The sequence below is a fragment of the Lethenteron reissneri genome, chromosome 27 (genome assembly GCF_015708825.2).
Source record: "Lethenteron reissneri isolate LAM-NWPU_2019-01 chromosome 27, ASM1570882v1, whole genome shotgun sequence".
NCBI lineage: Eukaryota > Metazoa > Chordata > Hyperoartia > Petromyzontiformes > Petromyzontidae > Lethenteron > Lethenteron reissneri.
In genome coordinates, this window is record NC_083805.1 from 6165934 (window position 1) to 6306847 (window position 140914).

A 140914-nucleotide genomic window follows, 5' to 3' on the forward strand; every position below is an offset into this window, starting at 1 on the left:
GGGGGACCCCTGTCTGGATAGTGGGGGGGGGGGACCCCGCAAAAGCTTCGCGCCGACACGGCTCATTTGCCGCTAAAAGGCCGCTCCCCCCCCCCACCAGTGACGAATGCCGCTGTGTCCACAGCCGCCTTCAGCAGCAGTAGCAGCAACAACAATAACGGGCGGCCAACATCGTAGCCACCGTAGCAGCAGCAGCAGCGGCGGCGGCGGCTACGATGTGCGACAACCGCGGCGTGCCCGCTCCTGCCGTGACGCCGGGATGATTCAACCCCCCCCCCCCCCCCCCCCCCGGGCGAACGGGCAGGCTCAGAGTTTGCCTGCCTGAGAAAAAAAGAAATAAATTAACCCGTAAAAACAAAGTTTTTCACTCTAAATCCTTTATATGCGTGGCGGCTAGAGTCCTCTCGTCCTCTGGCTTGAGATGGCTGCCACCTATGGGTCAGATGATTGTCTGCCAGCATTAAGCAATTGGTAATTAAATATTTTAAAAAATTCCCTAAAGAGTGTAAAATTTTGGAAAAAATTTTCACGAAAATTTATTGTCACGCACAACGAGTCTGTGTGGAAAATGTCAGCTCGATTGGATCACGGGAAGTGGGTTAAAAAACGACCGAAAGATTTGCACGGTCGTAAGCAAGCAAGCACGCAAGCAAGTGAACTCAATATAAAGGATTTAAAAAGAGAACGAGAGAGAATTCCAGAATCTTGATTTGAAGCTTTCGTGAATGCAGGAATCCGTACTCTTTGGTTATTTCGGTAAAGTCACGTAGGTATAAAATACAAATATAACAGGTAAAGTCTACGTGACTTTACCGAAAAAACCTAAGAATATGAATTCTTGCGGTCACGAAAGCTTCAAATCTAAAATAAAAATATATTATTTCTATTTTAAATAATATAATTATTTTCTTTTATAATAATTTTTATTTTATAATACTTTTTATTTTATACCTCCGTGACTTTACCGAAAGAACCAAAGAGTATAGAATTCCAGAAACTTGTGGCCATTGGGCCGATGGGATGTGATGTGCTTATGTTCTACAAAATGACGGTACTGATGAATTATTTTGTTTCATTTGTGAAATTGCTTCGCGCAGAAACCGGAGCAGCGCTCTTGCCTATCCACATCTGGCAGATCACCGACTTTAATTAAAGCAAGTCTTGACTCTTCTGATGAGAGTTAATGATGTATTCATGCACGTGTGTCGATCATTAACATGCAAGCAGTTGGAAACATACTCACACGTCTAGCCAGAGACTACATTTTAGCCCGGTCTGTGCCAGTGGTCGATCCGGGAAATATTCTCATAAGGGTTTCGCTCATAAGGGTTCGATGAGGCTTATGAGCGAAAACATCTGCGCTATGCCGATCTAGCTGCTGAAGCACGGCATCATGGCTGGAACACAGAAGTCCGACCAGTGGAGGTGGGCTGCAGAGGTTTTGTGGCAACATCTACAACCAGACTGCTTAGAGACCTGGGAATTAAGGGCCAGAGCCAGCGTTCGGCAATCAGAGCTGTATCGGAGGCGGCAGCTGGGCCCCAAAGTGAGAGGGCCAGGAGGTATGCAGTCAACAATGCTTGACTCAGGGATGAGGACGCCCCTGCCATGCATAGTCCCATGGGATGTTGGCTATCAACAACAAGGCAACTCTTATGACTAATTGGGAATGGGAGGCAAGCGTAGGATTGATCACCCTGTCGCTGGCCGCCTTTGGGGAGGGTGTATAGTATGAAAGGCCGAAACACCCTAGGACCCAAAGGTTCACTACTGACGATGCGCTCCCCAAATTTCACCAGGCTCACTGTTCATGAACTCTTGGAAGTGCTTGCACAAAGGATAATAACATCTCATCCTGTGTTCTTTGGAATCTGCACCCGGCACACCACTTCCAATAGGCGCATTAATAGCCACAACCAATCGCCACAGCTTGTGGCTACTCGGGATGGGAAAGGACACATCGATAAATCGGTAACATTCTAAGATTTGTTTCCGATGCGTCGATATTTTGACATCGATGATGATCCCTTCGATAATATCGGGAACAACGATGGTTTGTGTTGTTCACGACAGACGTAAAGGTGAAAAGAAAACAGGTTTGAAACTAAAATTTTGATTGAAACCTTTCGTGACTGCAGGGATGCATATTCTTGGTTCTTTCGGTAAAGTCACGTAGAAGGGAAATAATAAAATAATAAAAATATAAAACAATAAATTTCTCACGAAGTTTCGACTGCAACACAAGCAATCATCATCAGGTGTGAAATCTACAGCAAGAAAATTTGAAAAAAGTGGATTTCACACCTGATGATGCTTGCTTGTGTTGCAGTCGAAACTTCGTGAAAATGTTATTGTTTTATATATTTATTATTTTATTATTTCCCTTCTACGTGACTTTACCGAAAGAACCAAGAATAGGTTTGAAACTATAATAATATAGTTGTTCCCCTTTTTTCTGGCAACAAAACTGAACCCTTTTTACAAGGAATCATGTCTGCATTAACCACAATACTCGCAGTCAAAATGCAAAAAAAAACCCCACTGATAATATATGCATTGTCCTTTAAACTGATTGGTCTACACCAGAGACAGCTTTCTTTAGAGCCTCGTCTCAATTGGTTGCTAGACCAGATGATGGCAGAATAAAGGAGCAACCCCCTATTATTATACTTTGGTACTGGCAAAGGAGGTCTAATGATGTCGAGGTTTTAAACTATTTGATGGTCAACACACTTTTTCTGGCATAAGGTATTCCAACGGTTTCAATGTATGATAATTGGTTCTTTACCCTTCTATCTGGCAACAAAACTGACACCTTTTTGCAAGGAGTCATGTTTGCATAGACCGCAATACCTGCAGTCATAAATACAAACAAAAGACATAACTCTGATAATGTGCACTGTCCTTGAAGTTGATTGGTCCACACCCGAGACAGCTTTCCTTCGAGCCTAGTCTCATATGGGTTGGACCAAATGAGGTCCCCATAGTGGTTTCAATGTAATTTTGGGGTGCTGATTCCAAATCTGGCATCAGTTTTTGTCTATCACATCAGGTTTTTGAGATATCAAATATTGCATTTTCAATAAAAACTGCAGAAAAAAAATGTTAAATAAATGTGGATATCTACATAAAATTATATTATAAACACACTATCCTAAAAATACAGCACCATATTTTAACACTAAAGCAGTCACTGACTCGCAACAACTTGCAATCATAAGTGACAGAGTTAATTTCGGGTAAAATCAATGAAAATGGGGTATGCCGATAGCATAAAAATGAGATGTGATAGAGCAAATCTGAGATCACATTTGGAATCAGCACCCTGAAATTAGTCTAAAACACCTGCAAAAGTCCAGGCCAGAAAAAAGTTTTTTTTGTTGACCAGTGTTATCGATGACACGTGGAAATGCTGCAGAAAGGTTTAAGAGTCAAACTCTGCAAAGTCGACGTACATTTGCTGTTGGTCGAGTGTTCGTCTTGTAACAAGAGCAGCATTGTGGCTTTTGATTAACATTTTTTTTGCTTATTATTTTCCTTAATAATAATACAAAAACACATGCTTCTGAATAATTACCAAGCTCTTTCCTTTAATTAGTTGAAGAGAGAAAAACAATCATCAAACGCATCAAACATCGAAGCACATCGATGTATTGATGTGTTTTATCTCAAATCAATCGCATCCGTAGCCCTCTTCAATTGAAGAGCGCGCTGTCTCCGGCACATATTGACAAAGCTCCCCCCGTATAGCCTTTGACAGGCTGGTGGGGCAAGTGCTGTTAGCGAGCACCGATGAAAGCCGGCGAGCCAGCAACCACGCCCGGCTAGCTTTGTTCACACATCGCACCAGGTTCGCATGCAAGGCCGAGTTTACCGATGGGAGTCCTAGGAGCTGTTGTTCATTTGACTAGTCACCGATGTTGGCCTTGAGCGGGAATCGAACTCGGTTCACCGGCTTCAAAGCTCAGCACGCTCACCCAGTGCCGGATGAAGCTAATGCGGGGCCTGTAGCATTATGTTATAAAGGGGCTCTGAATAAAAAAAAAACTGAAATATTAAAACTCACTAATTTTTTACTTGCATAGTAAAGTAATTGTATTTTTTATTTGCTATGCAGCCAGATAATACGACAAATCGCTAACCTTAAACACCCAGTCGTTTGTAAAAGTCGAAGGCAGTATTTACTACTATGAGCCAAGAATGTCTGTGTGTCCCGCGCGTGACGTCACTCCACGTCGACCAGCCCCCCTCATTAATAATCATGAACAGGTGGGCTCCTCCTCATGGACCCCCCCCCCCGTCATTAATAATCATGAACGGGTGACGTCACTCCGCATGAAGAAGTTGGAGCGGAAACGAAAATTTGTTTACGCAAATCAGCTTTCATTTTTACCTTTCTTTATGGAAAGTAAAGCTAATAAAGAACATCAAAGCCTCAACGAATATAACGAGACAAAAAGCTGTGTGTGTGTGTGTCCCGCACGTGACGTCACTCCACATGCGCCCCCCCCCCTCATTATTATTAATGTGTTGCCTGGATTTTTAGACTAACGCAGAAGGTCGAGCGAGCGGAAATTAAAATTTATTTACGCAAATTTCCTTTCGATTTTGCGTCTCTTTATAGAAAGTGAATGCGTTTGGTCGCATTATTTAAGTTCTTCGGCGCGTCAAACAAAAGGTAAGTCACACTCGTTAGTTCTTTCGGTAAAATCACGTAGAAATAAAATAAAATGATAATTGAAATAAAATCATTATTTTCTTTCTACGTGACTTTACCGAAAGAATCAAAGGAAAATAGTTGTACACGAGAATAGGATTTGCCCTTTTTTCTGGCAACAAAACAGTTGTGTTAAGTTGTTAAAACACCAAACTGAAACCTTTTACAAGTATTCATGTCTGCATTAACCACAATACTTGTGGTCAGAATGCAAACAAAAACGTACTCTGATAATATAATATATGCATTGACTTTGAAACTGATTGGTCCACACCCTTTCTTTCGGTAAAATCACGCAGAAAGAAAATAAATATTTAGAATTATTAAAAAAAAAAGATTTAAAAAAATAAAATCATTATTTACAATTATAAATAATTCTTTTATTTCTACGCGACTTTACCGAAAGAACCAAAGAGTAATTCCTGCAGTCACGAAAGCTTCCAATCAAGCTAAGTTTACTTGACGCTTCCGTCCCAGGACGGGCTAACAAGCGAGTATAGTACTATAGTAATGGAGCAAGTGCAGAATCACTGAACCGGAATTGATACCTTGAAAGCGTTTACTCGCGGGGCCCTTGAAAGTGCGGGTCACGGAGCATTTCCTACCTTTGCTACGAGGATAATCCGGCACTGCGCTCACCGCTACGGCTCAGGAGAAGTCACCAAGGAGGTGCTTCTCAAGACCCTGTGACTGCAGGGATCCATACTCTTTGTTTTTTTCGGTAAAGTCACGTAGGTATAAAATAAATTAAATTAATACACGACATTTCGATTGCAACACAAGCAATCATCATCAGGTGGGAAAGCCACAGCAAGATTTTTTTTGTGGTTTTCCCACTTGATGATTGCTTGTGTTGCAATCGAAACGTCGTGATTTAATTTATTTTATACCTACGTGACTTCACCGAAAGAACCGAGGAGTATGAAACCCTCTTAAGCCAAGCCCATTGGAGCGATGTACTTTTAAACTCTCGATTGAAAACGAATTTCTTTAGAACTGCTCTTGTTGTTGTTGTTAACTTTGTAGTCCTTACACCCCCCCCGCACCTCCGATTAATTAGCGCGGTTGGCAACGTACGGTGCGAAAGAATCTCAATGTACAACACAGATCCCCCGTGTAAGGGACTGTTGGGGCAAGTGCTGTTAACGAGCATCTACGAAGGCCGGCACTGTGGCACACGAGGGGGTGGGTGGCCAGGCTGCAGGCAATCGCAGAATATGCCACTTTAATTACCCTCCAACGTTACACGAGATAACAAGTGCTCCTAAATCAAGCCCTCGCCGACTTCGGCATTTTCTTTTTATCATCGCCGATTGTTATTCAACGAAGACGTCAACATTTGCACGTACAATTGCTCGGGTGCGAGAACAGGCGTGTCCAAGGTTAGCCCAAGGACCAGCACACGGTCAGCCGAACATCAGAGGCCACACACACAAGAGTTCGATGTTGCTCAACCCAAGTTTGGCGTCTGTTTTACTCGTCACACGAATGCGTCTAACAAGAAGCAATCTTTTGCCTTCTCTCAGCCGGATCTTTTGACACCAAAGACAAAGATCCCCCCCCCCGTATAGCCTCAACAGACTGTTGTGGCAAGTGCTGTTAGCGAGTACCTATTAAGGCCGGCACGTCATGCGAGGGGTGTGTGGCCAACACCACGCCCGGCCGCCTTTGTCTCCCTAGTGGCGATGTTTACACATCGCAACAGGTACTCATTTCAGGCTGAGTCGACCTAGGGGAGGTCCAGGACCGGTTCAGATAATAGCCACCGGTGTTGGCCGTGAACGAGCATCAAACCCGCTTTCTGTAACGGATATCGTGCGTGCAGGGAGTCCCAGCAGTGCCAGATTCAAGGGTGGCACAGTCGGGTTTTTTACAATCGGGTTTGTCTTTTTATATTAAACCCGATCATCTGAGATTGGGAGAAATCCGGTTAAATTGGTTCTAATTGCAGAACCGCACTTCGCCAACTTCTCAACGATGGGCTTCGTCCATTCCAAGCTAAGGAACTCACTGGCGCCCACGATTGTGGAGAAGCTCGTGTTCATCAAGACCAACCTGCCCGCCGCATTCTACGACTACCCCGTGCCCGACGGCCCCGAATACGATAGCAGCACCGACGAGGAAGCAGCCTAAGCCTATCAAAGTTTCGCATTCATTAAACCAGGTTTTAATTCCCCGAAATCAGGTTTAATTGTATTTTTTTTTTAAACCTGATGCCTGCCGCTGGAAAAATCGGGGTTTTTCCACCCATGGCCAGATTAAGCTAGTGCGGGGCCTGTAGCATTTGTTATAAAGGGGCCCTAAATTAAAAAAAAAACACGTAAATATTAAAACACACATGTTTAATTTGCATAGTAAAGTAATTGTATTTTTTAATTTGCTATACAGCCGGATAAAACGACGAATCGATAACCTTAAACACCCAGTCGCTCATAATAAAAGTTGAAGGCGGTATAGTACTATAGTAATAGAGCAAGTGCAGAATCACTGAACCGGAATTGACAGCTTGAAAGCGTTTAGCGAGGGCCCTTGAAAGTGCGGGGCCCGTAGCTGCTACATATGTTGCTACTTTTGCTACTAAGATCATCCGGCACTGTGTCTCAAGAGTAGTTGGAGCCCCCTCATAGCGGCAGTCGTCTTGGTCTTCAGTCATCCTCGATCCTAGGGGTTGGCCGCACCATGGGGGGCGATCTTTCGCCACCGATTTCCGTCGTCTGCTATCCTCATCGTCTGTTCTAGCGCGAGCCTGCCTCGTCCGTGCTCTGATGTTATCCATCCGTGTCATGCTCGGTCTTCCTCGCGTGTGCCACGTGAAATGGCGATCCGCAGGCCACGAGGTTTCCAACGCCTGCTGCTGCTGCAGAGTGCGTCTCAACAAATCACGACGCAACACGCGGGAGAGGAGTCTCTTGCGGTGTTGTTCCTTGCGAATTTATTTCACGAGCGCCGCCTTTTTGTTCGCCTCTCCCGAGAGACCCTACGCGTGTCCAACGAAATCTTATCCAAAAATAATAATTATAATAATCGGCACACGATTCCATTCCGCCCCACCTGTTTTGCTACGGCGCGCACGCACGCCTTGTTGTGGTGTCCCGCGTCTGATAAACACAACCTTATTTCCCACCGAAGCAACAACAACAACAAAAATCACACCCGCGCGCGCCGAATAATCGCCATGATAACCACAATCGCCAACACCCGCGCACATCGCTATTGCATTGTACCCCACGGTTCATCCGAATCACGGGAAGTTTCGTTAAATTGTAAAATTGCCATCGACGCGAAGACTACAATTGCGTCCTGGATGCCTCATCGTCACAGTGAGCTGTTGCGTAGAGTCAATCGCCATCATCTTGGAATTTTTCGTGAACGTTTTGCTCCTCTTGTTCCGAGATGTATTATAATAGTTACACTGAAGGGTTGCATTGGGGAAACACCTTTTGCGGGTGACTATGGTAATGGAGAAGCCAACGATGAGCCTACGTGGTTATGATAAACACAGTATTTAGCAAATGAGTGAGGTTATGAGCAGGAACCGGTAAACTATATTAAATGGTACATTGCATAGGGGGGGGGGGGTAGGTGGGGAGGTGGATGATGCATGTCAAAGAACCAGGAACATAAAACAACGAGAAAACCTCTTCCCTCTCGGTGACAGTATAAAATATCGTTATCATTTTTAATCAACCTATTTATTCACGCACAAGTTCACTGAAGCAGCAACGGCAACTTGATTAATCTATTCCCCTTGGATACACGCCATGAACAAAAAAAACCACGTGCTCTGCTTCAACATTAATCATTTGCATACAGCCAGTTTTCCCCTAGATATCGGAAAAGCCCTTCACGTCGTATTGACCAAACCCTTTGCACAGGTATTAGTGTATAGTGCACAGCACTCGAAGACTCAATTACTGACACACCATCTCGCGCGCAGAAAAGTCAATGCACACACCGCAATGTCTTGTATAGCACAGCGCTAACTGGTGTATTTTTGGCAGGTGTTGACCAAGGGAGGGCGTTTTAAAGAATGTATTTAACTCCCGAAGAATGTCCTCCGGAGGGTCATTCTGAAACGGCGATCTCTTTGGAACTGACAGGATAAGACCGAACAACTTTTGAGAACAACAATCGGTGTGGAAAGTCAAGTGGATGACGGACCAAAACAATATGTTCATTCATATAAATTTTGTATCAGAGACACGGAATGGAGTTCACTTACAATTGGATTTCATATTTCATCCAATGTGTCACCACGCCTACTGGGGGGGGGTTCCGAATAGAAACTTGCGTCGTTTTTTTTTTTGAAACGCTGACCATACACACGCAGCGAGACGAAAAAAGGCGGATCGTCAAGTCGTGTTGAAGATTTAAAGGTCACACAACGGTACGAAATTTTGGGCGGATCAGTCACCGCGCACGCTGGTCGGGTCATGAATATCTTCGACAGCGCCACGACCCGTCGTTGTTTAAGCGACCGTTGTTCATTCACAACGCTCTCCGTGGATATTTAAGCTTGATTTTCTTTTTTTTACGTCTCACTTCACAGCCATTTCTCCTATGCATTTGTCCTGCGGTTGTGCAATTTTAGTAAAAACAAAACACATTTAAAAAGAAATAAAACACAAGCAAACATCGGAGTACGCACATTTCGCCAAACCCCCAAAACGCAGAGGCAAGTGCAGCGAGCCGGGGCCGTGCAAGAGCCACACCCCGAAAGAGTCGCATCAACGGGATTAGAATTCGTGGCCAAGGTTTCGGGCGGAACAAGCGGCCGCTTGTTGTAAAGGTTCACAATAAGGCATAATAATCATATATTCTGTTGCCACAGAGCCTACACCACCACCTGCACGTCCACTGACAAGAGGGGAACGTTGTTAATCTTCAAATGACGAAGACTCGTCACCAACGAAACATTAGAAGTCTCGTGGTGGGGGTGCAGAGCGTGCCCGTCGAGTGATGTACGCACGATTGACGCGAATCATTTCACAACAAAACCGAATTGTAAACGGCCACCGCGGTTGCACTTTTTTTTACGTTATCCCGTTGATAAAACGTAGTCGTGTATTACCTAAAGTTTTCTATTAAGGCTTGAATCGTGGGCAAGTCCTCCCGACACACAGCATAGCTATTAGCTTGTTCTGTGTATTAGAAATAATAAGAAACATATATGCAAGTCATAGTTTCTATGGGTTATTGGAAATAACTTATATCCTAGACTAGTGGACACCGAAATGGTTCATCATTAACGTTCCTTTATCGAATACGGTGAATATGCATATGGGTGGCATGTGGCACCACAAGATATCCTTTCTTGGTTTAGGATAAAGTGGCAACACGCTCAGAAATGGGAATTTTAAACATCTGGCCACCAGTGGGCAATTGATGTCACAACAACAGCCAAGGCCGATCGTCCAATTGCCCATTTGTGACTCAATGTTTAAACGACCGATTGGATTAAAACCTACGAATTAACGATCACATGACCAATTTACTCATAATGCGCCTGGTCGTCAGGTCCCTGAAGCTATGCGGAGATGAGCCTCGATGGTGGTGATGGATGATGGGCGACCACTCTGAACGGAGAGGCGCGCAAGGCTACAACAGACTGCAGGGCGACACGGTGAGCATCAAATCCGCTGTTGTACTTCACTCCCCTGTTCCTGCACCTGTGCTCCCGGACCTTCACAAGCCCTCTCTGACCTAGCGAAGTATGTTAAAAAATAACCCCCAACGACCAGCACGTCGTGGGGACGCCTTGATCCAGCAGTGGAATAACAAAGGGCGCCGCTGTACCACGTACACTGTTTGAACTGAACAAGTACCATAATGAAAGGTGACCTGTAACTGAACTAAGGGTACACAATGGTTACGCCTGCCAAATGTGAATGCAGGTGAAGATCCCAACACGTGACACCTCCGCAATGAACAACAACAACAACCCCCATTGGGTCGGGATCATTTATGCCGATACACCCCCACGTTGTGTCCAGTCACCGGAAGCGGTGGTTCCATCTGCTGCTCGCAGCCACCAAAGGGAAGGGGAATTCGCTTCCCCCAATCGAATGAGGCATCACCAGCTCCCCGGTTGCGAACTTTGCCAAGTGCACCGCGCACGTGGCGGTGTGGGCAAGAACACCCAGGGCCCTGATTCTCACGTCCGGCGATTCACTCGGGGGAACTTTTGCAGTTTCACCTTTCAACCGCGGACGAAACAAGTCGCCGGCGTATGTCCGTCTAAGCGCTGTTCGTGAACAGCGTTTGGCAAAAAAAACACCCTCCCCCCTCCCCCAGATTTAAGAGAAAGGGATAGAAAAGATGTAGTAAAAATCGAATGAGAAATTAAAACAAATCAAAGCACCTTTTATAGTGAGCAGGTCATTTTCGCAGGCACCTGCTGGCTTACGATTTACAGCCCCAAGTCCACAGTGCCGTGGGCGTGATTTTACTCCCGGATCATGCTGACCATCGCGCTCCTCAATATCTTGTGCTCCCGTAGGCTCTCTTGAGACACCCTTAAGATGTCCAGCTATGTACGTTTGGGGTGGTGATTTTATTATTTTTGTACCGGTACAAGGACGGTGACGGTGATGGTTGGGGGCCGGGCGAATTGTGGGGGAGGTAGCTGTAGCTGCTTGGCGGCAGGGAGTGTCAGGATGACAAAGCCTCCGTACACTGGGGGCTTCACAGAGCAAAGCGCCTCCCCAGATGCCCATCCGCTTGCAAGCTATTGTACACAAGTCAACACCACTCCGGAAGTTTACAATGTCCCCCTGCGATTTACACCATTCTCATTCATCCTTTTTGTAAAATAGTAATTTAAAAAAAATTGTCCCCAGGTACAGAAACACTTCCTTTGCCACGTGTGTGTGTGTGTGTGCGCTAATTATATTTGTCAACTTACGGTGCATTACGGTTAATGCTAATTAAACATGGAATTACACGGCTATATTACAGGGCAACCACCTTTGGTTGCTGCATCTCATCCCTCAGTAAACTCGTGAGAGAATCCTTGATGCTTCAAAATGACAAGATGTTGCTCTAATTTCTCTCACGCTACGCATTTTTTTCTTTCATGATTGTGATAAAACAGTCTCTATATTTGATTAATTCTATTGTTTTCTTCCGCGCACAAATTACATGGATATTTAAAGGGTATATATATTTATATTGTATTATTTGTTATTCTCCAAAGTGGATTTTAGTTTTCCTGAACATTGCCAAAACAGATTTCTTTAAGATGTAGAGCATTTAAATTAAGTGTTTTTTTTGTTGCTGTTAAAGCTTTCAATGCAAACACATTTGATTTTTTTTTTTAAACGAATGCGATACACTTTTGCCAACATTAAAGAAACAAAAGAAAAGAAATTAAGGAAAAAAAAGCAAACGGAAGATCCGGAGAAGCGTGTTTTGACGCACACTGTGGCCAGCACGACAACACGTGCTTTGCGCGAGTGTAAAATACCGCACGGCCCGCCTCGCCACGCGAAACTGGATAACGACCGATGGCGTCTGTCCCTGTTGCAGGGCGTTAAGTGTTGCGTGCCGCGGACGTTGCCTTTGTGTTGCCACTGCCGCCCTCTGCACCCCACAGTCCCGAGCGAGGGGGGAGGGGGAGGTCTCAGAAAATGTCCTGGTTAATCTTCCACTCCTGCTTCTCCTTGGTCTCCCAGTAGCCTCCGCGGTAAATGCAGCTCACTTCCCGCGTAAAGGGGTCCTCCTTGCGCTCAAACCACATGGGCCGGTAGGACTCGTGCTTGCGGCCTGCTTCCCGTTGGGCGTAGAACAAGGAAAGGGGGGGGGGGGGGGGCGGCAGCAGATGCACAACGCACGCGAGAGATTTTAACGACCGCTGCTCACAGCGCTAGCTACATTTATTATAACACGGCGGCAACACAGCAGTAACACAGGGGTAACACTGGGGTAACACAGCAGTAAGACAGAGATAACACAGTGGTAATGCAGGGGTAACACAGCAGTAACGCAGCGGCAATACAGCGGCAAGACACCATTAACACAGCATTATGTCAGCAGCAACAAAGCGAAAACACAGCAGCAACACAGTGGTAATACAGCAGTGAAAACAGCAGCAACACAGCGGTAACACAGTGATAACACAGCAGAAACACAGCAGTGCACTTAGCAGTAACACAGTGGTAAGAGCGGCAACACAGCAGTAAACACAGCGGTAAAACACAGCAGTAAACACAGCAGCAACACAGCAGTAAACACAGCGGTAAAACACAGCGGCAACACAGCGGCAAAACAGCGGTAAAACACAGCGGCAACACAGCCGTAAAACACAGCCTGTAAAACACAGCTGTAAAACACAGCTGTAAAACACAGCGGCAACACAGCGGCAACACAGCAGTACACACAGCAACATCACAGCAAAAACACAGCAGCAACACAGCGGCAACACACAGCGGTAAAACACAGCTGTAAAACACAGCGGCAACACAGCAGTACACACAGCAGTACACACAGCAAAAACACAGCAGCAACACAGCGGCAACACACAGCGGTAAAACACAGCAGCAACACGTAGCGGCAACACAGCAGTACACACAGCAGTACACACAGCAGCAACACAGCAGTACACACAGCAGTACACACAGTGGTAAAACACAGCGGCAACACGTAGCGGCAACACAACAGCAACAACACGTACCCTCCTCGGCGGCGCTGGCGAGCTCGGCCTCGCGCCGGCGCCGCACCAGACGCTGCTTCTCCTCCAGACGCTGCTTCTCGGCGTTGGCCTCGTCCCACTTGCCGTTCTCCATTAGCCGCTGGTCGGGGCGCAGGCGGCTGTCCGTGGGCGCCACTCCCTCCTCCGTCTCGTTGAGCGTGAGCGCAAGGTCCGTGAAGTAGTACATGTTATCGGAGTTCTCCCTGCGCAAAGCCATCGGCACAGGGGGCGAGACGAAGCGTGTCACCGTCGGTCTGCCGACAGCGGCGATAATTATTCATCCGGTTATCTCGCACAGCTATTACTTAAAACTATACTCTTTGGTTTTTTCGGTAAAGTCACGTAGGTGGAAAAATGAAATAAATAATGATATATCACGACATTTTGATCGCAACACAAGCGGTCCGTCCGCAGGCGGAAAACAATTATCCAGCTGGATTTTTTTTTATTTTACCGAAAGAACCAAAGAGTATGGATTCCTGCAGTCACGAAAGCTTCAAATCAAGATTAAATACTTAAAACTGCATTTTTTATTTTGCCAGGCAAGGCGCACTGAGCTACGGAGCTCTTTTTCAAAAGTCCTCAACAGTGGTTTATCATCGCAGGGAAATGTATGGCAGCCAAAATACTCTGAACACACGTAGAGAAAAAACATCCACGCTCACTCGGCACAAGCTCCGTGAATTGGTACGTGCTTTCTGTGTGCTCCCTGCCGAGAGCCATCAGCGACAACGGTGCGATGAAATGCTTCACCGTTGGTTTGCACGTATTGATTAACACCGACGCCATCCGGGAATGCCCTTGCTAAGCCTCAGGGCTCTTGTTCAGGAGGGTCCTGGTGAATTAGGATGTTTGGTCAATTTGATTTGACGGAGTGTTCTATGAACGGGAGGATATGGGAGCACCGTAAGAAAACAAAGACAAAGATCCCCCCGCATAGCCTTAACAGACTGTTGGGGCAAGTGTGTGTGTGTGTGTAAGAAATACAGACACACACACACACGCACGCACGAGGTGATTGTTTTTTTTAAAAGGGTCCACACGGACCGCTTTATAAACCCACTTGCCCCACCGCCACCTCCAGGGCACCTTGCAGCCCCCGGCAGGCTTGTCAGTTGCGCAAATCTGAGCGATCAGTCAATGCTCGCCTCCCAACAGCTGGATTACAAGCGCGCGGCACCGCTAGCGCGGAAAAGCCAGTTAAGCACGAGCCCCGGCCAACGGTGCAAAAGCAGGCGGACTGGTACGCGGACGTACGGCAGTGGGTATCTCTTCCAGAGGTGCTTGGCGGGCTGTGTCTGGTAGACAGTCTTCTGCCGCCCCTCACTGCCACTGCTTCCTTTGCTGCTCTGCACAATTTTGGCGTACTCCATCTTCTCGTCCCACGTCCCGGACAAGATGTAGTGCGCATTTCCCTCCGCGTCCATTACCACGCCGGACACCTGCACGGCACAGGAAAGAGGGGGGAGGGGGGGGGAACGGTACGGGGCAGTGTGGAGGCGACGTGTGGGGCAGCTGGGGGCGTAGAATTATAATCCTCCTCTCTCGACACCCGTCTCGGGTAACCCGCTCCATTGGGCTCACGCTCGGCAGCGAGCGCGGGGGGGGGGGTGCTGTGTTCTGCGCCCGGGCGATGAACACTCTGGCATGTTCCTGCCGAATTATTTAGCGTGTTGGCAAGTGACCGTATAAAAAAAGAACACGCGACACTCCGATGGGACGCGCGCACTGAAACGGGGAGGTTGCTGCCGCGGCTCACTCCCGCTCAGGGTGCAAGGTCCGGGTAGTGCGTCGCAATGCGGCTGGTGCGGTTCGCCCCCGCTCCGTTTTGGCCTCTGAGTCGACACGATCTTGGGATGCTGCCGAATCTTTGCTCGCCAAAACCGCGGCACTTAAAGCGAGTCGGTGAATTTCAGGGCAGCCTGAAATACTTGGCGCCCAGTATAACCAAATACCACCGCAAGGGGGCGCTGCAGCACAGACTTGGAAATTCAGCTCTGGGCAGGTCACTGCCACCCACTAAGAGACTAGTTGATGAGGGAATTGCACCAAGCGGAAAGAACAGGTCTGCAAGGATATTTGACTCCCTTATAATATTAGGGGTCGCATTAAGAGAACGGTTGCAAAGAGATATCAGATTTGGATGATCGGTTCTATTACCCGCTGAGATCTTGCTTCAATTCATTGCTTCCACTTAGTAGTGCAATCTCCCAAAATGTTTTCTCAATTACCTTAACGAGCACTCGTGTGAAATGTTGTTTCATCGGGGGAGGAGGGGGGGTGTGGTGAAAGGGAGGTTTAACCTAACCCTGTGGCCATCTCACCTTGCGGGGAATGTCACGTGAGAAGTAGCTGTAAGCGATGAACTTGAGCTGGCATTTGTCTCCTGTGTGGTGATTAACGATGTCAATATCTCCGGACTGCAAACAGCACATGGCAGACGGTGCACACGTTCCGTCCAGAGGAGCAAACCAAAATGCGAATCTTCACAAACGTTGATGGACATGGCTTCGTCAAAAACAAGCAAATGCAGTAGATCCCCAAGGGCCAACACTGTGCTGATGTCCAGCTGCTTTACTTTTTTCTTTCTCCAGTCACGAAATTAAATTGAGGATTCGATGCCAGAGGTCGCAACCGGGTACCCGATACCCGTACCCTACCCGATACCCGGCTACCCGTACCCAGCCGGGTACGGGTACCCGTTTGCGACCCTGGTGCGGCCGGGTACGGGTAAGGAATCAAAACCCGTTTGCGACCTCTGTTTGATGCTCAATTTAAACAAATATTAAGCCCTCAGATGTGTTGTCGGGTTTAACCGCTCGTTGACCTGCACAATGTCCGTCGTTTCTCTCTCGGAGTCGGCAGACTCCAGCAACTGAATTCGGTTCTTCAAGAAGTTCCAGAAAATCCACGGGAGATCGATACGGCACAACTGGGAATATCTAAGTGAGGATATGAAGCCATTATACTATGGAGTCTGACTAAAACTCGTGTCAATGTATTGCAAAGCAGTGACGAATATTGTCTATCAAGGGATTTGAGGCCGGTATGCCAATACCAAGGCAAAACTAAAAAGGGGAAAAATATATAAATATGAATGGCTCATGTGATAATATATTGTGAATGTAAAACTAAAAATGTAAGCGCTTTTACAAAACCATAAAATGTTAAGGTCACCGACTTAAATTGTAAAAAAAAAGAGTGTGATTTTCCCATTGGAGGTATTTAATGAGATTCATGAAGTGTGCGTCAATAGCAAGGGAGAGTGTGCTTCTGTATCGCTCAGCCTCGTTTTCCTAGTCCGTGACGTAAGAAGAGTGACTTTTGAAAGAAAATTATGTAAATGTCTTGAGTTGTTTCACCACATTTCATTCTATCTTTCAGACCACCCCAAGTGAATGTGACCAGCCCTCATCAATCGTAAAGGGAAATTCCATCGTGTAGTCCGATATGTATTTCTATAAAAAAAGAATAAACTACATGAATGTTCAGTGTAATTATTGACCAAGCAATCAACACTGTCCCCTTCCTACAACCGAAAGCAAACTCTTCAGTAAAGGCAAACAAAACCGATCAAACCACTCTCTCTCTCGCTTGTCAACACTGTTAGCTAAGCGAGTGTGACGAGACTCGTGGGACAGCCAAAGGGTCACCTGGTCGATCCAGAGCCGCCCCACAATGATGTTGTGAACGGTGGTCGTGACCTTCTTCCACGTGTAGTGGTTCCCCGATGAGGGGAACTCGCAGTGAATGGTTCCTACGTCACGTGCAGTGGGAGCAATCAAAAGAACGCACGAGTGAATACAGCAGCGGCGCTATTCTCTTTAACGTTTGCACGAACGTGCGTGATGGTTTCAAATCGGGTTTCATCGGTGCTTTTGACTTTTCAACCACAACACTCAAACTCAACGCACTCATCGATAACATTGCCCTAAAAAATAACAAATCTCGATAACGGGTGACACTTTGGCCAATGGCCATTCTTAACAACAGAGAAATGGTCTCTAATCGTAGATATAAGATTTATCTGCTATCATCTGCTATGAGAGACAACCTATCCACTGTGAATCAGGGTCATGAGGCCAAAAACATGTCCCAGGTGTTCACCAACAAACACTCCATGCTTCTCAGTTTTTTTTGGCGCACACTTAAAACATTAATTGCTACTGTATCGGAGCTCTAAGGCAGAATGTGACAATTCATAAGTGTTATTCGGTAAGCATATACCATGGCAATGAAGATATTTGCAGGCATTCACAATTTGTTACAACAATCAATGCCATGAAACCAAAGGTATTATTTAACCCACGATCAGTGCACACGTTCGCACTCATAATTTGGGTTTAGGGTTTTGGTTAAACGAAATTAGGCTTAAGGTCATACAGGAAAAATCTTTAACGGATCACTGCATGAACTAACCCAAATAAGTGCACCTTAACTTCAGTCAATGCATGGTAACTGTTGGTCGTGCGAAGGTCCTCTTAAGATGTTTAACTATGCCAGTCCTACAGGAGGCTCCAGCTACTTTTTGTCCCCCTTATCGCTTATTTTCCTCCTCGCTATATAATAATAATCGCCGCTCCCGCTCGCAATCCGCACGTGTGTGGGGGCAGTGAGCCCCGGTTCTCTTCCCCGTCTGTGGACCCAGGAGTACTGAGGCCGGGCCTCGGGTCCGCAGAGTTTTCTTGCATTACCCCCACCCCCTCGTTGCGGGTCTGTGCCTTGCACTGGACCCTTGTTATGCTGAAGGAAAGAAAAAAGCAAAGCACGGGAACGCGCTACGGCGGCGACGTACCGAGCGGGATGATGGACAGGTATTTTCCACGAAATTTACTGGAGACCGTGATCTCTTGCCACAGGCGCCAGCCACGTCGCGAATCCACATGATGTGCCGCTGCTGGTGGGTGATGGCTCACCTATACACAACAAGCACGTGGTGCATGTAATACATTTAACAAGAATGTCTTAACATAATCCGTGTCTTAATACGGAGACATTTCTGAACTACACAGCCGTTTAAACAAGAACTCTGCTAAATTAGAGTAATCTTAAAACGTAGGTTTTCTCAGTCAATACAATGACCTGTGTTTGGGTTAGGCCACGCAAGAATTCACAGCCATGATTCGATGTACGCACCTCTTGCAAAACCACTACGTGGCCTAACCCAAAAACAAATATCGACCAAAACTGCAATACAATGAAACTTATGTTTTGGCCATGGCTTATAACCTTAAGTAGGTGTGAAATGAAGAATCGATTCCTCTATTAAAATCTATTGTTATTACTCATGATACGGGCATGCGAGAATCGACTATTCATTATACGTGTCAATTACATGCAAGGCACAAGGAAGTTTCTAATTTAGGCTAACATAGTTAAAAAGTACAAATGTGACAGAAAATGATAAACAACACAGACGAGATGATAAAGACGAGAGACGGCACAGTGAAAATTACACGAAATAAGTATAACCCGTAAAAACAAAGTTTTTCACTATAAATCCTTTATATGCGTGGCGGCTAGAGTCCTCTCGTCCTCTGGCTTGAGATGGCTGCCACCTATGGGTCAGATGATTGTCTGCCAGTATTAAGCAATTGGTAATTTAATATTTAATTTGTTTTCCCTAAACAGTGTAAAATTTTGGAAAAAAAATTTCACGAACATTAATTGTCTCGCACAACGAGTCTGTGTGCAAAATGTCAGCTCGATTGGATCACGGGAAGTGGGTTAAAAAACGACCGAAAGATTTGCACGGTCATAAGCAAGCAAGCACGCAAGCAAGTGAACTTAATATAAAGGATTTAAAAATAGATTCTCTCAAGTCAATTGCAACCCCAAATCATGACAATTCATGGCATTGCTGGGAGAGAGTTAATCATTGCAATTTTAATCAAAAGGCCTGGCAACCAGAATTCCAGGCGGCCGGAGTGAGGCAGAGACCGAGTGAGCAGGTGCTCCCACGTTATCTCAAGACTCGGTGGATTTCATTAATATATATGGGATTACAAAACTGCATCATTGTGCTGAATGGAGCCTGTGAGGAATGACCCCCCAGTGAGGAGCTCGCATCTGGCTCCAATTCCAAATGGCTTACACGGCGGAGCCTAAACAGACTTAAGAGTGGGGGTTTCGGCAGATGCAACTCTCTTATGAAAATCACGGGGGGGGGGGCTTCTGCACAATCGACCAATGTGCTTGTCAGGAGAAGCAAACCACGTGGATCATCTCCTGAGGTGCTCTGCAGCAGCACCACAGTGCGCTCCCCTCAAGAGTTGGCAATGCCAACATCAGAAGCGGTGGCCTGTGCAGAATATTTGGGGAGAAGACCCATGTAGGTTGGACAGGAGACACACGACGAAGAAGATCCTTTGCACATCTCTCAGTGGCCAGCTGTGTCCTGGCACAAGGCACCACGGTGACTTCAAACCGCGACGTCTGCCGAGTGGTGGCGGGCACAGCGCGAATACCGATGTGGCGTTTTACTAAAAAACGCCGCATGCCAACGTCGTTTGTTTGTGATAGATGGCCACGCGACTAAAAGACCAAATTTTGGCACAAACAGAAAAAAAACTGACAAAGTTGCGCGTGATGAAAGCGCAAATGATAGCAGCAGCTACAACGTGCAGTGAACAAAGGGAATGTCAACACTATCAGAAACTAGACAGGAAGGTATGAAGCTTGGCTTGAATTCAAACATTAACGGCCACTCAACGCTGTACACTAGAGTTCAGATAAAAGCATGCCCCTTGGGCGCAATACAAGGTGTGCTTATATCCAAAGTGTGCTTTGTATCAGTATTTGCCTTCCATCACCAGCCACCGGTGCAATGCAGGGATGCGTTGCTTACACCATAACCGAACTGTGCTTATACGAGGCACGCTTAAGTCCAGTATTGACTGCATTTTCATTCCTTGGAGATATAATTTGAGCAGCATAATTTCAAAAGCTAAGGGTCACTTAAATCTAAATTGCTAGCACCATAAAGCAAGAACTGCTAATGACACTGGCAATACTATGGGTGTGCACAGCCAAGAACTAAAACTCAACTATTTTTTATTTTATCAGGTGAGGTCCACTGAGCTGTAAAGCTCTTTTTCAGAAGCGACCTGGCCACAAATGACCACTCAACAGAGTGGCTCATCATATGGAAATTTATAGCAGCCACATATTCTAAATGTGGAGGCAAAAAAAAACCAGAGGAACCGGAGAAAATTCCACGCGATCACGGGGAGAGAAACATGCAAATTCCAAATCTATAGGCGTTATTAGTCGGGATCGACCCCAAAACCTCCTATATACCAGGCGAGGGAGTTAACATCGTGCCACCGTGGCACTGCGGTGGCGAGGTGGATGGCTCCTGGCGTGACCGAGTCCTGGCCGTGACGACGACGACAATGAAGACGGTGGGACTCGGCTCCCCGGCAAGGCGGCACACAAACACACACACCTGCTCGCAGATGGAGCGGTAACCGCACTCCTCCAGGCGGTCCAACTCAAACGTCTCGCCCAGGAGCGGGTTGAAGGGCTTGCCGGTACGGTACACGGTGGTGGAGTACGACGACACGGAGAAGGCCGCAACGTAGCACAGCTGCTCCAGCGAGCTCTCGCACTTGGCCGCCTTGTCCAGGAGGTCGAAGTACTCCAGGTCCTCCGTCAAGCGCTGCAGCATTGACAGCGGCTCGTTGAAGTTCACCTGTGAACGGACGCGATTTTACGTGGGGATTCGTCGATTGCATGTGGTTGAATATTGCTCACGACGAGGAGCGTTGCCCCTTTACTCCATTGTACAATTAACTTTGTTGGTGGCATGGGGCAAACCGGTATACAGAAGTAACTCGTGTCTTCAAGTAGACAAGAAAAAGATCCCCCCGTATAGCCTTAACAGACTTTGGGGGAAAGAACAGTTCGCAAGCATCGCATAAGGGGGCGAGTGGCCAGCACCACACCCGGCCGCCTTTGTCTCCCGAGTGGCAATTTTTACACATCGCAGCAAGTACTCATTTGAGGCCGAGTCGACCTAGGGGAGGCCCAAGATTGCTTCGGAGGCCCCAAGATTGCTTCGGATAATCGTCACCTACCACACCCTCTGTCTATGGGGCAAGTGGAATAAAGTGTGGGTATTTCCACCTCTTTCAAAACATCGGGGCCAGTGTTAAAGCACAAGTCAAAATCCTCTACAGACGGACGGTGTTGTCGAGAGCTCCCTTCTACCAACAGTAGCCCTGAGCGACAAATGGCAGGCAATGCACCTTCACCCTTTTTATCACCCTAAAAATACACATCTGCACACAGAAGCTCGCACGCGTACGCACGCATGTATCCATACGCGTTAAGGGCGAGCGCACACTGCGACATTGAAGCCGCTTCCGTACACTGCTTTAAGTACCGGCATGGGGATCTTGGAGAGGTCCTTGCCGATGCAGTTTTTCATGATGCTCCAGAGGTTGAGGCTGTAGTTAGGCTTGTCGGGGATGCGGGCCCGCCGCTGTTTTTTGACGACCATCTCTTGACCCAGTGAGCTCGAGCTACTGGCATGCTTCTAGAGCGCAGAACACAAGCGTCACCAAAACACAAAGATTCCCCGTATAGCCTTTAACAGACTGTCAGCGAGCACTTATGAAGGCCGGCACGGCACACGAGGGGGTGGGTGGCCAACACCATGCCCGGACACCTTCGCCGCCCCAGTGGCGATGTTTACACACGAAACTAGGTAATAATTTGAGGCCGAGTCGACCTAGGGGAGACCCAGGACCCCTTCAGATAATCGCCACTGGCGTTGGCTGTGAGCGGGAATCGAACTCGGGTCTCTGGGTTGATAGCGCAGCGTGCTAACCGCTACGCTACTGCTCCCCACACAAACACACATACACGCACGTGCCTGCATTATGGGGCGCCATGCCTGCCTAGGAATCAGAATCGTTATTTATCCTGGAAAAATCCAATGTGCTATGAAGCTCTTTTTTTTTTAAATGTCCAGTAGGGCTGGGTCAGAATGTGTCACTTGCAATTTATAACTCTTTTTGCGAAAAGTGACAATGATGGGAATTTGGAAATACTGTGTGTGACAGATCCTCACTACTACTACTATTATCACACGTACGACATACAACACATGTTGCAGAGCATCTAACTGTTGGAATAAAGTTCAATGTAAAGGTTTGGTTTCCATCGTGCAGAGAGGAAAATTAAAGCCGGTCAGGTTTGCTAAAATACTGCCATGTAACGAGTGCAGTTGAATATGATCCACAAATACATTTATTTTCATTGGGGACCGAATGGGCATGTATTTCTCGCTATTATTAGGATTTAGGTCCGTCTTGTTAGGAAAGCTGTGATTGTCATTATCGCCAACCAAAAAGTGTTAATTGCAAGCAAACAGCTGATAATGATGTGCTAGTTTTTTGGAACACTTAACCGGAGCGAAAAAAAAAAAAACGCACATCCACGTTATCTAACGTTCAACCCGCGAAACCAGAACTCAACAGTAACGGAGAGAATCTACTACGATTATAACTACTTTATAAAAAAAAAATACACGTCGCCCTATGTTTATACAATAGACGTATTGATCATTTATGAATGTCAATCAAAGAAGTTGACTGACATTACTCTTTGTTTATTTCGGTAAAGTCACGTAGGTAAAACATTTTAATAAATTAAATCACGACGTTTCGGGCGCAACACAAGCGGTTGTGCTTTCGCTAAGTTGTCCCCACCTGAAGAAGGACGCTGGTGTTGCGCCCGAAACGTCGTGATTTAATTTATTTAAATGTTTTTACCTACGTGACTTTACCAAAAAAACCAAAGAGTATGAATCCTTGCAGTCACGAAAACTTCAAATCTAGGATTGACTGACATTCATTCTGGAGTGCAGCGTCATGCGCTCGTACTCACCAAGTCCTCCGAGTTCCAGTCCTCCAGGTGACCGCTGGCACTCGCTCCGCTGACGTTGCTACCCGAACGTCTGTGCCAAACAACACAAAACACAAACGGCGCACGGGAACCTCACTGGATTACATTCTTCCCACCCCCCACCCCCCACTCACACTACCCGGAGTTTTGGGTGAAGTGCACCTCGGTAAAACGGGTGAACGTGCAGCAGAGAGAGCATGCGTGTGTGTGTATGTCTGTATGTGGGTGGGTGGGGGAGTGTGTATATGCAATGCATGTAAAATAGCACAGGCGGTTAATCCACAAGACCTGGGCCTGTTCCATAAACGCGTACGCCACCGAGCCTTCAAGTGGTCTCAAAATGTACCTCGCCTGGCTGCGGTGAGGTCACTGTCACTTAAGTGGCGAGGAGGCGGCTGTTGCTCTTGTATATGTGGGGAGTGGTGGCGCAGTGGTTGGTCACACTGCACCAACCTGATTCTCAGCCATGGGTAACATCAGTGGTGAATTATATTAGAACTGGTTCCAGGACCTAGGTTGACTCATCTTCTTGGTTCTTTCGGTAAAGTCACGTAGAAGGGAAATAATAAAATAATAAAACATAATAAAATAATTCTCACGACGTTTCGGCCACAACGCAAGCAGCCGTCCTCAGGTGAAGAACAGGTCTGTCGGAAAGACAGCGTCTGAATGAAACACCACCAGGCTTGTTATATTTTATTATTTCCCTTCTACGTGACTTTACCGAAAGAACCAAAAAGATGAATCCCTGCAGTCACGAAAGCTTTAAATCGAAATTTAGGTTGACTCAGTTGTGTTCTACGAGTACTTGGCCTGGTGTGCTATCCACACCACCCCATCGCGAGCAATTCCAGCCGTAATAGGTAACCTCTCTGATGTAGAACCTGTCTCAATAACTCGTCAAAAGACCGCGCGTGCAGGGTTGCATTTTTGTTTGTATCACTATTATCAAACCACAGGACCAAAGACCAAAAAACGCCATGCAGTCAACAGCAAGCATCACTATTAAATGTAAAATAGATACGAACTCGTCATTTTTTATTGAGCAAAGTTATTTTAAAACTTGGGTGTAGACGATACAAGGTAAATGAAAAGTCGAATATGTGCGCTCGAGTGTGTATGCATGTATGTATAACTTATTTCAGCTTCATTTATCGCACCATACGTAGCCAACTGTGCAAATCGGAGGTGCGTGCATATGCCGGGTGTGAATCTGCACTCAAGATGTGTGTTGTGCGCAGACCGAGTGAGTGGACGTCTGTGAAAAAGAGCTGTATAGCTCAACAGATTCCTCCAGTGCAAACAAATATTCTGGAGAAAAAAATAAAGTAGATTTCTCACTTGTGTTTGGACTCGGCTGGTACAGTGATGAACTCCGGCGCGTCTTCCATCGCGTCGAAAAACTCGAATTCATCATCTTCGTCGCTCGCGTCCGCCTTGCCGCCGCCCCCCCCTCGCCCACCCACTGATGGGAAACACGCGCGCGGTGGGTGAAAAACAAAGAAAGAGTTCCCCCCCCCACCGGATAACCTCACCAGACTGATGAGGCAAGTGCTGTTAAGCGAGCCCCTATCAAGGCCGGCGCGGCACACGAGGGGGCGGGTGGCCAACGCCAAGCCCGATCGCCTTCGTCTCCCGAGTGGCGATGTTTTTACACACCGCACCAGGTACTCATAGGAGAGGCCCGGGACGGATTTGCATAATCGTCACTGGTGTTAGCTGCGAGCGGGAATTAAAATCGGGTCACCGAGTTCGTAGCGCTGCGTGCTAACCGCGACACTACCGCTGCGCGGCGGCTCGCACATACAGGCACACACGTGTAGCACGCACACGCAGAGCCGCAACGACACGCGAGCGCATTGACGTGCGCAAAAAAGCCACCGACAAGGGGAGCCGCCAGCTTGCGGTCTCTGCACTGGCTGCTGCGGACCCCCTCATTCTGTGGCCTTCACTGTCAACAGGCTGTAATAAATCTCTCAGAAAAGTGGAAATTGACGGTTCATGCGTCGCTAATGCATACAACGGGATGCGCCCTAAACTGTACGGCAAAGCAGAGCCATAAAAACGAAGCCTTGGTTATAGTTAAGATAAAAATAAAGTTGTTCACTCTTTAATTGCTTGCCTTGTGGGGTAGAGAGCTGTTGTCACCCACGAGAATGAAATTAATCGCCCGTTTATCCAGAAGCCAAAATGCACCCAAGACACCAAGGTCGTCTTGTCTGTACCACAGGGAGTTGGGTGGCAGCACCATGTGAACGACCTTGGAAGGGGCACTCACACTCGTTGCCAAATTTTCTGACAACGTTGCCCATCGAAGATCGGGGCATCTTAGCATGTGCACTATTTAACGAGATGAATTTGTTCGACGTGCACTTTGATGTGGCATGTATGTATGCATGTATGTATGCATGTATGTATGCATGTATGTATGCATGTATGTATGCATGTGTAGTAAGTTGATGAGGAGACGATGAGGAAGTTGAGACACACTGTTTATTAACTCCGGGACAGATACAATAGTTGAAGGGGTATCGGCCCCTTCACCCGTACTATGGGAAACCCACCCTAGTACTAAGCCCTCTGTCCTGTCCCCCAGTCCTCCTCTACTGGGCTACGGGAGGCTGACTGATCTGGCCCTGGCAAGCACAGATCTCGGCACCAGCTAACCAGCCTTGCCCTGATAAGGGCAGCGGTCTGGAAGCTCTTGGGCCGCGCCACTGGCTTACCCGGCTCGGCCCTTATAAGGACGGCGAGACCGGGGAGTCCCAGGGCCTAATCTCCGAGTCTTGGATCTTCACTGGTCAGCTTCGTGTCGAACTGCCTCGAGCTCTTTGGGTTCCACCTTTTATAGGGATCGCCTCCGAGGGCTGGGGGCGTGGGCAATAACTGATGCGGACGTCGGTGTGACCCCCCGTGTATGTGAGTGCCGACAGCCCTGTGTTTGTTGTCCGCCGTTTCTCCCGTAATAACCCCTACACATGTATGTATGCATGTATGTATGGAAAACTTTTTTCGCACCGTACGTTGCCAGCCGTGCTAAATGTGAGCACTGTGAAGTCATTTGTGTACAATATGCTATCGATTTCACATACACACAACAAAGGTTTGCATTCATTTACAAAGGCACTGGATTCCACTAGTTTATGAAAATAGAAGCATTAACAACAGTAGCAAAATTTCTATTTAATCAGCTTTCATTTACTTGTCATGCTTTCAAAGCGCAAGACGAAGGCATGAAATGTAATAAATTGTCTACGACAGCGCCAGCAGGTACAATGTTATTTAAAAGTGACATCATTGTTCAGGTGGGAAATAAAACGATGCTGATTGCACAATGATACACTCCTCTTAAATAAACAAGCAATGAGTGCCACTTCTGGTTTCCTGGCTGAAATTCGCAATCCAAATTGCCAAATGCTACTGCTGACATCGCTAAGTTTCACTGACATGGATCATTACTTTAAAACAACTTCTCAAAATGGTGTGAACGCCCACAAAATGTAATACAAGTCAAAATAATTGCCTCGTCTAGATAAGCATTTACTGCACAAAACAGCAGTGGCAGAGGAGGCCACGCACCCTCTAGGGCAGTGATAAGACATTATCAGTGTGAGGGCCGCCACACATGTGAAACCATTGGGGTTTGACAGCACGATAATGATGGGGGGGGGTGTTTTCACATGTTGTGTATTGTCGGGGAAGGCCGCACTAAAAGGCCACCAGGGGCCGCCAGTGGCCCCGCGGGATTTAAGATGAAGAACACTGAACTAAACCATGCGGAGGAGCATTTTAACCGATTTCAGCAGCTAAGCCGGCCGGTTTAAGCCTGGACAGCACTCGGACTGGTTGTCCACCACGCACAGAGAGGCTGCTGTAGGCTGCTGCAGTGGAATGTGGTGGACAGCAGAGGGCAAGTGCAGTGATATCCATTGTTGGACTCTACTTCTGACACATAAAAAATTAACCCGTTAAAACAAAGTTTTTCACTATAAATCCTTTATATGCGTGGCATCGGTTTAATTTTATTATTCATTTCTGTTTTTCTTGAGTAAGAGTTTCATTTTTATCACATTGGTATTTTAAATTAAATATAAGGAAAGTCGTATATAAGGATTATAAGGTTTTCAGTTTTTGTATGATTGTTTATATTGTACATTTTTGTTGTTTTCTTGAATAATTTTCTGTGTTTAGGAAAAATATATGATTGTGTTAGTGAAATTTTTTTTTCTCCAAAAAAGTGGAACATTTTGGAATTTTTTTTTTCACGAAAATAAATTGTCACGCACAACGAGTCTGTGTGCAAAATGTCAGCTCGATTGGATCACGGCAAGTGGGTTAAAAAACGACCGAAAGATTTGCACGGTCGTAAGCGCGCAAGTAAGCAAGTGAACTTAATATAAAGGATTTAAAAAAGTATATAGATCTGTGCCAGCAGGATCGCGGCCTGTTTAGCCATGACCGCGACTGCATAAAAAAATTGAGACCGTACGTTTTTAAAATGTAGTGATTAACCCAAGGATAACATGAACTTAACTCCAATATTCTGAGATAGTAGTAATAGTATTTTACTTCTACGCTCCCTGCCTTCACCAACCCGCACCGACTAGCGTGGTGAAAAGTATGTTCAAATTAGTCCCAAAACCCACACGGCTTAGAGAGGCCCTCTTCCAGCGGCGGATCGATAAATGGGCTCTGACATGGGCTGACAGGACTCTGCACGTGCAATTGCAGCGCAAGGCCTTCATCCAGCAGTGGCCATGCGATGAAGAACGCTGCGGTGGTAGAGGGGCTCTCCGGAGCTCCCTCCTGCTCGCAGTGGCGCGAGAAAAAGTTATTGCGGGGGGCAGCAGAGATGAAGTGGCAGAGGTGAAACGTGACCGAGTTTTAAAAACTGCGTCCAGATGGACGCGGTTGAAAATGTGGATGTTGTAAAAAAAAAACTCTTTGTTAAATCCGACAGCTTCGTCAGTACTTCTGAGCTACTTCCGAGACAAATGTGAGAACAGCGCCAGCATAAATACCGCGTATTTATATAACATTCTCACATTTATTTCCCGTGGCAATACACAATTACCAGACCGCGTGCAGGCTCCCACACAAAGTACAACCTTACAACCAATGTCATCCATTTCTAATGCCTGCGTTTCTTCAGCTCGCAACTTGCTAAGAAAACGACCAGGTATGCACTTCAACTCGCTGACTGGCAGAATGAGCACCGTTCATCCTTGCTGCACCCAACTTTATAAGCCATTTGTGATGATGAATTACATCAGTGCTAGCCACTAATTACCAGTTGTTCCATCATTACGCGTGTCATTAATAGGGTAATGACACATTGAATAGAGAGGAGACAACACTACTACTGATATGTCCTGACCGTGAGTTTTAACGTGCGGCAGAACAATGTGAATATTGTAAATTGACAAACAAGGCCATGTCGGCCTGCTACACCCACAACCATGACAACAACTACCCCCTACTCGTCAACAACTTGCGGCGGGCGCCACCAGCGAACTCCGTCGGGTAAAACGCTTTGGTCGATTCAATGTTTCTCCGTTGCTTACAAACTTGGAAATATTATGAAACTTGGAAATGCTTGCACACCACGCCAAAAAGCAGCAAGACTAATTATGCAATGAGCAAAGAAGGAAGTTCCAATACGTGGCGCCAGCTCACCGCCCCACTTGGTTCCTCATGCCTCTAAATCATTCTACGTTTTCGAGAGTGAGCATATAGTGTGCGCGTAAAAATTATTATTATAATACTGAATAATGTAAGGGCATCCCCTGGAAAAGTCAAAACCTGGATACACAGATGCAGGTTATTCATGGCCCTATAACATAACTTATGAGCCAAGTCTTAATCAAGCGCTGGCAATTAACCCAAATAAGTGCAGAACCAATGCAATGTGATGTTATTTGTGTGCTTTGGGAGCCCAGTTTAAATATTGGGAGCCCAGTTTAAATCACCGGCAGCTGCTTCCGATTAGCCGGCTCAGCATTCTGACCTCTGATCCAGCCCACAATCTCACAGGAGTGTTTTTTTTTACTGAACGACAGGTGGCAGCTCAACACAGTTAATCTGTGTTCTGGATGAGCCACAGCCGGATAAACGGGGTTCGACTGTGTAGCTGAACTGCAATGTAACCTCGACAAAGACAGCTCCCTCCCCCCGGATAGCCTTCAATAGACTGTGGAGGGAGAGTGTTGTTAGTGAACGCCTATGAAGGCCGTTCACGGCACACGATGGGGGTGGTGTGGTCAACACCACGCCTGGCCGCCTTTGTCTCCCCTGTGCTGACGCTTTTTCTTTTACAACATTGCACCCGTCACTCGGTTAAAACTGATTCAACCTCCAATTAGCACGGCTGGCTACGTACGGTGCGAAAGAAGTTCAACACACATACACACAGGACAGGGGAGGACCCAGGACCAATTCAGATGTTTGTCACCGATCTTGGCCGTGAGCAGAAATTGAAATCGGGCCGCTGGGTTCACAAGGCAGTGCACTGTCCACTGTACTACCGCTCCACCGATGTAACCTCAAGAAAAAAACAAAGGCAAATATACCCCGTGTAGCCTTAACAGAATGTTGGGGCAAGTGCTGTTAGCGAGCACCTATGAAGGCTGGCACGGCACACGAGGGGGTGGGTGGCCATAACCAAGCCCGGCCGCCTTCGTCTCCCCAGTGGCGATGTTTACACACCAGGTACTCTTTTGAAGCCGAGTCGACCTGGGGCACGCCAAGGAGCGATTCAGATAACCATCACACTGGTGTTGTGGCCGTGAGCGGCAATCGAACGCGGGTCGCCGGATTCGTAGCGCAGCGCGCCAACCACTTCACTTCTGCTCCCCACTGAAGACACACGCGCGTGCGCACCCGCAGACGCACAAAACGTTTACGTGACGGCCCCCACCTTTCCCAGCAGGGTTCTCGCTGCCGGCGCTGGTGCGCACCGAGGCCCCGCGACACGCGCGCTCTAGGCTGTTGTGCTGCTTGGCCAGCTGCTCCAAGGTCTCCTCGAGGCGCAGGCGCTGCTCGCGCTCATACTGCACCGTCTTCTGCCACTTTTTGCCCTGTGACTGCGCTTGCTCCAGGAAGTCGTGGCAGGCCTGGGGGGGGGGGGGAGGGGGCAGGAGGGAGGGAGGGGGCAGTGTGCACGTCAGTCTCTGGGCTGGCACTTTTGCACGCAAGTCAAGTAACTGCCAGCCAGGTTGACCCAACGGAAGAGCGAATCCTGGTTCGTGGTTGACCCAGAAATGTCACATCCCCCTTGGGGGGGGGGGGGGGGGTCGATAAAAGAAACTCCCGCCTTGCGGCGGTGGCGGCAGCGGCGACGTCACCCGTGGTTTTCCCGATGTGGGCAACTCGGCCCACCCGCCCCCCTGTCAAGTTTCTACAACTTTGCTCAGGGATGGAAACGGTGGGGGGGGGGGGGGGGGAGATGAGCACCGCCCTCCTCAAGGCTCAGCGGAGCAAGAAATCACTCTGACGAGGGGGGAAAAGAGAAACATAGAGATCGGTGGGTAGTGCAATCGATCGGAATTCACACTTATTTTCGTTATGTTGCTGTTGGAAAATCAACGCACTCAACGAGAGTACACCTCGAGTTGACCTGTGTCGTGAATACGTTCGCAATCGTGATTGTCATCAGCCATGATCGATCCGCTGCTACATGAATCTCTCCGCAAGTCGTCGCACCATCTTTCACAATCCTGGACGCGAGCCAATTTCATCACTCCACCTCCTACCGTGGACGTCCTCTCCGACACGTTCCATCCCTGGGTCGCCGCTCGGTTATTACTCGTGATTATCACTCGGCAATATTTTGCTCGGTGTAATTTCTTGTAGCTATTAAGTAACTAGATTTCTTTTCATCACTTATTCAAACACGACACTAATCACGTGAACGGACACAAGCGCAACGAGAGCAGAAATCTGTCCACATGCGATCTCAGATTACATGCCTCAGCTTAAACAAGGCTTGTACACAGTCAGCATTTTCAGAAAGACTGCGCTACATCGCAGATGCGTCAAACCCTCAAAGGGCCCCATTGTGCGGACTTCGCATGTCCACACATTGACTCGTGCACAGCACGCAGAGGCTGCAAACGCGCTGTGACGCCTGCCAAATCACAGCATCAAACACACGAAAGTGTCACGGCTTCCGGCCCCATAGTGTTAGATCAAGTTTGTAAAATTAGTACGGGTGGAACGATTCACAACCACCCCTGGCCATTCCATGAACAGTTATGATTCTGGGCCACAAATCGATTCTAAAACTGTTTTCTTCATTCGTAGAATTTTTTGCAGTCTCGTTTGTAATGTTTCTAGGTATTTTTATCTGCCCCCCCCCCCCATGTTCAGTACTGTTTGCTCCGGCAGCCGAAAGGTAAAGCAAGTATATAATTTTAATTTACATTAAAACATCGATTCTTGACAAATGTGACCCGATGCATGTATAAAAAACTTTAACACTCAATATATCGATGAATTGGTGCACCCTTATGCACGAGTGTGAAAGTGTGGTTGACCTACATGGCAATACCTTGCGCTCGGGTTTATTGCAATCTGTGCTTATTCGCAACAGTTTCCTTTGCTAGGTGCATGTCTGCAATATAAGGATCCAGAAAGGGCCTGAGTAATTACATCGATGAGAATCCATTCTTCACCTAATAGATACATTCTTCGAATCTCTAGCCCAAGATTGTGAAAAAATATACATGCAAATTGTATAGTTAAGATACGCTAATTATACATTAATGCCTGGAGACCGACAGGGTAGAGGAAGATGGAAAATGTGATGGAACCTAAACAAGTTAACCAAATAGGCCAGAGAATAATAATAGATTAATGAAGTGGACGAATGTGGACGAATGAAAGAGTGTGGGACGATTGAAAAGAAACAAATAAATTATGGTATTCTTGGTTCTACCGGGAAAGTCCCGTAGATAGAAAACAAAAAAAATAATAAAAAAAAATATTTATTAAAATAAAAAAAATTACAAAAAATAAATAAATGTAAAATAAAAAAAGTATGGGTTGAGAATATGGAAAAATACAACATAAAGCAGAAACTATACAGCAGTGGTCACCAACCTTTTTGGCACCAGGGACTGGTTTCAATTTTTTTTCACCGACGGACAGGGGGGGGGGTGTTCATCATTGGGTCTTTCCCCCTTTTCAAAGAAGCTCTCCAGCGACGTTTGCTTTTTACTCATGTTGACTACTAGGGGTTAGCAGCTTGTGGGCTTACCAACACTGTGACTGAGACAAGTGCGCAGTGCGGGAAAGAGGCGCGGACGGAAGTGGTCAATAATAAAGTCATGGGGGCGGGTTCCACGCGCGGACTCACCGCTCTCACCTCATGCTGCCGTGCGGCCCGGTTCCTAACAGGCCACGGACCGGTACCGGTCCGCGGCCCGGGGTTGGGGACCCCTGATCTATACAGAAAGGCAAGTCCGGGAGCTACGGCATTGCACAAAACGGTACGAAATGAACAACAAACAAATATAAAAAAAAAGGAAATAAATACATAAATAAACAACAAATAAACAAACAACAAATACAGTATGGATAAGATACAAAACAAATTTAACGCAGATGAAAGAAAGCCAAAAAAAAGTATTTTGTCAGCGCTGTTTTTTTTTGCATATGTTGTTCCACCCACGCTGTATTCGTTTTGAGAGCAGGGAGTAGAGACACGGAAGTGCACAAGATGCACCGTTGCAATAAACTAAAAACATAGAGGAGACAAAAAAATACTGTGCGTTAAACACAAACGACACCTGACTGACAATGGCTTCAGTTACTCGTGGCCCAATCCAGATTAAAACCACAAAATCAGCGGCTTTTGGCTGGCCATCCAACAAAGACGGTCACCACATTGCGCGCTTTCAGATGCGCTTCTGCAGCCGTCTGGAACGCTCTTCCTTCCGATGTTAGGAAGGAATTGTAGCTATGCACTTTTGAATCACCCAGATTGAAATCTAATTTATTTAGAACTGATTTTCGTTTTTAGTTTGTTGTCCTTCCCCAACATCTCCGTCTAGCACGGTTGACTATGTACAGTGCAAAGGAAACTCAACGTACATACATAACACATTCCTGCGGAGGGAGCTGGTAGGAACGTTGGGTTGCTCGGTCAATGGCCAGGGTCAACGGCGGCGTGGTGTATTCCGCAAATATGGCCGACTGTGAGGGCGGGCACAAGCCGACGTGAGTAGGTTACACGTTGAGTTTTATAAGGGCACCACGGGGTGACCAGCCCCTCCCCACCCAGCCCCACCCTTCCCACCCCCACCCAGCCCCTCCCCACCCTCCCAAAGGATGTAACCAGAGGTTCCTACCAGTATAAGGTGACACTAGGGGAATACGATAGGTCGATATGCAGCGAGCATTATTTAGTTGATCCTTAATTTTTCCCCTCGAAGCAAACTCCAGGAGAATGAATATTCGCATTATTATTTGCCACAATTAATAATATCGAACGAAAAATATGCATCCAAAAATTAGATTCCATTGACTATATGAAGGGAGGGGGGGGGGGGACACATTATTCAAGAGTTGAATCGCAACCCTTTATAGATGTAAGTGCTCTAGCTGCAGCATATTCTACACCCACTGGGCATTCCTTAGGCCGCTCAACCAACTGCAAAGTAGGTTCAACCTTGCTTAGCTTTTGGGATCTGGTGAGATCAGGCGCACATCCTGGATGATTTGGGTCAAAAGGAAAAAAAATACATGAATTAAAGGGGCAGGCAAGAATGATGAAACGCACAATGCAAATAAAACGCTGTGGTAATGATGTAGTTGAATTGGCAATCGGATGTTTTCCAGAACAACTGGCTCATGAAACAAGTCAAACAACGCTCCATGCTCAACATATGATTTCAAACACGTACCACCTGGTATTATTCAACAGTGCCACTGGATCTTCCCCCGAGACATATTACCACCCCATTAGACAGTGTGCTCTCTGTGTTGTTCTTAGTGTTGATGTTCAATGGTATGTGGAATGTTCTAAGAGCTTTTTGGTATATACAATAGCAGAATGGGAGCATGGGCAAGCATTTTTGCTTTCTTATCATCATCTTCATCATCATCACAGTCGGCATCCACGATTCATCCCCTGCCTCCTCAAGTCATCGCCATCTCTCACAGTCCTGCGATGCAATGGGCCATCTAGCATCTGCACACGAACTGCCCTCATAACTGTTTAAAATTACTCAAAGCAATCTGCTGTTTTTGGTGGGAGGCACTCTACAACACAATATTAAAAGGAATAAATCTTGACTGCAGGAATTCATATTCTTTGGGTCTTTCGGTAAAGCCATTGGGGTACCTTCAAACAAGTTGAAGGTACCCCAATGGGTTCTCCCTCATCTCCAGTTGTCGCCAATGTTTTCATGGAGAAATTTGAGACAGATGCCATCCAGGCATCCACCCTACGTCCTTCCTTGTGGAAGAGGTACGTAGATGACACGTTCGTCATCTGGCCACATGGACGACCAGCTCTGAACCAATTCCTCAACCACATCAATTCCATACACCCAGCCATCAAATTCACCATGGAGGTGGAAAAGGATGGCAAGTTACCATTCTTGGATGTTTTAATCCAAAAGAGACCTGATGGCTCAAATGGGACACTGTCTACAGGAAAGCCACCCATACGGATGCCTACGTAAAACCTGATTCCCACCACCATCCATCCCAGAAGAATTCCCTCATCAAAACTCTACACCATAGAGCTCGTTGTATAACCGACCATCACCACCTCGCCAGTGAACTACAGCACGTACACCAAGCCCTCAAGAAGAATGGATATTCAGACTACACAATCCGTAAAGCTATCACCCCAACCATTGGTAAAGCACCATCTGAGGTCACAATCAAACCATCACCTTGCCATACATCGCAGGGGTCACCAAAAATATTTCCAAAATCATGAGCAAACACAAGATCCAGGTACGATTCAACACAGTACATAAAATTTGTGATTTGATCCCATCTGTGAAGGATGTGATCCCTGACATGCAATACCCCGGTGCCTACAAACTAAGCTGTGTCTGCGGCAGCAGTTACATTGGGGAAACTAAGCGACATGTCTCAGACCGTGTTCGTGAACATAAGGCAGATCTGAAACACGGTAAGACCAATACCTCGGCCGTGGCTGATCATTGTTTTAATGCGGTGGGCACACACAAAATTGATTTTGCCAAGACGAAGGTACTCTGCAAACCCACTGGCTATCAGCAAAGATTCGTTCATGAAGCCATCCAGATATTAAAACACAGACACAATTTCAACCGAGAAGATGGGTACAAACTGAGCAATCATTGTAAGGACGTTACTAACGGAGACCTCTCCCACATTAACATTAGCTGCCCTGCCCATCTCTAAACCTTTATAAACAGCCTGCCTCAGCAGCTTTCCCCCTCTTTTTCACCTGATGACGATTGCTTGTGTTGCGATCGAAACGTCGTGATATTGTTATTATTATTTTTTCTATCTATGTGGCTTTACCGAAAGACCCAAATAATATTAAAAGGTATAATAAGCATACTATCAGCTGATGCAGCGCTGATGCCACGATTAGTAATTAGTACATTTACACCCCAACTACATTAAACAAACAAAAATACACGTCATAATAAAGTCTGGCTAGTGTGGAAGAGTAGGCCAAATATTCAGCGAGGCCTCTCTTAGAGCTCCCTCTAGTGGAGGCCCTTCCGTGAGCAATGGCATGAACAAGCAATTTCAGGGTTGCACCTTTAACTTGACGTCGTGAATTTTGGAATCGTCAAGCAGTGAATTTTATGAAACTGTAACAAAATAATCTGCTTTAAATACAATGGCAATTTATCACAAGGTGTACACTTGTCAAATTTAACAACCACAAGAATGTCAACTCATGGTTTATCAATTTATTAGATCCGCGTGCTAATGTCACAAAATGTCACTGTGGGTGTGTAATTAAAACTAATAGACGTGATTAATTTTTAAAATTGCCGAGCAAATCCTGTAACACTCACAACATGTCTTTATTCTTTTCTTCTTTAGTTGACCCAAAATTTTGTTGCTAAAGGATTGAAATCATGCCACATTAAAACTAATGTTCAACATAAATGTTTTCCTCCAAAACATGATTTGGTGCAAATTTCGATGTAAAGCTTTCGTGACTGCAGGGATTCATCTTCTTGGTTCTTTCGGTAAAGTCACGTAGAAGGGAAGTAATAAAATAATAAAAATAAAATAAGACGGCTGCTTGCGTTGTAGCCAAAACGTCGTGAGAATTATTTAATTTTATTATGTTTTATTTTTATTGTTTTATTACTTCCCTTCTACGTGACTTTACCGAAAGAACCAAGAAGATGATTTGGTGCAATTACAAGCCAAAGAACTACAGTTCACCGAGAAACATTTGCGATTTGCCATCATGGTGTCCGCTGCACTAACAGAATCTTTAATTTTACTGGAGGAATCTGACGAGCTGAGTTAGACAAAACACAGCCACCAGAGACACACTTCGAGTAAAAGGCAGCTGTGCAGCGCTGCTTTACTTGTTTAGACGGGCCCCTCCGGACAGTATTTTGGCCTACTCTTCCCAAATCTGGTCACATAAACGAACGAACAAGAGCAGGATAGAGTGCATTTGGAAAGCTCAAGCGGCATTCCAACGTGCCCGCAGAAAGCACGTTTTTAATTGTGAACCTTTTTGCCAGCTATTAAGTGTGCATCAAAATGAATGGAAGCTGACAAAGAAAATCGGAACGAAAGCCAAAAAGTGTTACAAAGAGATGCAATCTCACTGTCCTCTCTACAAACGGCCCACTGTCCAAAGCGGGCAGTGTTAACGGATGCACTTGGGTTGGTGGGTGCGTTGAATGTGCCTGGGGAAGCTCGTTTTGTCAGGCCGTTCAACTGAGAAGCAGAACAACAACACCACTCGCCAGTTTGATAATGTCAGTAAAGTATACAAAATCATAAAATGTTTTCATAAAACCGAGGCCCCCCCCCCCCCTATTGTTTAGTTGGTCTTGCCAATTACATCTGGTGACACGCCAGCTTTTGTTTTACTAGCCCGACTTGCTGCCGATGCAATCCTGAAGGTCGAAACTTCGGTCCAGAGATTGCTTGCTTAAAGGACTGCTGCTGGATAATACTGTCCTGGAAAAGCCAATAGGCTGACGGACTGAAACATATTTTTATAATTACTATAAGAGTTCTGCTTATAGATGAATAAAAATAGCTTGACCGATGACAGGCAATGAATGGTTTTGGGTCATGATTATACAAGTTTTACTGTTAATAGGGCATACATGAATCTGTATAACACTTTGTGATGCATAAGTTAATTCAAATTTAAATGTAAACAAGTGTAATATTCACGTAGAGCGCTTGCCCATCCACTGCTGGACCAAGGCCCTCCCACCACCACTGTCGGTCACGGTGGTTGCCAGATCACAATTCACCAACGCTGGTGAGTCGGCGTAAGTTGGCAAAGACGATGAACACACACCCGTAATTTAGACTTGATGTTGAAAACTGTCAGACAACTAAGAATAAATATATCATTACGACAGTTGTCGTGCAGCCACACAAGTCATTCGTTTGTGTTTATGTAACATTCCAACCAGTATATATAAAAATACGGGTTGCTTGGAATTTCTCTCACTTGATACAGCTATCGTGCTGTGACTGTTCCACCTTGAAGACAGAAGCTTGTGTTGCCTCCGAAACGTCGTGATTTTTATTTTATTTTTATTTTACTTTTATTAATTTACATTTTTTACCTACGTGACATTACCGAAAAAAACTAAGAATATGAGTTGTCACACATTTGTACGCTCCTTCGCAATACTGGTATTAAATTCCGGCCACTTTCAAAGACAAGTTGGGCAAATGTACGCGGGTCTCCGATGCATTTTTGGGTTGTTCCCACGTGTTCTTCGGCACTACGTGTGACGTTTCGCTGCACGCGCTGGGAGTTTCTTGAGGAACTGAGGAAGAAGAACTAAAGAAGCCCTCAGCAACCTGTGGAGCCAAACGTTGGGCGTCGTGCCGAACAGCACGCGGTACGAACCGAAAACACGTCCAGAGCGCTGTACGGCACAGTAAACCCTCTATATGCGCGAGTTCTGGATTTGGCGAGTTTCGCATATTCGCGAGTTACTAAATGCATACTAATTGCCTATTAGCGAGCCGCCGGACTGCAGCATTCGCGAGCGTACGTAGTAGTAGTAGTGCCAAATCTCCGATACCGGGGAGATGCGTTGTTGTCAAACACCTGCATCTCCTGAGTCGCTCTCCTAAATTGCTCACCACCACCTCCATCCTCGTCAATTCATCAAAGGCAAAAAAAAAGCTACAATTCTTCTTTATAATTTGTTGTTTACTTATTGTAGTAATTTTTTTTCAACATTTATCATTCCCCCTTCCCCCCAACCAACTATGTTCACTCATACCAGGAAAACAACCCCATTCTTCCCCGTTGAACAAGGTTTTTCCGCATTCTCGAATTCTGCATTCGCGAGCGCTTTCAAAAACGTAACCCCTCGCGGACAAGAAGATTATTTTTTTGCTGCACAAAACAGCGGAAAGGCCACGCAAGAGTTGCACAAAATGTGCTCCCTCAGCCCGCTATACCACACTCACATTGATCATAGCATTGGAGGTGATGCGGAAGAGGGTGGCACGCTCATTGACGGCCTTGAGCTTCTCGCTGCCCTCGGGCGGCAGCTTGAGGGTTTCCAGGTCGTTGAGCGAGCGCTGGAGGGCGGCTCCGTGCTTGCCGATCAGGTCGTTGCACGTGCTCAGATCCTCGAGTTTGGAGGACAGCGAGCGGAGCGTGGTCTGCAGTTCTGTCTTGTCAGCCTGTGCGCCTGACTTCTCATCGTCCGAGTCATCTGTGAAAAACAGAAATCACTTTTTATCTATTTATAGTAGGTCCCATTTGTTCTCAAAAAATGCTGTTTCGCTCCGAGTTTCTTGGAATTCATATTTACAGCAGATCAGTTTTAAAGCAGCTCTGATGGTAATAATAAACCCGATTCAGTGCACACACATTTCACAAATCAGACACATTGTTTGATCGGGGACTCGGTAGGCGTGGAGCCAAATCTCAAAGTGGCTTGATGCTGGCCTGGACAGAGGAGCCCTTGAGCTGCTGCTCAACCCGAACCGTTAATGCTAAAAGTGGCATGTACACGAGGATATATATGCACAATTCCATCCATGTGAAGTATGGGAATTGACGGCAGGAACTTCTTGACGGGAACACACTTTTTATTAAATCTTTACGTGTCAAAATACAACGTGTAGTCTCCTTTCTTCCGACTTCACACTCCACTACTCTCGTGTAAACTCTAGGCCTCTGGCTACACACGATACCCTTCACTCGTGTAGACCCTATGCCTCTGGCTACACAATACACTCGACTCGTGTAGACCCTATGTCCCTGGCTACACACACTGCATTCGGCTCGTGTAGACCTTATGCCTCTGGCTACACACACTACACTCGCCTCTGGGTTACACAGAGTCCCGGTCCCGTTAGGACAGCGGGACTAGGTACCGCAGGGCCCTAGGTCTTCATCCCCGTCTTCATTCTTCGCTGGTTACACACTGCCCTCACGCCTGTGTGCATCCCCTTTTATAGCCCCTGCTCACGAGAGACGGAGCTGATGCGTACGTCAACGTGAGCATCGCTCCTTAATGAACCAATCACGACGCACTCTCTCTACGATCCGTTTTCCCCAGCGCGTGTTAACACTCCTCCACCAATCACACCGCGCTGCCACCCGATCACTCCCTCTAAGCACGTCACCGGCCCACAGCCAATCAGTACCCCGTAACCCACGACCCCGCGCTGACCCCTGATCCTCCACCGTCAGCGCGCGTCACCACCTACACAGCCAATCATTACGCGCTGGCATACGATCTCTAATCCCAGCGCGTATCACCTCTACACATGTAATACTCATACGGCGTGTGGGTGGGTGTTTTTGTTGGCAAAAGCAAGGAAAACCACAGTTAAAGCTGAAATACATTTACTTACACTGCACTATGCTAAAATTCCATTTCACCAAAGAAAAATTCCTACCTTACAGAGACAACGGTGCACATTTTCAATTGGGATGTTCAGAATAAATGCGGTGATACCGATGGTCGCCTGACTGCACGAGCCAACAACGGACCCTTTAGCGGCGAGTTGTCCACTGCTAAGTCCGGGAACTTAAAAACCGTCTTGTTTTTTTCTTTGGTCGAGACACGTGACGGTTTACATTAATCAAAACGCAGCAGTCAAGCGTGAGCTACCCTCTCTTTCTTCGCTTAAATCAGAATGAGTCGGTAATTTGAAAACTTTGGCAAAGCGTCTCATCGAAAATGACATGCATCGCCCTGCCATCGCAAAAGGCACGTTCTTCTCACTCGTAGCATTCGTTTTCGAGCGGGTTACCGAACATCACCGAGCCAAGGGAAGTTCTTCGTTTGAAGCCAGGTCAGACCCCATGGAGGATATCGCGCGCATCATTTCACAAAACTTTGGAAATAACATGCGATTGCCAGTCGCCATCAAATTAAACACCGCCGCTAATTAAGACAGTGATTAAGCGGCAGCCAATGTCACCCCTGACTTGAAAGGCACCCACAAAACAAGGGAGGAAAAAAAGTGCTCCAAATGAGAGAGAAAAAAAATAGTTCATCGCCACAAGGGCAAGTGGACACTTACAATGTGTCAGGAGGTCACAACAGCGTGGACGTCCGTGCATAATCAATCTGGCCAAAGGGCCAAAGAGAAATCGAATGTATTCTTTGTTATTAGCTTGCAATATATCGCTTCATATAACAAAATAATTCCTTAAGTTCACAAATCGTCAATTGAATCGTGCTTGTAAAGTTACTTACAGCATTTGCAAATTATATTTACAGTTACACGCACTGCAATCCTATGACTTTGATTAGCACGGCTGGCTACGTACGATGCGAAAGAAGTTCAACATACATCTATAAATATGTTTTTGTACAACAGCCTTGTGTCTGCTGGAAGTGGTCCTCCCCGTGCTGTGTGGGTTCGGCGTGGGGGGCGGTTATTTGACCGTAGCTAACCACGCTGGTCAGTGCGGGTTGGTGAAGGTAGGCAGCGTAGGTATGGGAGCATCGAAGTCTAAGCACAAGGATGGATATTGCTGCACCGCTCTCCTCCGCTGCCCACCACAGGTCTGGCGACACAACCTGTATGTGCGTGGCGGTCACCCATCCAAACACCATCGAGGCTCAACATTGCTTGGGCTCACGAGATCTCATGAGATCAGGCGCATTGCGGGAGCTTTAATCATGGGCATGAAAATGGAGCAGACAAACTGCAGTAAAAGATGAAAACTGGAAATACCGTAATACATTCGAGATGGTGAAACATTTCCAGAAAAATATGATTAACGTAAAACTCGACACATTCGTCATTAAAAACAGTGGCTTGAAAGGGACGTTGTATAATACGTGACATTTCATGCAACGGCTCATAGGACATACATTCTTGAATCAGATTGTTGAACTTGGATGAATTGTTATCCAAAACTTCCAAAAGTCACAATGTTCCACTGCAGCAGATCTCACACTAAATTGTTCATCATTAATATCATGAGCCATGGTCAATCCACTGCTGGATGAATCGATGAAGGCCTCCACCAAATCGCTGCCACCTATCACGATCCTGCGATGGAATGATCTGACCGGCATCAACACAAGAACCCACCTCACCAATCCGCATGCTCAGTGGACATCCTTTCGGCTGCGTTTCATCTGGACATGTGAAAAAGAGCTTCATAGCCCATCGGATTTCTCCAGTCTAAATGAAGATTCTGAATTACTCGGTTAGATGTCAAATTTTCCGTGACGTTTAAATAAAACAGCAATGTGTCAGACCCAGTGGTGTACTGTAATTCATGTGTCCTGGGTATAGTTAAAGCACGGGGGTGGGCGAGGAAACACAAACACTGATAATGTAGTAATAGCCCAATTATGTGGCGTATCGTACACATTATCTCCTTGATAAAAAGGAAACCCTTTGTAGGAATTAAACGGTTCAACGCAGCTCGTCATTGTATACTTGCTGACCGCAAGCGCGGTGCTTTTAAACTATCGTCCTTTTATCGCATGGCAAGAGGGACGATTCTTGCTCAATGCGTCCGGCTGAAATATGTCCCCTTGTTGGCAGGATACCAAATAAAAAAAAGCCCAGCAAAGTCGGAACCATTGACGTAAGCGTCCTGGGAATTGGCCCGGAGGAGCATACTAAGTGCTTGGAGGAGAAGGATGGGGGGTTCATACAGTTGGGTCATGCCAACTGAAATCAGTGAAGATGACAAAATATACACGCAGTGTGTGTATACACACGCACAGTCTGATCATTCTGAAACCACCAAACTTTAACGTTTAACAAGAGTCTGATGGCTACGTGTGTAAGTTGCGAAGACAATTACAAGCGTGACGTATCGTTCACTGAAAAAAATGTGCAGTGATATTTCCAGTGACATCGGTATAATATGACTGCAATGAGTTCGAAGTACTGTTTAAAAATACATTTCAAATTACTATTTGTTTTTTCCCTCTCAGGTCACCCTTTACAGGTAGCTTTCCCCCTTTCGCATTTCTAAAAGAGAAATACAATTAAGTGGTTACAGTCGTAATAATCCTTGTTTTATTCATAACGCAAGGCAACAATGCACCGCAGTCATCTCGACGTGCATCATGCTTTCAACGTACACACCCAAATAAACGACAAACTAAACATTTGTCTTCATTTTATCAGGTAAGGCGCACTTCAGAAGCGACCTGTGCCACAAATGAGAGCTCAACGAAGCGGCTTATCGCATGGAAATTTGGAGCAGACCAAATACTCGAAACGCACGTCGATTCTAAATGTGGAGGGAAAAACCGGAGGGCACGGAGAAAAATCCACACGACCACGGGGAGACCATGCAAACTCCAAATATACAGCAAGCATCAGGTTCGGGAACAAACCCACCACTTCTTGTACACCAGGCGAGGTAGTCAACATCTCGCCACCATGGCGCCCTAAATAACGGGAACATAAAGCCCTTTGTCAATCCACTGCTTGGTAAGGGCCTCTGCCACGTCACAGAAGCTGTGGCTGTTGTTTAAACCACACTTCACCACACTTGTCAGCACAGGTTGGTGAAGAGGAAAGGACAAGGGCCGGTTCAGACATCACTCGCTACCGTTGCGAGATGTGGCCGGGAATTGAACGCAGGTCACCGGATTTATAGTGCAGGGCACGAACTACTGTAGAAAACTAAGGCCTTGACCCTCTACGCGACGCACAGCTGTTGTCTTAAAGGAAGACAAGCCCCAAAATTCCAAGCGGCAATGAACTTCTCTCCAATGGGCTTCCCAGTTGGACTGGGTGTTGTTCACTGCATGATGCCCGACGTCCCACTCCACGTGCCTGGAGACTCTTCTTCAGCAACTGAAGAAGCTCCCGGCACGTGGTGTGAAACGTCGGACATCGCGCTGAACAACACACAGCACAACCGTGAAAACCTTCGCGGCAGCGATTACCCTGCAGGCGTACGCTGGGACGATGCGTTCCAAACTGTCAGACAAAAATATGAAGGTTTGTTAAAATAAGACTTTAAATTTGAGGTCAGGTTCAGTGTCATCACTTCATTCACACTAAAGAGACATGGTAATGCAACGTACGGAGGGATTCAAAATCTCACCAAGTTAGTCGCGAGTGTTTTGTTAATTGTGCTTGTACACTAGGAAAGGGCCAAGGGCTGGTTCAGATAATCACTCACCACACACAGAATGTGACTTGACAAGTCTGGTTTCTCATGAATAAAGCTTCAAATTCGTGTTTAAACAAGGACACACGGCCTAGATAAATATCTACAAGAGTTGCTGTATTGTCCGGGTTATAAGATACTCCGTTAAGTAAGAAGCACCCCAAACGTATGCCAGGTGCCAAATAAAATTGTACCGATTTGGTGACGCACACACCTAGCAGATGACGATGTATTTATGGGCTGCATCTTCCTTTAATGAAAACATAAAAATCAACCATCCTTGACACTCGTCATACATACAATCTGTATTGCCAGGACTTTAAAAAGGTGTCTAAGATTTGAATCATGTGATTTCATAAACGTTCATAGTTAATTGGAAACGTGAGTATTTATTTTTGTATTTCCTGAATGGCTAATAAAACGTAAACAGGCCATTGCATCATATCTTATTTAAGTGCCCATTAAAAAAATTGCCTCCAAGCACAGTACACACACTTAATGATGCATAACGATTACGATTGTCCAAACACATTCTAAAGATGAATGTAAAGGTTAGCACTTAATATAAGTAGGATAAAAGGATATTCATCTTTTAGCATCTTTATTTATCCTGGAGAAATCCAACAAGCTATGAAGCTCTTTATCGCAGATGCCCAGTTAATCTCGCAGATGTCCAGATAACCACTGCTCGCATATTGTGTTTCTTTTCCCTACAGAAGAGTTAATTTATCATATCAGTGTCATCAATATCAGCCGGCCATGACCAATCCACTGCTGGATCAAGGCCTTTTCAAGGGTATCATGTGTTTAGATTATTTTTCTGCGATACATTTCCAAATGATAAGCCACTTTTGTTGAGCTATCATTTGTCACCAGGCCGCTTCTGAAAATAAGCTAAATAGCTCAGTCGGCTTGACCTCGTAAGATAAGAAATACTTTCAAAAATACTTTTTTTTCAGTGATTTTCTTACCTTTCCTATACTTTGCACTTCTATCGTGTTTTTATGTTGTTTATTTTTGTAACATTCTGACCTGCTTCTCCTGGACATCTGTGAGAGAGAACTATATAGCTAATCGGATCCCTCCAGTATAAATATTCTGATCAACTCGGCTCAGTTACCGCACATCAAAATGCGCTGCAATTGCATGTGCAAAGTCCTTAAAGAACATGGTAGAGCCCATTTATCAATTTGCTGCTGGATGCGGGCCTCCCTAAGCCGTGTGGGTTTTGGGGCTAAGTTTAGCATACTTAACTACGCTAGTCAGTGTGGATTGGTGAAGGCAGGGAGCATAGATATGTGAGATCACCATCTCAAAATCTTGGAGTTAGGTTGATGTTGTCCTTTGGTGAATTATGATATTATAAAAACGTATCGTATCTTTTTTTATGCAGTAGCAGCTAAACAGGCTGCGATCCGGCTGACACAGATCTACGTATCTTGTGTCAGAAGTACAGTACAACAATGGATATCACTGTGCTTGCCCTTTGCTGTCCACCACATACAACCGCAGCAGCCTACAGCAGCCCCTCTGTGCGTGGTGTACAACCAGTCGAAGCGCTGTCCAGGCACAAACTGGCTTAGCTGCTGAAATCAGATTGAATCAGGTGCTTTCCGCATGCTTTAGTTCAGTGTTCTTGATTGCGAGGCCTCCGTGCCACTGGTGGGCCCTGATGGCCTTTATGTGCGGCCCCCGACAAAACACAAAAAGCGAAAACGCCCATCATCATCGCGCTGCTGTCAAACCCCAATGGTTTCAAATGTGTGGCGGCCCTCACACGGATTGTTGTCTTTTCAGCGAAAATTAGCAAAGAAGACTGGCTTAGTTAGTCATTAAAAATATATGCTCATGTTACATTTCTGCCAATGAGGTAAACAAACTGCCTAAACGAGGAGACAGGGAAATAATACGATAAAATATCACGAAATAATTGTATTAAAATATTTTTATGCAAGCGAGACGGTGAAAACGAGTCAAAATTCATACAATTTGTAATTGGATAGCAATTTCTACAGACGGATACCACGCGCATACAAGGAGGAGCCTCCTTATATTTGAAATGAAAATTACGAGACTGTTCTAAATTATTTTCCATCGCATCTTAACATCTTGCAAGTACAACGGTCAAAACACATCAACACACTTGAAAACGAGCCGATGTCACGACGGGCGAACCGTGAAGAGATTGCGTGTCACTCTGCTGCTGCTGCCGCCGCTTTGCTAAACACCACAGTAATGAACAGTAAACCCATCAGTTTAGAGTTAATGAAATATGATTACACGTCCGCAGGAAGGGCTGATTATATTTTTCCAAGCCAATTCCTCTTACCCAACAAAAAACGCCTTCACCTCGTGACGTAGCATGAACGGACTGTTATATCTGCCAGAAAATTTGCCCTGGGGCTATGTGACAGTCGTTCATCGCATATCTCAAATTCCTCCCGGCGAAAGTCATTTTTGTAGGAGATCCCGGCTAACAACAAATGGGACGAGAAAAAACCGTGTTTCCTGGTGTACGAGCGAGAAGGAGGATGGAGACAGATTCTAAATGGAAACAGGGCAGACGTTGCACCCTGGTTAACTGTGAGCAGGGCTTAATTCCGCACGCGATATTTTCTGGAACGATGCTAGGCCGCCTTGGGAGTTGCCATTATCAGTGGAAGGCACTACCACGAGTGTACCAGGTATATTTATCCATAAAAATCCGATATTATTGAACTCTATATTCCTATAATCCTATTGAACAGGTTTTTTTAATATGTATATATAAAATTAAGGGCAAGACGAGACAAAATGGATTTAAATAAATACAGAAACAGCGTTCCAAACTTTTTCCGACATAAATTAAGCACCGACTGATAATTACATGTGATGGAACTACTCTTTTCAGCCACTATTCACTGTGAATATCATAGATAATAGAATGGAATGATTGGATGATACAGCGTACCATGCATGTCATCATCTACGATAGTTGGGAATAACAGCATGCATGTATTACCAGGTAGTGTGGCATGCATGGTATCTACAATCGTTGGGAAAGAGCAGGAAGCTTGTATCACCATGTCGTGCGGGATGCTGTACCTCTTGGGCTACAGCAATAGCAGCAATAACTGGAGAAGGCAGGTAAGGCAATGCCATCCTCAGCATTGTCAAACATCATCCGCCATCATCTTCGTCTTTAAATCTTCATGGTTTCCATCTTCATCCATTCTCATCATCACCCGTCGGCTTTCATGCGTAATCTTGATCAACCATCTTCATCCATCGTCAACACCGTCAATCGTCCCTTCATCTTCGTACATAATGGTCTTCATCAACGTCACCGTCGTCTTCATCATATTCGTGAATCATCTTCACCATAGTCTTAATCATCCTGAAAATGTTGAAATACCGTATTGGTACTACTTCACCTGAAAGATCTTCTCGTACTGCACACCTTCGAGTCAGTATAGGACACCGTGCATCTCCTGCACCATTCCCAATCTCCTCGGCTAGGAGTCTTCGTGGTAGAGACCGTGAACGATCATTGTAATCCTTATCATCATCGTCAACATCATCATCATCGACCACCGACGATGGCAACAATGGTGATGGCAACGATGACGGATGAAGGCGGTAACGATGACCCTCGTTATATTCATCCATCATCGTTCCATCACAGTCATCAGCGCCTCCAATTATACCATGGTTGGCTACGTACGGTGCGAAAGAAGTTCAAACATACATGTATGATATCAAATAAATATTTACTGATAAAGCACAATTCCTGCATAAATGCGATTCAAAGTGCTTCACAAGACAAATGAAAAGCGACCGACACAATTGAAACGACAATAAGATTAATACATAAAAAGACGTAAAATTATAATTATCTAAAAATATAATTTTAAAAAAGCATAATAGGCATACAATCAGGGAATCCTAATTAAAAGCCAATCTAAAAGGTAAGTTTTAAGTTGTCGCTTAAAAACATTCACCGATTCTAATGCCCTGAGATCCTCCGGCGGGCCATTCCAAAGGCGAGGGCCGTAGAAACGAAAGACTGCCTCCCCGTAAGTTTTCGTCCTGGCCCTGGGCACAACTAAGAGACCAGTGCCGGAGGACCTGAGGGATCTACTGGGTTCATTTCTTAAAAGGATGTCAGACATAAATGTACTTCAGCGTTTAACAGGTCCCCGCGGGGTGGGCTGGTAGGAACGAACAAATGAATGGCTATAATAAAATGAAATGGCGGGGGTACGATACGAAGGGAGAGTTTGAGGCCTAGTTCTAGGCTTTAGGCCTAGCTGTAGGCTTTAGGCCGCTGTGAGTTAATTTTTATTTAAATGTTTTAATTAAAAATTATCTCAGGGAATTATAAGGGAATGTTACACTTGTTTAGCCAGGAAAGCCTCACTGAGTCTAAAGGTTTTTGTAGGGTCCTGCCAAGTGTTTGCAGTAGGGGGCGATGTTGCTACACCTAATCGGACATCGGACGGACGGACGGACGGACAGATGATATAATCTATTGTAGGCTGGTTCACTTCGTTCCTACCAGTATAAATGCCACTGTCTCACATGCATGAGCTCAGAAAATGTTATGCCCAGCCACTGTTCAGTGGGAATCATGCAGATGCTCTCATAGACTGACCATGGTGATTAAGATTCTAGCAACCAGAAGCTGCTTGGATAAATATGAATGGAATGAGAAAATATAAAACGTCGGATATACGGGAAAAACAGTTGTCGACAATATCTGGTAAGTAATTAAAAGCATGATGCGGTTTCAACTCACATGCTTGCAGTTGCTGTCCAAACGTAAGTTTTTTTTCACGCGAAGTCACCAAAACGCGTGTGTAGTGTCTCGCAATATGTGGTTACGTAATTATTTTCCGAGTGGATATATATTCAATCTTTGTGAGATGAAAATGTTATTGTGACCCCAACGTAGCGATTCAAAATAACCATGCAAAACCAAAACATGAAAATAATCTAGATTACGATGATGCACGTGATACAACTCCACAAAGTGTCGTGTTCCTGTACTGTAACCAATTACAAACTACGGATGCAAAACCGACACACGGAGCGAAACATCATGAAAGTCGCACGGCTTCACCACAATGGCCAAACGAGACTTTTACCCATTCGAGCTTGCACGTTGTACCCAGATTATCGTCGACAAAAAGAGCTTGCAGGATTAACAACAGGAATTAAAAGCGCTCGGTGGTTTTGCGACCTGAATTCGGTTTTCGATGTATTCGCGCACACACACACGTACGGCAACAGTCAAAGCCAACGTACAGTACCGTATTGGCAAGTGACAATTCTGACACTCATTTAGCAAATGCCACAATTCCACGCAGAGGGTTTTGACTGCCGAATAATTCACCGAGACACGCCAATACTGTACGTAATAATTTGCATGTCGGACACAGATCACATTAATTATTAACAAGGTTAACGCAACATTACATGGAACAACTAAGAATAGACGATTATTTCTAACGGCTCCATAAATAAGTGCTCAAACAATACACGCACACATTTTTTTTTTACCTAAATGAAACCGCGCATCAAATAACTAATGAATACCCTCGCGAAACTGCCACTTACTACTCCGGCCGCTTACGCATCTCACAAAGACAGGCATGCAAACGAAAGTAATTGAGAGAACTGGGAGCGCAAATCCCAGCCCAAGCCATAAAATTACCGCAGCCTTCGAGGGGGGGGGGGGCGGCGGATACTCACTCGGTCACAGTCCGCGCAGAGAGACTAAGACGCCGATATTTGAAATCCAGCTACGGGGAGATCGAGCGGCGATCCGGCGACACGCACTGTGGGGGTAGCATCGCTCCGGCAGTGAGAACACAGCAGCAGCGGCGGTGATGGTTGGTGGTGGTGGAGGGCGTGGGCTGGCGGGCGGGCGAGCGAGCATTGTCAGCAATTCCTCCCCACCGCCGTCCGCTTAAAAAGCACCGCTGCCTTAGCCCCCCTTCTCCCGTGACGTTGCGAGCTCGAAGCGCCGACGACCATTAGCGCTTTTGAACCGGGGTGGATAGGAAGGAGGAGGAGGGGGATCGAACGTTCGGAGGGAGAGCCTTAATCGATACCCTATTGCTCCGCGTCAGGGCAAAGGTCGTATTGTACACGCAGGGCGACCGAACCGCCACCGTACCATCAGCGGAGACCGCATTTTTTGAGAATAATTTAGATAATTATTTAGAGGGCTGCTCAAGGACATCCGTTGTAAATGCCCTACTTGCCCACAAACAGGGAAAAAAAGACATGGTTATTGTATGCTCCTGTATAAGCAGCATCCATCCAAAAACAACCTATAAATATTGTAAAAATAAATAAGAACACGATGGGGTGGGGGGAATATTTTTCAGCACTTTGACATAACCAAATGGCTGAGCGCCAGAAGATTTTGTGGGGGGGGGGGGGATGCGTTGCTGAATGACTGTCATTTTGACTTTTCAGCATCAGTACCCACCCCCCTCCCCCCTCTCCGAGCACCAATTGAAGCTTTCATACATCATCTGCGTACACCACAGTATTTCTCCAACTGACAGATGTGAGAAAAGAGCAATGTACAGCACTGCCGACCAGGTCGGGATTGGCCATTGAATCAAAGTGCCCTTCAAGGACTTAAGACACACAACCATCCCTCATCTCTGTGCTTGCCAGCGGGGGCTTCAGGCATAAATTCGGTCGGACAACTTCATAATGTAGCCATTGCATCGATGAAAGAAATAATTCGTCCAGAACGCGTTACATGTAAAAACTATTCCCAGATCTCAAGAAAATAAAATCCATTTCCTTGCTAGCATTAAACCCTGTGGTCTAAAACGCCAATGAATGAGTGTGTCGACCTTCTTTCGCACCGTACGTGGCCGACCGTGACAATCGGAGGTGCGGGGGAAGGACAACAAACTAAACACAAAACAACTGTTCTAAAGAAATTAGTTTTCAATCTAGAAGCGCACGAGGGCCTAATAGCATCATCAGCTTTAGGTGTGTGATGTACCGTTAACCAATTTAACCTATTTTGCAGGCAGTCCTGTTTTTCAATGGCCGATTGTTAACAAGTGCTACTTTGCATTCATTAGCTGAATTGTTCGTGTGGTGTGGGCCTGCTAAATTAAACTGGTGAGAGGCCACTAGAACATTATGGGTTAAAATATAATTGAAGTCTCTCAATATCAACCAGTAAAGCACATGAAATTGAAAATATCATGAAGATCGTCACACAGTGCGACTTTGAATTGCAATGCAAACCCCGTACTTATCCGCACACTGTCACACACCCAAACACATTAATAAGAATCACATTAATACAAAGTTTACGCAATAAATGGGTAGGTTACAGTGGCACGACAAAGACCCTTTTATAAAAATGAATGACGTCCGTGTGAATGGAGTCTAGCGTATTAATCCCAGATCTTCACGAGTGCTGCCAGCATGGTTCTAGCAATGGGAAGGAAAACAAAAACCCAATTATACTGCAGCACTTGCCTACTCAGCATCACGATGGGGTTTTTTTTTTGCGTTTTATCCGACTTGGAGAATTCCAGTATTTCCACATTTGTTTTCACGCAAAAAGAAAACGGTCGGTTATTAACAAATAAAATGCTAAGTTCAAGCACGCAACGGAAGGGCAATCCAAACTGCATATGAATACCGACTCTGTACCCCCCACATCCTACATAGCTGTGAATGTTTAGAAACATCAAAATACGGCAATGGGAAAATAATACCAGCTGAAAATGTGTCCTCTTCAAAGCACGTTTTTTTTTTCTCTATCAAACAAGTTCCTGGCCTCAGACTAATACCAACGCTTGCCATTACACCGAGTAACAGAAAGAGCAAACACGTGGATTAGGGAACACACACAGATTAATAACATCATTCAAACTGTTCACGTAAGTAACTGGGTTTGGGCAGGACACGTAGCTAGAAGAGACGATGGTTGATAGTCAACAATAAGGACGGAGTGACAGCCAAGGAATGATACGCGTCTGAAAGGCCTTTCCCCAAGGAGATGGAGCAACGAAATCGGCTCGCGTGTAGGTGCTATTAACAGCTCTACACCCAGTCATTCGTTTTTCATTTACGCATCCTCATCCTAATGGCTTCGCCATTATATTTAAAGGATAATAAAACTATATACAATCCGTGACAAATCTAGTACGGCAAAAACACATTACTCACTTGACGATAATCGGTGATTGACTGAACGTGACGCAAAACAAAGGTCTTAAATTAGAGACGAGGCGAACGCGAGGCTTCTAGTATTTCTGATTCGCGGGCAATTTCCACCGCACGGAGCAAACCTTTCATCCGGACATCTATTTTTGGATCGCAACCCCCTCCATCGCTGCATCTGCTAACCTACATGCGGGGAAAAATTACAAGTTTCTCAACGTATTTTGTCTCTTCGCGCATTTCCAGTTACCTCAGTGAGGAAACGGATATTCAATTGACTTGAACACATAGGCAGCATTACGTATAAATACACCAAAAAACATGAATAAAAATGGGTGATGTAAAATTCTTGATGTAAAATTCTTGGCATAAGACCTTGGGGCTGGATTGAAACACATCTTGGCTCCATCTGTTCCCCTGGTGACAGCGCTGTTAATTAGACAGCACCGTAGCACTGTACCGATCCATGCTCACCTTTGCGCCATATTCCCAAATTGCTGCTTGTAAAATAAACCGCGCTGTAGAAATTTGAGTCTCGAACATTTTTCCGCGACGGTTCACAAGCCTATTATTTACACCGTGTGCCTTGTTACGCTTTTTTGTACATTGCTGTGTTTCAGCGCCCATGGCTTACAAGGCAGTGTTGTTGCTGTGCCTAACGTATGGGCAGGATTAATAATTATTCATGTGTAGTGACTAACTCGAAGACGATAAGACTTGGAGGCACTTGATTTGAAGCTTCCGTGACTGCAGGAATCCATACTCTTTGGTTCTTTTGGTAAATAAAATAAAACAAATCACGACGTTTCGGACGCAACACAAGCGTCCGTCATCAGGGAAACCGACCTACGTGACTTTACCGAAAGAACTAAAGAGTTTGGAGGTACTTCTTTAATAACAAGCACCATCGGGGTTAACACTCTTACAATTAGTCCGACTTATGTCGGCGAAGTTACTCATCAGTCAGGACAGGTGGTAGGCTGCCTGACTGGTGACGCCCCGAGCTGGTGAGGATGGAGACGACAACAAGAAGGATGGTGAAGACGACGAGAAGAACGGTGACGAAGATTTCACCAGCACGGCGGGGATCCCACTCCACACAACAGCCCCAAGGTCTCCTACAGAGGCCCTTCTTATACCGTCAGCGTGGCCTGGCTCCGCCCCCGGCAACGCCCCCTTTCTGGAACCTATTAGCGGGTTCTTGGTGTGCCCCTTCTGTGACCTTTCCCCCCGAGATCCCCCTCTGGTGTATCACGTGGCCTGCTGACAAACGAGTTAGGTTCTTGAGGTCTGTTCGTAAGTGGATTTGGTCGTAAGTCCAACTTGACTCCTGTCTCTACCAAACATGTTGTATGACACGTACACTAAACATGGGGAATGGCCTTAAAAATTGTATAATCTCCTGTAGATGTAGTTGCCACTGGTTCTTCATGTTCTGCTGATGTAGATGCCACCACCGCCATCTATTGTGCTGCGGTTGACTTGACTTCTCGGTCTGAACAGGCAACTGGACATACGGACAGGTTTGTTCGTATCTCTGAAAGTTCGTAAGTAGAATGTTCATAAGTAGAGGAGTCCCTGTATTGATACCCCGCGGATTTCAAATGACCCTCTCATTACTTTCGTCCCAACAGGTGATTGAATATGTCGCGAAAGGGATGGCTCTCTATCTTACAGAGAAGAGTGCCAAAGAATGTACTAAGCATTCTGTATGGAGATTGGTGTAGACCGGTAGAAGACTTGAATTTAAATGGGTACATATTGAGTATTGAATCGTGCAGGACACATTCTTTCCAAAACTTAGCTTTCAATGACGCTCAGAACGAATGGCAGGAAAAAAACGTGCGGAATGTAAAAATAATTGAATACTGTGCCAAGACTAATGTGGTTTTTATTGGTATGTATTTTTGGGAGGGAATCTTCAATTCGCACTGGGCTCTGCTCCAGCTGATAGCTTTCCATTTCAAAAGACATTTTAAAACAAGTAAATTTCCGTTCCAGTATTCTCTGGATAATAAGACTTACCAAAAACGTGTGCCTGGTGTAAAAAAATCCAAACTAAATATGGTGGCACGAATCCGCATAAAGACAAAGATCCACAGTGTAGCTTTAACAGACTGTTGGAGCAAGTGCTGTTAGCAAGCACCTATGAAGGCCGGCATGGCCCACAAGGGGGTAGGTGGCCAGCATCACGCCTGGCCGCCTTTGTCTCCCTTGTGGCGATGATTACACACCACACCAGGAACTCATTTGAGGCCGAGTCGACTTAGGCGTTATTTTAATTTAGAGAGGCATAGCGCCGTTGTTTTTAAAGAGATTGTACTCACCGCAGAGAACTGTAGCGACACGACTGCACTCTATGATAGCTGCCACCAAACTGTGCCACACAGCCCCCCCCCCCCACCCACGTGGCCTTGTGGGCGCCTTGGAACCGACAAAGTTATTTTATTTTAGTTTTTCTGACTGCCCACATCAGGGTTAATGACCCAGTGCAACATGGTCCAAGTGGTTAAAGATAAGAATCAGAAAATGTATTTAATCTGGAGGAATCTTACAAGCTATAATGTTCTTTTTCAGATGTTCAAGTTCTTTTTCACAGAAGTCCAAGTAGAGGCAGGTCAGAACGTTACAACGACAAATGCATAAACATAAGCGTGCAAAGGAAAGGTAAGCAAATCACAAAATATATACATTTTTTATTTGTCCAGGTAAGGCCCACTGAGCTATTTACTGTAGCTCTTTTTCAGAAGCAATCTGGCTACAAATGATAGCTCAATGAAGTGGTTAATCGCGTGGAAATTTATAGCAGAGATCAGCACCAGCATTTGTGCCACATGATCCATGCCAGCCAATCTTCCACCACACATGACATAATGAACATGCCATGTAGTTCACGTTTATTGTTTTTAACCAGGTGAAAACTCAAGAGACCAGGATAGTCTCCTTTGCAAGCGTTTACCTGGGACATTAGTCTGCCAGAAGGGGATGATGATTGTGATGTATGATCCCAATTGAGAAATTCGCGATGTAATTCACGAATTTGGCAAATTCGGACCTTGACGCTGGCACACAATGGTCTTTTCTTGCTAATTATTTTGGGAATCTTTTACGTCCACTGCTAAGCAGATGGTGCGTAAAATAACGGTTATCACACAACACAGTAATAATTATATAATCAGTGCGGCCACCGGGATTATACAACGAGCGGCCAATTTACTACCGGCTCGGCCATGTCACCACCCTCGTAACAAAGTATGGAAGTTTGTAAAATTATGGAAGTTTATAAAGCAAACATATTTACGCAGTCCAACATACCGGTACAGGTACTGTCTATGTCAACTCCAACCCAAGCCACAACGACTACCCAAACACAGTTTCCAAATCAAGCGTAAGGCTGATGCCTTCCTGAACTGAGAGGTGATTAAGAACGGCAGAATAAATATCACAAGCTAGCCAAAAGAGTACTTTCTGAATGGTTTCATTTTAAGAGATTAATTGATTCATTATGGGGATCTTGGAACAATTTGGAGCTTTTGATGCATGGGTAATGAGTCGTGTTTTATTGCCACTAATAATTACAAACATTGCTTTAGTGGGAATGTTATACTCGCAGTTTCTAAAGTGTAAACATGTTTTATTCTATGTATTTATTTAAACAGGCAGGGCCCAATGAGCTGCTAGGCTCAATTTAATGGGCGTCCAGTTGTACATTCTTTGTTGACTTCTAAAACACACTTCCTTGCAATACGGATATATTTTAGAAGCTGGTTTTGTTGATGCAGTGCCGAAAAGCGTCACACAAATGGTGTCCTTTATGAACTGCCAAAGCATCACACCCTGGGTTTCCAACGATTTACTCTTAAATTATTACAACGCTAATGTGATTTAAACATTGGACTGAGCAGTACCGAGCATCAGGGTGGCTGTCGAATCCAATTCTGACGCTGCTGGTGAAAATCCACGTGAAGGAAAGTCTACGACTAAGTAAAAATAAACCACTCAGTCTTAATGAAATGAAACCAGTGCGTAATTCTTGAGATATTCAGAGTCCATGTCACTGTAATCTGTAAGTGACATGGCAGAGTCAATCTAAGTATAAATTGCATTGGCAGATGCTCAGAGGGTCCCGATAATATAATCAATATCACCTGACTAGAAAATAGACGGTTCCTTAAATAACGTTGTCGGCCGACTTAATGGGGAATCACATTACAGTTAGCAAGGTGAGCCATTCTAAACACATTCCTGCGGAGGGAGCTAGTAGGAACGTTGGGTTGCTCGGTCAATGGCCAGGGTCAATGGCGGCGTGGTGTATTCCGCAAATATGGCCGACTGTGAGGACGGACACAAGCCGGCGTGAGTAGGTTAAACGTTGAGTTTTAAAAGGGCACCACGAGGTGACCAGCCCCTCCCCACCCAGCCCCACCCCTCCCCACCCAGCCCCTCCCCACCCTCCCCACCCAGCCCCTCCCCACCCTCCCCACCCAGCCCCTCCCCACCCAGCCCCACCTTCCCCACCCAGCCCTTCCTCACCCCACCCAGCCCCTCCCCTCCCCACCCAGCCCCTCCCCACCCAGCCCCTCCCTCCCTCCCCACCCAGCCCCTCCCTGCACGACGGACGGACACAATAATCCCCTGTGGGCTGGTGTAACCAGGAGGTTCCTACCAGTAACACTGCAGTTAACCCACCCACGTTGCCAGCATGCCTCTTGAATATTTCACAACACCGTTGCATTTTTACTCGTCGCCACTCCAAGGGACATTAAATCCGATTTGTTTTCTCAAGATGGCATTCCCCCCCCCACCCCCATAACCGTGCCCATCTCTGATGCCACCGGGGCGATATGCAATTTGGGATAAAATGCTCGGCGGTTAAATGAATAAATGGCTCGCAGAAGAAACGCGTAGTAATGCGCTTCAGACCTAGCAACCCACCACCGTGCCCAAACAATGGGTAGCCAGGTTACAGGAATATGATGACACCAGACGGCCCGTTTTCATTTGACCACATCTCACCATTTCATTGCTGCGCCTATGTTGCAGACAGCAGTGTGTAGCCACCGCCTGAAACACTTTACAATATAAGCCAAGGACATTCAGTCACTGTATATTTGCTAAGTAATTTGATGAAATAATTTATTACGATAAAACATCCGTCTACTGTACTGTAAAACTGAAAGGAAAAACATTAACATGTTTAAAGAAATAAAGCATTTGAAACATTCAATGTTATAAACTAAGATGTTTTGACGGCACAAGACATTCCACTATTAAAGACATGCAACATGATGTTCACGGTCAATTTTGAGATTTAAACAGCCAAACATGGAATGTCAGAATGAGAATATTTATTTATACTGGAGGAATCTGATGGGCTCTAAAGCTCTTTTTCACAGATGTCCAGTAAAAGCGGGTAAACAACGTTACAATAACAGACAATACAAACACACGATATATAGGAATTTTCATAAATAACTTAAAAATATACACAAATAAAACTAAAAATGTTCATCTTTTCTAGATTTGAAGCTTTCGTGACTGCAAGGATTCATATTCTTAGGTTTTTTCGGTAAAGTCACGTAGGTGAAAAATTAAAATTAATAAAAGTAAAATTAAATAAAAAGAAAAAAAATTATTTTTATATTACTTTTATTAATTTTAATTTTTTACCTACGTGAATTTACCGAAAAAACCTAAGAAAATGTTTATCTTACCAGATAAAGCCCAGTGAACTATTAGCTTATTTTTCAGCTGCGACCTGTCCACAAATGACAGCTCAACAAAGTAGCTCGTCGCGTGGAATCTTACAGCAGCGAAATAATCAAAATAATATAAACGCGCGTCACACTCCACTTCACGTGAAGAGATCCACGGTTCACCGCTGTAAAGACAGAACATCCCACTGGAGTAGTGTGTAATCCGCATAGTCAAACAAGTATTTGTGCCCATGTCTGCATTAACGATATATACTTGTGGTAAAAAATGATGTTTTACACCTTGTAAAAGGTGTCATTTGAACATGTTAACGCCTCCATTATACACCTGTACCTATGCCGGGTAGAATAAAACCTTTCACTGTCATTCAATATTTTGATGCTGGCCAAAGGGTGCCCATAGATATTCAATTGATTTCAGACTTGCATTTTTGCACGTCAGCTGCGGAGCTGATCCACACTGACTCGCGAGCTTGACAAGTTAACCTCTCTCTTAGTCACACGCAGGCTCGGCATGAATTGACGAACTTAAACAATTTGTACCTTTACACTTTATTTTTTATTTAGCGACTTGCTCACCTTTCCTATACTTTGCGCTCCTATTGTGTTTTTGGTATTGTTTTCTGCTGTAACTTTCTGACCCACCACTAACTGGACATCTGTGAAAAGGAGCTTCATCGCACATCGGATTTCTTCCAGTCTAAATAAAGATTCCCATTGTGATTCTGACACGTGCAGACAGCCATTTCTCATGCACCCAGGCAATATATCCTTGCTTGCTGCTGTGGGTGCTGGATTCGTGAGCCTTCAAACGTAACCTGCAACCCAGGACACTCACACAGCTCCACTTCAACCCAAACGCTCTCTTCGCCTTCCCCCTGCAATCGACGGCAACCTCAATAATTACTCTCAACCGATGTCACCCAAACCACCCCCCCCCTCCCCAACCTAACCACAAACCTGTCTTGGGGAACACACCTCAAACAGAACTAAGTATCCTTAAAAATCCTCACAGTACAAGGCAGATTGGATTTTTTTCTCCCCATCAGATATAACAGTATGTACAAACATAATCGAACAGACTCTACGGGGGGGGGGGGAGGGGGGGTTAAATTGGATTTTAAAATGACAGTGAAGCACTGAAGACATCTCTCAAAATCAATCATCAACGAGCTGCTCGTGTGCCACCTTGTTACCGCTCCGTTTTTCCCATCCAGAGTAGTGCAATTGGTAGAACCGTTGCATCAGGACTTTATTAAGGCATAATACATACCCACATACGTATGCTGTGCTAATCGTCGAACATCCAATGGCACGTATATGTCCAATCTCAAAAAATGCAGGAACACAACCTCGTGAAATTGTGGTTTAAAAAAGGATTTCCAGCCATTGTAGACCTTTGAATTGACACCAGAAGTGGCAGATCTAAAAAACGAAGAGTTGTAATGGAATAAAAACGCAAGTGAGGATGTCATCTCAAAAGTACGCTTTCCTCGGCATGAAACCCCAATGGAAGAATATTGAAAATTATACACGCGATTACAACATACACACAACACCACGAACACTCTTCATTGGCAAATGAATAAATGCATCATTTCAGTGAATGCATACTTTAGATATTTAATGATACTTGTAAAGCTCATGGATTTTTTGTTATCATTTTATAATAGTTTATTTTTACTAGAAATCATGTTTAGGCCCAACTATTAAATAGTTACATCCAAGTCAGTGTTCTTCATTGCGAGGCCTGCAGGGCATTGGCGGTCTTTAGTGCAGCCCCTGACAATACCCAAATATGAAAACACCCCATCATGCTGTCAAACCCAATGGTTTCAAATGCGTGGCAGCCCTCACACTGATGTCTAATCAGCAGAAGTGAACCCCCGCCTGAAAATTAGTTAAGAACACTGATCTAAGTGATAAAATACAGAAATGTAATGTAGACTTTGTATACAATTCTCTTTCGACGTTATATGTGCATCCAAATTGGTGTAGCTAACTGTGATTGCATTTTATTTCAAATGAAGGATGAAGATGTCTTGTTTTCAAAGGATGACACATTAATTCAGATGTTTAAAACGCATTTATTAAAATGTTTCAGTGTTTCTGTGGTCGCGCACTGGGCTATCATCCTGGTGCCCCAGGCGATGGCTGATACCAGTGGAGGGATATCAGAAGCAGTTGTGGGCCAGCTCACTGACCACCCAGCACTGATCAGCGTGGCGAAATATGGTCAAACAACCCCTGTGACGGACATGCTCGTGAGGACACATGGATCCAGCAAGCCGGTTATGAAAGGCCGCACATTATTGATTTATTTTACCTAGATTTGATTTATTTCATTTCATTATAAATGCAAATTGTATTGGGATTGTATTGTATCTCAAATGAAAGAATGAAGATGTCTTGTTTTCAGAGGATGATACATCAATTCAGATGTCTAAAACGTATTTATATATATATTTTTTTCGGTTTCTGTTCCATGGATATTCACGTAGGTCGTCAGTTTGAAAAAGATAATAGACACAGACCCATCGAGTTAGAAATGTTGTGGATACTACTACAAAATTCATATTCTCATGTTTTCTAGGGAGGAAATGAAAATGATAATGGTACATGTTTGGAAGTTATTTTCAGATACGAAACATCTACAGATGGTTTTGTTTCAGAGAATACTTAGAGCGGTGTGCTGCCAAGAATCATCAGGTGTGTAGCAGACAGGGGTGGCTCGTATTACATGTCCGAGTTGTCACCCACCCGAAAGTACAGTTTATCATTTGTGAATTAAAATAAATAAATTAGACGATCCGATTTAAGACAAACGCAACATTAGGCCTCGAAAGTAAACATCGTGGTGCAGCTGTGCTTGTTTAGAATTCCATCGTTCTATTCCGTAGAGCAGTCACCAGTCCACACAATAAGTGGGCGAAGCAGGCGCACTCAAATATACGGCAGTGAAGCTCAAAGAGGCCACCTGCTGGCATCGTGGCAAGCCACACTCCAAAATGATGACTGTATCAGTGCTGTGATGTGCCAACTTTTAATAGATAGCCCTCACCAATCATAATCAACAGTCAATTTACCAAAGTGCCTCACTTTTAATAATAAATGATATGCACACGCTATATGACATGTGTGTTACGCCTGAAATAGTGCAAGATGATAAGAGATATCAGCTTTCTCCTTTGCTCTGCTTTTAACACGTGACCTACGACAGAAAGAGTCCGAGCCACTGACTCAAACATGCCAAATCGTACCACCCAGGGTGTCAAAAATGCTAACAATTATTATCTGAAAGCGTTTTATCGCTCTATCACAAATATGTGTGTATGATAACAAGGTCACAGCGGTAACTGTTTGAGAAAAAAACGGTTGCTAAAGACAGAAAAGCACTTTGGGGGAAAATGTCAAGTGAATATAAAAAGTTAAAAATTAAGTGTGTGTAAATGAAACATAGTATGTGGGTCGATGTCTGTGTGTGTCTTTTTCGCCCAGGCAACACCAGGTACTTCCCGCTAGTAGTATATAAGCAAAGCGTTCTGCCCATGGTGGATACCGGAAGTATTTGCCATCCCAGATGGTACAAATGGACCCCCCCGCCCATCCCTGATGTCATCAATGGACCCCCCCCACCCCCCTTGTCTCAAGGGCCAGAAGCCCCTGAATGACCTTACAGGTCAGGTCCACCTGTTTCATCCGTCAAGGATGGATTTTCTCCGGCAGCTTTGGTTTCCTCCCACATGTAAACACCGATTAAATGGCCGAAAACACCTTCATATAGAGGATCGCAGAGCTTGGGGGAGGAAGGGGGGGGGGATTTTGGAATGGCTCATCCGCTTGCCTGTGGTTCCACATGCCTCAGAGTCATTCTCTCTCTTCGAGCATGAGCAAACACTACGTGTGTTTAAAGTTGAAACTATTAATGTTAATAAAAAATGACCGCGGTTTACATTTATTATAGTATTCACTTACAGCCCCTTGGATGACCTCTTCTCCATGCTGTATCGTTTGTGGACAATGCTTGACCATACTTCACCAAAGCTGGTCAGTGTGGAGTGGGGCGAAGGGGGAAGGCCCAGAACGAGTTCAAATTATCATCCAACCACCGATGTCAGCCATGGCCAGGAATTAAACTCAAGTCGCCAGTTTCATCGAGTGCTCTAAACACTAAACCGCCACTCCTATTCACATTTCAGTGATAAACAAAATGACTAATTTTTTTTCAATTACTGTGTTTATTGTGTTTGAAGATGACTAACCGCTCGTCATAAATCACAGTTGTGTAATTGTGAAACTAACTGCAGTTAAAAAATGAATACATTATTAAGCTGGCACACTTGATAAATGTTGAACTATTTTAGTTATGGAAGTAAAAAACATATAATTGTTTTTGTGTGGAGTCGGTATTAAGTGACACTACAAACGGCTACCAATTAAGTGTCCTATCAAGTGCTGTACTTTGTCCTACTTTGAAGCTCATCGCAGTTCTACGTATCCGTGGCTAATGTTGCACGTGGAAAACACTGGCAACAAAAACGCACTCCACTTTGATGGTGGCATTCTTATGTAAATCCGGAAGGGATTTAATTTCATCTGCTGGAATTTAGCACGTATGCACATTTCTCGGCAGAATCACTGCTTGTCATGTCACTTTATGCATTCATGTGACAGGGCAGAGTGAGACGACTCAACGAGTTGTGACCGATTGAGAATAAAAATGTACGCGCACGAACACGACCTTTTGTAAATCCACTGCTGGATGAGGGGCCTCCCCGTGGCGTATGTTTTTTTTTTATCGTCCTTCGCCACGTTGAGCAGGGGCGGGTTGGTGAACGCGCTGGAGCATCGATGCGGCAGCACACGGGATCGGTACTGTTCACAAATTGCATTGTGTTGCGCTGCCCTCTGCTGCTCAACACATAGCCCCGGCAACCTATGGCAACCTGTCATGAAGGGGTGGTCAATCATCCGTGCAGCATCTGACGAGATCGGGTGGCATTATGAAACGATTTGGTCACGGGCACTGACCAGCAATAGGTTCCCACCTATGCTGCCTAACAGACTGTTAATAATCTCCAGACAGTGTTTAAATGGCAAGAATGAATCACAAGCGATGACGGAACGGCAAACATCTATGATCCTAGTAACTGGTAGGGGGGGGGGGTTCAAGCCTTATCGCAGACTGAAGTTGCATCACCAAAAGGGCATGCATTCGCGTTTTTTCAGCCAGGACTGCAGGTAACAGGGCATTGCACACGCATACTGCAAAAGTTTGGCAACCTGGAGCAGGGAAATACAATCCTTGCTATTAAATAAGTAAATAGGCACACATATAAATATTCAACCATTGGTATGCAGTATTAAGTACTGGGCTTGCAGTTTTAGCACAATACCGCAATTGGCAATGCAATGCAATGCGCCACGCCGTCTCAGTACCAAGGTCCCCATTTGAGAAAGATAAAACTTTGTTATCTTAAAAAAAAACCCTGTCCAAATTTTGCATTCTACCAAAATGATGCAGCTTGGTCTAGAAAAAGCAACGACAACCACAAAAAAATGTTTTCCCGTAAAAACAAAGTTTTTCACTATAAATCCTTTATATGCGTAGCGGCTAGAGTCCTCTCGTCCTCTGGCTTGAGATGGCTGCCACCTATGGGTCAGATGATTGCCTGCCACCATTAAGCAATTGGTAATTAAATATAATAAATTTTTTCCTAAAAAGTGTAAAATTTGGGAAAAAATTTTTCTTGAAAATAAATTGGCACGCACAACGAGTCTGTGTGCAAAATGTCAGCTCGATTGGATCACGGGAAGTGGGTTAAAAAACGACCGAAAGATTTGCACGGTCGTAAGCGCGCAAGCAAACAAGCAAGTGATCTTAATATAAAGGATTTAAAAAGCAATGACAACCACAAAAACAATGCTCTCCTGCGAGGTTAGCCCTTCGTGCTGTTCAATTTAAGGCTCGTAACATAATGATTGACAAAATGTATATGCAGTTCATGATATAGGTATTTTTGGGGGGTTAAATCGAGTACGTATAAATGTGTCGTTAAACCCGCCACCACCCGACGCAGCCAATTAGTAAGGGTGGTCACGTAAACAGAACATGCCACTTCGTTACTAGTACAGCACACCGGTGTGTTGGAGCAAATCCACAACATTTACAATCTGAGTACAACGATGTTTCGCCAGTAATTATAACGAGCATCATCAGGCGGCAGCCAGATTTGTATTATGGATGATATTGGTCGCGAAAGCCTCCGTGTTAAACTGTATATGCAGTTGTTGGTTGAAACATTTTTTTTAGCGGGCCATGTTTATTTGTATTGTGGTCAATTACTGAGATCGTGCTTAAAACTGGTTCGATCCTGTTGAACTGAAACCAGGTCATTTTAAACAGTTTGGTCACCATTTACCACGCAACGTATCTAAATGTTTGATCTTACGCACAGAACTGCGGTGTGCCCTACGACCATTTAGAAAAAAACACGCAATCCTATTCTGCAAAACTCAATTCGTTTCTAATTGTGTTAACATACACAGGAGGACTATTCTCTTTACTCGAAATGACTGGTGCGTAAACCAAGGAACAATACGCACACCTCAAATCTATGCCAGGTAGCAAGCTGTAAGCTATCATTAGCAACAGCCTCTGCTTGATTTTTTAATTGCCCTGAATATATTACATCCTTGAAACATATAATTCATATCCTTTGTCTCTAACAAATAACTCAGTTTATCTGCGCTTATTTTAACTAAGTGCTCAAAATGAAATAATTACAGCGTCGTTTAAAAAACTGCATTGTTTTTCATATGATAGTATTAGCCCATACGGTAGTTAGATTGAATAAAATAATCTACTACCTGCATTTCGAAACACACAAACTGCCTGTAAATTTAAATGCATGCCCTATCTCGGCCACCGTAAACCTCTTTCCGAAATAAGCACTTCCCACATTGACGCTTCAATAAATGTCCTCCGCTCATAACTACTGTGAACGACGCAAACGCTCAGCAGAATAGGGTGAAAAGGTGGAAACAAAGAGAGGGGACCATTCACACATTCTGATGGCTAAAAAAATGAGCACATCCCCACACCTCCGATTACCCCCCCCCCACCACCTGCACCTCCGATTGGCACGGTTGGCTACGTACGGTGCGCGAAAGAAGTTCAATGTACAGACATACACACACACACACGGTACCTCCCACAGAATCTTACCCGCTGTCATTGTTTTTACTTCACCGGCCCGCAATGACTAGCGAGGTTATCAAAACTACTCCATGAAAATCAACATGCCGGTTGGGAAGGAGGCATTCATACAGCAACGCATAACCGAACGGCAACTATATTATATTGTTATTGTTACCGTATTATCGGGATTATAGGACGCCCCTGAAAGAAAGACCTCCCCAAAACCTGTGGCCATCTGGTGGCAATAAATTAAATATGGTTACAAAAACAAAGATCCCCCGTATCGCCTGAGCAGACTTGGAGAAAGTGCTGTTAGCGAGCAGCATCTATGAAGGCCGGCATGGCACACGAGGGGGCGGGTGGCCAGCACGACGCCCGGCCGCCTTTGTCTCCCTAGTGGCAATATTAATACACACCGTACCAGGTACTCGTTTGAGGCAGAGTCGATCTAGGGGAGGCCCAGGACTGGTTCAGATAATCGTCACTGGTGTTCGCCGTGAAGCAGGAATTGAACGGACACAAACACACATCTACGGGACTATAAAATGTGCGTATTATAACCTGGGGAAAACGGTATAATTAATTTATTCGGTGCATTGCCCTGCTGACTCAACTGGCAAATAAAAATAAACGCCATGACTTTGCAAAACGTGTTTCTTGTGTAGCGGGCACAGCAAGAACCGTCGGCTGTATTGATCACTGCACCTCCCACGTTCGCGGGACAGACATTGATCAAACTGTGCAGGACGCTCGTGTTTACTCATACATTGTTTACATTCCTTCACAATCTACTCATATGGTCTCATTTTCTCCATCCTTACTCATGTCCAATACTAACAAGTTACTCCTAATAAGCAGCGTGGTAACTGCTGCTTAATGGTGGGCTAATTCGTAGTACCGGATCACATTTTCTATCTGTTAAATAGTCTCGATGTAGTGTTGAAGTGCAGTCTGTAATTTATGTACAGCACGCTGAAATTAAATGTAGATATAAATACCCGAGTGCGGCCGATGGCAGTACGGTGCTACGAAGCCAGCGACCCGAGTTCGATTCCTGGCCACGGCTAACATCAGTGGCGGGTGGCATCTGAAACCGTTTGACCCGCACTGATCAGCGTGAGGAATTATGGATCAAACGACGCCCCCAAGACTAACACCGTCATTGCCATCCCTCAAGGTCCTGCAATAACATAACGTGTCCTCGCTCCTGCACGTGAACCGACCTCACCTCATCGCTCCACCACCACCGCGGCGGTCATCCTCTCGGGAGTGCTCTCTTCGTTAGAAGCCATTTCGTCACCAACGCGCTCGCTCCGTGGTGCCGGCTCGCAAGGGCTGGTAGATGGCCGCGGGTTTTACCGACACCGCCAAACCCAGAGGCCAGGTTGATGAAGATAAAACTGAAGTGTTAAACAATTTCTTTAATTTTACCAGGTAAGGCCCACTGAGCTGTAAAGCTCTTTTCCAGAAGCGACCTGGCCACAAATGATAGCTCGACCAAGTAGCTGATCATGTGGAAATGAATAGCAGCCAAATATTATGAACGCACGTTGATTCTAAATGTGGAAGGAAAAATCGGAGAATCCGCAGAAAAATCCATGCGACCACAGGGAGAACATGGAACCTCCAAATATACACGTTTTAGGGTCGGGATCGCACCCACAACCTCCTGTATACCAGGCGGGGTAGTTAACATCACGCTACCGTGGTGCCCAGACAAGAGGTGACGTAAACCCATCTGTGCGGACCTTGGGGCGGTATTTCGCCATATAAATGGATTTCCTCCTACATGGAATATAATCATTAAAACATCCGTCTCAACCACATGGCATCCTACAAACTTTATAATGTAATCGACAATGAAACTAAACGGTCACGAATGCCACTGACCAAACATTCCAATAGAGTACCCTCCTGGAATAGTCTTGATACACGGATAAACTATCCTAGATATAATATATCATCATCATCAGCAGCAGCAGCAGGATACTAAACCACATCATCATTTGAAGCAGTAGTGGTAGTGGGAGAAGCAGCAGTGGTAGCGGCAATTATCGGCAACAAAAGTAACAGTCGGAAGATCATAATCCTCCTCTTATCTGTGACAATCTGCATGGAACAGGAAGAATCTACATGAGATTTTACAAGTCAATCTGGGATTTGTGGACATAGGGGTTATGGGCACACGTAGTTTCATTGCATCTCCGATTAGCACGGTTGGCTACGTACGGTGCGAAAGAAGTTCAACATACGTATACATTAAAACTAGCTGTACTACCCAGCTTCGCTCGGGACTTGGATCCACCACGCCCGGCCGCCTTTGTCTCCCCAGTGCCAATGTTCACACACCTCAGCAGTTATTTGTTTGAGGCTGAGTCGCCCTAGGGGAGGCCCAGGACCGGTTCAAATAATCGTCAGCGGTGGTGTCCGTGAGCGGGAATCGAACTCGGGTCGCCGGGTTCATAGCGAAGCGCGCTAACCACTCCACTACAATGCGTTACGCTTCCACGCACGCGGGTCACGTGACAGATTTGACGTCACAGCTCACTTACCGTGCAAAAAAAATATGCATTATTGAGCTCCCCCCCCACAAAAAAGTGTATTTTTATAAATTTTGCATGGTGTACAGTCTGGAAAGTACCCACATGGCAAATTTCATGTTTGTTGCATGTCGGGAAGTACGCTAAACATTTTGAACAGACATTCACAACTTTGCCTTTTATAGATATGGAGATAACAATTAGTTTGGCAGAGCATTGTCAGGCTAGTTAGTGTGTTGGCCTCAAGTAGAATTGTATCCAATGAAAGCATAACAAAAATACAGACAGCAAACATGCTTATGTAAACACAACTCCGCAATGTATTAAAGGACACTGAGAAGCATAAAACCTGCAGCAGTGTTTCCGTTTTTTTTTAAAACAGAGGGATACATTTCAAATTCACTGGGCTGGTTTTCGTGCAGCCACCTCAAGACTCTCCCAGTAACCTTTGTGCACTGTGTGCTGAGCACGTTTTGCACATATCCTTGTTTAACTTAACTCGCCCAAAGTACACAACGGGAGCTCAATGAACTCTGAGAGTTGTGTGCTCGTCCACTAATCTGTAATGCTGAAATGCACACTTTGGAAACAAAGCGAGAGAGTTGGTGTTGGACACCAACTCTTTGAGGGAATGTATTTCACTCTAGAAAAGAGATGTCCGAAAAATACTGCCACGCACAAAAATGCTAATTGCTCCACATTCACCGAGTTTTGTTACGAACTTTTTCAACTCATGACTTGGCCACTATGCGGTTGTACATTCCTTGGCTCAAACCAGTTTGTAAACTCATGCATTGTGAAATATGAATGTTGAATTAAATAAATAATCCCGCGTTGATGGGTTTTTTAGACGCTTTTATCTAACTCTGTCTGTTGTTGTTGTCGTTGTATCCTCAAATCGTGTAACTCAATTTTAACCCACTTCCCAATGTGGTATTGACTGCAAACTTAGCATACTTATGTCATACTGATGACAATACTATATTCTATCATAAAAAAATTAATATATTTAAAAAATATATATTTTTTATATGTTATGTTTCGGCTTGGGTCTAATTGTCCACACTCAACTGACATTGGCTGTAAATGACCACGGTCCCTTACGTTAGGCAAACTTCGGGGCCACTTCCTGGAGTCATGGAGTTCTTCCATTACTAGTAGGGTACATTTCATTAAAGCTTGTTTAAAAAAAACTTTTTTAAAATATTACTTATTTCTTTTTCTGCACCGTATCATGTTGCATCTCTTCAAGCCATTGTCGCATATCCAGAAAGTGACAAAGATTTCTCTCATGTGGCTATTTGTGCAGGTGCTGTCAGTGAGCATCTATTAAGGCTGGCCACAGCGCATGAGGGAGTGGTGATTGGTTAGCAACCATGCCCAGCCGCCTTCATCGCAATTGTACTCAAGCTTACATACCCGAACCAGTTAATTAATTTATGCCCGTGTCAACCTTGAGGAGGTCCTAAACTATTTCATCGACCACTTGCCGCTGAAGTTATACGTGGCTGGAAACAAAATAAAAACCACAGGGATGTTAGCCAATGTGCCACCACTCCCCCACAAAAAAAATGCTTACACCCGCTGCTCGTGGTAGCAAAGTATTTCAGTAGGTGGCTGGGTTAACAGTAGGCATGTGCACAATTCACACGCACGTGGAGATTGATGAATTGCCACAAATTAGCATTGGCTTCGATAACAATTTTTTTCATACATTCTCATCTTGTTTCATACCATTTTGTCGTGTATTATTTCTTGGTGTGTTATGTCATTCTACTTATTTGTACACTCCATTCGTCTAAATGTAATACTGCATGGAATTGGCATATCATTTCCACACATCCCATATGGTTCTATGCATGTACCATGTTAGCGTCGATTTTAATCGGTAAAATGGATTAGATCCAAAACCAATTCCGTATAAATGACAAGACACTGAATAGGAGATGGTAAACAGAGCCAAAAAATAATGAGACTTTTTAAACCACACCTTGACACCAAATTGTGAAAACATACCAAATCGTTGAGAGGATAAAATGGTTCGATGCCCAATGCCTATTATGGAGCAGAATGAAAATAAACAAAATATTTCAGGCCATATCAGTCCACTGCTGGATGAAGGGCTCTCTATGCTGCAGCTATAAAAAACTAATTTTTTTTTACTACCAGGTAAGGCCTACTGAGCTGTACAGCTCTTTTACAGAAGCGACCTGGCCACAAATGATTGGCCAACAAAATGGCTTATCACGTGGAAATTAATCGCAGCCAAATACTCTAAACAAGTGTTAAATGTGGAGTTTTTACAACATTGCACAATTCAAAAAAACACGTTTGCATTAATCTAAAACACCTTCATTAGCACTTTCGCGTTGTGGGCTTTTTGAGCCTACGCTCAGCAACCGCCGTAACAAAAAAAGATTTCCATCTGCACGGCATTGCCGCGCACATGACTCGATCACACATGCCCTCTCCCACACACCTGACTCGGCCTGCATCATGCGAATGGCCTTGGCTTTGGCGAGCTCCAGGGCGGTGACCCAGCGCTGGCGTTCCACCTCGGAGCTCGCCTTCAGGTGGTATGTCTGCGTGCCGCCATTGGACACCACGATGTTGCACGAATCCTCCGTGTCGATGTACGCGCCCGCCAAGTTGATGGTTCCTCGACATGTGTGAGCCATCTCCGCCTGGGTCCTGAAAACACACACACGCACACATAGCCTTGAACAGACTGTTGGAGCTGGTGCTGTGGAGCGTGACCTATTAAGGCCACCCACAGAACACGAGGGGCGGGGGGGTCCATGTGGCCAACGCCATGCCCGTCCGCCTTTGTCTCCCCATTGCTGATGTTTACACACCCCCTACCCCCCCACCGGCAAGGTACTCATTTAGGGCTGAGCAATCCTAGGAGATGTCCACAACTGGTATAAATACAGTATGTTGGCCATGGCCGGAAATTCATATCCACATAATAATGAATTACAACACCCAATGATAGAATAGAAAATATACACTTCATAACGAATAACTCCCCATGTATCACTGGCCGATAAGAAATGGCAGAGAGACAAGGTACAATGGATTGCTTGTTTCAGTGAAGTGATACAAAAGGCCTTGGATGACCAACCTCAGGAGGAACAATGCAGTCTCTGTTGTAGTCCCTCAAACACCCTACACCCCTATATTGCCACATCATACCCACTATCAAGCACACTTGCATTACCCAGCTGCATCCCAGGCACACAGAGCCGAAGCATTCATGAGCACCGTCACTGAAAGTAACACAAACCGAACTGGATCCTAAACTACATTATTCAACGTTATTATGCACTCCACTGCAGCACCTACTGGTTAGGTTTTTTTTCTTCCAATAAGTCTTCTCTACGAAGCACATTCATTTGTCAAAGCACTTATAGCAAAAGTGCACTTCGTGAATATTTAATAAGTTCCCTTTCATGCGGGGTACGCCGTCGACAGAAGACCCGGGCATAACACACCATGGCTGACCATCGACCAAGCCCACCACCAACAAGTCATTCCCACGAAGCCACAATGGAAGCAGAGATGCACTCAAACTCTAAACAATTTTGTTTACTTTCGCGGGTAAGAATGGAGCAAGGTGGGACACTTAACCAGGGGTTTTACGGCACGGGGGGCCCTTCCCCGATAGCCATTTGAAGTGGCAAAAATCCTACAACACTTTAAGAGGATATTATGTCCTTCCACACGTCTCCCTTTGCCTGTTAGTATGACTGAATGTTGTTGCGAGTTACTCAATTGATTTTATGTTCGGTTTTTTTTTACCTTTTGGAGGTTGTGTTTTTTTTATTAACCGAATAAATATCAGCTATAATAGAGTTGTTTTTTTTATCAGCTCTTGGCTCGGTTTGTATTTTGCCAGAAGAATTAGCAAATGTGACGATTATAAATGAGTACAACGCTTAGGAAGACTAAAATATTCAAATGGAATTGTACAGGTGTAATTTCAAATATAGCTCAAGTATGTATGTTGAACTTTTTTCGCACCATACCTAGCCCACCATGCTAATCGGAGGTGCGGGTGAAAGACAACAAACTAAACACAACAAGCAATTGTAAATAAATTAGTTTCCAATCTAGATTTTAAAGTGCACAGCTCCAGCGGCTTCCTAGGTAGCGAATTGTGCTTTGTTGTAATAAATCTAATGTTGATCCAGAAAGAAAAGGTCACTTAATTAAAGATGTCACAATTGAATAAGTAACAAATGCCCTCCTTTGCAGTAGGATTTTAAGGGCTGCCTTTTTGAACCAGACTGAATAACTTGAGAGGCATCACCAAACAAGCGTGACGACCAGGTGTTGGATGAAAAACGACTAAATATTTAAACACTACTTAAATACGTGAGCCATTGAATGATGCCTCAATCATTCCTAAAAAAAAAAGGGAAGCTAAATAGTTCTTGAAGAATTGAAGACTCATTACCATTTCATTATATGTGCGTAGAGTGTTCACAATAATCACGGAGAACTGTATATTGAACAATTTAGAGGCTAACCATTCACACGAGCAGCAAACTGGATTTAGAAATATTTCTCTACCATTAATTAAGCACAATAATATTCGAGAAAAAATAATTATCTGGTACCAACATGCCTGGCTTGAGTACAAAAATCATAGGATTTGGTGAAAACCGATGCAGTCATTCATAGTGCACACAAACGAAGGCCTTAAAAAGGAAACAGAAATCATCAAAAGCTTGTAGATGTGCTTTGGATGAGAGGCATGATATTTACTGCTTAGCTACGCTTGGGCAGGACACGTCGCTCGATGGCCGATGGACAAGTTGGACGAGGCTAGCGAAGGGATGGCAGCCAAGCGAGGGATGCCACCTGAGAGAAGACTACTGCGGAGATGGAGGGACGGAAGCGATTTATGTGCCAGTGCAAGTTTAATTATGGCATCCAAGACGTTGAGGAATGAGACAATGGCCTGGGGAGGTCTTCACTCAGCAGTAGATAGATTATAGATCATGATGATGAGGACTTCAAACTGTACTTCCATCAGATGTAATATTATGCGAAAAGAGTTGCAATTGACCACTTGTTATGGTATCGAGTTGGCCAAACTGATATCGCTGGTAACACATTCTCAATAAGCAGCACAAAAACAATATAACTAAACGATAAAAGTTATCACAGCCGGGAGATAAAATTAGGGACAAAGTATTCTTTATTGCGCTGTATGATTTCACTAAAGAAGAAAACATTTACTTTAACTGTATGCAATACATGTGTGCTTGTGACATGGCAATTAGCACACTTCATCACGATCCTGGTGTATTCAGAACATGCACAACCATTGCCAATTGGCCCGAGCACCCTCGAGATCCACTTCGCCTAAAATCAGCAACTGGTGGGCATGTAATGAAGCATAGCTTAAAATACAATCTTAAAATCACAGTTCACGCATCAAGTCATACAAGTCGATTGCAGTGGTGGATGGCGAGCCCAGAGGTCAAGAGCACTGAGCTACCGCCACTGAGATGCTGCGTTAGAATCCAAGAAGCCAGCTGTGATTAAACCGAGTTTCTCAAGTGGCGTGAGTTGACGATCTCGGGCTTGTCACCAATGACTTCGCAAAACCAAAAAAAAACCCCCCATCAAACGTGCTCAATATCGGTCGACGGAAATGTGATAAATATTACTCGTAGTGGCAGAATGAAAGTGAAAGTGCTGCTTTTGTGGGCCGTTCTCCGACACAAAGGGTTGCGCTGCTCTGCGAGAGATCCAAACGGATACTTCATCCCATGACATAACACTCAGAGCAAAATTGGGTTAAATTTAGAATTCGTTTTTATTACCAAAGAACCGATTGTAGAATGCACAATTGATATCTATTACACGTATGACAATGTAATGCATGTAACGAACTTAGCAAAAGAAACGCTGTACACACGGTACAAGAAAATGGGAAACAAAAACAGGAGTGTGCCCCTAACTGCTGCAGTGCTTGTCAACACCAGCCCTGGAAACAAATATGGTTGGACATGCCGCTGTCAACACCAACTCCTCTTGTACCACGTTGGCCTTTACTAAGCAATGCACCAAATAACGTCACTTGGCCTAAAGGTTTACATGTGGTTCAATGGAGGACCTGAATACGGTACATTTTATAAAGCATTGCAGTACATTCATCACACAGCCACAAGTATATTTAATAATGTTACTGCACTTGGAAAAATGAAGGCCACTTCATTTTTCAGTTGTTTAAAAACATCAAATGTCACCTATGGCGAGTCACGCTAATTGTTCACATTTGATTTTATATACTGTCAATTACTCAAGCGTGCGTTTGTGAACTGGTTTGAATGACAATGGCTGTGTATACTTGTGGTCACATGTCACTCACGGTTCAAAGACCAGGTAGCTCTGGATTTATCCCAAACCCACCAGTGGCATCGACATACCAGACTGATGCGGCCTAATTATTTTAAGCGCACATGCCACGTGTTATTAAGGTAATCTGAAACGCAGCAATTTTTGCAACGTAAACAATGGAAGGAAGTTGAACATTTTCAATTTTGGATGTAACATCGATGGATTGTTACATTGGAAGACCATGACAGACAGTGACATCAGGCTTGGGAGGCCTTCATCCAGTAGTGGATAGATAATGGCTGATAAAGAGGATGATATGCTAATATTACATTTCGGCTAATAGTGAACAAAAATGTGCAAAGGTGTCAAAACGACTATTTATTTACTATTTACGATAGTTCTTTTGCAGGATAAGGCCCACTGAGTTATGTAGCTCTTTTCCGGAACCGACCTGGCCACAAATGATAGCTCAACAATGTGGCTTATCATGTGGAAATGTATAGCAGCTAAATACTCTAAACACATATCGATTCTAAATGTGGATGTAAAAACCAGAGGACCTGAATAAAAATACACTCGACCACAGGGAGAGAGACATACAAGCTTCAAATATACAGGCATCAGGGTCGGGATCGAACCCACGACCTCCTGCATACCTAGAAAAGTAGCTAACATCTCGCCAACGTGGTCAAAAACTATCTGAAAATGTATATGATTTTAAATCAAGAGTGCAATGACAAATTCTGACGAACCATCAAACCATAGGAGTGGTGAACCACTACATTTTGTAATGAAAAAAACCTGAGCAAAGGAAAAAATTTAAAGTAAAATCTGAGGTAACAAACATTACATGTGACATCAAATCGAGCAGCCTGGCAGTGACTCCTCTAGTGTCTATCAGCACTGACACATGAATTGGGTACAATATTACCATTCTAGATTTGAAGTTTACTTAACAGTAACTTAGCTTCACCTTTGTTCAGCTTAAATTCCGGCCCGTTTTAACTCACTGGTCATCTCCTGCAGCATAAAAATTATGTCACCAGCTTATCACCCCAACCCCCGCGGTCCATCCTGGCTCCTCCCCCCCCCCCCCCCTTCTTCACCGAACACGTTCCTTCGGAGTGGGCAGGTAGGAACTTGGTTGGACAGCGCATTCGTGCACGACAGAAAGCTCGCGGTCACGTGACGCACTTCAACCAATCCGGGAGCGTACTACGTGTTTGGGAGGGGCTATGCACGACAGACAAATAATCCCTGGTGGGCAGTGTGGAACTGTTGTTCCTACCTGTATATATAATCTCGTGTCTCTTAGAGCTCTCTTCACTTGATACAGTAATTTTGCTGTGACGGTTCCACCTGAAGACGGAAGCTTGAGTTGCCTCCGAAACGTCGTGATTTAATTTATTTTATTTTTTTACCGACGTGACTTTACCGAAAAAACCAAAGAGTACAATATTACCAGTCCATATTCTAAGAATACAATACTTAATACAACTATTTCCATGCCATGATCCACATTCAAGCTAATTGTATTCCAAAATAAGTTCATTTCACAAAACCTATTGACCAGACAGAATAGAATCACGTCTGCTCTTCACGCCTAACCATACTGATTTACTGTACAGGAGGCCTTTTTTACCGTCCAATATTTTACATTAAGTATTTTAAAATGCACTACTTTAATAGCAGATACAATAGTTTAAATTGTAAATAGTGTCTTTAAAAGTGCAACCTTGTATTTGTACATAGTACTCACTCAGAACCATTAGCTATTTCTCAAAAAAAGTTTTAAGGCAAAGTTAAACGAGTTAAACTGGGGAAACACTACCTATCGGACTTCCGCAGGGGAGAGAGCAATGCAAGCACATTGTGTGCAAAAGAGAGAAGGATGATTGCATCGCGAGACCATCATAGCGAGGGGAGGCCCTTCATCCAGCAATGGAAAAATCACGAAAATGAATTACATAAGTGGAAACTACTTTTAGTTAAATGACTGCACGTTTCTTGAGCCATGCATAGTCGTGGTAGTCGTGGACTGTTGGTGCACTGATGGTGCTTTCCAACTAAGGTAGAAAGCAGGAATGCATTAGCTCTGTCAGTCTGACCATTTGTCTGTAGCAGTGGTCCACGATAACTCTCGTGAAGGTAGAGATGATCCAAGGTAAATACATTTTTATATAAAGTTTTGTTGTGTTGCTATTGGGGACTTTCCCTACACAAAACTATCCAAGTTGACCCGAGGGTTGCCTACAACTTGGCAAAAACAACCACAGATAAATAGAGAAGATTTTTCGGCCACCCGGATGACATTACAAGCAATGCACGTGCCTTGCCATTATGCACGCCATCGTCTCACATCATATGATGTGCTGTGTGACGTCATATCGTTAGACGGCATGCAATGTGACATTTATCATCACCGTCAACCACAATCAATCCACTTCTGGATCATGGCTTCCACACGCCGCCGCCACCATCTCTCACGGTCGTGCGATGGGAGGAATCCACCTCGCCACCGGTTCACAGGTTGATTTAATCGACAACTGACTTTCAATTCAGTCTCTGTTCCTGAAGAAACTCCTCCGGGTACAGTGGAGCAACGCGTTTGACATCATGCCAAACAAAACACGGTACAACCTGAAAACACATATCCAGCATAATTGCAAAAACTCACGCAGCAGTAGCTTAAGTCTGACAGCTACACTGTAAATGTTTTTCTTCGTCAGACACTGTACATAGTTCACACAAATAGCATTACGCTCTCCCTGGGGGGTTGAGACCAATACAAAAGGTCACAACTATGACAGTGGGCAAACCAGTTCATTTACATCATAATTGACTTAAATGCCTTTGAGGCAGTAGGACAAATTCTGAACTGTCTACCAGAAACCAAACCCAGGCCTTTGTTGTGTTGTTCTACACTCTTGTCATGAGCACAGCGCATAAAGGGTTTTTGAGGAAGTGGCAGACAGCTAAAAGGTTGCCTTCCTTGCAAAATGCCATACTTATGAAAATAAGGTGCCATACCATTCTGTAAAACAATTCTAGTGGGTGAAGACCGCCAACTTAAGTGCTTCGATAACTTGCCGCGATCCGGGTAGCAGTTCGATTCGAGAATCGATTATTTATTTTGTTTATACAGTATTCTGGTGAATAAAGTGGCCTCTAGTAACAAAGAGCTAATGTACACCAATCTATATGATATATACAAATCAGAGGATTCGTACACACTTTGACGCATGTATCGCAGCATAAACATCGATATTAATTGATGGATCCATGCATCTTTATGAAAGTAATCAGCAACAATTGAATCAATCGCAAGTCGTAAATAAGGCTAACGTTACCTTCTTATTTACTTCTTAGTTGATTTCCTTATTCGGACAAGCACCACTAACCAAGTGGCACATACAGGAGTGGGTTCACCTGTACAGGAGATAGTGTACTATGTTGCACACCAATGCATACCTGTCAACCCATATGGTTTACCCCGTATTATTGTACAATCCAGGGAATTTGAGTTTTCAGGTCCATACGGCGTACAGTCGTTTCAATACGGGCAATAAAATGTTTTTGTCTGTTTGTGTCTCCCTTGTGATGGGACTTTGTAGGATAAACGTTGAGATTTACAAGGGCACGGAGTGACCAATAAGGTCTGAATTGGTCTGTAATAAGGTAGGCACTGATCAGGGGTTGACAGATATTTTAATGTGACATTGTAATGAAGCACCAGCCATAAAGTAAATCTTCACGTTTTACTAGCTCCCCCAGTGAATGACGGCTCAGATGTGCTGTTAAATATAATATTTAGGAATTATCACACCCTCGTTGTGGTTTACAAATGATCTAAATACAAGTCAACATCTTTTTGCTCACAGTTTTTTTTATCTTGTGTTTAGAAAAGAGATGCACCGTCAGTAATTCTCATGCAAAGGACAGACAGACGTATACATAAGGGAGTACAGTATTTAAAGAAACTTGGTCATATATACAACTGATGAGTTGTTTATAAGAAATTCCAGAACTTTGAGTGTGTTCAGGATAACATGAAGGTTGTTAGTGTAACCACAAACAAGGCTTAGCTGTTTGCACGTCTGGAATGGGGTTAGGTTGGCACTCTAAAGGAGTCACCAACTTTACCATGAGCTAAAATTTCTGCCACTTACTATAAATAGATGACATGATGCCTTTAGACTGTTGACTTTCATCAGCCCCATCAACATTGTTTTACTACTTTACTACATATTCTGTCGTACCATCCTGCTATATTTTGTTGTAACTTGCATTGGAAGCCACTGACCTAGAGTACCACTTTTCAATAATTTGCTGTTTACTCAATAACACTTGATGACACGCGGATATTTAGAGAAACTGTTAAATTGTTAACACACGTCTAATACGAAATGTAAAAAGGATGACTCTGTTTCGCAAGAAGCAAAATCGATTTACAAAACAATAAATGCAATGAAAAACGCATCGGCGACTGCCTGTTGCTGTATTATTTTTAAACAAGTACCAATATTCATCTATGCTCTACGATCCCCATCTTCACCGATTCACACTGACCAGCATGGTGAAGCATGGTCAAATAAAACCACATTACCCATATGGTGTGGGGAGGGGCCCTCATTCATCAGCGAATTGACAAAATGGGCTGTACACGTGAACACATATAATGCACAGTACAGTAGTGTTATTTTTGTTTAATTATGGAAGACACTCTATTGCTCTTATAAGCAATTCTTGCAGCAAATTGTATTAAGTGTTGCAAAAAAAACTATGCCACCGTGGCTTATTCTAGAAGGCATGGCAGCTGGCACTGTGGATAGGGGTGGCATATGCAGCACAATACTGGATATGCATCATGGTAAATACTCTTTTGCTTTTCGAGACACTGTATCAGTAGACCTCATAATTCGTCCCAAGATGCGTATTTACTTGTTAGTGCAAAAGGTACGTGCTTGTGTTTGCGCATGACAAGACTGGTGACGATGGTGGTTGGCACCTGGACTCATGTTTGGGCAATGGACAATAAAAACGAGGATGATGAGTGTGTGCTGGCCAAAGTGCGTGGGTGTAAAGGTTGAGCATGTGGCCAAGCGTACACGTGTTTCCCCAACAGGAACCTTGCATACTACATGGTGGCGTTTGTGCGTTTTAAGAATCCAGTGAGACTCCCTCGTTTTGCTGAACACATCCATCATAAATCCACGGCTCTCCCTCCCTTGCTGTCTCTTCAGTAGAAGTCCTTGGTTCGATTTCCTGGCTGTTACTCCATCACCATTCTTGAGGATTTGCCATCAACCCTTCGAAGCGATGTGTACTGCCGAAGCCAACGACTCTTCAACAGTTTGAATGATGCCATTAACCTGTACACGTGTTCTCCGATGCACGGTGTTTCCTCTTCATGATTTCTCAGTGCACTAATTCCAAGCATGCGTCTTCACCATGCTTCGTTGACCACCCATTTTTTTGGTGTTCGCTAAAACAGTATCAATAATCAATCCGTGCACAATTCTTCCTGGAGGTCACAAAAACAACACTTTGGCTTTATGATCGATCAATTATTGGGGTGCGGAACAACTAAGTGTGCTTGGCGAGTTACGAAACTAAAAGTAAACTATTTATTATCCCAGGTAAGGCCCACTGGAGCTCTGTTTTGCTTCTTTTTCAGAAGCGACCTGGCCACAAATGATGATCTCAACTTAGTGGCTTACCGTTTGGAAATTTATAAGCGGCAAAACACTTGATTCTAAAATGTGGCGTGTAAAAAAAAACCCACAGAGGACCCGGAGAAAATATTCACGCGACCACGGGTAGCGAGGGAAAGAAAGAGACACACCACAAACTCCAAATGTACAGCAGGGCATCATCAAGGGGGTCGAGATCGACCCCACGACCTCCTGTATACCCGGCGAGGCAGTCAACATCTCCTAGCCACCGTGTGGGTATCAGACAGGTCAGGCCAAGCATGCAGTATCACGGACTGGCAGGGCGTTAAACCCAACATACCGTAATGTATACAATGTTAGAAAAGGAAGAGGGGGGGGGGTGCTGGTGTGGGAAGTGAAAACATTAAAAACACCACGACAGCGCTTCCACGTCACCCGCACGGCGCTGACCGCTCGCCCCGTCTCCAAAGCGAGCAGGGGGCTGCTTATCCCAGACCACCACCACCATCATCGTCAAGCCACCATACTGACGTCGAACGAATACACACAAACAACCATCACTTACAAATGTGTGGGACCCCCCCAACCCCCAAGACACACACAGACACACACACAGAGGGGGGATTGGTGCTAGGCAGTGACAGAGAGGGGGGCTGCCTATCCCAGACCACCACCACCACCACCATCATCGTCAAGCCACCATACGACGTCGAACGAATACACACAAACAACCATCACTTACAAATGTGGGATCCCAACCCCCAAGACACACACAGACACAGACTGGTGCTAGGCAGTGACAGCTCAAACAGCGAGCGGGTAGGTCAAAGCAGCACTCGATGTACCTGTAGTAGGAGAGCAGGCCATTGCTGAGCACGAACCATCGCTTCTGGTAGCCCTTGATGTAGTTGGTCCACTTGAAGAGCCAGCCCTTGTACGTGTCCGGCCCGCTCTTGAGGTCGCTCATGTTTGCCTGCTGCTGCTGGTAGTGGTGGTGGGGTCACTCGCCGCCGCGCCCCGTGTCACTTGTGTGTGTGTGGTTGTGTCTCTGTGTGTGTTTCTCGGCCTCCCTCTGTGTAATGAGAAGGAGGACTGGGGAGGAGGAGGAAGGGGGGGTGGGTGAGGGAGCCGCGGCGAGCCCGGCAGTCGGTGCGGGCAGAGAAGGAGGCCGCCGCTTCAGGCCTCGCTGCTGCTGCGTCACCACGGGGGGCGTGGCCAGGCGACTCGGGGGGGGCGTGGCCAGGCGACTCGGGGGGGCGTGGTCAGGCGACTCGGGGGGCGTGGCCAGGCGACTCGGGGGCGTGGCCTGGCGACTCGGGGGGCGTGGCCAGGCGACTCGGGGGGCGTGACCAGGCGACTCGGGGGGCGTGGCCAGGCGACTCGGGGGGCGTGGCCAGGCGACTCGGGGGGCGTGGCCAGGCGACACGGGGGGCGTGGCCTGGCGACTCGGGGGGCGTGGCCAGGCGACTCGGGGGGCGTGGCCAGGCGACTCGGGAGGCGTGGCCAGGCGACTCTGGGGGGGGCGTGGCCTGGCGACTCGGGGGGCGTGGCCTGGCGACTCGGGGGGCGTGGCCTGGCGACTCGGGGGGCGTGGCCTGGCGACTCGGGGGGCGTGGCCTGGCGACTCGGGGGCGTGGCCTGGCGACTCGGGGGGCGTGGCCTGGCGACTCGGGGGGCGTGGCCTGGCGACTCGGGAAGCGGGGCCAGGCGCCTCGGGGGGCGTGGCCTGGCGACTCGGGGGGCGTGGCCTGGCGACTCGGGGAGCGTGGCCAGGCGCCTCGGGGGGCGTGGCCAGGCGCCGCGCGTCATCAACATGCGGCGCGCACTCTCCACCAAGCGCGCGCCGCACCGCGTGACACGCGCAGCGCTGTTACACGTGCCACTAATACCACTACTACACGTGCCATTACTACACCACCACTACTACTACACGTGCCATTACTACTACACCACCACTACTACTACACGTGCCATTACTACTACACCACCACTACTACTACTACACGTGCCACTAATACTACTACTACACGTGCCATTACTACTACCACCACTACTACTACCACACCACTACTAACACTACTACACCACTACTACAACACCACCACTACTACTACTACACCACCACTACTATCACTACTACACCACCACTACTACACGTGCCATTACTACCACTACTACCACCACTACTACATCACCACTACTACCACTACTACTACTACCACTACTACACCACCACCACTACTACACGAACCACTAATACTACTACTACACGTGCCATTACTACAACTACTACACGTGCCATTACTCCACGTGCCATTACTACTACACGTGCCATACTACTACACCACCACTACTACTACACGTGCCACTAATACCACCAGCCCACAGGGGATTATTGTGTCCGTCCGTCTGTCGTGCATTCAAAAATGGGAGGGGTGGAGCTGGGAGGGGAGGGGCTGGGTGGGGGTGGGAGGAGTGGGGGGCAGGAGGGGTAGGGCTGGGTGGGGAGGGGTTGGTCACCCCGTGGTGCCCTTATACAACTCAACGTTTAACCTACTCACGCCGGCTTGTGCCCGCCCTCACAGTCGGGCATATTTGCGGAATACACCACGCCGCCGTTGACCCTGCAGGCCATTGACCGAGCAACCCAACGTTCCTACCAGCTCCCTCCGCAGGAATGTGTTTATGTATGCAAGAACATCGAGCAATACTGTAATCGCATCCCTGTATTGCACTGGGATTTTTCTCGCTTGGCAGGAGACATGTAACCGGTCGCGCTGGTTTTGATAAAAATAATTAAAATCCCCAACCGCGACGTGGAACCCAAAATAATGGCGTGCGTGTTGGTATCTGTTACATTATCACGCGTAAAAAAAGTGGTAAATAAATCGTTCTCAGTCGATCCATTCACACCTCCCAAAGGATGCAACACTCTTCTCACAACACTGCTTTTCGACGCGGCGATGAGAAGTTTAGCAGCGTCAAACCGCGTATAACCGAAACATCGCTCGTGTTCCAAAAAAAGACATTAGGTAAACCGCGTACGGCAAGTCCTCGCTTAACGAGTGTTCACACAACGCGTTACTTTTCGCACGTGGAACGCGCCCGTTATGACGCAGTTTATGAGCAGTCGACGACGAACTACTTTCTTGAGCTGCGCAGCCAATCAGTATGGTAGTTGTATGCGGAATGATACAGAACGCAGCGTACCTTCATCTCAAGTCTTTGTCCCACCGTGGGATGACTGTGGAATAATTTTATAATGCACGTTATCCGTACAGTGTATAGCCAAAACACGCGTTGGGCAACGTTTTCCTGTAAACGCAATGCGGGTCACATGGCATGTACGTGAGTCATGATGGGAGTCGTGCCTTCCTGCTGTTTGGGAGCAGCATGCCGTGTGTGTTATTTCTAAATGCAATAACTGTCACAAGTTGCTTAGCTTGGCTTAAAAGTAAATGTATTTATTCAACAAAGTAGAAAAGGCGGATAGATTTTTTTCTCTCGATCGTTTGCGAGTAGGACACGTTTTTTTGTATGGACACATTTGCAGGGGGTTTAATGTTCAATGAGATATTAGCACGTATTAAAACAAGTGGAAATGCAATTTATCGAGCAGAATTTCACGCAATTAATTAAGGATTTTGTGGTGAGGTTTCCACATTGCATGCTATATCATTTCAGCTAATTGTATGGTTAATGACTAAAATCCTCTTAGCAATCCTTGGCTTGAGATGCAATCACGTTTAGAACGCTACATACATCAAAATTGTTAAGTAATAAACAAATGTATCTGGATTCAAACGAATACATTGTTTTGTCATTAATTAAGTACATTTAAGATTGCATGTTATTCTGATTGAATGGAAGAATTTTCAAGCGTTGGGATGATTGCACACTTTATTAAACGTTAAGACACACCATATTTAGAATTGAATTGCATTACTGGTGTAGGTAATCAATGCAACCAAATGTTTAAGATCACAGATTAAAACAGTAAAGTGTTGTTAAATTGGTACTGGTCAATGAATTCTGGCACACACACGAGGAATAACACTGGACAGAAAATTATTTAGCAAACTTAAGAGCAATAGCAATACAACTACTGTCCCTGTACAGCTGTGCCTCACACTGACAAACCTTCAAACAACGTCCAAAACATCACCCAACAATAAATGGCATCAAATAGAAAAACATATATATAACACGCATCACAACCTCAATGTGATCAGAGTTCCATGTCTTCTTCTGTCAAGAGAGTTCTGTGTCTGGCGGCCGCATTCAAATCAGTCTCAACGAGCACATTCTCGCAAGAGGGCTCCACTTCTCCCTCGTCCACGCTGGGAAGAAGCTTGGCGGAGGAGGAGGAGGTGGTGGCACGGGAGGACGGTGTCGCTGGCCCAGGGACTGGGGTCGGGGACCGGGAGTCGGACTCGATGGCACGCAGCGTCTCACGAAGCATCTTGTCCGGCGGGCGCCAGACGACCAGCTCCATGCACGGCCGCCTGCTGGTCAAAGATCACCATGCAAGCAAGCAAACTATGAAACTTTCATTGAAGTGTCCACCCTCTAACCGTAACAATGCTCCTTTTTAATTCTCAGGCATTATCAGCACAGCCGAAGTATCAGGGGGTAACTTTAGGAGATTGAGCATCCACCCCCCTCCCTGCTGCTCAAGGTTTAGTGCCCCTTCTATATTAAAGTCAAGTCAATGTTGGTTCTATATTTATCACCAGTGGTGGGGGTTTGTTAAGTTCTGAAGATGTGTGATAGACAAATCCTTACTCATTCTTCGTTTACCTTATCGTTCCATCCCCCACCGCTACCCACCTTTAAAAAAAGTCGCGCTATGGGGATTTGTTATCAGATACCCTGTACTGAGTGGTGGTTTTTCACAGGTGGTCCTCACATGGAATCAATGGTGAGTTGAGTGATGGCATCGGTCATGGTGTTCCGTAGCTGCTCCTTGAGCGTGCAGGACAGGGTGATGATGGGGTTGTCCGACATGTCGTACACGCCTTCCTCAAACACCCCGGTCTTCTCTCCATCTTCCTCCTCCTCCTCCTCCAGCCTGAGGACACAACGCCAAGGGTGACGCCAACTGCAAACCCTCGCTACAGCAAAATCCCTGCCACGTTATTTAAAATAATCATTTGCAATAAATGTATTACAGTGATTAACATCAACATTGACTTCATTTCGGTATTGAAATGAAAACACTTGCGCAAGTCAGTTAAACCATTGTCATTGCTATATGGGGAATATTTGTATACTGCCAAGTTTACCGTATACACAGACAAGGTAGTGTAGTGGTTACCGTGCAGAGCTACGAACACGGCGACCCGAGTTCAATTCCCGCTCACGGCCAACACCATTGACAATTATCTGAACAGGTCCTGGGCCTCCCCTAGGTCGACTCGGCCTCATACGAGTACCTGGTGCAGTGTATCAACATCGCCACTAGGGAGACAAAGGCGGTGCTGGCCACCCACTCCCTCTTGTGCCGTGCCAGCCTTCATAGGTGCCTGCTAACAGCACTTGCCCCAACAGTCTGTTAAGGCTATCTGAGGGATCTTTGTATTTGTATACTCAAAAGTTCGCCAATTGTAGTCACAGTCTTAAAAGGGATTTACCACATCCAACTCAACAAATTACTTTGCAAGGCTATACCAGAACGTGGTCACAAAGGAATAGTAATCAAGAGCAGTTGTGTGGAAAAGGAGTCATTAAACGTTGCGATACTGTTGGCAAAAATCGATCCATTCGCATATTACCACCTCTAATGACTTCCCCCTGTGAATACTTTCCGCAAGACAGCTCGGAGCTGGTGGGCACTAATGAACAGATGTTTGAAGGACAGCCAATGTGGCACAAAACCTGCACTTTATGTGCCATGTTTTTCAGTCTGCAAATCTACAACAATAACCCACGTTAATTTTCAAGCACAATAACCAACTTTTATTGGCCACTTTCCATGTTTTTAAAATCTTTATTCGTGCTGCAGCATGCAGGTGGCACGTGCCATACTTAAAGCGGATCCTTGCATTAACTCTCAACGATGTAAAGTATGTGCGCTCGCAACATGCAATGAAAGCACAGTGGTGCTATGCAAACGATGGCGACCGGCGAATTGCACGCACACAGACTTCTCAAAGAAACCGCTCCAAATAATTGGATGCACACTAAACCCGGTGCTTGTATCAGTTCAAATTCTTGTACTGGCAGCTGGTCTTGTACTGCAGCTTGATGAGAGGCTATATGGCATGTTGTGGGAGATTATTAATAGTGACAAGCATCGGTCTTCAAGCAGGTGCAATGACGCACGCCGTGGATGAAATTACAGTCGGCTAGGAGACCAGTGATGTGTGGTCATGGCTTACTGCCAACAGACAAGGATGGCGAAGGACTACCTGCAAGACATCTGCCATGAAATTGACACGCTTGACACAGCATAATATTAAATATGAATCTTACATGTATTAAACATTTGATTAGTATTTGATTAGCATAAATGCAAAAATGCAAATTTTGTCTGAACTGGTTGCTGTACGAAAGTGATGAAAAACAGTACATGTACGAATACACCTATTCAAGATATGCCCATTGCTTTAATTGCGCAAACATCCCACGTAAACAGTGGAAGATGAATCAGGAAATTCAGCAATTCCAACATTGACCATTAAGTGATTTATTTACGTGTCTTTTGCTTAAAATGAGTGATACCTTGAAATTAAAAAGTGGCTGTATCTTCAGGTTATACCCAGGATAACTTTCTTTTTTTTTATTACACCTGTGAAATAAAACATTTGATTGTAATTAAATAGCCCTTTATTCGTCTATCAGTTGTAAAAAAAATGCACATAAATACTACTAAATATGTGAAAACAAAGCCACATTTCAATACACCTGTTGTTCTTGCACAAGGACAAATGCCCAATTACATTCCTATCACACTTGTGGAAAGGTGGTGGCGGTATTGCCATGGCGATGAAGAAAATGTTGATTCGCTGACAAACGGGGCACCCACCTGCCCTCGAGCTCGCAGAAGCGGCGGTACGCCTCCTCCCACTGGCGGTACTTGCTGTCGCGTTCCTGCGTGTCGCGCCGCGCTGGAAACCCATTCGAGCCGTATACGTGGTCATTGTTGAGGCTCAGGCTGCTCAGCTTGGCTGCCATCATTTCTTCCGTGAGCGCTTGCTTGCACCGAGTCGCCCTGCAGTGGCACAGACAACCGACGTCATCAGTTTTTGCATGTCCAACGAGGAGCCCCTAAAAATGATTAACTGACAGTCACACCAGTTAATCGGCAAGGTCAGAGCCGTGTTACCAGAATGGGCGCCAGTTACTATAAAACTAAAATATGTTTGTTTTACCGGGTAAAACCCACTGGGCTGTATAGCTCTTTTTCAGAAGTGACCTGGGCACAAATGATAGCTCAAGCAAGTGGCTCATCATGTGGCAATTTATCGTTTTTTTTTTATATGGAAGGAAAAAACGGAGGAGCCGGAGAAAAACCCATGCAACCACGGGGAGAACATGCAAACTCCAAATATGCAGGCGTCAGGATCAGGATCGAACTCGCGACCTCCTGCCTACCAGGCAAGGGAGTTGACATTTTGCCACCGCGATGCCCCGTTCGGAATATATTCTTACGACATAGCATAAACTCCCCAAAAAGTTAACTAAATCTAGACAACCTCCTGACATAATTCAATTGTATTACACTTGAAATACTATTTATTTTATGAATGAGAAATCTTTTGCCCAAGTGAAACAAAGATATGTCTAAAGAGTCAGAATAATCCAGTGGCAGATCAAAGGGTAGAGCTGAAACAAAGGGAGTGGATCATCCACCCTTGTTACCCCAAAAAATCGATTTGATTGATATATTTTTTTAATGAACGTCGGGTCCAGCTAAAATTCGAGGAATGCACCCCCCAACCTTGCCCCACCCAAGTAAGTTTCTACATGCAGCTCTGGATAAATGCTAGGTATGTTTTGTTTAATTGCAGGGTATATCTATACGCACTCTTCTTCCACAGCCTTCCTCCTCTTGAGCCGCAGAACTCCACCACTCTTGAGCCCAGACCTAAAGTCACCACGTACAGTGTACATGCAGCAAACACACCGATTCAAACCATTCTCTTAGATCACAACGTTACGTGGTTACTTGGTATAAAAATAACTTACTTAATGCTATATATAACGACGTACAATGAAATTAATGTTTAACCAAGGCGCAATGATCCCGACACACCGCCAATTCCTTGTTTAAGATTCAGGAAAGGTTTGTACATGCAAAGATCCACTGTGTCATGTAAAATCCATTACAGATGTATCAAACTATTCAATGACTTGACAAGATATTTGTTAAAAACAAACAGCAATAAACTACTGCTTACCCACAACCTAGCAGGCCTAATGGCAATTCTCGTTTTGGGACTCATGGATGGGAAGACAGCTGTTCAAGCAAACAATCTCACCCGACAACAACACAAGCCCCGAATAATATGCCATGGGCAAATACAAGCAGAAAAACAAGTACTAAAAATTAAGTATTCGCATGAATTAGGTAATGCTCTCCAATTGTTGTTTTCTTGGCAGCATGTTAGCTGTATGAAAACTGAAAGGGAGCCACCTGGGGAAAGGGCATTTGCATTGTTTTTTTGTGTCTGCAAATGTTGAGCAACCCATAGGTCAATTAGGCCAGTTTTTACCAGGCAATTCTTTAATAGCAACAACTTAAAACGGAATCTTCTTCATTTTGGATTATCACAATTAAATTATCGTGACCCATCATTACAGATGGGTAGAGCCAATTAATTTATACTTTCACCCTTAGTTGAAAAATGCATTTTAATTCCTCGCTGGCTTTCCCCACACGGTGTACTTACAACCCGTTTATTCCTCCCTTTTCTCTCTCTCGTCTTTCTTCCCACCCTTCATTTTCTCTTCCTTTCTTGCCTCTTGCTTTCTAATTTCCTTTTTTTATATATATACAAGATGACAGCTCGGTGGGGTGGGGCACTTACGATTTTACATTTATCCCCAATGACCTTGCTATCATGTAATCCTGGTTGTGTTCTTGTTGCTGCTGAAAGTACAAACACAATTAAAACATAAACCCTCACTGGCAGTGTGTCTCTCGCGGATGGCTTGCGGTGAAGGAGACGGGTGCAGCAGTCTGGGTGACCCAGGGCATGGCATCAGGAATGGGCCACTGCCACTGTAGGGAGACGTGCTCCGCTGACCCTTCCCAGCCGGCGGGGAGGCTAGCCTGCGGCTCTGCACACATTGACCCACGGGGTTGAAGTTCATGGAAATCAATAGGACGATGTGCTGCAATACATTGTAGGTACGTAACATACTACAGCACCCCACCAACCCCCGCCCCCTTAGAATGTGCGCTCTACTTACTGCTCCGTAGGTGGAGTGGAACATTGGGACAGCATGCCAAACAATACGTGGTACAGCACGAAAAACACATCAGAGAGCTCCAGTTTAACACGTAGGCTTTCGCACGTTTACTCTCCAACACACCGGTGTGCTGAACTAGCAACGAATTGGCATGTTTTGTACGTGACAAACCTTACTAATTGGCTGTCGGTCGAGTGGTGGCAGGTTTGATGACATTCATATTTACATGATGTAACCCAAAATCCTCTTTTATGGAGAGCTCCACTCAACTACCTGTTCACGGTATTTGCATAAAAAAAATGCTCCACAAGGGCAATTGCATCAGGATATTTAATTAACTTGCACAATAAGCAAACTACAAAATTTACAATCAATAGGTGTTATACATATATATTACAACCATGCTCAATGTGTGGCGATTACTATATAGGCTGACAAGAAGTAACGACGAGCATGTCAAAACCAATCACCTGCAACCTCGTACTGACCGGGTCCATCAGAACTCTGGGCTTGCTGGGGTCGGACATGTTCCGGGACGCCAAATGCACTGCGACGCGTCTTTGTTGGAGACTGGGTGCTCGGTAAGAACTGTGTTGGGAGAAACTCCATGGCGGATGTTGGGGGGGCAAGAAGAGGCTGTCGTGGCATCACGAGCAGCCCGTCTGTGGGAGGCTCCGCGAGGGCTCTTGGTGATACCTGCCAGCAGAGGGACACAGAGGCACGCACGTCACACACGGAACGCCACCACAATGTGGCACCGGGAAAATGTCATCGCCATTCCGCGGTGCTTCACAACTGTTACTGCGGGAAAACTTTGGCCATTTTCTCGCCGCGCGACGCAGAAACCGTTGTTGAATGATGTACTGTGCGTGTCAGCGTAAACTCTTGGCGAAACCTGTTTATAGGGTTTAACAATACTTTAAACTTAAAAAGCGCCCTTAAACAATAATTCTCGAGGCGCTAACAAACTTTCTCAGGTCTGTGATTTAACCGGGTTCTAAGTTATAGTTAGTTGATGGTCTCAGGCTGGTCGCCGATAACTGTAGCACTTACGCGCACACATGAATGTAAGAATGTTTTCAAGTGCTGCGTGAGAGCGCTCACAGCCACTTAAGCAGCTGGACTTGGCATCACACGCCTGTGATCCGGTGCTTTGGAAGCAAGGATTGGTGTTTCGCAGGGAGAATTGTGTAACTCCCAAACCTGCTGGGTTGTGAAGAGGTGACCAGGAGTAAATCGAGTGAGTTCAAGATCCTATATGTCTAGCGGCGTTTGTATTCGTGTCGTAAAACAGGTGGGTTTTTTCCAGATACTTCAAAAGCTACCTCCCACAAAGAAAACATAATTTGTAGAGAAAAATACAAAAACATTCTAAGCAAAAGACTTTTCAAAAGGAGTCTTCAGACTTTGATACTTTCCTGGATTAAAGGAATGTATTTATTTTTTTTAAATTATTTTCTGTGCAGTTATTGGTGATACGACTGTGACCATCAACTTGTTACAATCGGGAACCCTGATTTACTGAGTCCGCTGCCTGGATTCTTGGAAGCCTCCTCAGATGACCCCCCTTGTAAGTAATTTGACCAAGCCAACGCGTGTTATTTTAACATTTAATTGATTTAAAATTAACGTGAATTTTTTTTATTAAACATGGTTTTTATGCTCCCATTTATTTTCGTTGGCTGCTTTTGCCATTTTGGTTAAAAGCGGCCACCCTTGCAAATGAGGGTATCCTGATCTCTGGAGTTCTCACCTGGTTAAACGAAATGGCATACGCCTGTTGGGTGAAGTGTTGTTATTAAGGCCCCCACCAAGCTCAGACACCTTTAATAATACTTATATAGTGCTTTTCCTCAAGGATCTCGAAGCACTGTACATGACACAGCAGCAGCAGACATTCAGCGTAGAAATTCATTACAAATACACTTAAATAGATTAACTAAAAGTTTGATCAGCGGAAGCATATAAATAGGTTAAGACATTTAAAATAGGTCTAGACTCAGAGATCCTTGATATCTCGTGGAAGAGCGTTCCATAACCTGGGGGCTACACGGGTGGTACCAGCTCCATCGAATGCAGAGAAGATCTGCTTTCCCGGTGCTGATGTTGTACATACCACAACAGTCACTCATTTTGGCATAGAGTCAAGTCGGATTCATGGCGCAGTTTCCAGAAGCACTGCTCCAGTCACCGATGATCAAATGTGGCCTTCATGAACGACACATGCATGTATTTGTAAACAGTAGCGGATATCGTGAAGCCGTTTGGGGGAAAGGTGGAACTGCAACTCGGAATAACGAAATATTGTCGAGGCCAACCGCATGACATTAATTCGATTATTGGAAGACGAATGACTTTCAAATATCTATGCGCCTGGCCTTTGTCGACTATAAAAAGTAGTCTCGAAGTTGATTCAGTCATCGAAGCTCACAAACCAATGCCTAAATATCAAAAAACAAGTTATTTGAAAGAAAACCATTTGCAAAAATGAAACAGTTACAACCGAGATGACATGGCAAAGGTAAGAAGATACGTGAACATGGTTAGTGAAACATAGTAAGATTCGCCAAATTTAGAAACGGCGTCATTAAACATTTTCCAAAAGGTGGACTGGAGAAACAAGATGAGTGAAGAAAACGTGAAGAATCTTCAACGGAGACATTCTTATTACTCCCTTGGGAATGAAATGCAGAAATTGTATTTAAAAAAAACGTGATTAAGTACGGTACACGTACGTACTTGTACAAGTTCGCTCAACAACGGCGGATCAATATTCGGGCTACAGAAGGGTTTGGAGTGCCTTAGTATAACCTTAACCTGCTAATGACATGTAAAACTATGTCTAAAAGAGGAGCAATGTTTGGTCAATGACTGCTGCCAAAGAGGCGTGAACGCTCAGGAAAAAGTTAGCAAAAGTTCACCCGACTGGAGGGGCATTGGAGAGTGACAAATAAACCTAACAATGTCTAAAAGAGGAGCAATGTTTGGTCAATGACTGCTGCCAAAGGAGAGGCATTGGAGAGAGATGATTGGAGAGCGACGATTCACGCTCGCGGCGGAAAGGGAAACGCGTGGCCTGGAGAACACACACACGCAGTAAGTCAAACACAGGATCTATAGTGGCGATTGGGATAGGCCAACTTGCTGGTGAGGACGATTGCCCCGTGGTCGAGACTAACAACGGAGGAGCAGGCAAAGGAGAGAGGGGTGAGGAGGAGGAGAGATAATCACGAAGAGGAGCGTCCATCGCGAAAGATGAAGCCATGGAATTGGCTCGGCGTGCACGTGCTGAGCTCGGAGGATCACGACGCATTAGGGAACCGCAAAATAGCTTCGGGGAGGGAGGTCCTCGTTCAGCAGTGGATCGATCATGGCTAACGACAGCGATTATAACCATTAAGGTGCCGTTGTGCTGTTTACAGAAAAAAAAAATTTAAACCACACAACACAACACAGTTTACAATGCGTAAACCTCGCGTCTACGTCGCAGTATTTCTAACAGATTTTTTTTTAAAATAAAAACTACCACAACCGACGGCTGCAACAACAACAACAACGCAGCAGCTGCCACTGCTGCTGCCGCCACTGCAATGGCCTCTCTCTGTCTGCAGCTACCGCCGCTTCGGCAAACCACGCGCACCTCCGTCTCCATCACCACGGCCTGCAGGCCTCACGCGGCAGCGGCCGGGCGGGCATCCGAGTCAATCGGCGAGCTCGACGGCTCCGTCCGCGCCTTCCCCGCAGTTGCGTGCGGGCCAGAGGAGGGAGCCGGGAGGAGAGCGTAGGCCCACCACCGGAGGCCATTCACTGCCGCCGAACAATAAAACAGCCTCCGTGCGTGGTGACGTCGCTCTGACGTCACCGCGCAGGGACGCGTTGACGTCATCGCGTTGTTGTGGGATGACGTCGAAGCGTAGAACGACCCCCTGAACCCTCCCGAAACATCCCCCCCACCCTCACAATCCCTCCCCCCTCCCCCGCTCTCCCTAAACCCCGCCCTTTTCCGGATCCCCCCCGCCCTCCTGACCCCCCCCCCCCTCGAACCCCCCCCCCCACCGAAATCCCCCGCCCGTAGTTCGGGGGTGACGTCATCGCGCCGCGGTCAGTGGCGCGCGACGCGCTTTTGGGCGTTGACGTCGTCGAGTGCGTTGCGTCGTGACGTCATCGCGCTACTGAAAAATTAGTTAATAGCGAAGTGGGGATTTATCCTGTAAGATACAATACATTTTCTTGGTTCTTTCGGTGAAGTCACGTAGAAGAGAAATAATGATATAAGATATTTGTTTTTTTTTTTAAGTGGCGGTGCTAACGTTAAGAAACAACCGCCACTTTTTTCGAATTTTCTTGCTGTGGTTTTCACACCTGATGATGATTGCTTGTGTTGCAATCGAAACGTCGTAAGAATTTTATTGTTTTATTTTTATTATTTTAGTATTTCCCTTCTACGCGACTTTACCGAAAGATCCAAGAATATGAATCCCTGCAATCACGACAGCTTCAAATCGAAATACAATACATAGTTTTAGTTGTTTCTATATGTTTTAAGTGATTTGCTTACATTTCCTATACTTTGCACACTTATGGTGTTTTTGTCTCGTTTGTTCTTGCAACTTTCTGGCCCGCCCCGACTGTACATCTGGGGCTTCATGGTTAATCGGATTCCTCCAGTATAAATAAACATTCTGATTCTGAACGATAGACAACGCAGCAAATCATCCCCCTCCCAAGCTCTGCGGTCCTCTATATATATGAAGGTGTTAGCAGTCAATGAATGAGTGTTTACATGTGGGAGGAAACCGGAGCGCCTGGAGAAAACCCACGTGTGCGAGGGGGAAACGCTCTATCCCATACAGATGGAACAGGTGGGGGGGTCCACATTTGCTGTATCACCTGTCCCCTGGCAAGCCAGGGAATGGCACCTCCCTCAACCCTTCCGAGAAGGGAGTTACACGACATCTCTATGTGATCCATCAACCCTCGCTGCCTTCCACAGTGCAGAATTACAGGCGTGGGCTGCAACAGGATAAAAAAATAAATCCGCGGCAAGATGAATGATAAATTATGTTCATACAGAAGGAAGCCAATCAGCGTCAAGGGGCAGCCGATTATGGGCTTTTTCGATCCACAAATCGTCTCTTGAGATCCAGAAATAATTGGAAAATTTATATTCAAAATATCACATCTTGATCCACGCTCCAACGATTCTCGTTTCATCGAGTCGTTAGAAATACGTCGATTCCCGTTCCAGTATTCTTCATGTGATCAAACCCACGCCCAATTAACTCCATGTATGGGCTCAAAATGTGAACATAATTTATCATTCAATCCGTCGCAGATTCATGTTTATCTTGTTACCGTCCCGGCATGATGCAAGGCTCAATCATTCCAGAACCATGGAGGTAAATTCCCTCGAGATGTGATCACAATTTTCAGGTTAATACGAAAAATCCTACGTAGTAGATTTCGGACGATCTAAAATAATATGACATTATTTTAAGAGTTGTTCTAAAAAGTCCCACATATTTCTTCCTCCCAAAATAGTGTCAAGTGGGGAATCGATTGGCGTCACTTTTGTGAGCTTTAATACATGAACATTTCACGGCGTAAGTAAACCGAACAGTTCCAAAAGTTTGATTAAAACTTGGAAAATTTGAAATACGAAAATGTTTCATCCTAAATCATATATCATTTCGTCTGAGCCATTGAGCCGAGGCAGCATGGGGTACTCTCAGTTTGGGTGTTTTCCACTGGCTATTTTCCAAGTCGAGCCAGATCCAAACCGTGCTATCCTGGTCTCTCAAGATACCAGGCTCTGGTACATCCACTTTTCTGTGACATAAGTAGCAAAATGCATGAAAACTGCGACCATTCCCACTTTCATAAATAAAATACATTTTCGCTAAAGTCCCAATTTCCTCCCTGCACGTCAAATCATACGCGCACAAGGGATGCACATGCGAGAGGATGTTTTATTTGTGCTGTGCTAGTGATGAACATACCTTTCTTTTAACGCATGCGACAACCATGATACAAGTCATAAAAAAACACGTGAACGATATGACTAAGTAATGCATAATAATATGCATGACTTACATTTTCGAGTACATTAACTGTGCAGTAAATATAATAATTGAATATTTTCACTAACTTAAAAAAACAACTGGACAGTTTTTTTAATGTTTTTCTAATTTGAGGGTATATGCTTAAATAATACGAAAGCACTACTATATGATGTTAAAGAGATTATTATTTTACCAAGATGTGAAATAAAAAGTACAAGTTGACGGAGGATGATAATGAAATTACAAAAACGTGCATGACTATGCAATGCTTCACAGAATACTACACACGTTGAAAACTTTCAAAGAAAGTAGGTAAAGTTTGTGTTTTTAAAACATCAAGTTGTATAAAATGTGTACGAAGCATGTAAATATATCATTGTATAAATAATTCAAGATGCGCCAATATTGTATATTTTAACTCCGTGCACGCTGAGTGTAATCGCTGCTAGGATGACTTAATTTTCCTAAAAGCCGTGTTAGACAATATCAGTGTTAAACTACCGCGAAACAATACCGTACAATCTACAACAACGTAAGTATTATTTAAATCCAGTTTTCATACGTTTTATATCCCCCAAAAATGTATTCCCCTTAACATTGGCTGCCACACGATGGTTGTCGGGATGTGATGAGTTTACACAAATCTTCGTAAGTGCCTTTTACTCTGACCACACCACACAGCATCGTCATAAATATCCACGCCGCACAAAGATAAATGGAACATCTCTTTAGTTGCCGAAGACATTGTTAACCACTTTAAATCATATCAGTCCGTTTCAGACAGATACAATTGTGACCACCAAACATCGCAAGTTACTTTTCTCCTCTTGAACTTGATCAGCTCGAACCAGACGTGCGCAGGGTAACTTGTGAGTCAATGCCACCAGCTTCCTGAAAACGGCACGAGAGTTCCATTCGTGCCTACACTCCGTTGCTTTGTGGATTGAGAAACTGTAGACGATCCGAGCCACGGGACGCACACAGCATGAAGCTGGATCCCATGAGAAGCAGCGCTGCCGCACCAAAACCCAGGTACAGCGAGAGGCCGATTTCACGACGCATGTCCGGAGAAATCAGTGGGTTGTTGTGGTCACTGATGATGTGATGGGCCATACACGAGACGGCCACCAGCTCCAGGAGGCCCACCACAGCGAAGCAGACGGCTGCAGACGTGGCAAGGCGCGTCTTGGTGGCACTCTCGTCCAGCCAGGTGGTGCACTTGGCTCCGGCGAGCGCCACGAAGAAGGCGACCACCCCCAGAATAGTGGCGCACACGACCAGCGCCCTGGTGATCTGCATGCTGGTGCCCAGGCTCATCATGGAGCCGTGGGTCCTGCACTGCATGTCGCCGGTGCCCTGCAGCACGCAGTGCACCCACAGGCCCTCGAAGACACCCTGCGCCAGGAAGGCGCTGCTGGAAGACATTCCGGACACCTTCCACATGGGCAGCATGCAGGACACGAGCATACACAGCCAGCCCAGCAGGGCCAGGGCCATGGCAAGCAGTTGCAGGCGAGTGTTCGCCATCACCTCGAAGCACGACTGCTTTCTGCAATGGGACTAGATCACCACCACTCGTGTCCTCAAGAGCTGTGATCAGACAGGATGCAGCTCACTGAAAAACACCGCTTATGTATCCAGGGCGTACCAAGAGTACATTTCAGACACCACCCTATGGAACTAGACCCCACAGTGGCCGCTCAGCATGTGTGCATGCAGCTTGGAGTGTGACAAAGGAAAAGTCTCATGCAACAAGGGGATTATGTTGTAAAGTGTTTTTCTTAGCCCTGAAACAAAACACATTCCTTATCAATATACCACTGTGCATTCAATTGTGCAAAATAGGAAGCCGCTGCTTTCTTCTTATGCCCTAAGTGACAGGAAGCACATGGTGTTTATTCTCGACTCGTTTCCTGTAAATCAGGAAAGCATGCTGGGCAGCCCTGTACAGAAAGTCGTGTCCGTGGGAATACGTTTTGAATGTGGCCTTCAAAGTAAGGGTGCACAAAAGCATCATAAAGGAAAAGGGCACATTAGTCAGTGATTAATCTTGTTTAAATTTCCTGTGAACCCAACATCTTTAAGCATGTAAATAATCCAGCACAAATGTCCCAAGCTCCTGGAGTTTAATGAGGCAAATAGCCTCAGCGGTTAAGTTTAGATTTTGAACAAACATGCGTTTAAAAGTAATTTGTAATTTGAGTGTGACAATATGCTTCACCTATCGTACTGCAGTAATTCACAACCAACACAAGCCAATTATCTTGTAAGTTACTGGCAATCATCCATCATTGTGTAAAAATAAAATGGCACTCCACTGGTAAGCTATTGTTAACACAGATTTATAGTATGAAAACACATCTATCACAACAGCCAATATGGGATGTTTAGCCTTGCAGCATGCTGGCAGAAACAATAAGCCCTACAGTGTTGATCTATCTAACCCTATCAGAAAACGGAATGTAGCTAGAACACCAGAATAAACGTAAACTTATGAACGTTTGATACAGTGGTTTGTAAAAAATAAAACCCACAAATAAGCAGTTTATTTTAAATTGTTTTTTATTTTTCATGAATCGTCGTGTCCTAGTTGACATTTGACATTAAGCAGAGCACAACAGCCGCCAACAGCCGCATGGCTGCAGGTGAGATCCATGAGCAGCCAAGAGGCCCCCCCTCTGAGCAGGACTCCTAGTCAAAGAGACCGAAGCCCATGTCGTCATCTTCCTCCTCCTCTTCAGACTCATGCTTCTTCTCCTCCTTGGCAGCAGCAGCTGGCGCAGCCGCGGCTGCCACAGGTGCGGCTGCCACGAAGGCGGATGGGTCAGCCAGGAACGCCTTAACCTGCACACAAAACACACACACACACAAGGCACGTGAATGTCATGCAGCTAAAGAAGGGCCCGTGCTTAATCGGTCCATCTGTTGATTAAACATGGCTTTACGCCATCTTGAAATTTAGAATATCCTCAGCCATGACCTATCCACTGCTAGACGGAAGCCTCCACCGCACCAACGCTATCCCCCACAGGGCTGCACATAGATGGATCTTTTCGCTCCATCTCTAAAGCGGCCATTCCCTCACTCTAGGTGTGTTCTCTTCTTTGGCTGCCTTTCCATCACTGGTCTCATCGATTGGCAATCATCCCTTCTCGCTACGGTGTTCTGCCCAAGCCCGCTCATCTTTCCTTAAGTCAGTGATGCATTTGATTTGTGTTTGTTCCCTCGGTGCGATTCTCAAAATGCAACTCTTGTTTCTTTGCACACATTTTATTCATCAGTGTCCATGCTTCTGATCCATGCATGGGACGTAACTAATTGCATGTATGCAGCTCACATTTCAGGAAAGGATGCATCTAAGCTACAACTGGGCTTGCATACCTTGTCGGCAAGTGGGAAAGAGTATTCGGTCTCCACGGCAATGGCGAGCACACGCTTGTAGCCGTTAACGATGGAATGTGGGATTGAGGCAACGGTCGGGTAGCCAATCTGAAGGCACACGCTGGCGACGTTGCGCACACCCTGCACGCGACAGAAAAAAACAGGTAAAATACAAAGTGGATGAAAAATGACAAATACAAAGTGGAATATAAACCATGTGAAAACAAAGTGGCTTTTGGCTGGCCATCGAACAAAGACGGTCACTGCATCACGTGCTTCCAGATACACTTCTGCGGCCGTCTGGAACGCTCATCCTTCCGTTATTAGAAAGCCACTGGAACTGTGCACATTTAAATTTAGATTGAAAACTAATTTCTTTAGAACTGCTTCGTGTTTAGTTTGTCCTTCCCCCACACCTCCGATTAGCACAGATAAATAAGTACAGTACGAAAGAAGTTCAACATACATATTATACCTTTGCTGCAATTTCTATTCAAGGCTGTTTCCTTGAACACAAATGCTTGGAGCAGTTTAATGTTATTGGCCGTCACGTGACATACAATATATAAAGTCAGTTCAAAATACATTTTAAAATAATTCACTGCTGGAAGAAGGCCTCGCCATGCTGTTTCAATTATGGGGTTTGTTTGACCATACTTCACCACAGTGCGGGTTGGTGAAGGCTGATCACCTTTTTTGCACGCAATTATCAATAACGCTATGAAACCCAGTGGTGGATATAGCACAGTTGATGGGAAGGTTGCCAGGTGGTGAGGTAAAGTGTGGGTACTCTCACCACAAGTCTTTCTAGAACTCCGTCTAGTGGAGGCCCTTCCGCCAGCAGTGGCATGCATACGAAATTTTTAGGGTTGTGCCTTTAACTTTTACCATTCTAAACAAAAATGCATCGATTTCACTGTCCGAAAAGGAAAAAACATAATGGGCAACATTTTGGGCAATGGCTCTTTTTCAAAGCAGATGTATTTTTTTCCATTGAGAGAGCAGTGTTTTTGACCAACGTATCTAGTATTTTTTTTATTCTACTTTTGTACCACTACTAAAGCGGAATAACAATAAAAAGTTAAATTGTACGTTTTATAGCTGCCTTCAAACTAAACTGACTTCAATTCTCGGTCGCGTCACAAACGCGTGTGCAGCGGGCGTAGTGCACGCACCTCGAGGAAGCGCTTGCGCAGGTCCTCCTCGGTGATGTCCAGCACATCGGGGCTGTAAATGCTGCCATTGTCGTACACCTGCAGGATGTGGAGGCCGAAGGTGAAGGGCGAGATGTTGAGCATGTTGAGAAGCGTCGCCTCGCTGGCCCCCACCTTGTCACCCGCCTTGATCAGCTGCACGTCGCTCTGCAGGGGACAGGAAATAAAAAAGCAAACAATAAAACAGTGTAACGCTGAGTTCAAGGGGTTGACCAGGAGACAAGTGGAAGAATTGTTTTTTTTATGAATCAAAAACGAGAAATAAAGTATACAACAAAATCCTAAACACATCAAAACCACAACCAAATTAATAATTTGCAAATCTAACTCAATTATGATAGTTGAGTTCCTGATTATTTTTTTAAAGCTAAATTAAAGTTAATAAGGCATTATTTACACAGCAGATGACTTAAATTTTTTTTATTAAACTCAACTATTAAGTTTCACAAATCTATATCCAAAATACAATGGGGGAGAGGGGGGGGTCCATCGCTGCCGGCTCACCTGACAGGTACTCACTACCCTGTGGGTTCTGTGGGCCGGATGGCACTTCAATCGCTACTCCTTCCTCATTCAAGGCCCTATTCCTATAACTGGGACCGAGCCGAGTGTGGAACCAAGTGAAGGGCTCGGCGGAAGAACCAGCGCCCTAGTACTACTACCCTCTCCATCCACCACTCAGCCCTGCGCCTCCCTACTGCCTGTTTGACTCTGCCACCATAACTGTTATATGAAAGTGGTATTTGTAACTTTTAACACGCAACATCTAAAGCATTTTCCCCTTGTTAAAAGCACAACACATTTGCACTGAATCCATGTTAAACAAAATCTGAAACTAATATATACTTAATTTTCGATTTAAAGCTTTCGTGACTGCAGAAATTCATCTTCTTGGTTCTTTCGGTAAAGCGTCATTCAGACGCTGTCTTTCGGACAGACCTGTTCTTCAACCGAGGACGGCTGTTTGCGTTGTGGCCGAAACGTCTATTATTTCCCTTCTAAGTGACTTTACCGAAAGAACCAAGAAGATAATATATACTTTTAAAATGTATTCCGTTATGCCTTCATCTTGTGGAAAAGTCTTTACCAGAATTTCAATGGTGCCTCTTGAGATCTTGGTGGTGATGCCAAGAGCCTGGAAGAAGGAGGTCTTCTCAGGACCGAGGCCAGTGTTCTGTGCCGGCACCATCACGTCGCATGGAGCCAGACCTCCGGCACGTGCCGAGGCCGGGACCTGACGAGGTAACAAAACACAGGACCACTTACAATTCCTGTACTCTCATTTTTAAGTAGCGTTAGGAAATATACAGAATTAAACTACAATTTTCAAGCAAACAAAAAAAATACATCTTAGCAATCTACTTATGCTAAAGGAAACTTAAATGACGGTGCAATGATATCAGACCATAACACCTCTGCAAAGGGACATTATTTCCATATATTGCATGCTGCATATACACAGTACTTTGTCAATCAACTGCTGGATGCATGTTGAACTCCTTTTGTACCGTACGTAACCAACCGTGCGAAACGGAGGCGAGGGCCTCAGAATGCTGTGCGAGTCAGGGAGTTATAGGAGCATACTTCACTGCGTTTTTTATCGTGGGATGAAGGTGGGACACTGATATGGGAATATAGAAAGTCGAGTACAACAGTGGAATTTTGTTTGTCCCCTGTTGGCCACTACGGAGGCCTGCAGTCACCTATGACAACCTGGCGCATCTTTTGATCATCCATTTCAACCCTATCCAAGTTCAACCACTGTTAACTAACAAAATCAGGAACATTCCAGGTTTTTCCATCACACTCATAGAATGTACACTAAACAAACTACTATTCATTTAAGTGAACTTGGACAAGCTGTAAAACATTGATAACGTGCTTGACGAGACAAAGGTTGTGCTTTGCTGCGAGATCTTGGTTGACAAGTCAGGACCACACACCAGAAGCAAAGCTAGATCACACACAAACCTTGTTGGCAAGAAGCATGTCACGGATCTCAGCCAGGTCCTCCTTGGTGAAGACAAACCCAACATTCCCGCGAATGTATGGCAACACTCTGCAAAACAAGTGACAACACAATCGTTCAATAAAGTACGTTATAATTCTCAAAAAATGAAAGGTGGTAAGTAAAGTTCTCATGTCACTCTTTCATAATTAAAAAACTTTATTTTGGAAGATTCATTTCTTAAAATAAATCTATACAAGAAAATGAAATTGTTAAGGTGACTGCAGTTTGATTGCTCGTCAGAGCTAACATCAGTGACAAGTGATATCAGAACCAGTCTTGGCTCTCGGTTAACCGAAATTGCACTGGAGAGCATGGAAGTATGGTCAAACAGCCACCATGACTGAAACGATTTAGATATTTTATGCAACACTGGATAGACAAAAGGACTGTCACGATTTTACATTTAACAATAAAAAGGGCAGAAAAAAATACATGCTAACCTTAGCCTTAGCAAAGTGCTTCTGGTAATTCAACTTTATAAAATGTAGACAGCTTTCCTTAGAGCCTAGTCTCACATGGGTTGGACCAGATGACGCCTTTCGGCGTGGGTTGGACCAGATGACGCCTTTTGGAAACATGACTCCTTGTAAAAAAGGTGTCAGTTTTGTTGCCAGATAGAAGGGTAAAAAAAATGTATCATATTTTTTACTGGCAAATGAGGTTCTAATGGTGTAAAAACTTACTCTGTGTACTACAATAACTGCAAACTCAGATGCTCTACAATTTGAGGCGATAACAAACAAAATCTTCCCACCTCTCAAGTGCTGGGTTTTTCTCAAGGTGACCACGGATGGCTTTGCGCATCATGGTGTTCTTGCCCATGAGCACCACAGCTTTTCCGCGCAATGACATGCGGATCTGCTGCATCTGCTTGGAGCCGACATTGTCTGCACCAACGATGAAGCATTTTGGAAAATCTTCCAGAAGTTGCTAAAAGCACAAAAAACAGGGTACACACTCAGTCAACTGTAAATCAACAAAGTGTCAACTTATTGTATGAAGTTGTCATGAATTATACTGTGTACCTTCTCAACTGTGCTGTACAGCGCTCCGATGTGTTTTTGGACTGTACCGGGTGTTGTTCAGCATGATGTCCAACGTTTAGTTCCACGCAATGGGTACAACAACATTGGACATGATGCCAAACACGTGGTATAACTCGAAAACACATCGCAGAGGTATCATGTGGGTTGTGGTGGTACGTCTATAAATAATGTGGACACTCACGATGATCTTCAGGAAGTAATTTGACTTCCAAGTTGACTTGTCTTCCCTGGGCATCTTGTTGTGCTACCAAGGAGTTCCAGAAACTGGTTTAAAGACGATGTCACTGTTGAATGGAAAAGTTAAGGTGAATTAGACATGAAATTAATCCATTTGTTACAAATATTAACGCAACATTGTAGGCAATTTTCACACTCATAAAGACAATATATTTAGATTACGTATTGTAGTTACAGTTTGTATCGATGTCAGCATTCAACAGTGTAACAGTGATGTAAATATTTGTGCTCTCCTATTTTCCAAGGATGCTAATAGCAGGTTCTCCTAGACTTAGAAGTTTATTTACGAACACTACGTTTCAGTTTTTTTACGAATCTTCAAGATATCAACGCATCAGTGTGGGCACTCGTACTTATTACATAAAACGATTCTTTCTTGGCTTAAAGCTTTCGTGACTGCAGGAATTCATATTCTTTGGGTCTTTCGGTAAAGTCACGTAGATACACTAACATACGTTAGGGTACTTTATGTAAGTGGCCATGACATAGATAATTTCAAACACTTTAAGGCGTTCCATTTATTGGAGTGACACCCGTCACATTTCACTAGCACGCGTTGACCAGCGAGGGCCGAAATGGACCGTACACACGACTGCGATAGATCCCAAGTCAAAGGGGGGGGGGCTCATTTCTTTACATCCCTAAACCAGTGGTGAAATTCCACATTCATATGGTGGGGGCAAGAATTCATGTCAGACCATTGCTAACTTTCACAGTGCTACTCATTCAACCGGTAGAGGAGCAAGTCCCGACTTCGTCAGCATCTGCCAATTATCAATCCACTGCTGGATAACAGCCAATCAGCCACTTCTCACGATACAATCATCCACCTATCATATGCATTGATTTCATCGCTCCATCACCTGCAATGGAGGTCCACTTTGCGATGTTACATGGAGCATTACGTAACACCACGTTCTGGGCAATTCGAGACCATTGTGCTTGCAACTTTGAACACAATCAAAAGGGACCAATACACAACCTATAATTCGGCCACCCTATTAACCTAAGTGCTAAACCATTACTTATTAAACGACAGCAGGCCCATCCAACGCCGCTGTGTCCCCCTCCACTCCCATCCATCCACGTTGGACCAAAGGGTTTGCCTGAGCGTAGGCCTCAAATCCAACGTGGGTCACCCCGCGAGCTCTCGCCCACGCTAAGATTCCCTCCGCTCGCTTGCCGGGCACGCGACTGCTACAGCCGACGGACCGAGCCGCGTACACGCCGGCCGGAGGCGAGAGGGGCAAGGAGGTGTGTACGGTGGTGGGACGCGCGCGGAGTTGCCCGAGCGAGCGAAGAGCGACACGGAGCACCAACCTCGCGCCGCCGACTCGGAAGGAAAGGGGGAGGGGCGCGCCGGGGACTCCCACAAGGCAGCGCGCGCCGGGCTGCTCGTCCACCAATCGGATACGAGCTTGACCCCCCCCCCCCACATACAGCCCCTACGACATTGCCCAGCCCCCCCCCCACCACCAGCAGCCTCCTATCACCAGCCCCCACCACCAGCCCCCACCCCACTCTACAGCCCCCCCACCCACAGCCCCCACCCCACTCCCCAGCCCCCCACCACCAGCCCCCACCTACAGCCCCACCCCACTCCCCAGCCCCCCACCACCACCACCAGCCCCCACCCCACTCTCCAGCCCCCCACCACCACCACCAGCCCCCACCCACAGCCCCCACCCCACTCCCCAGCCCCCCACCACCACCACCAGCCCCCACCCCACTCTCCAGCCCCCCACCACCACCACCAGCCCCCCACCACCACCACCAGCCCCCCACCACCACCACCAGCCCCCACCCACAGCCCCCACCCCACTCCCCAGCCCCCCACCACCACCACCAGCCCCCACCACCACCACCAGCCCCCACCACCACCACCAGCCCCCACCCACAGCCCCCACCCCACTCCCCAGCCCCCCACCACCACCACCAGCCCCCACCCACAGCCCCCACTCCCCAGCCCCCAACCACCAGCCCCCACCAACAGCCCCTACCCCACTCTCCAGCCCCCCACCACCACCACCAGCCTCCACCCCACTCTCCAGCCCCCCACCACCACCACCAGCCCCCACCCACAGCCCCCACCACACTCCCCAGCCCCCCACCACCACCACCAGCCCCCACCCCACTCTTCAGCCCCCCACCACCACCACCAGCCCCCACCCACAGCCCCCACCCCACTCCCCAGCCCCCCACCACCACCACCAGCCCCCACCCACAGCCCCCACTCCCCAGCCCCCAACCACCAGCCCCCACCAACAGCCCCCACCCCACTCCCCAGCCCCCCACCACCACCACCAGCCCCCACCCCACTCTCCAGCCCCCCACCACCACCACCAGCCCCCACCCACAGCCCCCACCACACTCCCCAGCCCCCCACCACCACCACCAGCCCCCACCACCACCACCAGCCCCCCACCACCACCACCAGCCCCCACCCACAGCCCCCACCCCACTCCCCAGCCCCCCACCACCACCACCAGCCCCCACCCACAGCCCCCACTCCCCAGCCCCCAACCACCAGCCCCCACCAACAGCCCCTACCCCACTCTCCAGCCCCCCACCACCACCACCAGCCCCCACCACCCCCCCCCCCCCCAAAATCGCGACGAACCAATAGGAAACGAGTTGAGACCTAAGAAACGTACGCTATGACCGTATAAGGTGAGGGCAGAAATCCAAAATCTTTATAGAAGCGTCGACGTCATCGCGTCGTTACGTACCGACGGCAAGTTGTACGTAATGACGTCATCGCGTAGCCACGGCGCTGTGGCGCCATTACGCGTGACGACGTCACAGAGCGATGTTACACGTTACCTGATTTATTTAAGAATCTGAATTTTTATTTGTATTTAATCAAATCGAGGATTCGTAATAGTTTCAGCTGCTAAACGCGCACGGTTATTCGCTAGAAAGGGAGAGAGAGAACGACTCAGTGGGGCGAGAAGTAGAAGTTTTGGACGATTTTTGACCCCCTCGTCACACGGCGTCACAAAAAGTCAGACCCCCCCCCCTCAAATATGACGTCACAAAGCACTGCCCCCCCCCCCCCCCAAAATAAAACCTGCTTCAAATCGCTTTAAACTATTGTCATTGTAGTGCGCATTTAATGTGGCGCTGCACTCTGATGTTGTAGGAGAAAACATTTATTAAAAAGTCTATTTAATTAAGTAGAACGTGTTGTCTATATTTATTTAAAGTTGCGCATTTTTATGTGACGTCACATTTCTCTAACCCCCCTCCCTCCCGCGTCACACATCGTCACAAATGTCTGACCCCCCCCCCCCCCCTAGGTGCGTGACGTCATTTATGGACGACCCCTAAGTGGCTTCTTACGTTGAAATGTTTATCAGCCAAATACTCTAAAGGCGTGATTTTGATTCTAAATGTGGAGGGAGAAACCGGAGGACACGGAGATAAATCCACGCGACCACGGGGAGAACACGCAAACTCCAAATATACAGCAGGTGTCAGGGTCGGTATCGAACCCACGATCTCCTGTATACCAGGCGAGGTAGTTAACATCTCGGCACCGCGTCGCCCCATTAGTGGAACACGTGGAAGGAAACCATCCCCCTGGGGTGATAGTAACGCCGGTGTGGTACAGGAGGATGTGGAGCTCAGTTGACTTGGCGATGACTGGTAACCAAGCGGTGTCAAGATCGGCCTCTATGGAGGCAAGAGGGTCGTGAAGGATGCTCTTGGGCAGCTAGGGGCAGTCACCCTCCAACAACAACAACAGAGGGCGCTGGAGCGACGCTCACAACAACGCGCGGTGCGCCGGGCGGATACAACGCAGCATGATCACAATCTTTAGTCATATACAGGCAGTGGGGGGGGCACGGGCGGTGCATCTGTCAGTCCAAGGCCGTAGCCATGGAGTCAACATTGGGGGGACTAAATTTTCCAGGGGGTCTGGGGTCCCCTCCCCCCCCCCCCCAAAAAAAAATCTAAATTTGAAAACTCATTCCCTGCCTAAAATAAAATAAAATTCACTAACACATAGGACGGACTTTACTTATTTATCTTTTTACAATAATGTCTAATAGTGTATTGCATTACATTGCTCTGTTTTTTCTTTTCTTTTTACCTTTTCTTGTTTCATTGTATGTAATGGCAGAGATTAGGGATTAATAAAGTCCAACCATAACCACAATCATATAAACAGAAATTTATTTTATAGCAATATATTGGGGGGGGACATTTTGAGCATATTTGAATATTGGGGGGGGGATGTGTGTCCCCCCCCCCCAATATATATTATAATTACGGCCTTGTGTCAGTCATCTCAGTCAGTCAACTCATGGCACTTGGGTCTGTGGCGTGACCTCTTGTGCCAGCGAGCCTAGCTATGCAACCCTTCCTGTTAGACAATGGCCCAGAGAAGGGAATATCTGAGAAAAACGTCAACGTGCTTTCTCACTCGACTCTGCATATGAGAGGAACGTTTGTTGTTTGACAGTGAACCAAATATTTAAATTCCCAGAGCTAGAATCTTGCCAAATCTAAGTGCAGAATCGAATGTATTGTGATAGCGTTTGTTTGTGTGCGTGCAGTCGCTGGTGACCAGGCTGAAACCATCAACGCCGCGGTGGAAAGATGTTAACTACCTCGCTTGTTACGCAGGAGGTCTTGTTACGAAGGAGGTTCGATCCCGACCCTGACGCCTATATATTAGAAGTTTGCATGTTCTCCTCGTGGTCGCGTGGATTTTTCGCCGAGTCCTCTGGTTTTTCCCTCCACATTTAGAAACGTGCATTTCGGATGCATTTGGCTGCTCTAAATTTCCACGTGATAAGCCACTTCATTGGGCTATCATTTGTGGCTGGGTCGGTTCTGAAAAAGAACTATATAGCTCAGTGGGCCTTACCTGGTAAAATAAAAAATAGTTTAGTTTAACTCACGACACTTGAGAACTTGGTTTTATCACAGGCGCCTGCCTGGAATTGAACCCAAAAGTTCAGCGGTGCCAGTTCAGCACTCTGACCTTTGAGCTCGGAGCCACTCAGCAGCTAACTCAACGTCAGAACGCCTCTTTAACTGGGATGATGTGTGGTACAAACATCGCGGATCCCAATCTGTGATGTATGTGCTATGAATAAGGGCAATTGCGTTGTGTTTTTTTCTCCTGTTATCTGCAGGGAAATCCGCAAATTGCCTCCACTTATCTGCAAGGAAATAAAATGGTAATAATCGTTGATAACAAGAATCATGGATTGCAGGGTCACAGATAAGAGGAGGTCTGTTTATTGGCACAACATTTTTGTTATTCTATTACGTATCTGAGTACGTATATAATGGTGACTAATAGTACTCCGACTGTGTATACTGCATTACACGTACTGTAAGAAATGTTTAAGCAGAATAAATTGGGCTAGTATGGCTTATGTAGCTAACCTTGTGATAACATTTTCCATCAATGTTTTATATAAAACGTCACAACACTCACTCATCGTGCGGATGTGAGCCAATCCTTCCTATTTACAAGATACTTCCCTTTTCATAAAAATACTAAAATGAGAAGAAAGTGGCTTGTGATTAACATTACAACCGGTTGCTATACTTCAATGACCTGGCAATATAATTCATTATTATATTACCCTTGTTTACCCAGAAAAGCCTCAGTGGATGCCATTGTCCGCTCTTTTTTTTTGAGCGACACTTTTGGGGAAATCTCGAGGACATCTGTGAAATCAGAGCTTCATAGCTCATCGGATTCCTCCAGTGTCAATAAATATTCTGAAGGTGGTGAATCTGGAGCGCAACACAAGCTGACGCGCGTGCCTCGACTCGACTTTTCCCAGCGACCCTAAAAGCCACGTGCTTTGTGTCCACTTCTCTTTCTTTCGTTGCGCACCACAACAGATGACGTCGAGTCTGGCGGGTTGGTGCGCCGAACAAATGTTGGTACAGTACTACATCCTAGTGTGGTCATCGTTCGACTACTGCACTCGCATTTGTGTTTTCACATTTGGGTATTGTCGGGGGCCACACTTCAGTGGCTGCACTAAAGGCCACCCAGGGGCCGTTAGTGGCCTCGCGGACCTTGAAATGAGGAACAAATTTTACATATTCTTAGGTGTTTTCGGTAAAGTCACGTAGGTAAAACATCAAAATTAATAAAATAATAAAATAAAAATATACATGTAGTTCCTGCACTGTACCCATTGTTAAACATCAAACAAATTATACGGGATCCTTAATACATTCCTGGAATCGTCCCTGAATTTCCACGCAGCGTCCTCATCCCAGAAAGGCAATTTGACAAAATGGAGATTCAAATGCTGCCTGATTCAATGTTGAAACACCGCTTTTTGCCATCTCAGTTCTCAGCATTTCTATCTCACGGCTACGCTCAGATGACGTTAAACAGCCTTCCTCTGGATCTTGTGATAAAGTGACCTCAAAAAAAGTGAAATGGTAAGCTTCAGTGAAAAGGGGACGAGTGTGGTGTTGCGGTCTTAGGAACCAGAGAACCCACTAACTGTGCCCTCGGGTTTCATTATGCTGCCTATTCAACAACTATACAAAAGGTAACCTTGATGATAGAAGTTACTTGCTTTAATCCAGTTCGAGAGGACGTCAACCGCGGAGATGGGAGTTGAAGAACTTGCTTGGCTCGTGTTGGGTGAATTGTTACGATATGGGACCACGGGCGATGGTGACAACTTTGGGAGGCCTTATTCAAACGGTGGATTCGATCATGGCTGATGATGAAAAAAATCAGGCTCAGGGCTCATGCTTTCAGAGGTTTCCAAGGTATCAGGTTTTGTTAAAAGATAGAGTTGTCTCGTGTAGTACAGTAATACCAGCGAAGTACAGCAGGTAGTGTGACACAAATGTGTCTGCCCTTGATGATGGTGGCATTTACGATGTTGAATAAAAGGGTAAGTCATGTTTGCTCGCCTACGGCCAAATTGCCTGGAATGCCCCTCCTAACAAGCTCAGCAGGTATTAGCCTCCCAGTAAATACTGCATGCAAAGTTAGACGGACGTTGGCACGTGGTTGGAACCGTTGGAACAATGCTGGCCGAACGTTCCATGTTTACTGGCCTGGGCAGTGATTGGATCGGCGACCACCAAAGCTAAAAAAAAACGTGTATTGGATGTTGTTAGCAGTGGAAGACAGCTCTGTCATGGGACCTGTTTGCCAGTATCAAAGTGTGAAAAATAATAAGAGATATTACCTTTTCTGGAAATAAAACAGGTGTTAAGATTTTCAAGAATTGTCTTTGCAACTGATTGGCCTACACCAGAGACAGCCTTCTTGATGGCCTAGTCTGACCAGTGTCAGACCAGAGAACGCCAATAGGCGAACAGTACAAGGACAATGCACTATCAGAGCAATTATAGCTCGGGGTGAGCAGGTTAATTAGAACTTGATTCCTGGCCAAAAGTTCGCTGCTTGAACCTCTTAACACGTGTTTCATTGCCAGAAAGGGTAAAAACCTATTGCTATTTTTTTCATAATGTCATCCGATGTTTGTCTGTGACGTGCTCTGCTTTAGCAATCGCCACCCTGTGTACACGAGAAAAGGCTGCGACGTCCCTTGCATCAATGTACAGGGTGGTTCAGATGTATTGTGACCCCCAATGTACAAGGTGGTCCAGATGTAATGTGACCCCCAATTAATGGACCCCACCGGGAAAAAATACGGTCACTGCATCGCGCGCTTTCAGATGCGCTTCTGCGGCCGTCTGGAATGCTCTTCCCCACGACATGAGGAAGCTACTGGAGCTATGCACCTTTAAATCATCCGAATTGAAATCTCATTTCTTTGCATCTGCTTTTCGTGTTTAGTTCGTTGTCCTTCCCCCCGCATCTCCGATTTGCACGGTTGGCTACGTACGGTTCAACAAGAAGCTCAACAGCAAGAAATTCAACATTCCTCACAGAGCATTGCTCGTGCGCAGGAGCTCGATGCATTTCTGGGGAGCGGTCGTTTAGCGGTCAGCGCGCTGCACCCCGAGGTCGACTCAGCCTCAAATGAGTGCCTGGTGCGGTGTGTATGCAAACATCGCCACTGGGGAGACAAAGGCGGCCGGGCGTGGCGCTGGCCACCCACCCCCTTCTCGTTTGTCACAGTGCCGGTCTTCGTAGGTGCTGCTCGCTAACAATACTTGCCCCAACAGTCTGGCAAAGGCAATGGGGGGGGGGGGGGGGATCTTTGTCTTTGATGTATTTATAACAGCTCAAACTTTGTCTTCTTTTGTACGACGTTTGAGAGAGAGAAAAAAACACACCGACTGCAATTGTACGTTTTACTTTGTAAGCCGTTCCACGGCAACCGAGGTAACCCGAGTGGGACTCTGCTTCTTCCACCAGAATGCGAGTGTTGTGTTGTGGGCAGTCATCGGTGATGTGCCTGATGGTTTGCACCACCTCGTGCAAGACTACATGAGAAATGGAGATGGTTGCGAGGCTTTTGAGGAGCCTTCAACCTGCAGAGTACAGACAGGGGGAGGCACTGCTGATGAGGGTGCCTGGTGCCTGTGTTGTGTCAACTTTAAATGGGACTCAAACCGCATGTAACATTTAGAAATGCTGTGATTAAGCATATTTAAGAGCTGCCCGAGCCAGTTTTGTACAGTCAATAATATAATAAATACTGAGAAACACGAGCTCAGAGTATCGGGTTGCTATGAATGTCCACGTGATGAGCCACTTTGTTGAGCTGTCATTTGTGGCCAGCTCGCTTCTGAATAATAACATTACAAGCTCAGTGGGCCTTACCTGGTAAAAATGAAAATTGTTCAGTTTTATTTTACTTATATTAACTACGCGTTAGTGAAACCAATGCGTACTAAACATAGAATACACGATGAAGTATTCCAAATGACTGGCTTAGTAAGCACCGTGCGGTATGGAAATGTGGTGTGCAAGTCTGGAAATTGTGGTTACACGTCAACTCAAAACCGCGTGTGTGTGTGTCGCAAACGGAAGAAAAGCAAAGGGAACAAAGGTAATTTATTGTGTGGGACACGTAAACACAATACTGTCAAGTGTTGACGCATACTTGTTGTATACATCGGCTGTTCCACATACGGCCATTTCTAACAGTAATACAAACCAGAGCACTGCAAACGTGTCAACCCCATCCTACTCACTACAGTAATTGTGCTGTGGCTGTTCCACCTGACGACGGAAGCTTGTGTTGCCTCCGAAACGTCGTGATTTAATTTAGTTATTTTCATTTTATTATTTTTCTTATTATTTATATTTTTCATCTACGTGACTTTACCGAAAGAACCAAAGAGTATGGATCCTTGCAGTCACGAAAACTTCAAATCTAGAACCCCATACGGTTTACCCCGTATTCTTTCTTTGGTTCTTTCGGTAAAGTCACGTAGCAGCAACGTCGTGATTTAATTTATTTTATTTTATACCTACGTGACTTTACCGAAAGAGCCAAAGAGTATGGGTCCCTGCAGTCACGAAAACTTCAAATCTAGATTCTACAGGGGAATTCAAGTTTCAGTTCCATACGGCGTACAACCGTTTCAATACGGGCAATCAAATGTTTTTGTCTATTCGTTTGTGATGGAACTTTGTAGGATGAACGCTGAGATTTATAAGGGTCTGAATTGGTGTGTAATAAGGAATGCACTGATAAGGGTTCGACAGGTATGGTACTATACACGTACAAAGGTAACATAATTATAATTCTTTATTAAACAGCATAGCATTTACAGCGTGTCTCAAAAGCGCAATATACCGTACTTATCAACGTTTGTCGTGCAAAGTACAGTAATTATTAATACAATACTACTAATTTTGTGATGAAGCATGTTGAGTACATACAGTGTTAATACATATAAAAACACACGATTACTTTAAAATAATTTTAACACAGTTTAGGATTCGCTTTATTTACACAACAGAGATTTGTCACGTGTACACAGCGAAGTGGATTCCGCTCAACTCGACCGCCCACTGCACGTTTGGCAAAACGCAACCTGAACCCCTATCATCCGCAAACCCTCTTATCTAGTGCCGGATTCTCCTCGTAGCAAAAGTAGCGACATATTTAGTAGCTGCATGTGTAGTAGCTACTACATATGTAGTAGCAGTATGTGTAGTAGCTACTACATATGTAGTAGCTACGGGCCCCGCACTTTCAAGGGCCCCGCGCTAAATGCTTTCAAGCTATCAATTCCCGTTCAGTGATTCTGCACTTGCTCTATTACTATAGTACTATAATGGCCTTCGAATTTTACGAACGACCGGGTATTTAAGGTTAGCGATTTGTCGTATTATCTGGCTGTATAGCAAATTAAAAAGTACAATTACTTTTCTATGCAAGTTAAAAATGTGTGTGTTTTCATATTAACTTTTTTTTGTGGACCCTTTACAACATATGCTACAGGCCCCGCACTAGCTTAATCCGGCACTGCTCTTATCCGCGACTCCTCCTATTACCTTAAAGAACCAGCGTGCGGCTGGTTCTTTAAGGAACTGCTGCTTCGTAGCATTGCGGCTCATGAACATCTTCTTTCGCGTGGATTCGTAGCAGCAAATTAAAGATGGAAATTAATTTAAAAAAATTTACTTGTTATCCAGAGTGGATCTCGTCCCCTTGCCCCTCATTTAAAGGAGGGCAGGACAGCGGCTGGACTACAACGTGGGGGCCGATCGTTTGGGATTGGTGGCCGCACCGGCCATGCCAGGTCCCGATTCGGTCGATGGTCGACGACCGCCGGCGGCGTGGAAGGTTTAAAACTGCGAGGGACTGCGACCGACATAAAAATAATAATAATTAAATATTTGAGGGGTTTTGTTTGTGTTTGACGTACCGAATGTGAAAAAAAATTGGACTCTTCTTGTTATTTTGGTCGCCGACCAGATAATTATCCGCGCTCCCGTTCCTCTCGTCCGTGATTATCCTCTGTTTTTCCTTCGGCTAGGATAAGTGGTGTAAATTCAGAGGTAACCCCCGCTGCGTCTTGCACATTACCGCGAATAAGCGGGGGAATCTCCTGCACTCACTATATTTGGGAGATTAAAATACATTATAATTTGCTGGTGTTCCATTGGCAGTGGTGCACAAGCACAAATAACAAACTCATCACATTCGTCAATAACACTGTAGCGTGAAAAGGGAAAAAAAATATTAGAGGTGACATTTAAGACGATGCCCCTTCTTCACGTGTTATTTCCGAAATGTCACCTGGTTTTGGAGATGACGACTACCGTATCTTATAGCGTAGAGAAATTTTATAAAGGTGGTTGATTTGTCGTAGAAAAGAAGTGCGTTTATCCTCGCATGATGTGAAATAAGATGGTTTAAGCATTTTCAGATTGATACATTTGTCGTAAATTAGACGATTGTAAATAAAATTGCATTGTCAAAGTAACATAAAAAAACACGAAGCAATGTGTAAAAATAAGCTGTTTAAATTGTCTGCCCCAAACTTTAAGGCCAATAAAACACGTTCATAATAAATGCGTTAAGCCCAAACAACATTTTATTGAACTGCACTTTCAGAGCTCGAATTATTAGCCCTATTTGTGCAACTGGCCAGCTCTTTTGACAATAAACTGCTGCACGAGGGCCTTATACCACGCCCTCTAGGTTATGGGGATTCTTTTTATCATGATTCACCACACTGGCTAGTGTGGGTTGCCGATTGTGGGGCGCATATACGTGGCAGCATAGAAGTAGAGTGCAACAATGGTTCTAGATTTGAAGCTTTCGTGACTGCAAGGATTCATATTCTTAGGTTTTTTCGGTAAAGTCACGTAGGTAAAACATTAAAATTAATAAAAGTGAAATAAAATAAAAAATAAAAATCACGACGTTTCGGAGGCAACACAAGCTTCCGTCTTCAGGTGGAACCGTCACAGCCACGACAGCTGTATCAAGTAAATGAGAGATTGCAGGAGCTACCACTCTGTTTATATAATGGTTGGAGAGGGGGGGGCAAGTAAAGCACACTTTTTATTCATATGGTAAGGTGAGGCTTAAGAGGGTGAGCCTTTGTTATTTTTTATTTTATTTTACTTTGATTAATTTTAATGTTTTACCTACGTGACTTTACCGAAAAAACCTAAGAATATGCAACAATGGTATTTTATGATCTCTGCTACCCACAATGCAGCTCTATATCGCACTATCTTCTCAATTTTTGACACAAGCAACCTGCAGGAAATATCTTGATCTCGTTTAGTAAGCACGTGTACTACTGGGAAAAAAAACCTTTGCAAACGTGAAGAGATATTAAACCTGGAGAGAACAGAATCAGATCAAGAAATCAATAACGTTCAAGCAGCTTACCATCACAGAGAGCTGACACGAAACACATAAAGAACACCGATACTCCATTGGAACCTCATTTTCCAGTAAAAAAAATATGATAATTGGTTTTTTACCCTTCTATCTGGCAACAAAACTGACACCTTTTTCACCGAGACTACATATATAATCTCACATCTGATATCATATTACCAGTTCTGAAATAACAAGCGTATTAAAATATCTACTTGTCATCAGTGACATCAGTTATTCTTGGTAATGCACGGTGCAACTTATTTGGTAAGTGAAATAGAAATCTGGAGGGGCCCTCCATTTCAAAATGTGGAAAATACAAATAACAGCAAGAACATAATTCTAGATTTGAAGTTTTTGTGACTGCAAGGGTCCATACTCTTTGGTTTTTTCGGTAAAGTCACGTAGGTAAAAATTCAATTTAAAATAAATTAAATCACGACGTTTCGGAGGCAACACAAGCTTGTGTCGTGATTTCATTAATTTATTAATTATTTTTGACCTACGTGACTTTAGCGAAAAAAAACAAAAAGTATAACAAGAACATACTTAACCCCCCACCTTTCCCCTCCTCCACACCATTTGAAAGCTAAGCATCGGGGTCAGGGCTAGATTCGAGCGGACGGTTGTCTGACTGCAGAATAGCCCGGAGGCTGGCCCAGAACATTGACCTCTTGCCCTCCTCGGCCGGCCACTCCAGGTAAGTCTTCCTGTTGAGCAGCTTCCGAAGCCGGCAGAACTTGCTGGGCACGGAATTCCTGGGCAACGGCTCGAGCAGCAGCAGCACCAGCGAGTCCTGGCGCTGCTCCAGGACCCGGTGCTGCGCAAAGTACAACTCGTAGTGGCACCACTCGCTGTTGACAAAGTTCCGCGAGAGGATGAACAGGGTCTTGTTGGAATGCTCGATGCACTGGATGATATTGTCCACGATCCACTCTCCGGGCGTGAAGTCTCGCTCGTGGATGCACAGCTTGAGGTCGGGGTTGGAGCTCTCTAAGGTGGGCACCAGGGTGTTCTCCACCCAATCCGAGTCAAGCTGGCTGTAGGAGATGAACGCGTGGTACTGGAACGTTGAGGTCTCACCGTCGTTCAGCCTATTATAACGCCGTCTCTTTGCTGAAACCCATATCCAGCCCATGCGTATGTACCATACGGCGTCAAGGTGGTAGCTGAGCCCTGCAGTGATGCCAATCACACATGCCGTGATGACGACGCTAAGAATGATGATGATGTACCTGTCACATGCGACGTAGCTTGGGCTGAAATCCTCCAGTGGGCTGTCTGCAAGGTAATCGGGGTAACTGCACGTGTAACCGTTGGGCCAGTCCATCAGCAGCGACTTGTTGAATGTTTTTCGAAACCAGTAGAGATCGCAAAAGCAGTAGAAGGGATTATTTTTCAAATTGAGAGACCTTGCGGCCTGGAGATTTTCAAACGTACCTTTTCTAATGATGCCCAAGGCATTGTCGTCCATGTACAAAACTTGTAGAGATGCGGAGCCTATCTGTGGATTGATGTGTCGGATGTTGTTCCCACTGAGGTAAAGTTCTTTCAACGACGTTGCTTCTGCGAGGATATTGTAAGGGAATGTTTCAAGCCTGGTGTAGGAGAGATCGAGTACTTGCAAATACTTTGAAGTGCAGATTTTTGAATTTCTGGTGATGTCATTATTACGTAGATTAAGTTTTTGAAGAGTATTAGGCCATGCACACTCATAGATGTCGTTGATATAATTATAACTAAGGTCTAAAGACTTGATTTTGGGCATTAGGGAAACCATGCTGGATATTATCTTTAGGTGCCTGAAGTGATTGTGACTTATATCCATATGTTCAGCATTGGGTAGGACAACAGTGTAATTACACGATTCCCACCACAGGCCTGTTTCATCCAAAAGATTTCGGGAAAAGTCGAGCCATGTAATTGCTCGAATTTTCAAAAATAAACAGGCTACTTTATTCATGCCTGTGTTGGAGATTTTGAACTCAGTAAGATTGGGAAACAGGGTGAAATTAATTAAAAATAAAGGGTAAGTCATATTCAGGTGAAATACCCCATCGATCACCAGCCTTTTTAATGGAGCAGTTCTGTTGACTCCCTTAATCCCAATGAACACAACAGGCCCTTTGTCATTATAGGAAGAATTTGTGAACACAACCATTTTCAGGTTTGACAGGTACATGTTTTTGATGAAGTCTGTGGCTTCACTGTCTGAGAAATTAGCATTGACAATGATGATCTTTGTCAGTGACTGACAGTAACTAAGACCCTGAAACAAATCAAAACTGTGGTTTTTTAAGGGCTCGATCAATATTTGATATGTTTCCAATTGTGTAATTTGAGATGTATTCAGATCTATAAGGACGTTGGAAAAAATGGACGGATTTCCGTCCACAGAAAAATTCATAAAGAACGTTTTCAGTGATCGGAAATGGACGAGGGATCCAGGTTCGTAACGTAATAACGGAGAACCAGTGTTCAGGTCCAAATACTTCAATGAAATATTTGAGAGGGCTTGCAAGTCAGCAGCTTTCAGCTCTGAGGTGTGGAATGTGCCGATGGTAAGTGACTGCAGCTGACTCATTCTGGAGAAGCCTCCGCCGAGGGCAAAGGAAGTGTAGTTGTTCATGGAGATGTTGAGGATCCGCAGGTTATGAAGATCAATCAGAGCCCACTCAGGTACTGCAGGCAGCTCGTTCTGGTACAGGTCTAGGTAGCGGAGCAGGGGGACATCTTTCAGCGCACCGGCTTCAATCGTGCGAATTCGGTTGAAAGCCAGGATGAGAACCTCGAGCTTGGGAGTGCTGGAGAAATCTCCGAGTCGAATCGCACCGATCCGATTGTGAGACAAGTCTAGGACGGTGACGGTGGCCGGCAATCCCTGAGGCACGGCCATGAAGTCACGGTCTGAGCAGTCAGCAGTTTGTTGATGGTCGTCGTACGAACAGTATGGATTGTTCAAGTTTTGCGTAGAAGCTTGCGGCAGCCGCACCACGCAGAGAAGCGTCGTGGCAAACGCGAGCATATTCCTGTTTGTACATAAAAAAATAAAAATGGCATGAGACACAAGCAACTGCTGTTCATGCCGTGGCTATAAAGGTGTGGAAAATTCAGTGCAGTAATTCTATATGCCAGTCAACAAGAACGCCACACCCAATGCCAAAGCGAAGAACAAACACAGCTAACTTTTACCCAAAGGGTCAAGAAGTGACAACGTCGAAGCCGATAACAATGTTACTTGCGTGACCCTGTTCGGAAAACAGAAAACACCTGCTACGGCTGATAATGATCACGTTAACGAGAATGAGTCCGGACCCAAGATCCCGTACCCGTGCGAGGCATACAAAAGTTGTAGGGAAAAGGAGAATGGAAGAGAGAAACGCCGATAACGAATCGAGACTGAGCGTATGTTGAACTTCTTTCGCACCGTACGTAGTTAACAGTGCTAATCGGAGGTGCGGGGGAAAGAGACAATAGACTGAATACAAAAAGCAGTTCTAAGAGAAATGAGTTTTCAATCTCGATGATTTAAAAGTGCACAACTCCAGTGGCTTCCAGAGCGTTCCCGACGACCGCAGAAGCGGATCTGAAAGCGGGCGATGCAGTTACCGTCTTCGTTCAATGGCCAACCATCACACCTACACACAGAAATGTACATCCACATTCACACTTATACGTACTTATTATACACGCGTATACACGCTCAAACACACACACAACGTTCACTATGACACCCACAAACACACCCCCCCCCCCCCCACGTATCATTTAACACGGCTGCGTGGCGAGCGCCGAAATGAACGGGGCGATGTGGCAAGCGGCATTGTCGGGCCGCCTTTGTCTCCCCGACGGCTTGATGTGTACACACTGCACCCAGGCCGAGTCAATCTCGGGGGAGGCCACACGGCGGGTTTCAGATATTTTCAACAGCAACGTTGGCCGAGAGCGGCGACCCCCGGGGGGTTTGAATTTTCCATGACGCCCCAACCAGTGCGTTCGCGTAGCAGCACCGACGGAACTCGCCAAATAAAGAGAGAAAATAAAGAGAGGAGATAAAGAGAGGGAATAAAGAGAGAAAATGAAGAGAGGGAATAAAGAGAGGGAATAAAGAGAGAAAATGAAGAGAGAAAATAAAGAGAGAAAATGAAGAGAGAAAATGAAGAGAGAAAATAAAGAGAGAAAATAAAGAAAGAAAATAAAGAGAGAAAATGAAGAGAGAAAATAAAGAGAGAAAATAAAGAGAGAAAATAAAGAGAGAAAATAAAGAGAGAAAATGAAGAGAGAAAATGAAGAGAGAAAATAAAGAGAGAAAATGAAGAGAGAAAATAAAGAGAGAAAATAAAGAAAGAAAATAAAGAGAAAAAATAAAGAGAGAAAAATAAAGTTCATTAAACGGGAAATTTGATCATGTAAAAGGGGAATGAAATCATTAAACGGGTTATGATACCGCCGCCGCTGTTGATGATGATGATGATGATTTAAACGTCGCACGTGCATTAGGAACGCATTAGGAACGCAATCCTACCACCGAGTAGAGTGGTGGGCGGTGGGGGGGGGGGGTCCCCAGCCACATGTCAAAGTGGGGTTCCTGCTCAAATCAGGATACACAGCAAGCGGTGTGGGGGGGGGGCTTCTCTGGTGTTAAAAGTCTCGGATTATCTGCGGGAATGGCAAAGAAAATATTGTTTCGGCAGGGAGAGAAACCTCGGATGTAAAATAAATGCTTATAAAACAAATAAGTATAACCCGTAAAAACAAAGTTTTTCACTATAAATCCTTTATATGCGTGGCAGCGAACTTAATATAAAGGATTTAAAAATATATTCGCCTGTGGAGGACGCGGGGATCGATCACGCGACCTTTGGCATGGGAAGCGAGGGCGCTACCAACTGCACTACTCCGCCATGGCCTGTGGAGGGGTTACGCTCTGGGCTCTTGCACTCTGACGTTCAGCCAAAGCCATGAATTAGTTCTGTTTGAATATATGTAAAATAATTTTTTTTTGCCTAAAAAGTGTAAAATTTTGGGAAATTTTTTCACGAACAATAATTGTCTGGCACAACGAGTCTGTGTGGAAAATGTCAGCTCGATTGGATCACGGGAAGTGGGTTAAAAAACGACCGAAAGATTTGCACGGTCCTAAGCAAGCAAGCAAGCACGCGAACTTAATATAAAGGATTTAAAAATGAGCAAATATACGGACAAAATATCACTGTAATGCAAGGGCTGTTTAAAAAAAAAAGTTATTAATACATGCGACGCGTCAATTAAATTGAAAGATCACGTCTCGTTTGTTTGCAACTGCTTTTTTGCGTTTCCCCCGCACCGCCCACTGGCAGGGTCGGCTACGTACGGTGTGAAAGAAGTTCACCACGCATAAAAACTAATTATGACAAAGGCAAGAGAGGAGTGTGCAGCACTGTGCATGGCGCTTGTCACTCGAAATTCCAAGCCTAGAAAGTGGCGATTTTAACTCTTCCCACGTGTGTTTGAGTACGGTACACTGCGACATATAATACACGCACACACACAAACATTCAGCACACACATTGAGCACAAACAGGAGAACATACGCATGCAGACGCACAGACATTCATGTGGTGTTAAAAAAAAGAGAGAGAGAGAAAGAAAAGTGTGATTAGCTCGATTAACTACGTACGGTGCGATAGAAGTTCAACATACATATCTAACTGTGGCCGCATTCTAAAACGTTTGCTTGAGAGTAACTTGAAGGAGAGGGAGGGGGGGTGTTTATTGGTTTTTTTTGGGAGGGGGGGGGGGTGAGAAGGGAATATAACAGCATCGATTGCTACAATGCCACAAGGCAGGTAGGAAAAGGATGCGTGTTTGCAAAGCAGCAGTGATTCCGTATCGCTGACTGATACCACGTTGCAAAGGTCTGCGTTAGTGACAGAGAGACGTCTAAATTTTGATTGAAATCTTTCGTGACTGCAGAGATTCATATTCTTGGTTCTTTCGGTAAAGTCACGGTAGAAGGGAAATAATAAAATAATACCACGAACACAGACACACGCACGCGCGCTAGATCATGCATTATCAGCACGTTACAGAGAGTATGATTTAAGCAATGATACAACAACAACAACGGCAAGAAAAACCACCCACACTTACATTTTTGTGCCCATGTTTAGGCACGCATCAGATGACAGGGTCCCCCGTTTGCTTCGTTTGTGCGCTGAGCGAGCGTACGAGGAAGTGTGGAGGGTTTTGTTCGGATGCCAAGGGCGGTGTTTACCATCCCACTATGACTCAATCAACGACGCTGCTCAGTCTTTGCCCAATGGCACCGTTGACCCCTTGAATATGCAGCGGCAACTAATATGTTTTCACTTGCTCACATATTTCACGCTTGGAGAAAAGTGATGAAAAGTAAGAATAGGAGGGGGGGGTTCTTTACCCTTTGCTGGCAATAAAGCATGTTCATAATCAATGTTTTTGGGTTAGATCGACAATACCTTAGTATCTGTGTATATATATGTGTAAAGTTTTTAAGAAATATATTTTTCACCCGGGCAAAGCCGGGTACTTCCGCTAGTTATTTATAAATGTGTCGTAACCCTCCACCACCCGACACGGCCAATCAGCAAAAAAGTGTCACGTTGACAAAAGACAAATAGTTCATTGCTTTAGCCCACCGGTGTGTTGAAGCGTGAAACCACAACATTTACACTTTTTTTAAGAAAGCATGTGCTGAGATGTTCAAAGACAAGAATGGATGGACACCTTTAGCAAGGAATAAAGTCCGCATTAACCACACATACGTGTGGCAAAAAGCATGCAAACAGACGTGCTTTGATAAATGATGCCTTTGCATTGGCCAAGACATGCCGACTCTGTTCTTTCACACAAATTCCTGAAAATAAGCGTAATTCTTTATCCTTTTGGAAGTAGACATTTTCACAGCCCACATGCATTACTAGTTATGCTTCTATAACTTTACAGAGTGTATAGTAACTGCGATGATACCTTTTCATTATTATCAATCTTTGGTTTTTTCGGTTAAGTCACGTGGGTAAAAATATATAAAATAATTTTAAAATGGAAACAAATAAAATTAAATCACGACATTTCGGAAGCAACTCAAGCAACCGTCATCAGGTGTTAACTGCTCCAGCAAAAATTACTGAGGGGTCTGAAGAGTATGGATCCTTGCAGTCACGAAAACTTCAAATCTAGAATTTTCATTATTCTTTACCCACGCATGGCGAATACTAATGAAAATAGTCACCGCAGACTCAGTGCGTGGCAACGTCAGCCGGTTCTCACGATCATTATATTGTCCGACTGACTTGGGAAGAACGCAGGGCAAGTTCAACCTGACTGGTGGTGTGTTTATTAATGTTCGTGATGAGTTGAGCGTATGGTCGCGCCCTCTAGTGAAGCCCGTGTGCTATGAATGAGGGCGATTGCTCGAGACTTCGTCGAATATATTTTCTTGGTTCTTTCGGTAAAGTCACGTAGAAGGGAAACAATAAAATAATAAAAATACAAAACAAAAAAATTATCACGACGTTTCGACTGCAACACAAGCAATCATCATCAGGTGTGAAAACACAGCAAGAAAATTTTCTTGCTGTGTTAATATATTTTTATTATTTTATTGTTTCCCTTCTACGTGACTTTACCGAAAGAACCAAGAATATGAATCCCTGCAGTCACGAAAGCTTTAAATCAAAATTTAGTCGAGTATATTTTCTTTTAAGGGGCCGTTCATAAATGACGTTACGCGATTTTGGACGATTTTTGCCCCCCCCCCCCATCGTCACACGGCGTCACAAAAAGTCAGACCCCCCTTAAATATGACGTCACAAAGCTCTGCCCCCCCCCAAAGAAATACATGCTTCAAATCGCTTTAAACTATTGTCATTGTAGTGCGTATTTAATGTGGCGCTACACTCTGATGTTGTAGGAGAAAACATTCATTAAAAAGTCTAATTAATGAAGTCGTGTTGTCTATATTTATTTAAAGTTACGCATTTTACGTGACGTCACATTTCTCCAACCCCCCCACCCCCTCGTCACACATCGTCACAAATGTCTGACCCCACCCACCCCCTAGGTGCGTGACGTCATTTATGGACGGCCCCTAAGTTTGCATTGTTGTTGACGAGTGCGTTGATTTTTTTTGTTTCTTTCTTGTTCGTTGCACAGTGGCGACATGGGAAGGAACTGGGATGGCAGAGGGCGGTGGTTCTCAAAGTGTGGTCCCAGAGTTCCATAAGTGGACCGCGACCGTCTTCCAGATTTGTGGTGCAAATGCAGGTTGATCCGGACAATACTAACAAGCGTGACTTGAAGCTTTCGTGACTGCAGGGATTCATATTTTTGGTTCTTTCGGTAAAGTCACGTAGAAGGGAAATAATAAATAATAACAATATGAAATAATAAAAATTCTCACGACGCTTCGACTGCAACACAAGCAATCATCATCAGGTGTGAAATCCACGGCAAGAACATTAGAGAAAAAAAAGTGGCGGTGCTGATGTTAGGAAACAACCACCACTTTTTTCAAATTTTCTTGCTGTGGATTTCACACCTGACGATGATTGCTTGTGTTGCAGTCGAAACGTCGTGAGAATTGTTATTGTTTAATATTTTTATTATTTTATTATTTCCCTTCTACGTGACTTTACCAAAAGAACCAAGAATATCTTACCACCTGCTTTATTGCCAGAAAGGTTAAAAACCTGTTGTTATATTTTGATACGGGCAAAGGAGGTACCATGATACCCCGATGAAACTTCCCTAATCCTAAGATCTGAATTCCACCCCTACAAAAAGCATGATAGCTGCGGAGCTGGGTGGTGTGCGGAAATGTTTGCATTGATTGGCTGGGCGGTCCGTTGACCCAAGAAGTTTGAGAAACGCCGCAATAGAGGCAGCGTGGTCAGGAGTTGGTCAAGACTGGTTACAATGAGGCATTTCCCCTTTCAGATGGATGGATTGAGTTAAACGGGCTCGTTACTTTCAGCTCAAGAGAGCCACGTGGGGCGATAAGTGTTTTTTCTAGGTCATGCGGAGCACCGATATTCGAATCTAAAAAGTAATCCGAAGTTGTAATGCAAAATGTATTGGCTTGTATTACGGATATTTGAAATCATTAAAGGTAAATCAGTGGCTATTTATAATAACTAATGATATTTGATGGTGTGCAAACCACCGATGTGAAAGTCACAGCATGTGGCGTGGAAGTCAAGTAAGTAAAACTCAGTTTTATATAGCACTATTCACACAAGGCCTCACGGCGCTTTGCAACAGATTCGCAGTAAAAAAAAAACCCTTAACGTTAAAACTAAGAGGGAAAGAACCCCAACGCAGACGGATACGCACGAGAAAATAAATGTGTGTTTGAGACGAGCCCTGGCTGTCGGAGCGTCCCCAATGGATCTGGGGGGAAATGCGTTCCACAAACGAGGCGCCTGACTGCTTCAACGTTCCATCCAGTGGTGGATTATCCTAGAAGCAAAAGTAGCTACATGTGTAGTAGCTACATATGTAGTAGCTACATGTGTAGTAGCTACATGTGTAGTAGCTACATATGTAGTAGCTACGGGCCCCGCACTTTCAAGGGCCCCGCGCTAAATGCTTTCAAGCTATCAATTCCGGTTCAGTGATTCAGCACTTGCTCTATTACTATAGTACTATACTGCCTTCAACTTTTATGAACGACTGGGTGTTTAAGGTTAGCGATTTGTCGTATAGCAAGTGAAAAAACAATTATATTCTTAGGTTTTTTCGGTAAAGTCACGTAGGTAAAACATCAAAATTAATAAAAATAAAATAAAATAAAAAATCACGACGTTTCGGAGGCAACACAAGTCTCCGTCATCAGGTGGGGCCGTCACAGCCGGATTAGCTGCATCAAGTGAGGCAATGATTCAAGATGTAATCCCTTAAAAGCGAGTTGAGGGGGGAGGAGAGGGGGGGGGAGCTCATCAGAATGTGGTAGCCAATGAATGGAACGTATCGGGAGGGAGGGGGGCGGGGCTCAAAGACGGCACGGAGTGCCACGTACAACGCATCGGGAGGGGGACGTGACTTTACCGAAAAAACCTAAGAATATGAATCCTTGCAGTCACGAAAGCTTCAAATCTAGAAAAAAAACAATTACTTTACTATGCAAGTGAAAATTGTTTTTTCATATTTATGTTTTTTTTTAGGGCCCCTTCATAACATGTGCTACAGGTCCCGCACTAACTTAATCTTGGCACTGGTTCCATCACCCATTGGACGCACATTTATTTTTCCTTGGTGCACTCAGGTGCCCGACTTCGGGAGCGAGGGCGAGTCTCCGCCCCCGCCCCCCTCTGTCTATTTAAGGCCTCGCCACAGAGACGATCTCCCTCTCTGTGCCTATGTGTTACTCTCTCTCTCTCTATGTATCTTGGTGATATCTGTCTGCTTATATGTCTGTCTATAGTTTTCTGGTTAGATTTTTGTTGCTATTTCATTTATACCTGATGATGATTGCTTGTGTTGCAATCGAAACGTCGTATTCTATTATTTAATTTATTATTTTATCTTTATACGTGACTTTACCGAAAGAACCAAAGAGTAATTCCTGCAGTCACGAAAGCTCCAAATTAAGAAATAACACCGTTATAAACACATAATATTAAAATAAACGTGGTTAATCAATGCATTAATATTTACTGCACCGACAACAGGGGAATGGTTGGTAAGCGAACACATTGGGCTCTATGGAGGCACTACAACTTCACACTACACTATACACTACACTATACACTACACTACTATACATTACACTATACACTCCTATACACTACACTATACACTACACATTGGGCTCTTTGGAGGCACTACAACTTTACAATACACTATACACTACACTACTATACACTATACTATACACAACACTACTATACACTACACTACTATACACTACACTACTATACACTACACTACTATACACTACTACACACTACACTACTATACACTACACTACTATACACTACACTACTATACACTACTATACACTACACTATACACTACACTATACACAACACATTGGGCTCTATGGAGACCCATTGTTAAGCAATTAGTCGTTGACAGGGGTGGTCGTTAAGAGGGGGTTCTACTCTATACTACTATACACTACACTATACACTATGCTACTATACACTGCACTATACACTACACTAATATGCACTACACTACTATACACTACACTATACACTACTATACACTACACTACTATGCACTACACTACTATGCACTACATTATACACTACACTACTATACACTACACTACTATACACTACAATATACACTACATTATACACTACACTACTATACACTACATTATACACTACACTACTATACACTACACTACTATACACTACTATACACTACACTACTATGCACTACACTACTATACACTACATTATACACTACACTACTATACACTCCTATACACTACACTACTATACACTACATTATACACTAGACTACTATACACTACACTACTATACACTACTATACACTACACTACTATGCACTACACTACTATACACTACATTATACACTACACTACTATACACTACATTATACACTACACTACATTATACACTACACTACTATACACTACACTATACACTACACTACTATACACTACACTACTATACACTACATTATACACTACACTACTATACACTACACTATACACTACACTACTATACACTACACTACTATACACTACACTACTATACACTTCACATTGGGCTCTATGGAGTCCCGTCGCTAAGCGATTAGTCTTTAACAGGGGTGGTCGTTAAGAGAGATTCTATTGTACAGATCACGGCTAGTACGCCTTTCTCAAACCCCTCTTATGTACACACAAATGCTCTTTTCGCAAGAGTTGTTTATGCGGACTATCAAAAAAGCCTAGCCTACGATAGCAATGAAATACGTCACTGACCACAGCTAAGCTGCAAAAACTCATGTCGGTAAATTGTGCAGCGCATTCAAAAGTGGTCACCAAGGATTAGCTCTCAAAATGCAATGTCTGTAAAAGCCTGCGTGCATTGTGCTTGCAGTAACACGCGTCCATTTTCTTTTTCAGTTTCAACAAACGCACGCATTGCGGGGGGGGGGGGGGGGTGACGCCTATGCTGGCAAAACACTGCTCGGGCATCTCGTGGAATATGCCTGCTAAACGTGGTGCCACAGAGCTGGAGGAGGTGATGTGAGGTACAGAGATGGCTGTAGGAGGGAAGAGGTTATAGGTTACTCGGGACAAGTGCGGCTAAAGTAACCAATCAGAGATTTACATTTATTACGATGGATTTCATCAACGGCCATCGTTATTCAGTGACAGTAATAGATTTAAATTCAAATTCCCAAATTAACCGGGTTAATAGGGTAGGGATAACTTGGATATTAAAAAACAACGGATGATGTAACCATATTGGGTGCCACGGTGGCGAGACGTTAACTACTTCGCCTTGTAGACAGGATCATGGGTTCGATCCTGACTCTGACGCCAGTATATTTGGAGTTTGCGTGTTCTTCCCGTGATTGTGCAGATTTTCTCCGAAACCTCCGGTTTTTCCCTCCACGTGTAGAATCGACACGCGTTTAGAGCATTTGGCTGCTGTCCAATTTCCACGTGATAAGCCACTTCGTTGAGCTATCATTTGCAGTCATATAGGTCAGTGGGCCTTACCTGGTTAAAAAAAAGAACTGCTCTAAAACATACTCTTTGGTTCTCTCGGTAAAGTCACGTAGGTAGAAAAAATAAAAGATCACGACGTTTCGATCGCAACACAAGCAACCGTCATCAGGTGTCAAACAAACACAGCGGAGGGCCTTCAAACGTCGTGATCTTTTCTCTTTTCTACCCACGTGACTTTACTGAACGAACCAAAGAGTATGGATTCCTGCAGTCACGAAAGCTTCAAATCAAGATTGCTCTAAAACAATGCCTACCTACATAGAATCGGGGTGCAGACGTCGAATGTGTGATCGGTAGTTATTGTTTCTTAAAGTAATCGGATTACTTGTGTATGTTTTTGAAGTTGTGTGAACACTTTAGTCATGGACTCCCTCCACAAGTTAGGAGCAGATAAAGGTGGAAGCAAGCGTAGGCACAGAAGTCGTTTTTACGTTTGTTCGCAACACGCGGTTGGTTCGTAATTCGGACAATCCACCCACGAACATATGAGAGTTCACTGTACTTTAATATAGCAGCCGTTAAAACTTGGCACGTAGTAGGATTTTACAGCTAATTATTCATATTTACACGGAGTCGGTTTTCAATACGGTAACAGTCCAGAAATAATGACTTCCCAGAAATAACACAAGCAGAAAATGTTTTCCCAAAAATAAAAGGAGAACATTTTTACAAAAGCCCTTCGTAAGCCACACTGTTGCTGACAACTGTAAGATAAGTAGCAATCGGCGAGTGTCACATTGCTTGACTCCACATGGGGAACTGAAAGTACTGGATTGCTAATTTTGTCTCCCATGGATAATTCGATTTAAAAATAAATATTGAACAGACGACCTTCATTTTATTGGTAATGTATTCGAGATAACCCTGATCATGAAATAAAAACTCAACACATTTTAACCAACTTTGTTTTAACTAAATAATATACTCAACACCAGATGTGTATTTTATTTACCACAAAAGATAATGTATTGGTGATTAAAAAGCACATCAGCAGAACTATCACTCACTGGATGACGGAGCATTGATATGGCTGGAAGGAGCCCTTTCTAATTTCTTATAATTACGTAAACAAGAGTTGGAACAGCATTGAATACCGGTGGCCATTGAGCAATGGGTGTAGCAATCTTTCGTATACAATACACGGAGTGAGAGCAAGAGTAGAACACATGAAAGACGAACGCAGATCGTTTTATTAATCATTCTCTTTAGCATTCAAACATGCGTTTAAATTGCATTACACACTGATTTTTTGGTGGTCCCATATTTATATTTAAGTAATGTATGTTGAACTTCTCTCGCACCGTATGTAGCCAACCACAATAATCGGAGGTGCGGGGGAAGGACAACAATTTTAACACAAAAAGCAGATCTCAAGAATTAAGATTGGAATCTGGGTGATTTAAAAGTCCATAGCTCCCAGTGGGGTTCTGATGAAGGTGTTGGGGCCGACTGCAAGCGTGTCCCCAACGCAACTTGCCGGGATTCTTACGCGAACCTCATCCCGTGAGCAGATTACCACCTCCTATAATAATAATAAAAAACGCTACATTTTGAAATTACATTTCGGCTACAATTTAGAGTATCACTGCCAACACACAAGGGTCTTAAAGGGCTTTTCACCATTTCCCATTCAACAACTGATACACCGGCACGCACCGGCACGACCTCTCCGATCCGCTGATGTTACATCTGCTCCACGCGCCGAGAACGAGACTCTGCACCTGGGGTGACCGAGCGAGCCTGTGCATGCGCTGCGCTAAATCGACCGAATGCGCTTCCACCAGTGGTTAGAAAGGCGAACTCACTCTTCTCGAAAGACTCGTCTGTTTTGCCTGGCCTACACTTCCCACCGTATGACCCAGTGGACTCTCTGGGCTTTGTAGTATGGGGCCGTCCATAAATGACGTCACGCGATTTTGGACGATTTTTGACCCCCGCCCCCTTCGTCACACGGCGTCACAAAAAGTCAGACCCCTCCTCAAAGATGACGTCACAAAGCTCTGCTCCCCCCCCCCCCCCCCAAAAATAAAACATGCTTCAAATCGCTTTAAACTATTGTCATTGTAGTGCGTATTTAATGTGGCGATGCACTTTGATGTTGTAGGAGAAAACATTTATTAAAAAGTCTATTTAATTAAGTAGAACGTGTTGTTTATATTTATTAATATTTCTTAAATTCGTGCGTGGCGCACTGAGAACCCTGGATGAATCGTTCCTTACAGATGTAAATTATTATTATTATTCAACAATGCCACGGGGCTGCATTGCACGAGCACTTTCTATCGGCGTTCGCGTCTTGGTCTTCAAAGAGTACGCAATACATTGAGTTATCATGAACTAGATTTTAAAATTAGATTCAACGCCCACCAAAACCTCCAGAGATGTACATTGTTTTTCCTGTTAAATTGTATGGGGTCATTTTTTGCAGGGAGACGGAAAATGTTAAATATTTTGGTTTCCATATTTCCCCAGTTATAATCATAGACTTGCTTATATTTGTGCCAAATTCCATATTTTCCACAATTGTTTTGCTTTATTCATCCTGTATTTACATTCCGCACTCAGTCGCGATAATTGACACAAGGAATATCATATTAGATGTATTTACAAAATGGGTACTTCTTGCCAGTATCAATGTATAAAAAAATAACAATAGGTCCCATTTGTGTAGTAGCTCATCCTGAGCTGTAAATGCCCTGATAGTGACATTGTCCTTGTCCTGTTCGCCTTCTTACGTCCTCTGCTCTGATACTGGTGAGACTTGCCCATCAAGAAGGCAGTCTGTAGTGTAGGTCAATCAGTCTCAAAGACAATGCAAATATTATCAGACGATGTTTGTTTGATCTTGATTTGAAGTTTTCGTGACTGCAGGGATCCATACTCTTTGGTTCTTTCGGTAAAGCCACGTAGGTATAAAATAAAATAAATTAAATCACGACGTTTCGGGCGCAACACAGCAATAAACAATTTCTGAAGTAGGCAACTGTGGTTGTCCCACCTGATGACGGACGCTTGTGTTGCGCCCGAAACGTCGTGATTTAATTCATTTTATTTTATACCTATGTGACTTTACCGAAAAAACCAAAGAGGACGATGTTTGTTTGCATGTTCACCACAAGTACGTGTGGTTAATGCGAACTTGATTCCTCGCAAAAGGTTTCTACTTGCGGTCTGCACATATCAATGCCTGTTTTATCTCCAGAAAGGGTAAAATATGTACTTGCCATAATCCTTAAATTCATTTTACAGCGTCATTTGGGACGTCAAGTGGACATTCACGATACAAACGTGTGATTGGCTTTCCAATGGTGATACCTGGCAACTAACCAGCACGATGTGGTTTACAACGGTCTCTATCAAACTATTTACGAACTTCTCTTAAAGCAAGGCTACTTCTATATTTACAAAGTGTTCTTCTATATTAGCGCACCAACTGCGGCATTAACTTGAGTTTGTCATTTTTATTTTCCACTGTAACAGCAAAGAGCACTGTTGGCAAGTAAAAACACAAAGGCAACAGAATTACCGTACTACCAAACACAAAAAACGTACGGTTGTATTAGTACAATGAATCATACAGAAAATTCAAACATTTATGTTTAACAACTTGATTACACAATGCATACGTAACAAAAAAATGCGCAAAAACACCCACGGTTTCACAACTGTAAAATGCCTCGTTTTAATGGTTCTACATCAAGGCCTAACTTCACTCGGAGTGCTGGGCAGATGTACAAACACGTACAGCCCTTTTGGCATTCTACTTCTGGATGAGAACCTCACACCACATGGGTCATGGGGGGCTTATTTGCACTTCTTCACGAGGCCGGTCAGTGCAGGTTGGTCATTACAGACAGCATCGACACTGGAGCATAGAAGTAGAGTACAATAATTCATTTTGTTTCATTTTTGTCCTCTGCCACTCGCCATATAGCCATACAGATTCTAGATTTGAAGCTTTCGTGACTGCAATGATTCATATTCTTAGGTTTTTTCGGTAAAGTCACGTAGGTAGCCACACAGAATAATTATAACAACCCGTTTGTGCGTGACGGTCACCCATCTAAGCAATCTACAACAAAAACGCAATACATGATTGAACAACACTCGCTTCAAAAAAAGAAGAAATGTTTATATTTTTCCCTTGATAAAGTTTTTTTTGGGTTAGATCGCGAAAATATAAATGTGTCGTTAAACCCTCCACCATCCGACACAGCCAATCAGTAAAGTTTGTCACGTGAACTAAACGTACTAAATCGTTACTTCAGCACACCGGTGTGTACATCCACAGCATTACAATTTGAGTGTGGTGACGTTTCGCTGGTAATTACAACCAGCTTCAAGTTGTATATTTGTATAGCAATGGGATGGGGACATTTCCCAAGCCATCGTCTTTAAATTTGTTGTATTTTATTTGAAGGCAGGGCTGTCGACGAGGGAGTTTAATGTGCTAGTTGCACACCTATACCAACGCAGAATCAGCAGCAGCAGCAGCAGCAGCACCATCAAACAAGTATGTAGGCACGATACTAGACATCCCGAGCACTTCCTCGGTGATTTGATCAAATCGGCTGTTTCTACACAAGACCGTTTACCGTACGGAATTGTATTTGCCAGATAGCGTGCAAATCGTTCCATGTCAATGATGGAATAGTGTGGAGTAACACTTCTATCGTATTTATAGTTTAAATAACAAAATATCATATGAACGCATGTCATAAATATAACCAAACATATTTTTCTCCTTTAATTAAATGAAGAATTTGGATCGTACGGTTAAAGTTTGACGTAACATATTTAAAGGTAAAGATTTCAAGGCTTGCTCTGTTCTGCCTATGACTGCCTGCCCCAATGTACACATTTTGCTCACTCTTTCTGTACAGCATCGTGAAATGTGGTTGCGTTTAGATGCCATCCATAAATCCTAACGTCTTTAGTATAAAAGGACATGGACACATACTGTATTTTATATACATTGTTAAAGCTCAAATTGTAACAAATAAATCCACATTGGAGGTGATATCATTTTTTAAACATAAGGGTTATGGATTGTGTTAGAGTTACTGTTTGAGATAGACTTATGGTTGGAGTCCGGATTGCTGGGTTCATGGTCCGACTGCAGAACAGCCCGGAGGCTGGCCCAGAACATTGACCTCTTGCCCTCCTCGGCCGGCCACTCCAGGTAAGTCTTCCTGTTGAGCAGCTTCCGAAGCCGGCAGAACTTGCTGGGCACGGAATTCCTGGGCAACGGCTCGAGCAGCAGCAGCACCAGCGAGTCCTGGCGCTGCTCCAGGACCCGGTGCTGCGCAAAGTACAACTCGTAGTGGCACCACTCGCTGTTGACAAAGTTCCGCGAGAGGATGAACAGGGTCTTGTTGGAATGCTCGATGCACTGGATGATATTGTCCACGATCCACTCTCCGGGCGTGAAGTCTCGCTCGTGGATGCACAGCTTGAGGTCGGGGTTGGAGCTCTCTAAGGTGGGCACCAGGGTGTTCTCCACCCAATCCGAGTCCAGCTGGCTGTAGGAGATGAACGCGTGGTACTGGAACGGTCCCCCCACGCCCTGTCGCATTTTGCGCCTCTTGGCCGAAATCCACACCGTGCCCATGCGTATGTACCAAATGGCATCAAAGTAATACCCGAGACCCAGTGCGAGGATTATGATGAAGGCTGTGATTCCAACGCTCATGGAGATGATGATCCTCTTGTCACAGGTTATGATGCTCAGCTTTAAGTCGGACAGAGTTCTGTTTGACAGCTCGTTGGGGTAGCTGCACACGTACTCGTTCGGCCAGTTCTTCAGAAGTTGTTTTTCAAATGTCTGCTGGAACCAGTAGAGATCACAGAAGCAGTAATAAGGATTGTTTCTCAGGTCGAGGGTTTTGATGTTTCCAAAGCCACTGAAGGTGTTTTCACTGATGATTCCCACGCCATTGTTGTCAATATACAGAACCTGCAGCGACAGGGAATACAACTCGGGTGCAATGTACTTGATGTTATTGCCACTGAGGTAGAGCTCCCTCAGGGATTTTCCGTCGTTGAGGATGTTCTGAGAGAACGTTTCGAGTCTGGTGTAGGAGAGATCCAGCACTTGTAAATATTCTGAAATGCAGATTTTGGAATCCCTGCTGATGTCGTTGTTGCGGAGGATCAGTGTCTCGAGTGTTGCTGGCCAGACGGAGCACCCCTGGATGTAATTGATGCTGTTGTAACTGAGGTCTAAGGACTTGATATTGGGCATGTCCACGACCTTTTGAGCTATTGTGTTGAGGTCAGAGAATCGGTTGTGGCTGATGATTAAATGAGTCGTATTTATTAAATTCTCTTTCTGGGGGCATTGAGGCAGCCACATTCCATCTTCCACAAGAAGATTGTTAGAGAAGTCTAAAATTTTACCGGGGAACGTCATTAACAAGCAATCGACTTTGTTTAAACCTGTGTTGGATACCTTAAATTTAGAAAAGTTGGGGAAAAGCGAAAACGGTATGTAAAATAGGGGATACGTCATGGGTACGTGGAAAATCCCATCGATGATGACGGTTTCCAGAGCCGCTTTCCTTTCAATGGGCAACTGCGGCAAAACCACATTGTCAAAGTCGGTGTACGATGAATTTGTCAGCGTAACTGATGTCACTTCAGACAAGTAGATATTTAGTAATAAGCTTACTATATCTAAATTGGTAAAATTCGCACTGATCAGCGTGACATTCTTCAACAATGGACAATACACGAGGCCACTGAATAAATCGATGCTCTGGTTATGTACTTGGTTGATCAATATGTTCATTATTGTAATTTCCGAAATTCGGGTCCTCCCTAGGTCGAGCAACATTTTCGATAAAATGGACGGATCGGCGTCAATTGAAACGTTCGTCAAAAGCTTCTCGAGCAGCGTCAGGTTGGCGAGAGCTCCCTGCTCGTAGGAGGTCAGCGGGGACCCGGTGTTCAGCCACAAACGCTTCAGGGGAATACTTGACAGCGCTTGTAAATCTGAAGCGTGCAACGCTGACGTGTGGGGTGTGCCCACGGTAAGTGACTGCAGCCGACTCATTCTGGAGAAGACTTCGCCGAGGGCAAAGGAGGTGTAGTTGTTCATGGAGATGTTGAGGGTCTGTAGGTTAGGAAGATCAATCAGAGCCCACTCAGGTACTGCAGGCAGCTCGTTCTGGTACAGGTCTAGGTAGCGGAGCAGGGGGACATCTCTCAGCGCACCGGCTTCAATCGTGCGAATTCGGTTGAAAGCCAGGATGAGAACCTCGAGCTTGGGAGTGCTGGAGAAATCTCCGAGTCGAATCGCACCGATCCGATTGTGCGACAAGTCTAGGACGGTGACGGTTGCTGGCAATCCCCGAGGCAAGGCCACAAGGTCACATTGTGAGTAGTATCCATTGTCTCCGCAGCAACAATTTTTAGCTTTGGCCCCACTGATGCCGACACCGGCCCACGGTCCTGTCGTGCAGAATACGACAACGGCATACTTCAGCAACTGTTCCATGATCCTTGGTGTTTAAGCCCCTGATGAAGAGAGGGAAGAAAAAGAGGCACGGATACGAGTCGATTGAACCGTGCAAATGCTCGGAGTGCAAAAAAAGTGGAGAGATGTGCTCAGTTGAAATGACACGGAGATCAGAGAGAGGATCACATGGATCAGAGGACCTACACATCAGTTTAACACGTAGGAGGCTTTCGCGACCAATATGATTCGTAAAAAAGTTCAATCTTGATTTAAAGCTTTCGTGACTGCAGGGATTCATATTCTTGGTTCTTTCGGTAAAGTCACGTAGAAGGGAAATAACAAAATAATATAAATATAAAACAATAAAAATTCTCACGACGTTTCGACTGCAACACAAGCAATCCACAGATTTTTGTATTGTTTTATATTAATATTATTTTATTATTTCCCTTCTACGTGACTTTACCGAAAGAACCAAGAATACATAATAAAGGTGTTTGGGTTAGATCGCGTAAATATAAATGTGTCGTAACCCTCGAAGCCAGTCAGTGCAGGTTGGTCATTACAGACAGCATCGACACTGGAGCATAGAAGTAGAGTACAATAATTCATTTTGTTTCACTTTTTGTCTTCTGCCACTCGCCATATAGCCACACAGAATCAACGTAACCCGTTTGTGCGTGACGGTCACCCATCTAAGCACTCTAAAACAACAACATCAAGACATGATTGAACAACACTCGCTTTAAAAAAAAGAATTGTGTTTATTTTTCCCATGATAAAGTTTTTGTCTTGGGTTAGATCGCGTAAATATAAATGTATCGTTAAACCCTCCACCACCCGACATAGGCAGTAAGATTTGCAAGGAAAACAACGCGCCAATTAGTTTACTACTTCAGCCCCACCGGTGTGTTGAAGAGTAAATCCACAACATTTACACATGTTAGACATATCACGTTGACCGTTAGGAAAAGGGGAGATGGATGGTTGTCAAGACTGAAGATGGAGTGCGACCGTGAGGGAGAGTGACGGCTTGAGGGAAGCCTTAATCAAGCAGTGGATTGATCATGATTGATCATGATGATGATGATAAATGCAGAACAAACGTGTCCCAACATAAACTCGTGGCCAACATTAAATAGACATGCAATACATCCTGCACGAACCACATGGATACAAATGGTATCGGCGTATATTTTTAACAGCACACGGTGACAAAACGAAATTATTTGAGGTGGGTTTTGTGTACCTCAAATTCCCGTATAGGCTTTGGCAATGCCCATTAACTAACATGCAACAACACATACATATAAATTTAACACGTGAGATTGTTTTATATATATAAACTGCATATTGTCAATATGCCTGCTGAATAAAAAGGCCTCGCCATGCTATTTCAGTCCTGGAGGACTATACATTAGTCGTCACGGGTTATCGTTCTACACTGATATTAGCCGTGATCGGGAATCAAACTCGGGGTCGCCGCGTTCATTGCACAATGCACGAACCAATGCGGTACTGCCTGCGCTGGTTCAAGTTAATACAAGTCAAAGTCATATTCTTCTCAAATGAACATTGAAGCAGTGCTCATTATCGCATACAGCCCTGAACCCAATGGTGGAAATTCCACATTGCTATGGCAGGGGTGGAGTATTTCCATAAGGCAACCACTCTTTGCATTTCCCTAACAAAGCGGTATACACGTTGTTTTTATCGACCCAGGGAGAAATGATGGGCTGAATTCAACCCCAAACGGGGATTTGAACTCGCAAACCTTCGGATTGCGAGCGCATCGCTCTACCGCTGAACAACGAGGCTGGATTCCCCCGTACACATTCATACATGGAAACACATGTATACATTTCCCTTATTAAACAACAACTTGGCTTGATCAATGTCAGCCTACCTTTGTTGGCGGTTGCAGTTTAGTTCACTTGCCGTTGTTCTCTCCTGCAGTTCAGAATTAGGCATTCACAAATGTCCACATTAAAAAAATATATATTAGAGAAGCAACCATTACCCCCTTGCATAACTCAACAGATCAAATAAATCCAGCAACACCTACCGAGAAAAAAAAAGAGGTCTCGCCTTGCAAGCCTTGAAGCATTCAGAGTCGAGGAGCGTTTCGAAGTGACCGCGATGGAACGTACATCAAAGTACATCTCTTAAAGCTCACTTGCTTTGCTCGCCCGCGGTTACAAATTGTGGCCGTCCCTGTGTTCTAAGACATTCCCAGCGCTGCTTTATACACCCTGCGTGCTCAATTGTATATTCACGAAAAGGAGGAGCGTCTGTGCATGAGATATTTCCGCATACCTTGGCTTCTGTTCCCGACCCATGTGACGCCTCTCGTTCGAACACAACAACCTTTCAAGGTAAAACATAACGATTTACGTAACAGGTATTATTGTCCCCCTTTCAGGCCATTGTAGATGTACGAAAGGCGAGAAGCCGGATTTTCTGAAGCACCCAATGAACGTTACCTACGCAGCTATATTCACTGCTGGATGAATGCTTCCCCGCGCTACTGCCACCTCTCACGGTCTCGAGATTTGGCGATACACGTTGCCTCCTGCATCACATTTACCGGTGGTTGTCCTCTCAGGCGGGGTTCCCTCCTTGGGTTTCAAGTCCACGGGCTATCTCGACCGTCAGCCGTCATCCCTTCGAGATAAGTTTCCAGTGCCCAAGCCCACCTCTCTCGTTTAATTTCGCCTTTCCAAAAACAGCAGGGTGCAGAGACGCGCGGAACCAGGGTATGTGCACGGCATCCCAGATGCTACCATCACAAACAGGCACAGCAACAATGAAGAGCCCCTGAGTTATGACCGAGGAAACGACGGGAAGACGATTAAAATGAGGAAATGGGAAGAACAGAAAAGAGAAAGATAAGGTTGAAGGAATAGGCCCTCTTTTTTCTTAACAGCAAATGGGATCTTGATTTAAAGCTTTTGTGACTGCAGGGATTCATATGATTGGTTCTTTCGGTAAAGTCACGTAGAAGGGAAATAATAAAATAATATAAAACAATTAAAATTATCACGACGTTTCGACTGCAACACCAGCAATCATCATCAGGTGTGAAATCCACAGAAAGCATACTGTCGATTTCACACATGATGATGATTGCTTGTGTTGCAGTCGAAACGCCGTGAGAATTTTTATTGTTTTATATTATTTTAAACTTTCCCTTCTACGTGACTTTACCGAAAGAACCAAGAATATAGCGAATGGGATGTCTCAAATGCGCACGGTCTTTGATCCGTGTGCTTCCTTATCGTGTCTCGGTAGAACTCCAATCCTGTGCCTCTCCACGCTTTATTCAGAAGCGTGTCATGCGCATCTTCGAAATTGAAATGTGTTTCAGAGTTTCTGTATTTTAACTTCTGGATTCTATATCGATTGCACCATCAGTGTCGTGCCATGGGATTAACAATATACTCGCTACCCTTAGGTTTTTTTCTGTAAAGTCACGTAGGTAAAAAATTAAATAATAACAAATGAAAATACATCATTGCAGTCACGAAAGCTTCAAATCTAGAAATACTCGCTCCTCTCACAGAGCAATGTATGCATTGTTAACTTCTTTCGCACCGTACGTAGCCAACTGTGCTAATCGAAGATGCGTGGGAAGGACAGCAAACTGAACACAAAAATGCAATTCTAAATAAATTCGGTTTCAATCGAGATGATTTTAAAGTGCATAGCTCCCGTGGCTTCCGAATATCGGAAGAACGTTCCAGACGGCCGCAGAAACGCGGATTGCAGTGGCCGTCTTTGTTCGATGGCCAGCCAAACGCCGCTGCGAGGATGACCTGGAGTTCATGTGATGCTTTGTGCTCCTTGACGAGATCAGCAAGGTATGGTGGGTTCACCTGTGGCAAGCACTTTGCGTGTAATGAGTGTGACCTTGGAATCAGCTCGTTCGGCAATCGAAAGTCAAATGCAGCTCGCCGTGAAATGCCACCCCCCCCCCCAACTCGCACGGAGCCGCGTAAGTGGACGTCAGGGGATGACTTTGAGTGACCTCTGATGCACAACACATTATAATAAAAATATTGTTTTATATTTTTATTATTTTATTGTTTCGCTTCTACGTGACTTTACCGAAAGAACCAAGAATATGAATCCCTGCAGTCACGAAAGCTTTAAAACAATATAACATGATACACGGCAGCACTCGACCAACCACATTGATAAATAGCGCAGCTCACCACTGATGATTTTTGTCTGTCAATCAAAACTCAGTGCACTTGAGAATCCGGTTTAATCACAGTCGGCTTACCAGGCATTGCGCGATGCCAGCGCCCTGGGCGATCTCGCAAATCTTCTAACTTAAGTCAGTTTGTGTATCAACATAGGGCTTTTATGGGATTGTTTTGTGACTCATTGCTAAAAATACAGGGTGCTTCAAAAGAACGTTAACACTTACATGGGACTATCCTTTTTAATGGAAAAATACTACACTGTAACATGATAATAAATGTATGTTAATCGCTTCAAAAAGTCTCCATTTGTTCGCCATCATTGTCAACAAACGCCGAGAGTCTTCTCCAGGTGATATCCAGAGGCCGGAGGCACATTTCTTGTGGTGTTGTTGCAAATTCTCAGACGTCTTTAAAACAATTTGAAGCACCCTGTACATCCTTCCATGTCAATTTCCTTCGCATTGTTCATTGCTTTTCAGGGCACCAGTGGTGAGTGGCTTCAAGTGATCCAATGCAGCCGTCGTGACAATTCATCGAATCGCCGGGGCAAGGCAGTCGATTCTAGGATAATTCGTTGTTTTTTCAGCATGGTGGTTTCATCTTGATTTGAAGCTTTCGTGACTGCAGGAATCCATACTCTTTGGTTCTTTCGGTAAAGTCACGTAGTTAGAAATAAAATCAAATAAAACAAATCACAACGTTTCGATCGCTTGTGTTGCGATTGAAACGTCGTGATTCGTTTTATTTGATTTGATTTCTAACTACGTGACTTTACCGAAAGAACCAAAGAGCATGGTGGTTTAATTTAACACGTTGGCTTTCGCGACCAATATTCGAGTTGCAGATTTATTTTAATGTGGTGAGGTGTGGTATAATCAAACAACCCTCAAATACGGTGCTAATTCTCCAACACACCGGTGTGCTGTACTAGTAACGAATTGGCATGTTTAGTTTACGTGACAAACCTTACTAATTGGCTGTGTCGGGTGGTGCGGGTTTATCGACACATTTATATTTAAGCGATCTAACCAACAACCCCCCCCCCTATATTTTGGTGGTTTAAACCACGATGTTCAACACAAAGCTAGGTT

At 44.9% G+C, this 140914-nt stretch overlaps 6 protein-coding genes across 12 annotated transcripts; all 6 read right to left on the reverse strand.

The window, feature by feature from the left end:
- Positions 1 to 7632: 7632 nt before the first annotated feature.
- On the reverse strand, positions 7633 to 80948 carry LOC133348441 (oxysterol-binding protein 1-like). Of its 2 annotated transcripts, XM_061561247.1 has the most exons (14): positions 80647 to 80948; positions 70252 to 70463; positions 38976 to 39226; positions 30235 to 30430; positions 24660 to 24783; positions 23301 to 23370; positions 21793 to 21945; positions 20854 to 21099; positions 18202 to 18322; positions 17060 to 17163; positions 15731 to 15826; positions 14664 to 14848; positions 13389 to 13609; positions 7633 to 12481 (listed from the first exon to the last, which is right to left on the reverse strand). In XM_061561247.1, the coding sequence occupies exons 1-14, from the start codon at positions 80766 to 80768 to the stop codon at positions 12339 to 12341; spliced, it is 2244 nt and encodes a 747-aa protein (XP_061417231.1). In that variant the 5' UTR covers positions 80769 to 80948; the 3' UTR covers positions 7633 to 12338. The 2 variants fall into 2 exon arrangements, with proteins under 2 accessions (XP_061417231.1, XP_061417232.1); XM_061561248.1 differs by lacking the exons at positions 70252 to 70463; positions 80647 to 80948 and adding an exon at positions 49861 to 50003.
- A 2296-nt stretch (positions 80949 to 83244) lies between these two features.
- On the reverse strand, positions 83245 to 93062 carry CCDC117 (coiled-coil domain containing 117). 4 transcript variants are annotated; one of them, XM_061561249.1, is made up of 7 exons: positions 92859 to 93062; positions 89707 to 89914; positions 88933 to 89086; positions 87831 to 87890; positions 86829 to 87014; positions 84711 to 84872; positions 83245 to 84309 (listed from the first exon to the last, which is right to left on the reverse strand). In XM_061561249.1, exons 1-7 carry the CDS (start codon positions 92868 to 92870, stop codon positions 84030 to 84032), a joined length of 1062 nt encoding a protein of 353 aa, XP_061417233.1. In that variant the 5' UTR covers positions 92871 to 93062; the 3' UTR covers positions 83245 to 84029. The 4 variants fall into 4 exon arrangements, with proteins under 4 accessions (XP_061417233.1, XP_061417236.1, XP_061417235.1 ...); XM_061561252.1 differs by having other exon boundaries at positions 83245 to 84306; positions 84711 to 84865; positions 86825 to 87014; XM_061561251.1 differs by having other exon boundaries at positions 84711 to 84865; positions 86825 to 87014.
- Positions 93063 to 95169: 2107 nt separating this feature from the next.
- LOC133348445 (claudin-9-like) lies at positions 95170 to 97679 on the reverse strand. The gene has a single exon (XM_061561254.1). It carries the CDS (start codon positions 96805 to 96807, stop codon positions 96202 to 96204), a length of 606 nt encoding a protein of 201 aa, XP_061417238.1. The 5' UTR covers positions 96808 to 97679; the 3' UTR covers positions 95170 to 96201.
- Positions 97680 to 97824: 145 nt separating this feature from the next.
- RPLP0 (ribosomal protein lateral stalk subunit P0) lies at positions 97825 to 104541 on the reverse strand. The gene is made up of 8 exons (XM_061561253.1): positions 104490 to 104541; positions 103114 to 103216; positions 102641 to 102816; positions 101847 to 101934; positions 100963 to 101109; positions 99837 to 100022; positions 98662 to 98802; positions 97825 to 98124 (listed from the first exon to the last, which is right to left on the reverse strand). The coding sequence occupies exons 2-8, from the start codon at positions 103165 to 103167 to the stop codon at positions 97972 to 97974; spliced, it is 945 nt and encodes a 314-aa protein (XP_061417237.1). The 5' UTR covers positions 103168 to 103216; positions 104490 to 104541; the 3' UTR covers positions 97825 to 97971.
- Positions 104542 to 113720: 9179 nt separating this feature from the next.
- Positions 113721 to 121712, reverse strand: LOC133348447 (toll-like receptor 2). Its single transcript, XM_061561258.1, has 2 exons — positions 121574 to 121712; positions 113721 to 118470 (listed from the first exon to the last, which is right to left on the reverse strand). The coding sequence occupies exons 1-2, from the start codon at positions 121585 to 121587 to the stop codon at positions 116031 to 116033; spliced, it is 2454 nt and encodes an 817-aa protein (XP_061417242.1). The 5' UTR covers positions 121588 to 121712; the 3' UTR covers positions 113721 to 116030.
- A 9890-nt stretch (positions 121713 to 131602) lies between these two features.
- On the reverse strand, positions 131603 to 137832 carry LOC133348446 (toll-like receptor 2). Of its 3 annotated transcripts, none has more exons than XM_061561257.1 (3): positions 137704 to 137789; positions 137522 to 137565; positions 131603 to 135674 (listed from the first exon to the last, which is right to left on the reverse strand). In XM_061561257.1, the coding sequence occupies exon 3, from the start codon at positions 135652 to 135654 to the stop codon at positions 133186 to 133188; it is 2469 nt and encodes an 822-aa protein (XP_061417241.1). In that variant the 5' UTR covers positions 135655 to 135674; positions 137522 to 137565; positions 137704 to 137789; the 3' UTR covers positions 131603 to 133185. The 3 variants fall into 3 exon arrangements, with proteins under 3 accessions (XP_061417241.1, XP_061417239.1, XP_061417240.1); XM_061561255.1 differs by having other exon boundaries at positions 137681 to 137787; XM_061561256.1 differs by lacking the exon at positions 137522 to 137565 and having other exon boundaries at positions 137681 to 137832.
- Positions 137833 to 140914: the final 3082 nt, after the last annotated feature.

Excerpts from the sequence above, each read along its gene's own strand:
- LOC133348441 (XM_061561247.1), bottom strand. The coding sequence starts at position 80,768 with ATGAGCGACCTCAAGAGCGGGCCGGACACGTACAAGGGCTGGCTCTTC. Across the intron at positions 70,464-80,646 it reads GGCCTGCTCTCCTACTACAG|GACCCAGGCGGAGATGGCTC; the intron begins GTACATCGAGTG and ends GTGTGTTTTCAG. Across the intron at positions 23,371-24,659 it reads CCAGCCGAGTCCAAACACAA|ACGTTCGGGTAGCAACGTCA; the intron begins GTGAGAAATCTA and ends TGTTTGGCACAG.
- CCDC117 (XM_061561249.1), bottom strand. Across the intron at positions 87,891-88,932 it reads CCGCGAGAGACACACTGCCA|GTCTGGGCTCAAGAGTGGTG; the intron begins GTGAGGGTTTAT and ends TGGTGACTTTAG. Across the intron at positions 84,310-84,710 it reads CAACTCACCATTGATTCCAT|CAGGCGGCCGTGCATGGAGC; the intron begins GTGAGGACCACC and ends ATCTTTGACCAG.
- LOC133348445 (XM_061561254.1), bottom strand. The coding sequence starts at position 96,807 with ATGGCGAACACTCGCCTGCAACTGCTTGCCATGGCCCTGGCCCTGCTG.
- RPLP0 (XM_061561253.1), bottom strand. The coding sequence starts at position 103,167 with ATGCCCAGGGAAGACAAGTCAACTTGGAAGTCAAATTACTTCCTGAAG. Across the intron at positions 100,023-100,962 it reads GAGGCACCATTGAAATTCTG|AGCGACGTGCAGCTGATCAA; the intron begins GTAAAGACTTTT and ends TGTCCCCTGCAG. Across the intron at positions 98,803-99,836 it reads TGCGCAAGCGCTTCCTCGAG|GGTGTGCGCAACGTCGCCAG; the intron begins GTGCGTGCACTA and ends TGTCGCGTGCAG.
- LOC133348446 (XM_061561256.1), bottom strand. The coding sequence starts at position 135,654 with ATGGAACAGTTGCTGAAGTATGCCGTTGTCGTATTCTGCACGACAGGA.